This window comes from Thunnus maccoyii, chromosome 23 (assembly GCF_910596095.1).
Source record: "Thunnus maccoyii chromosome 23, fThuMac1.1, whole genome shotgun sequence".
Taxonomy (NCBI): Eukaryota; Metazoa; Chordata; class Actinopteri; order Scombriformes; family Scombridae; genus Thunnus; species Thunnus maccoyii.
The window spans coordinates 26,086,675-26,230,853 of record NC_056555.1 but is presented as its reverse complement, the minus strand read 5'-3'; the positions used below and the strand labels follow the sequence as shown (position 1 = coordinate 26,230,853).

The following is a 144,179-nucleotide window of genomic DNA, read 5'->3' as shown; positions in this document are numbered from 1 at the left end:
GTTACAGGTGTGTCACAGGTGTGTCAGGTGACTCAGGTGAGTGTGTTACCTCGGGCAGCAGGGCGGGGTCGTTCTGCAGCAGCAGCAGGAACAGGTCGTCCTCTTGCAGCTCGTGCAGCGTGCACTCTCGCAGTAAACGGTAGTTATGATCTGAGCGAATGTCGTGGGAGAATTTACACGGTTTCCTGCGACAAACAACAACACGGTGAATGTTTGTCTTCATGTTCAGATCCAAAGCAGCGCTGAGCTGAAGCTGCGCTGAGCTCAGGATACCTGCCTGCAAGTCTTACAATGAAACTACAGACCGAAGATTAACGAGTAACAGCGAACTGAAACCAGAAAAACTTTACTACGTACATTTTTATTTAAATTTCCAAGAATGAACCTTCGAGCTCCAGTTTGCTGACAGTAAGAAAAAAACGTTAACAGCACGTTTTAACAGCAGACGTGTTATCGGCAACATGTAGTAAAAGTAACGTTATGCAGACCGGCTGTATTACAAACGACGTCAAACACTTCCTCCAGGAAACGGTGATTCTGTGATCACAATAATTAACACAAATACAAGAAATCTCATAATCGACCTCAAACATAAACATCCAACTAGATTTATTTTAATAACATTATTGATGATTTTATTTGCTGCTGATGTTGAGCTGAAAGTTTATTTAATAAATTTATAGAACGTTGAGTCCTCATGGTTCTCATGTTCAGCTGAAATATAGTTGTTTCTGTGATCTGCAGGACGCTTTTTTATCCAGGAAGTCATTACATATAAAAAATCATATTATTTTCACTGTTTCCCAGTTGGTTAAACTGGACTGACTGGGAGGAGTGTTGGTTAAACTGGACTGACTGGGAGGAGTGTTGGTTTAACTGGACTGACTGGGAGGAGTGTTGGTTTAACTGGACTGACTGGTCTGAGTGAACTGCGACATCATTAAAGTGTAAATCAGAGAGTTTGCAGGGTAAATTGTATTTATTGTATTACTGAGTGTATTGATGTATATTCTTAGACGTGTTTACGTGTCAGTTAATTATGAAGATGATGTGTTTTCTGGGTTTTCCCTCCACACACCTGCCCTGCATCAGCCAATCAGCTCCTTGCCTGTTCTCTGTCTAGTCACATGTTCTATATTCCCTCCTTTGTTCCTTTTGAATCTAAATCCTGTTGCTCTGCTCTGTTCTGTCTCGTTGGATGTTTCTGTGCCTGAAATTCTTCAGTTCAAACTGGCTGCATCTCCTGCTGCTCCTCTGACAATATACATTATATACAACTATAAAACAAATCTACATTATATACAACTATAAAAACAAATCTACATTATATACAACTATAAAAACAAATCTACATTATATACAACTATAAAAACAAATCTACATTATACACAACTATAAAAACAAATCTACATTATATACAACTATAAAAACAAATCTACATTATATACAACTATAAAAACAAATCTATATTATATACAACTATAAAAACAAATCTATATTATATACAACTATAAAAACAAATCTACATTATATACAACTATAAAAACAAATCTATATTATATACAACTATAAAAACAAATCTATATTATATACAACTATAAAACACATGTGTGGTAAATAGATAAAGTGTATAAATGTCCTTATAAAGGTGGAATGAATGAGACAGTTTCAGCTTCTCAGATTGTTTCGTTTCTTCTAAGTTTCATTTCTCTCTAAATCAAAACTTCAAACACAATAAACTGATGACATGAACAACTCATCAGCAATGACGTCACTGTGACGTCTGATAACTTATAACAGATATTTCTGGTGTGTTTGGGACATTTTATGGATCATTTTAATCAATAAGAGATAATCGATCATCCTATAAGTTTTCTTTTCCTTAAGTTTCGTTTTGCCTCATCACTGCCTGAGGAAGCGCAGATCAGTGCGCAGCAGACACGTTAAATAGTCCCGATGAAATACTGAGTTTACTGCTGGTTTATTACTACGGAAGCCCGGAAGCAGAGCGAGAACGCAGATAACACAGCTGCTGTTTGTTTACGTTCACCTGTTTTTATCACGTGAGCTTCGGTCCAGTCAGAACTTACTGCGACACACCTGGGCGCGTGCGCGCGGCTCACCTGCCCTTGCCGAACCTGCAGTTTCCGTAGATGAAGAACTTGCAGAGGTGCAGCTGCTGGCAGTCCGCGCACTGCTCCCTGCCGTACCGCCTGCACAGCCGCAGGGACGTCTTGGCCACCACCGTGCTGTCCTCCAGCCGGCCCCCGCCGGCCCCCGCCGGGCCGCGGACCAGCAGGAAGCGGGGACACTCCTGGACGATGAAGCTGAACTCCTGTTGGCTGATGTTGCAGCGCTGCCGCAGCTCCCGCCGCAGCTGCAGCAGCTGCATGGCTCCTCTGCTGCTGCACAGGAAGCTGGTGGCCAACAGGACCTCCCTGCTGTACCGCGACATGTTTCCTACTACTGTACTAATACTACAGTACTAATACTACTGCTGTACTACTACTGCTGCACTACACTACTACTGCACTACTTCACTACTGCTGAGCAGGAAACTCCTCCGCCCCTCACACTGCCACACACTGGCAGCTTCAGCGCATTAAAACAGCTTCTGGTGTGTTTCTCATTATTTCCTTTTATTTATGGAAACATCAAGATCATCACGCGTCATTTAATGTTTTATATCATTTCATGTGAATTAATATCATTCACCTCTAAAACCAAACCTGCTTTACACTTTATCACCTCACTGTTTAGGACCTTAATCATGATCACGTGACCTCACTGTTTGGGACGTTAATCATGATCACGTGACCTCACTGTTTGGGACGTTAAGAGGTATCTGCTGCACCAAAACGTGTTTAACTAAATGTCATGACTTTACTGTGATAAAACATGTTTATATACATATATATATATATACACACACACATATACATATATGTGTATATATATATGTGTGTGTGTATATATATACATATATGTATATATATGTATATATATACACACACACATATATGTATATGTGTGTGTGTATATATATACATATATGTATATATATACACACACACATATACATATATGTGTATATATATATGTGTGTGTGTATATATATGTATATATATACACACACACATATATGTATATGTGTGTGTGTATATATATACATATATGTATATATATACACACACACATATACATATATGTGTATATATATATGTGTGTGTGTATATATATACATATATGTATATATATGTATATATATGTATATATGTGTGTGTATATATATATATGTATACACACACACACATATATATGTATATATATGTGTGTGTGTGTATACATATATATATATACACACACATATATACATATATATATGTATAGATATGTGTGTGTGTGTGTGTGTGTGTGTGTGTGTGTGTGTATACATATATATACATATATATACATATATATATGTATATATACAGATTGACATCACATTTATAAAGTATATATGGGATTTATGTTTCTTCTGTGAAGGAGTCGGTGGGTTCTGGAAGATCTTGACTCTTTGTGTTTCCTTCGTACCTGCAGACACAATAATGTTCACAACCTGTCAGTGTGATGAGCTTTATGATCTAAACTTTACTTCTGAAGGAAAAGATAAACACGTTTAGTGTTTCAGGAGGAAATCATTCATTAATGTTGGGCAAGGGAAACAGCTGCAGAGCATTTTAAATATATTAATTATTATGTATCACACTAATAAACCATGTAGAAAGACAACAGTCATACCTGCCGACTGCATTTGTCTTGTTTGGAGTTGGAACTGGTTGAAGTCGACGTATCATGAAGTTCCTACTGACGTATGCTCGGCAGGATATTGTGACTTCATGGTCCAACAGTTAGAGAAGAAATGATTTTATAGTGCGAAAGACAAAAAGAGAAAACAGATTTATAAAGCCAGTTTATGCACTTTTGATTGGCTCTGACCTACGATGCTTTTAAAGAGTGTATAGACTATTCTATTTTATCACCTAGCATGAAACAAGGCATAATCACATTTATACCAAAACCACATAAAGATGAATGATCCTCAGACAGCTGGAGACCTTTGACCCTTCTGTCTGTAGATTAGAAGCTCCAAGCTCATGTCTACACTAACAGACAAGCAAGATAACTGATGGAACAATCTGTGTTTATCAAAGGGAGAAATATTGATTATCATACTCAATTAATCTTGGATTTTCTTGATTATAATTCACTGATCTCACATGAAAAGTTTATTTTATTCTTAGATTTCTTTAAAGCCTTTGATACCTTAGAACATCCCGTTTTATTTAAAACTTTGGAAATGTTTGGTTTCAGAACAAGCTTTTGTAATGTAACTCATCTGCTTTATAAAGATATTAACAGTAGTGTGTCTCTTAGCCACGGCTTTTCCAATAGATTCCCAATTAAACAGGAAATTCAGAAAGGATGCCCGATTAGTTTTATTAGTTTATTATTTATTTTAGCCACAGAAATGATTGCGATATTACTTAAAAACTCCCAAATATTCAAGGTGTCAAAATACTGGTTGAATGAATCCATAATTATCCACTTTGCTGACGATACAGCACTGTTTTTATAAAACAAAATTATGATTATAAAAACAATTAACAAGATCAGTCTTTCCTCCAAAGCATCAGGTCTGACTTTGAACCTTAGGAAATGTGAAGTTGTGGCTGTTCATAGCAGTGATCTGAGAAGCACATCCAATATCCCAGTTAAAGAAGAGGTGAAACACCTCGGTGTTGCTGCCCGTCGGGGTGTTTTTGTCTCTCTTCCTGCCTTCCTTTGTAGGAGTAAAGCACCTGGAGCCAGTTATCAGAGTGGAGATAAACACCTGACAGCTTCTGGGGAATCTTTCTCTTTTTCCCCCTGGTTGTTTTCTTCCCAGCATGATTTAGAGTGTTGGGTTTTGTTATTTTAGTTTGGGGTGGAGATCACAGGTAGTCCAGTTATCGGGTTAGTTAGATTCGGTAGTTAGAGGGATGAGCGTGGCTGGCTCAGTAACTTCCCCATCTTTTGTTCTTTCTGTCTGGGATCTCCATCCCCTTTTGTTTGTTTATTTTACACTTTAAGTACAGTTTATTTGTTGAAAAATAAAGTGAATGGTTTATTGTTAACGTAGAGGTCAGGTGAGCTTTTGTTTGTTCAGTGAGGTTGTAACATATTTGGGGGCTCGTCTGTGCGCTTTTCCACACTGGCGTTGTTTTTGTAGGCTGGCTTTAAAAGCAGACTGAGTAGTAACAAAAAGAGAAGATTTAAATGTTATTGAGGTTGAAAGCTGTTCAAGTCTTTGAATCACTGGCTCTGATTTATCTATGTTGGGTTGAATTATTTTGTCTAAAGCTGAAGGTTTATCAAGGTTTATCTACCCTTGCCATTCTCTGTCCACTTCACCAAAAGTGATTAATTCATCTAACTCCATAATTTTTAGTTTATATGAAGAAACAAAACTCATTATTTATGCAAATCGCATTTAGCCTGTATGGTACCATATCCCTAATAAATATTTAATAAGGTTGGAGGGATGAGTTCTTGCTTAAATGTGATTTTGAAGTGTCCAAAATTCCTGTAAAACTTCCACAAACAAGCACTACATTATGGAAAAATTATATTTACAACTTTTCACCACATAATTCCTTATTGTGGAAAAATAGAGGTCTCTTTCCTTTTCATTCATCATGTCCTGTTGCTCCTAAAGTCAAAGAAACACATTTTAAAGTAATATCAGTAATATATCCTGTTAGTGATTTTCCTCACAAAAGATTTAAATTTGAAGTGGATCCTTGCATCTTTTATTCCACAGAAGCTGAAACTATCAACCATTTATTTTTTAAATGCTCATACACCTATTTACCTTTTATTTCAGCTTGTTTTTATTGTCTGTTCTCTTAACTCTTTAATGACTGTGTTTAACTGTATTTAAATGTAATTTTATAATGTGTTTATTTTGCACTTTGTCTCTTTGCTTTCAATGTTTGATGTAAAGAACTTTGAATAACCTGCTACATAAATGTGCTGTATGAATAAACTTGCACTTTTTTATTAAATATATGAAGAACATTTGATTTAAAGTCTCGTTCTGCTGCGTCTCATTCAAGTTTCCATCTGAACAAACCAAAGAAAAGAAACTTCTGAGCCACAAAACATCATTTATTAACCTCAAACTGTTACCTGTAGCAGTACCACCTCTGACCTGCAGGAGGCTCCCAAACACCTGGAAACACAACATTATTATACTGAACTTCACATGTTAATATGATGCATCCAAACATCTGGAAACACATTATTATACTGAACTTCACATGTTAATATGATGCATCTAAACACCTGGAAACACAACATTATTATACTGAACTTCACATGTTAATATGATGCATCCAAACATCTGGAAATACAACATTATTATACTGAACTTCACATGTTAATATGATGCATCTAAACACCTGGAAACACAACATTATTATACTGAACTTCACATGTTAATATGATGCATCTAAACACCTGGAAACACAACATTATTATACTGAACTTCACATGTTAATATGATGCATCTAAACATCTGGAAATCCAACATTATTATACTGAATTTCACATGTTAATATGATGCATCCAAACATCTGGAAACACAACATCATTATACTGAACTTCACATGTTAATATGATGCATCCAAACACCTGGAAACACAACATTATTATACTGAACTTCACATGTTAATATGATGCATCCAAACATCTGGAAACACAACATTATTATACTGAACTTCACATGTTAATATGATGCATCCAAACATCTGGAAATACAACATTATTATACTGAACTTCACATATTAATATGATGTTTCTCTAATATCTTTTCAAACAGCTGATGTTGAATTTACATGTCAGGAAACGGCTGTCAGCTCATTCTTAGAAAACAAACAGGAGCAGTTTGTGTTTGTTGGGAGGAGATGATGAAAACATACAGAACAGAAAAATAATCTCACAGTTTACATCATGAAGCCTTTTATTTCCATCTGATGCGTCTGAGCTGCTGCAGTCAGTCTGCAGGACGTCAAACAGCTGCTGGAAACTTTCCATCAACATCAACATGACTGAATGAGTTTCTGACTGTTTGTGTTTGTTTATTTGTTGTTGACGCTGCACACGTGTTAACATTCTTTATTTGGTTAGTTAAATACAGCGGTGGAAGCACTCAGAGCCTTTACTTCAGTAAAAGTACCAAAACAGCATCAGTGCATTTAGTTTCTGATTAAAACAAAGTGTAGAAAGACTTGATCAGAATATTTATGGCCAATACTGATCATCATTTTAAAGTGATTACAATCATGTATAACAGACAAAACATCAACATCACGTTTCTTTCCGAGCTGGAAAAACTCTGAATCTAATGGTCCATCCATGCAGTTGTCAGCCCCGTGATGCTGCTGGGAATGATCAGCACCACTTCAGTTATTCTGTCAGTGAACAGTCAGCAGTGTGCTACATGCTATGCTCTTCCTTTGCTCAGAGGCTTCTGGACAATAAATGACGTTGAAACAGACCAGAAACACTGTTAGAGACAGTCAGTGTTCATGTCTGTGTTGGTAGTTTATTATTCATCATTTTTATTATATCACACATGTATTGATTCCATACAGAGACATACAGTCTGCTGCACATAGAAATCAATGTAAAACAGCACAGATGCTCCTACATCTGATACTGTACACAGTAATAGATGATGTTGTGATGCACGATGATTGACTTCAGTACAGCTGTTGTATCGATTTATAGATTTATTGATTGATTTATGAAGTTTACAGAACAAAACTCATTTTATTGCATTTTCTCCATCAGTAGAAGAAAACTCTGCTCTCTCATTTGGGTGCAAGTTTGCAGTTTAGGTTACTCACATCTTTGAGTTCACTCTTCAAAACAAAGACCTTCTCACAATACTTCAGATCTGGAAAGTTATTCCGACCTTCAATAATCTTGGTTATCTTGAATGTTTCATAGGGGGGGATAAGCACCTCTTTCTCCTTTGTTCCATAGGTTGGATAATTCTTCAGGTAAGCTCCTGAAGAGGTCTCAATCTTAAAGCAGGTCTTGTTACCAAATTGATAAAGGTTTGTTAGTTTAGAGCTGGAGGCAAACGTACCAAACCGAATGATGTTGTGAACTTTGCCAGTGTAATCATCCGCGGTTCTTCGATAAGCAGTCTGACAGCTTTGGTTTTTTTTCAGGGTTTGTATGGCAGTAGTCAGCCAGAAATGTAAATAGTGGAATTTGAAGGAGCTGCCATAGATGCTCCTATTGGTCCGCACTGCTTGATTGAATTCACTATGAAAGAAAATATATGTATAAGCACAGATTGCCTTCAGGTGGTTCTTGGTGAGAGCCTTATCCTCTGGGTCTTTCTTTTCGTTTGAACATTTTTCTGCTGTTTTCCAGGCTTCTTTAAATTTACCCTCACTCTCTTTTTTGAAATACTTTGTCTTGACCTTGTCCTCCATCTTCTTGTCGCAGCCACAGTACATGTCATCAACAGATTTATCAGCCATGTCCAGTGGAAATGAGCTGGAGTTCTGGAGGGCAGAAGAAGGAAGGAACAGGTGATGTTACACAACAAAGGTTTTATGGTTTATTCAAACCAACTTATATAAAGTGCAGCAGTAAATACAGGTTGAAGGAAACGTAATGCAGTCTGAATGATGTTTTCTGTCAACATGATGAGAAAATGTTGATACTGAACGTGTCAATAAAACGTTGACTGATAACATGTTTTATTGTTTTGCAGACTAATATCAGCTGGTAGTGACACAGCAATATTTAGGTTTTTATGACTGTGGTTTATGGCACCTGGTTCAGGTCAGAGAAAGATCCTGGTCTCTGTTTAATACAGAGAGAAAGTTTATGAACATTGAAGTGAAAGCAGCATCTTTCACTAACTGTAACCAAACACTGAACACACAGGACTGAGGATGTGAACTCTGCACTTTGAGTGCTGGTTTAACAGTGTTTCTGTGTGTTTATCCTCCTCTACAGCTCTGCTCTCAAACATCATTCAAGCAGCCATTACGTTTGTTACCACAATGGGAAAACTATTTCCTAGTATATAAAGATATTTAGTAGGAGACAGGGCTGGAACTGAGCTGACAACCAACTTGACTTCATGGAATAAAACAAGATGATACCGTCCACTCACAAGTTGGTTACATACAAACCTTAACGTTCAATACACTCAACAGGTTTGACTGATCAATCCTCTGTTGTATAAAGACAATAAAACTGAAGCTTAAGACTGTTGGCAGAATGTGTTACTCACCACAATGGGCAGGTCCCTGCGTGGAGTTTCCATGTTCTCCATGTGTCTACGTGGGTCTCTGCTGGGTTCTCTGGTTTCCTCCTACCATCAAAGACATGTATGTTTATGGCAAACTGTTTTAACATTTAATCAAACCACACTCCTATCTGTAATTACATTCTAGATATCCAGAATAGCATTTCTGCTCGTCAAAATGGTATTCTCACTAGTCAGAATGGTAATTAAAGATATACAGAATAATATTCTTACTAGAACAAATTATATTTCAAGATATCTACAACTGACTGTACTAGTCAAAAATACATTAAGATATCTTAAAATCTTTAAAAAGTATAAGTGGCCATTTTAACATTTAATAGCTGGATATTTATTGCAGATATATATAATTTGATTCTTCATAGTCAAAATGAACATTTCAGATATCCACAATTCATTCTTCCTAGGACAAATGACATCACTTTTGCCATTCGTGTGTATTGGGCTTTCAATTTCAGAAATCCACAATTACATTCTGGATATCTAGAATAAACATTCTGGATATCTGAAATACAATTCTTACCAGTCACAACTGAAGTCAGCATTTGCTTTTGGTGAAAAAAGAAAAATCCTGCCAAAAGTGGTCACTAGAAGTCGCACTACGCATGTCCTGAACTCAGAGGTGATTGTTACTGAGTGATGATCAGATCAAACTATCAAACTAGGCAGCGCTGATCAAATATGAATCAAGATTCTGTTACTGCGTTGCCTATTTCTCACTTCAAATGTTTTCAGAAACATATTTTAGTTACTGTTTAGCTGTACAGTGAGATTATTTGTAACGCGACCGCCATGTTGAAAACAACACACAGTACGTTGATCTACGTCAGTTACGATTTCAGATATCTACAATTACATTTTGGATATCTAGAATAAACATTTTGGATATCTAGAATACAATTCTTACTAGTCATAATTCTAATTTCAGAAATCCAAAATGAAAAAATACATAAATACATTTTGACTAGTAAAAATATCATTATGGATGTCCACAATTTCAATTTTACTAGGAAAAATACAGTTTTGGACATCTATATAAATAATGTGGATATTCTTTCTATCCAGAATTCAGTTTTAGATACCAGAAATCGTAACTGACGTAGATCAACGTACTGTGTGTTGGGCGGTGGTTGGTTTTTTTGCTCTGCTGTTTTCAACATGGCGGTCGCGTTACAAATAATTTCACTGTACAGCTAAAAAGTAACTAAAATATGTTCCTGAAAACATTTGAGGTGAGAAATAGGCAACGCAGTAACAGAATCTTGATTCATATTTGATCAGCGCTGCCTAGTTTGATAGTTTGATCTGATCATCACTCAGTAACAATCACCTCTGAGTTCAGGACATGCGTAGTGCGACATCTAGTGACCACTTTTGGCGGGATTTTTCTTTTTTCACTGAAAGCAAATGCTGACTTCAGTTTTGACTGGTAAGAATTGTATTGCAGATATCCAGAATGTTTATTCTAGATATCCAGAATGTAATTGTGGATTTCTGAAATTGAAAGCCCAATACACACGAATGGCAAAAGTGACATCATTTGTCCTAGGAAGAATGAATTGTGGATATCTGAAATGTTCATTTTGACTATGAAGAATCAAATTATATATATCTGCAATAAATATCCATTCTAGCTATTAAATGTTAAAACGGCTTGCCATAGTATGTTAGGGTTAATACTCCTGTCAGAGTTCCTGACCAAGAAACCGGCAAAAAGACCTGGAGTTGATCCCCGGGCGCTGCACTGTAGCTGCTCCTAGTGTGTGAGTGTAGGTTGGGTTAAATGCAGAGGATACATTTAGTTTCAATGTATGTGACTGATGAGAAATTACAGTAAATAAATGTTAATATTAATCTTAAACCACCAGACAAGGACTGAAAGTCATAAAGCAGCAAGTAGGACTAGAACTCCTCCAATGATCAGGTGGGAACGCTTCATCTCTAGACGCTCTTCAACGCTGGAGCTCTGACTTTGAAAAAAGCTTTTTGTGGTTTTTCTACCACAACATGAAGTTACACTTCAGATGTTGTTTCATCAATCAGAAAACACACAGCACATGTCTCGTTATTGTCAGGACTTTTTCTGATGTGTCTACAGATCTGTCACACATGATGTTGGAGTGGAAAGTAAATGTAAAAATGTCCCTCACTGTTAGCAGAATGTGTTACTCACCAAACAATAGATGGGTGGCATAAGGGCTGTAAGTACTGTAGCAGCCATGATGATTGTGCAGGGCACTGCCATCTCTGCAGTCAGGAAAACAGCTGTACAACGTGAACATACACAAATAAAGAAGTGTGACATGCTGACTGCTGGTCAAAAGGTTTGATTAGACAGCAGGTCCTTAATATTTCTACAGGACTCATGGTCGTCTCTTTTTAAAAATACCATAGACACACAGCTCACCACAAAGCCACAGCTTGTCACCATAGTGACACACAAATACATAAAGTTTGTAAAAACGTTAAAACATAATGTTATTGCATAATAATGAACTTAATACATTGATAAATGAGGACATCTATTAGGTTCAGTTATTATTAAGTGAATCTGGTGTAAAATCCTGATCTTCATATTTGAAAGTATTTCATCGTTAGTGTGTCAAAGAGTTTTTACCTGTGTTGAACACTTGCTCTGAGATGCTGAGGAGGCAGGAAGAGCAGAGAGGAGTCAGACTGCAGAGGTTTTATAGTCTGTCAGAGAAGGGGCAAACTTTCTGTGGTCACATGATTTCACCTCCCCTCCCTTCTCTCACTATATCTCATCTTTTCTGTTCAGCTTTTGTAAAAATCTGTAAATGAAGGTGTAAATAAAATGAATGTAGAATTGAAATTGTTCACAACTCTACAGATTTGCTACAACTTATGTAGAATGCAGCCGTCCTCCCAAGAAAAACAACAGTACAGGTCTTAAATTCAGTCGTTAAAAGTGACCTATAGTTACGTTTGTGTGACAGACGCCATCTAGTGGCCGTAGTAATTATGACCCGGAGAAGTAACGTCTACATAAGGTGATAAATTTCCTTATTAGGAGGAGGTGGGTTGGATGGCTGGTTAGACAGATAGATAGATGGCAAAAAGTGGACTCAGCTGCAGGAGACCGCTGTTTGATTCACGTTTCCAACTGAGAGTCGGGACAGTTTTTTAAAAACCACAACTATGATTGTCGTGTTGTTAGCTGTTGCCATGACGATGAAGGTTGTCCAACTTTAAGGAAGTAGAAACTTTAACCAAAACCATGTTTCAAGGGATCATTTGAACCCAAACCAGGATCTTTCCCCAACCCTGACCAGACCTTCACCACAGTGTCGTCACACCATAAAACATTATTTCTTATGATTCCTGCTGATAGAGGACGTATGAAGGACATAAATGTGTGGTGGACTGTAGCATGTCTACTCAATTATTCTTTTCTTTTACATGTTCTTCACCGAAAATAAACCAAGGTCATGAAGTTTCAGGTTGAAAGATTATATCCTTGTATAATTTTCTTTTGTTAAAAATTAGAAATGAGTCATTTTGACACAAACACCACTTAAAGGTTTAGTATCTATATAAGGACAACCTGCCTAAGCAACACCTCTGACTGACAAAGCTAAAAGTTCTACAATGCACCAAGCAACACCCAAGCAGCAGTTTCCATCAACATGAACCACATGTTCGCGTGTTCATGTGGTTCATGTGGATAAGTTTCAGATCTCAAGTGGTTTTTCAGTCTGTGAAGTAAAGCAAACATCCGTTCAGATCCTCTCAAACTTGGTCTTGGCTGCGGAGAATGCACTCTTGACCTTTGCCCTCTCCCTACACTAGTATAACAGGTTAATGAAGAAAAGCTGCACTCATTATGATACTAGTGTTAGCTGGTTCTGATGGATCCAAAATCTAATGCAAGTGTCAATCTGGACCACAGCTGTAGTAGTATAAGTAACAGTAGCAGTAGCCCTGCAGTGATGAGAATACTGCAGTAACTGTAGTAGTAGCCCAAGTCAATGAAGTTTCAGGTTGAAAGATTATATCTTTGTATAATTTTCTTTTAGTAAAAATTAGAAATGAGTCAATTTGACCCAAACACCACTTAAAGGTTTAGTATCTATATAAGAGCAACCTGCCTAAGCAACACCTCTGACTGACAAAGCTTAAAGTTCTGCAATGCACCAAGCAACACTCAAGCAGCAGTTTCCATCAACATGAACCACATGAACTTGTGGTTCATCAATGACACATTTTCATTTTCATTGATGAACCACAAGTTTCAGATCTCAAGTGGTTTTTCAGTCTGTGAAGTAAAGCAAACATCTGTTCAGATCTTCTCAAACTTGGTCTTGACAGTGGAGAATGCACTCTTGACCTTTGCCCTCTCCCTACACTAGTATAATAGGTTAATGAAGAAAAGCTGCACTCATTATGATACTAGTGTTAGCTGGTTCTGATGGACTCCAAAATCTAATGCAAGTGTCAATCTGGACCACAGCTGTAGAAGTATTAGTAGTAGTAGTAGTAGTAGTAGTAGTAGTAGTAGTAGTAGTAGTAGCCCTACAGTGATGAGAATACTGCAGTAACAGTAGTAGTAGTAATAGTAATAGTAGTAGTAGAAGTAGTAATAGTGGTAGTAGAAGTAGTAATAGTAGTAGTAGTAGCAGTATTAGTAATAGTAGTAGTAGTATTAGTAATAGTAGTAGTAGAAGTAGTAATAGTGGTAGTAGAAGTAGTAATAGTAGTAGTAGTAGCAGTATTAGTAATAGTAGTAGTAGTATTAGTAATAGTAGTAGTAGAAGTAGTAATAGTGGTAGTAGAAGTAGTAATAGTAGTAGTAGTAGCAGTATTAGTAATAGTAGTAGTAGTATTAGTAATAGTAGTAGTAGAAGTAGTAATAGTAGTAGCAGTGGCAGTATTAGTAATAGTAGTAGTAGTATTAGTAATAGTAGTAGTAGAAGTAGTAATAGTGGTAGTAGAAGTAGTAATAGTAGTAGTAGTAGCAGTATTAGTAATAGTAGTAGTAGTATTAGTAATAGTAGTAGTAGAAGTAGTAATAGTGGTAGTAGAAGTAGTAATAGTAGTAGTAGTAGCAGTATTAGTAATAGTAGTAGTAGTATTAGTAATAGTAGTAGTAGAAGTAGTAATAGTGGTAGTAGAAGTAGTAATAGTAGTAGTAGTAGCAGTATTAGTAATAGTAGTAGTAGTATTAGTAATAGTAGTAGTAGAAGTAGTAATAGTGGTAGTAGAAGTAGTAATAGTAGTAGTAGTAGCAGTATTAGTAATAGTAGTAGTAGTATTAGTAATAGTAGTAGTAGAAGTAGTAATAGTAGTAGCAGTGGCAGTATTAGTAATAGTAGTAGTAGAAGTAGTAATAGTGGTAGTAGAAATAGTAATAGTAGTAGTAGAAGTAGTAATAGTAGTAGCAGTAGCAGTATTAGTAATAGTAGTAGTAGAAGTAGTAATAGTGGTAGTAGCAGTATTAGTAATAGTAGTAGTAGAAGTAGTAATAGTAGTAGCAGTGGCAGTAGTAGTAATAGTAGTAGTAGAAGTAGTAATAGTAGTAGCAGTGGCAGTAGTAGTAATAGTAGTAGTAGAAGTAGTAATAGTAGTAGTAGAAGTAGTAATAGTAGTAGCAGTAGCAGTAGTAGTAATAGTAGTAGTAGAAGTAGTAATAGTAGTAGCAGTAGCAGTAGTAACAGTACCTGATGTTGCAGTGGCGTGCAATGATCACCTAGCGGCGGTGGATCAGCGCTCTGCTGCAGTAAAGTTGTTTGAAAAAGTTTCGCCCCCCCTTTGTGTATGTGGGTCAAATTGACCTGAACATTGTATGAAGGATATAAATGTGTGGGGGATTGTAGCATGTCTCTTGAGATATTATATTTCCGGGGTTCAAAATGAAGCTCTCGAACAAAAACAATGTCTCAATACATTTTCTTTAATGACCAAGAACTTTATGTTTTTTAGCCCCTTTTAGTCCATTGATATTCCAGGTACAAATGGTAAATTTATTTGATAGAGGTTTTATAAGCTTCTTTGGTACCATTTATACTTTTTTATTTTAATTTTTACATGACATATAGCTGCTTCAAAATCAGGGCAAACCCCCGTAGAGATCCATGACACAGAACATAAAACAACATGACACAGACAATAAAACACAAATAAACACAAAAAATTTACACATACCCTTTAAAACTTCTCTTCTGTAGACATGCTTCACCAAGCTGATTACCCTGCTCCGCCCCATGGTGTAAACAATGGTGTAAACAATAGCCATAAAAAATAGCATTTCAATCAGAAGAGACAAGTGAATGAAGCAAAAATAATTGTTTATTATACAGAAGATGTTGATGATTGAGTGTTACTGTGTCAAAAGTCTTTGGCGCTGCGACTCTACAGACAGATTCTGAATCGAGGGACATCAGTCCTGAGCAGCAGCAAGATAAATCCCCCCATGGAGTCCAGACTCTGCTGGAGGCTGATGACTTCTGAGATTTATAAGGCTGATGAGGTTAATGAAGCGATGCACTGATGAATCTGCGAAGACTGGGCAGTGGCTCTTCAAAAAGATTCCCAATTAAATGGGGAATTCAGCAGGGATACCCGATTAGTCCTTTATTATCTATTTTAGCTGGAGAATTGATTGCAATATTCCTTAAAAAATCCCCAATATACAAGATATCGAAATACTGGGGAAAGAATTCATGACTAGCCAATTTGCTGACGATACAGCACTATTTTTAAAAAACAAGAATATGGTTAAAAAAGCAATTGACAAGATCAATCTTTACTCCATCAGCATCAAGCATCATGTCTGACTTTGAACCTTAGGAAATGTGAAGTTGTGGCTGTTCATAGCAGTGATCTGAGTAGCACATCCAATATCCCAGTTAAAGAAGAGGTAAAACACCTCGGTTTAGTAGAAACAAAATAAATGCATAGCAGAAAAGATTTAAATGTTATTGAGGTTGAAAGCTGTTCAAGTCTTTAAATCACTGGCTCTGATTTATCTATGTTGGGTTGAATTATTTTGTCTAAAGCTGAAGGTTTATCAAGGTTTATCTACCCTTGCCATTCTCTGTCCACTTCACCAAAAGTGATTAATTCATCTAACTCCATAATTTTTAGTTTATATGAAGAAACAAAACTCATTATTTATGCAGAACACATTTAGCCTGTATGGTACCATATCCCTAATAAATATTTAATAGATATTGAAAGGAAAAAATGATGTTTACCAGCAACTTTTCACCACATAATTCCTTATTGTGGAACAACAGAGTTATTGTCATAAATAGAAATTTATAGCTGAATAGTTAACAAAGGTTTAACATTCAACATGATTTACTGGATTCAGATGGACTCTTATTATCCTTTGATGAGTTTACCAGTAAGAACAAAATTACTATTTCAAGAGAAGGAAATGACAGAATCTGTAAAGCAGTTCCTGTTCCTTTACTCTGAATGATACAAAGCAGTTTGTTTCTCTTCCATTACACCGTCTTTGCCTTCTTTAAAAGCTGATGATGTCAATTTGTTGGATAAAATATGTGATAACAGAAAAATTAGTTTGATTTCTATTAACTCTAATTATTAATTTCTTACACTGAACTGTAACTTTATTCTTGTATTTTATCCTATTTCAGCTTGTTTTTATTGTCTGTTCTCTTAACTCTTTAATGACTGTGTTTAACTGTATTTAAATGTAATTTTATAATGTGTTTATTTTGCACTTTGTCTCTTTGCTTTCAATGTTTGATGTAAAGAACTTTGAATAACCTGCTACATAAATGTGCTGTATGAATAAACTTGCACTTTTTTATTAAATATATGAAGAACATTTGATTTAAAGTCTCGTTCTGCTGCGTCTCATTCAAGTTTCCATCTGAACAAACCAAAGAAAAGAAACTTCTGAGCCACAAAACATCATTTATTAACCTCAAACTGTTACCTGTAGCAGTACCACCTCTGACCTGCAGGAGGCTCCCAAACATCTGGAAACACAACATTATTATACTGAACTTCACATGTTAATATGATGCATCCAAACATCTGGAAATACAACATTATTATACTGAACTTCACATGTTAATATGATGCATCCAAACATCTGGAAACACAACATTATTATACTGAACTTCACATGTTAATATGATGCATCTAAACATCTGGAAATACAACATTATTATACTGAACTTCACATGTTAATATGATGCATCCAAACATCTGGAAACACAACATTATTATACTGAACTTCACATGTTAATATGATGCTTCTCTAATATCTTTTCAAACAGCTGATGTTGAATTTACATGTCAGGAAATGGCTGTCAGCTCATTCTTAGAAAACAAACAGGAGCAGTTTGTGTTTGTTTATTTGTTGTTGACGCTGCACACGTGTTAACATTCTTTATTTGGTTAGTTAAATACAGCGGTGGAAGCACTCAGAGCCTTTACTTCAGTAAAAGTACCAAAACAGCATCAGTGCATTTAGTTTCTGATTAAAACAAAGTGTAGAAAGACTTGATCAGAATATTTATGGCCAATACTGATCATCATTTTAAAGTGATTACAATCATGTATAACAGACAAAACATCAACATCACGTTTCTTTCCGAGCTGGAAAAACTCTGAATCTAATGGTCCATCCATGCAGTTGTCAGCCCCGTGATGCTGCTGGGAATGATCAGCACCACTTCAGTTATTCTGTCAGTGAACAGTCAGCAGTGTGCTACATGCTATGCTCTTCCTTTGCTCAGAGGCTTCTGGACAATAAATGATAGAAACACAACCTGTGGCACCTTAAACAGGATCATGTGATCCGGCCATCAATCAGGGAAATGTGTCTTTGACAACAGACCAGAAACACTGTTAGAGACAGTCAGTGTTCATGTCTGTGTTGGTAGTTTATCATTCATCATTTTTATTATATCACACATGTATTGATTCCATACAGAGACATACAGTCTGCTGCACATAGAAATCAATGTAAAACAGCACAGATGCTCCTACATCTGATACTGTACACAGTAATAATGATGTTGTGATGCACGATGATTGACTTCAGTACAGCTGTTGTATCGATTTATAGATTTATTGATTGATTTATGAAGTTTACAGAACAAAACTCATTTTATTTCATTTTCTCCATCAGTAGACATTGTGGGTGTATGTGATGTGCTATTGTGTGTAGCTTTGTATTTTGTATTATGTGTCCTGTTTGTTTTTTGCTTTGTACTGTTTGTTGTTGTTCTGTTTTAATGTGACCTGCCAAAGCGACTGCAGATGAAAAAGTCTGGTGCAGTACATCAAATGTTAATATTTATGTTTAACACAGTAAATGGTCCCAATAAATACATCAAACAGAAAAAAAGAAAACTCTGCTCTCTCATTAGTTGTGTAGCTTTGGAGTTTAGGTAACTCTTGCAGTTTAGATTACTCACATCTTTTTGTTCACTCTCCAAAACAAAGACCTTCTCACAGTCCTTCAGAACTGGAAATTCACCCCGACCTTCAGTAATGTGTGTTATGTTGAATGTTTCATAGGGGGGGATAAGCTCTTCCTCATTTGTTCCAAGGGTTGTATAATTCCCCAGGTAAGCTCCTGAACAGGTCTCAATCTTAAAGCAGGTCTTCTTACCAAAGGCATCAAGGTTTATTTTTTAGAGCTGGAGTCAAACGCACCAATGTGTGTGTTCAATCATTTAACTTTAACACTTATGGAAAACCACCAAGCTTGAAGTACACAGACTGCATCTCAGAGAACCCTCAACAATATGGTGAAAGCTGAGAGATCTTCTTATTTCTCTAATATATGCCAGCAAGAGAAAGGTAAAAACCTTAAGTCCTGCTTGACACTGTGAATTATATTGTCTCTCAAACAGTGACTGCATTAAATATTTTATTGACAAGGTTGTAAATGTTAGGGCAAATATCTCACCTTTGTCCACTCACTAGTGGTTCCTCAAAACCATCCATCTTGAACTCTTTCTGTCCTGTATCCATAGATGATATTGCAGCCTTGTTAGGGCAAATGAAACCCTCCTTGAGCCCACTAGATGTCCTCTCTGTTCTTAAAGGTTTTTAACTCTATTGACCCCTTCATAGTCAATATTATAAACTGCTCTCTTCCATCAGGTGTGTTCCCATTGTACTTTAAGCAGGCTATTGTTCAACCTTTGTTGAAGAAATCAAACCTGGACCCCTCCCCCACCCCTCAACTACAAGCCCATTTCAAAACTCCCTTTCTTGTCCAAAATTTTAGAAAAGGCTGTTGAGAAGCAACTTCTTCAAACATTGGAATTTAAATCTGGTTTCCGTAAACTGTTCTCCACTGAAACAGCTCTCAGATGGCAGAGATTATTCTGTTTTAATTTTATTGGACCTTTAGCAGCTATAGTTAAATGTATTTCTGGGGTCAGAGCGGGCGACATAGAATCAAATTTAAAACTGCTGGCTAAGAATAGATGTAAATATGGTACGATTGTTAGTCATGTTGGCGGCAACGACTCCTGATTACGCCAATCAGAGGTCACTGAATTTAATGTTGAGTCGGTGTGAACATATGCGAAGAAAGAAGTGATGTCTTGGCTGGGCACCTATTCATTTTCTATTTTGTCATTACCTATTTATGTTTCAGAGGTCTACCAGTCACTATAACAAAATAAACTTGATAATAATATTCATGATATCCTACAAACTAGAGCTGAAATAGGAAAACAACCTCTCTCCTTAAGTGAGAACACAATTGTTTCACAGGTTTTGTTAAAAGTATTTCCCAGGTAGTCTGCTAACTGCACAGATGTGACTGAGAAATCCAAAAGTCCCCCTTAAGCCCTTCTGGTGAGCTCAAGAGCCTCTGTTGTGACTTTCAGGCAAAATGCTTTTGTTTGGCCCTTACCCTTAAAGAGACTTTGTACAGCATCAGAGAAACCCTTCTGGAAACTATCAGCAGACTTGTTGTTTAAGATGGGAGGAGAATGAAAATAGAAGAAAAGAAAGCAGGACCTTTAATGGTCAGATAAACATAAAGCAGCCTCAGTGGTGTCAACACTGTCAACAGATCAAGTTTGTCCCTTAAAGTCACTGGGACCCTTAGTCTGTAAATGATCTTACAGCTCTTTTTACTTACATTATTCTTCTAATTATTTCTGATTTCTTGTGTCTGTCCCCAAAACTACACATAGACTGTGTCTGTTCCCAAAACCACATAGAGACCACGTTTGTCCCCAAAACTACACATAGACTGTATCTGTCCCCAAAACCACATAGACTGTGTCTGTCCCCAAAACCACAGAGACTGTGTCTGTCCCCAAAACTACACATAGACTGTGTCTGTCCCCAAAACCACATAGACTGTGTCTGTCCCCAAAACTACACATAGACTGTGTCTGTCCCCAAAACCACATAGACTGTGTCTGTCCCCAAAACTACACAGAGGCCATGTCTGTCCCCAAAACTACACATAGACTGTGTCTGTCCCCAAAACTACACAGAGACTGTGTCTGTCCCCAAAACTACACAGAGGCCATGTCTGTCCCCAAAACCACATAGACTGTGTCTGTCCCCAAAACTACACAGAGACTGTGTCTGTCCCCAAAACTACACAGAGGCCATGTCTGTCCCCAAAACCACATAGACTGTATCTGTCCCCAAAACTACACATAGACTGTATCTGTCCCCAAAACTACACATAGACTGTGTCTGTTCCCAAAGCCACATAGAGACCATGTTTGTCCCCAAAACTACACATAGACTGTGTCTGTCCCCAAAACCACATAGAGACTGTCTGTTCCCTGACTATACTATCGGAAGTGATGATAAGGCCCTGAGCTGTAAAAAGTTGTCAGCCATCTAGTCCTTAATGGCAGTCAGACAATTGTGCAGACAGTTTAAGTCTTATCAGGCTTAAAAGAAACATACCGCTGTCATGTGTAAGTGTCCAAATACTTACTGTCTAAACTGTACTTGTATTAAAATAAGCTAACATGAGAATTCTTTTCTAAACTTCCTCCTTCCCCCATATGGACCACCATATTCTCCAGGTTCACTTCTGAGAAATGAGCACACACGTAGCCTCCATCAAATATTTTAATGTCACTTTGGAGATCAAACATTAAACCAGCCTTCAGCATCAAAGTCCGAAGTTCACTTTCATTGTACATCAGAGAGAAACACAATGGAAAAGTCGGAACACATGACCTGTGGTGACCTGAACCGGTTCAAATAAAACATGTTACAATACATCATAATGTTCAGGTCTTCAATGTTAACAGACACTGATGTGAGAAGTTCAGGACAGTTTTCACTTTTCGTCCCAAAGCTCCCCGTCCAGCTACAGATCTTCAGTCTGTCTGATTATAGTTAAATCCACCAGCACTCACATGTTGCTTTCAATAACCTCACACTGACATCAGTCTCTCCTTAATGACAAATTAGAAAGAAAAATGAATGGAGACAAGAACGTGCCATTAAAACCACCTTAAAACTTAAAATCTTCTTATTCCTCGGCTGAAGGGTTTATGACTGTGAACCCAAAACTACATTGAATGTGTGTCACACAGAGTCTACAGAGACTGAGAGTCTGTGTTCATCTCTGACACTGTTTGCAACAAGATAATAATATAATGATGATCACAGTTTATATTAATGTTTCTTCTTTAGTTTTGTGGATACAATGTTTATGCATTTTCTTATGATTTGGATTATGGAGATATGATTTATGGATAATTGGCACACTAAAATGTATTACAGAAGATAACTATGAGGTACAATACTATGTCTTGGCTGGGCACCTATTCATTTTCTATTTTGTCATTACCTATTTATGTTTCAGAGGTCTACCAGTCACTATAACAAAATAAACTTGATAATAATATTCATGATATCCTACAAACTAGAGCTGAAATAGGAAAACAACCTCTCTCCTTAAGTGAGAACACAATTGTTTCACAGGTTTTGTTAAAAGTATTTCCCAGGTAGTCTGCTAACTGCACAGATGTGACTGAGAAATCCAAAAGTCCCCCTTAAGCCCTTCTGGTGAGCTCAAGAGCCTCTGTTGTGACTTTCAGGCAAAATGCTTTTGTTTGGCCCTTACCCTTAAAGAGACTTTGTACAGCATCAGAGAAACCCTTCTGGAAACTATCAGCAGACTTGTTGTTTAAGATGGGAGGAGAATGAAAATAGAAGAGAAGAAAGCAGGACCTTTAATGGTCAGATAAACATAAAGCAGCCTCAGTGGTGTCAACACTGTCAACAGATCAAGTTTGTCCCTTAAAGTCACTGGGACCCTTAGTCTGTAAATGATCTTACAGCTCTTTTTACTTACATTATTCTTCTAATTATTTCTGATTTCTTGTGTCTGTCCCCAAAACTACACATAGACTGTGTCTGTTCCCAAAACCACATAGAGACCACGTTTGTCCCCAAAACTACACATAGACTGTGTCTGTCCCCAAAACCACATAGACTGTGTCTGTCCCCAAAACTACACATAGACTGTGTCCGTCCCCAAAACCACATAGAGACCACGTTTGTCCCCAAAACTACACATAGACTGTGTCTGTCCCCAAAACTACACATAGACTGTGTCTGTCCCCAAAACTACACATAGACTGTGTCCGTCCCCAAAACCACATAGAGACCACGTTTGTCCCCAAAACTACACATAGACTGTGTCTGTCCCCAAAACCACATAGACTGTGTCTGTCCCCAAAACTACACATAGACTGTGTCTGTCCCCAAAACTACACATAGACTGTATCTGTCCCCAAAACTACACATAGACTGTGTCTGTCCCCAAAACTACACATAGACTGTGTCTGTCCCCAAAACTACACATAGACTGTATCTGTCCCCAAAACTACACATAGACTGTGTCTGTCCCCAAAACTACACATAGACTGTGTCTGTCCCCAAAACTACACATAGACTGTATCTGTCCCCAAAACTACACATAGACTGTATCTGTCCCCAAAACCACATAGACTGTGTCTGTCCCCAAAACCACATAGACTGTATCTGTCCCCAAAACTACACATAGACTGTGTCTGTCCCCAAAACCACATAGACTGTGTCTGTCCCCAAAACTACACATAGACTGTGTCTGTCCCCAAAACCACATAGACTGTGTCTGTCCCCAAAACTACACATAGACTGTGTCTGTCCCCAAAACCACATAGACTGTGTCTGTCCCCAAAACTACACAGAGGCCATGTCTGTCCCCAAAACTACACATAGACTGTATCTGTCCCCAAAACTACACATAGACTGTGTCTGTCCCCAAAACTACACATAGACTGTGTCTGTTCCCAAAGCCACATAGAGACCATGTTTGTCCCCAAAACTACACATAGACTGTGTCTGTCCCCAAATCCACATAGAGACTGTCTGTTCCCTGACTATACTATTGGAAGTGATGATAAGGCCCTGAGCTGTAAAAAGTTGTCAGCCATCTAGTCCTTAATGGCAGTCAGACAATTGTGCAGACAGTTTAAGTCTTATCAGGCTTAAAAGAAACATACCGCTGTCATGTGTAAGTGTCCAAATACTTACTGTCTAAACTGTACTTGTATTAAAATAAGCTAACATGAGAATTCTTTTCTAAACTTCCTCCTTCCCCCATATGGACCACCATATTCTCCAGGTTCACTTCCGTTCTGAGAAATGAGCACACACGTAGCCTCCATCAAATATTTCAATGTCACTTTGGAGATCAAACATTAAACCAGCCTTCAGCATCAAAGTCCGAAGTTCACTTTCATTGTACATCAGAGAGAAACACAATGGAAAAGTCGGAACACATGACCTGTGGTGACCTGAACCGGTTCAAATAAAACGTGACAATACATCATAATGTTCAGGTCTTCAATGTTAACAGACACTGATGTGAGAAGTTCAGGACAGTTTTCACTTTTCGTCCCAAAGCTCCCCGTCCAGCTACAGATCTTCAGTCTGTCTGATTATAGTTAAATCCACCAGCACTCACATGTTGCTTTCAATAACCTCACACTGACATCAGTCTCTCCTTAATGACAAATTAGAAAGAAAAATGAATGGAGACAAGAACGTGCCATTAAAACCACCTTAAAACTTAAAATCTTCTTATTCCTCGGCTGAAGGGTTTATGACTGTGAACCCAAAACTACATTGAATGTGTGTCACACAGAGTCTACAGAGACTGAGAGTCTGTGTTCATCTCTGACACTGTTTGCAACAAGTTAATAATATAATGATGATCACAGTTTATATTAATGTTTCTTCTTTAGTTTTGTGGATACAATGTTTATGCATTTTCTTATGATTTGGATTATGGAGATATGATTTATGGATAATTGGCACACTAAAATGTATTACAGAAGATAACTATGAGGTACAATACTATGTCTTGGCTGGGCACCTATTCATTTTCTATTTTGTCATTACCTATTTATTTTTCAGAGGTCTACCAGTCACTATAACAAAATAAACTTGATAATAATATTCATGATATCCTACAAACTAGAGCTGAAATAGGAAAACAACCTCTCTCCTTAAGTGAGAACACAATTGTTTCACAGGTTTTGTTAAAAGTATTTCCCAGGTAGTCTGCTAACTGCACAGATGTGACTGAGAAATCCAAAAGTCCCCCTTAAGCCCTTCTGGTGAGCTCAAGAGCCTCTGTTGTGACTTTCAGGCAAAATGCTTTTGTTTGGCCCTTACCCTTAAAGAGACTTTGTACAGCATCAGAGAAACCCTTCTGGAAACTATCAGCAGACTTGTTGTTTAAGATGGGAGGAGAATGAAAATAGAAGAGAAGAAAGCAGGACCTTTAATGGTCAGATAAACATAAAGCAGCCTCAGTGGTGTCAACACTGTCAACAGATCAAGTTTGTCCCTTAAAGTCACTGGGACCCTTAGTCTGTAAATGATCTTACAGCTCTTTTTACTTACATTATTCTTCTAATTATTTCTGATTTCTTGTGTCTGTCCCCAAAACTACACATAGAGACCACGTTTGTCCCCAAAACTACACATAGACTGTGTCTGTCCCCAAAACTACACATAGACTGTGTCTGTCCCCAAAACTACACATAGACTGTGTCCGTCCCCAAAACTACACATAGACTGTGTCCGTCCCCAAAACCACATAGAGACCACGTTTGTCCCCAAAACTACACATAGACTGTGTCTGTCCCCAAAACTACACATAGACTGTGTCCGTCCCCAAAACCACATAGAGACCACGTTTGTCCCCAAAACTACACATAGACTGTGTCCGTCCCCAAAACTACACATAGAGACCACGTTTGTCCCCAAAACTACACATAGACTGTGTCTGTTCCCAAAACCACATAGAGACCACGTTTGTCCCCAAAACTACACATAGACTGTGTCTGTCCCCAAAACCACATAGACTGTGTCTGTCCCCAAAACTACACATAGACTGTGTCTGTCCCCAAAACTACACATAGACTGTATCTGTCCCCAAAACTACACATAGACTGTATCTGTCCCCAAAACCACATAGACTGTGTCTGTCCCCAAAACCACATAGACTGTATCTGTCCCCAAAACCACATAGACTGTGTCTGTCCCCAAAACCACATAGACTGTATCTGTCCCCAAAACTACACATAGACTGTATCTGTCCCCAAAACTACACATAGACTGTGTCTGTCCCCAAAACCACATAGACTGTGTCTGTCCCCAAAACTACACATAGACTGTGTCTGTCCCCAAAACCACATAGACTGTGTCTGTCCCCAAAACTACACATAGACTGTGTCTGTCCCCAAAACCACATAGACTGTGTCTGTCCCCAAAACCACACAGAGACTGTGTCTGTCCCCAAAACTACACAGAGGCCATGTCTGTCCCCAAAACTACACATAGACTGTATCTGTCCCCAAAACTACACATAGACTGTGTCTGTCCCCAAAACTACACATAGACTGTGTCTGTTCCCAAAGCCACATAGAGACCATGTTTGTCCCCAAAACTACACATAGACTGTGTCTGTCCCCAAAACCACATAGAGACTGTCTGTTCCCTGACTATACTATTGGAAGTGATGATAAGGCCCTGAGATGTAAAAAGTTGTCAGCCATCTAGTCCTTAATGGCAGTCAGACAATTGTGCAGACAGTTTAAGTCTTATCAGGCTTAAAAGAAACATACCGCTGTCATGTGTAAGTGTCCAAATACTTACTGTCTAAACTGTACTTGTATTAAAATAAGCTAACATGAGAATTCTTTTCTAAACTTCCTCCTTCCCCCATATGGACCACCATATTCTCCAGGTTCACTTCCGTTCTGAGAAATGAGCACACACGTAGCCTCCATCAAATATTTCAATGTCACTTTGGAGATCAAACATTAAACCAGCCTTCAGCATCAAAGTCCGAAGTTCACTTTCATTGTACATCAGAGAGAAACACAATGGAAAAGTCGGAACACATGACCTGTGGTGACCTGAACCGGTTCAAATAAAACGTGACAATACATCATAATGTTCAGGTCTTCAATGTTAACAGACACTGATGTGAGAAGTTCAGGACAGTTTTCACTTTTCGTCCCAAAGCTCCCCGTCCAGCTACAGATCTTCAGTCTGTCTGATTATAGTTAAATCCACCAGCACTCACATGTTGCTTTCAATAACCTCACACTGACATCAGTCTCTCCTTAATGACAAATTAGAAAGAAAAATGAATGGAGACAAGAACGTGCCATTAAAACCACCTTAAAACTTAAAATCTTCTTATTCCTCGGCTGAAGGGTTTATGACTGTGAACCCAAAACTACATTGAATGTGTGTCACACAGAGTCTACAGAGACTGAGAGTCTGTGTTCATCTCTGACACTGTTTGCAACAAGATAATAATATAATGATGATCACAGTTTATATTAATGTTTCTTCTTTAGTTTTGTGGATACAATGTTTATGCATTTTCTTATGATTTGGATTATGGAGATATGATTTATGGATAATTGGCACACTAAAATGTATTACAGAAGATAACTATGAGGTACAATACTATGTCTTGGCTGGGCACCTATTCATTTTCTATTTTGTCATTACCTATTTATGTTTCAGAGGTCTACCAGTCACTATAACAAAATAAACTTGATAATAATATTCATGATATCCTACAAACTAGAGCTGAAATAGGAAAACAACCTCTCTCCTTAAGTGAGAACACAATTGTTTCACAGGTTTTGTTAAAAGTATTTCCCAGGTAGTCTGCTAACTGCACAGATGTGACTGAGAAATCCAAAAGTCCCCCTTAAGCCCTTCTGGTGAGCTCAAGAGCCTCTGTTGTGACTTTCAGGCAAAATGCTTTTGTTTGGCCCTTACCCTTAAAGAGACTTTGTACAGCATCAGAGAAACCCTTCTGGAAACTATCAGCAGACTTGTTGTTTAAGATGGGAGGAGAATGAAAATAGAAGAAAAGAAAGCAGGACCTTTAATGGTCAGATAAACATAAAGCAGCCTCAGTGGTGTCAACACTGTCAACAGATCAAGTTTGTCCCTTAAAGTCACTGGGACCCTTAGTCTGTAAATGATCTTACAGCTCTTTTTACTTACATTATTCTTCTAATTATTTCTGATTTCTTGTGTCTGTCCCCAAAACTACACATAGAGACCACGTTTGTCCCCAAAACTACACATAGACTGTGTCTGTCCCCAAAACTACACATAGACTGTGTCTGTTCCCAAAACCACATAGAGACTGTGTCTGTTCCCAAAACCACATAGAGACCACGTTTGTCCCCAAAACTACACATAGACTGTGTCTGTCCCCAAAACCACATAGACTGTGTCTGTCCCCAAAACTACACATAGACTGTGTCTGTCCCCAAAACTACACATAGACTGTGTCTGTCCCCAAAACTACACATAGACTGTATCTGTCCCCAAAACTACACATAGACTGTATCTGTCCCCAAAACCACATAGACTGTGTCTGTCCCCAAAACTACACATAGACTGTATCTGTCCCCAAAACCACATAGACTGTGTCTGTCCCCAAAACTACACATAGACTGTGTCCGTCCCCAAAACCACATAGAGACCACGTTTGTCCCCAAAACTACACATAGACTGTGTCTGTTCCCAAAACCACATAGAGACCACGTTTGTCCCCAAAACTACACATAGACTGTGTCTGTTCCCAAAACCACATAGAGACCACGTTTGTCCCCAAAACTACACATAGACTGTGTCTGTCCCCAAAACCACATAGACTGTGTCTGTCCCCAAAACTACACATAGACTGTATCTGTCCCCAAAACTACACATAGACTGTATCTGTCCCCAAAACTACACAGAGACTGTGTCTGTCCCCAAAACCACATAGACTGTGTCTGTCCCCAAAACTACACATAGACTGTGTCTGTCCCCAAAACCACATAGACTGTGTCTGTCCCCAAAACTACACATAGACTGTGTCTGTTCCCAAAACCACATAGACTGTGTCTGTCCCCAAAACTACACATAGACTGTATCTGTCCCCAAAACTACACATAGACTGTGTCTGTTCCCAAAGCCACATAGAGACCATGTTTGTCCCCAAAACTACACATAGACTGTGTCTGTCCCCAAAACCACATAGAGACTGTCTGTTCCCTGACTATACTATTGGAAGTGATGATAAGGCCCTGAGCTGTAAAAAGTTGTCAGCCATCTAGTCCTTAATGGCAGTCAGACAATTGTGCAGACAGTTTAAGTCTTATCAGGCTTAAAAGAAACATACCGCTGTCATGTGTAAGTGTCCAAATACTTACTGTCTAAACTGTACTTGTATTAAAATAAGCTAACATGAGAATTCTTTTCTAAACTTCCTCCTTCCCCCATATGGACCACCATATTCTCCAGGTTCACTTCCGTTCTGAGAAATGAGCACACACGTAGCCTCCATCAAATATTTCAATGTCACTTTGGAGATCAAACATTAAACCAGCCTTCAGCATCAAAGTCCGAAGTTCACTTTCATTGTTCATCAGAGAGAAACACAATGGAAAAGTCGGAACACATGACCTGTGGTGACCTGAACCGGTTCAAATAAAACGTGACAATACATCATAATGTTCAGGTCTTCAATGTTAACAGACACTGATGTGAGAAGTTCAGGACAGTTTTCACTTTTCGTCCCAAAGCTCCCCGTCCAGCTACAGATCTTCAGTCTGTCTGATTATAGTTAAATCCACCAGCACTCACATGTTGCTTTCAATAACCTCACACTGACATCAGTCTCTCCTTAATGACAAATTAGAAAGAAAAATGAATGGAGACAAGAACGTGCCATTAAAACCACCTTAAAACTTAAAATCTTCTTATTCCTCGGCTGAAGGGTTTATGACTGTGAACCCAAAACTACATTGAATGTGTGTCACACAGAGTCTACAGAGACTGAGAGTCTGTGTTCATCTCTGACACTGTTTGCAACAAGATAATAATATAATGATGATCACAGTTTATATTAATGTTTCTTCTTTAGTTTTGTGGATACAATGTTTATGCATTTTCTTATGATTTGGATTATGGAGATATGATTTATGGATAATTGGCACACTAAAATGTATTACAGAAGATAACTATGAGGTACAATACTATGTCTTGGCTGGGCACCTATTCATTTTCTATTTTGTCATTACCCATTTATGTTTCAGAGGTCTACCAGTCACTATAACAAAATAAACTTGATAATAATATTCATGATATCCTACAAACTAGGGCTGAAATAGGAAAACAACCTCTCTCCTTAAGTGAGAACACAATTGTTTCACAGGTTTTGTTAAAAGTATTTCCCAGGTAGTCTGCTAACTGCACAGATGTGACTGAGAAATCCAAAAGTCCCCCTTAAGCCCTTCTGGTGAGCTCAAGAGCCTCTGTTGTGACTTTTAGGCAAAATGCTTTTGTTTGGCCCTTACCCTTAAAGAGACTTTGTACAGCATCAGAGAAAACCTTCTGGAAACTATCAGCAGACTTGTTGTTTAAGATGGGAGGAGAATGAAAATAGAAGAGAAGAAAGCAGGACCTTTAATGGTCAGATAAACATAAAGCAGCCTCAGTGGTGTCAACACTGTCAACAGATCAAGTTTGTCCCTTAAAGTCACTGGGACCCTTAGTCTGTAAATGATCTTACAGCTCTTTTTACTTACATTATTCTTCTAATTATTTCTGATTTCTTTCTTTTCTGTGCTATGTTGTTTAAACTGCATGCTGTGAAAATCAGTACGGTTATTCATTACTTAGTTTTACATTCTTGGGTTTTTTTCTCACTTCATTTTTATTTTTTGTGGTAACTTGACACAGTTGTAAAGAAGTGCTCCCCTCAATGGTCTTGAGGAGAGCTGAAGATGGTAAATGTAGGTTGGTAACAATTTAAATCCAACTGATCATCACATGTAGTCTTTTTCACAAGGTTGTTTAATGAAGGTTGTTGTTCCTGCCTTTTAGAGGTGGAGCCTGAAAAAAGTGAAAAAGAAAGAGTTTCTGTGAAATCATGTGACCACAGAGAGTTTGTGTCGTCTCTGACAGACTATAAAACCTCTGCAGTCTGACTCTCTGCTCTTCCTGCCTCCTCAGCATCTCAGAGCAAGTGTTCAACACAGGTAAAAACTCTTTGACACACTAACGATGAAATACTTTCAAATATGAAGATCAGGATTTTACACCAGATTCACTTAATAATAACTGAACCTAATAGATGTCTTCATTTATCAGTGTATTAAGCTCATTATTATGCAATAACATTATGTTTTAACGTTTTTACAAACTTTATGTATTTGTGTGTCACTATGGTGACAAGCTGTGGCTTCGTGGTGAGCTGTGTGTCTATGGTATTTATAAAAAGAGACGACCATGAGTCCTGTAGAAATATTAAGGACCTGCTGTCTAACCAAACCTTTTGACCAGCAGTCAGCATGTCACACTTCTTTATTTGTGTATGTTCACGTTGTACAGCTGTTTTCCTGACTGCAGAGATGGCAGTGCCCTGCACAATCATCATGGCTGCTACAGTACTTACAGCCCTTATGCCACCCATCTATTGTTTGGTGAGTAACACATTCTGCTAACAGTGAGGGACATTTTTACATTTACTTTCCACTCCAACATCATGTGTGACAGATCTGTAGACACATCAGAAAAAGTCCTGACAATAACGAGACATGTGCTGTGTGTTTTCTGATTGATGAAACAACATCTGAAGTGTAACTTCATGTTGTGGTAGAAAAACCACAAAAAGCTTTTTTCAAAGTCAGAGCTCCAGCGTTGAAGAGCGTCTAGAGATGAAGCGTTCCCACCTGATCATTGGAGGAGTTCTAGTCCTACTTGCTGCTTTAAGACTTTCAGTCCTTGTCTGGTGGTTTAAGATTAATATTAACATTTATTTATTGTAATTTCTCATCACTCACATTCATTGAAACTAAATGTATCCTCTGCTTTTAACCCAACCTACACTCACACACTAGGAGCAGCTACAGTGCAGCGCCCGGGGATCAACTCCAGGTCTTTTTGCCAGTTTCTTGGTCAGGAGCTCTGACAGGAGTATTAACCCTAACATACATGTCTTTGATGGTAGGAGGAAACCAGAGAACCCAGCAGAGACCCACGTAGACACGGGGAGAACATGCAAACTCCACGCAGGGACCTGCCCATTGTGGTGAGTAACACATTCTGCTAACAGTCTTAAGCTTCAGTTTTATTGTCTTTATACAACAGAGGATTGATCAGTCAAACCTGTTGAGTGTATTGAACGTTAAGGTTTGTATGTAACCAACTTGTGAGTGGACGGTATCATCTTGTTTTATTCCATGAAGTCAAGTTGGTTGTCAGCTCAGTTCCAGCCCTGTCTCCTACTAAATGTCTTTATATACTAGGAAATAGTTTTCCCATTGTGGTAACAAACGTAATGGCTGCTTGAATGATGTTTGAGAGCAGAGCTGTAGAGGAGGATAAACACACAGAAACACTGTTAAACCAGCGCTCAAAGTGCAGAGTTCACATCCTCAGTCCTGTGTGTTCAGTGTTTGGTTACAGTTAGTGAAAGATGCTGCTTTCACTTCAATGTTCATAAACTTTCTCTCTGTATTAAACAGAGACCAGGATCTTTCTCTGACCTGAACCAGGTGCCATAAACCACAGTCATAAAAACCTAAATATTGCTGTGTCACTACCAGCTGATATTAGTCTGCAAAACAATAAAACATGTTATCAGTCAACGTTTTATTGACACGTTCAGTATCAACATTTTCTCATCATGTTGACAGAAAACATCATTCAGACTGCATTACGTTTCCTTCAACCTGTATTTACTGCTGCACTTTATATAAGTTGGTTTGAATAAACCATAAATTCTTGTGTAACCGGATTGTCCTCCAGACCTCCGGCCCAATTCCACTGAACATGGCTCCTGAAGCTGTTGATGACAAGTATGAAGGCTGCACCGAGGAGATGGAGAAGAAAGTTAAAAGCACATATTTCAAGAAAGAGAATGTGGGAACATTGAAAATGGTCTGGGAAAAATGTTCAAAAAATAAATACCCAGAGGATAAGGCTCTCACCATAAATCACATGCTGGCAATCTGTGCTTATACATCTGACGACATTTATGCAGAATTCGATGAAGCAGTGCGGACCGGTAAGAACATCTATGGCAGCTCCTTCCGATTCCATTTTTTACATTACTGGCTGACTACTGCCATACAAAAGCTGAATAGAAACCAAGGCTGTCAGACTACTTATAGAAAAATCGATGGGGAATTCACTGGCAATGTTAATGACATTATTCGGTTTGGTGCGTTTGCCTCCAGCTATAAAAGAAAAGACCTTAATTTTTTTGGTAGAAGGACCTGCTTTGAAATTGAGACCTGTTCAGGAGCTTACCTGGGGAATTACTCAAGGTATCCAGAGGTGCTTATCCCCCCCTATGAAACATTCACGATAACTGAAATTATTGAAGGTCGGAATAAATTTTCAGATCTGGAGGATTGTGAGAAGGTCTTTGTTTTGGAGAGTGAACAAAAAGATGTGAGTAATCTAAACTGCAAGAGTTACCTAAACTCCAAAGCTACACAACTAATGAGAGAGCAGAGTTTTCTCTTTTTCTGTCTGATGTATTTATTGGGAACATTTACTGTGTTAAACATAAATGTTAACATTTGATGTACTGCACCAGAGTTAGCTTATAAAATGAGTTTTGTTCTGTAAACATCATAAATCAATCAATAAATCTATAAATCTCTACAACAGCTGTACTGAAGTCAATCATTGTGCATCACAACATCATCTATTACTGTGTACAGTATCAGATGTAGGAGCATCTGTGCTGTTTTGATTCTACTCAATATTCTATATATAACAACATAACTGACCAAATAAAGAATGTTAACACGTGTGCAGCGTCAACAACAAATAAACAAACACAAACAGTCAGAAACTCATTCAGTCATGTTGATGTTGATGGAAAGTTTCCAGCAGCTGTTTGACGTCCTGCAGACTGACTGCAGCAGCTCAGACGCATCAGATGGAAATAAAAGGCTTCATGATGTAAACTGTGAGATTATTTTTCTGTTCTGTATGTTTTCATCATCTCCTCCCAACAAACACAAACTGCTCCTGTTTGTTTTCTAAGAATGAGCTGAAAGCCGTTTCCTGACATGTAAATTCAACATCAGCTGTTTGAAAAGATATTAGAGAAACATCATATTAACATGTGAAGTTCAGTATAATTATGACTTTATTGAGAGTGAACAGCGTGTTTCGCCTGTAGCTTCTTCAGGTTCACTCAATACAACTGCTGAGTACTCACAGGTGTGATAAATACATTTGAGTTACATGACTAATTATCACAGTCTTCATTTTCTCAAAGTGAACGTTTACAAAGGGCACGAAGAATGAGAATATACATATCACAAAAAACATGACATGATTAATGTTGCACAAAGTTACAAGAATTACACCATTTTATATAATTAAACTTCATTACATCCCGTAAACAACTGACTGGATAGGCTGGGTAAAGTAAAGAATGGACTACAGGTCCTACAGCTGTCCCTCTACATCACTAAATGGGAAGGGTGAGTGCCAGGGGACCTAGTGGCTCATCTCTCCCTAAGAGTCCAAATAGCCTGTGGAGAGAAATACAAGTTAATATTTACATATCTCAGACGAAAACTCAAATCCTGTGTTTCATTAAATCCATAAGGTTCAATAGTATTCAGTTCATAAATCCAAAACGCCTCCCTTCTTAAGAGCTGGTTAATCAAGTTACCACCTCTTGGATCGGGTCGCTCTCTTTCATTGCCGATAAATTTGAGGGACGTAGCCGACCCATGGTTTTTCTCCTTGTAGTGTCTAGCAATGGCATAATCCACATCTGTTTCAAAGGTTGAATAATTCTTCAGCTCCTGAACAGGTCTCAATCTTAAAGCGGGTCTCGCTACTGTGGTGTATTTTCATTAAAAGTCATTGGTGTGCTTAAAGACAATATTAAGCTATGCAGATTGATTTTATAAGTTTATAAGCAATAAGGGCTAGTGTGATACAATTTGTATTGGTGTAGTTATAATCTCATGAACCATATTTAATCACACTGTACGTATAGAGGCACGGTAGAAGAATCATAATCATATACTGGAGAAATTTGAGTGTGTTTGTATTACATGTCACTTTGCTTGGGTCTGCTAAAGTCTTCACCTTCTAAAAAAATACTCTCTGGAGGAGATCAAGAAATAAGGGTGTAAAATGACTAGAATAACTTATAAAAAAATAAGAGGCCAGAAGACAACTTGGCAATAATGGTGTAAAATGATTCCCAATACTTATATAAAAATTGGATATAATCAGGTAGAATTGAATATGCCAGTACATATCCTCAAACACCTCAAAACCTGTTTTGACCAACAACGAGTGACGGAGATAAAAGTAACATAATAAGTGGTCAAAAATTAGGGAGGGTGGATGATAAGGTGTGACCTAAGCCGACCCAAGGACATAAAAACAATGCCCCAAAGAAAAACCTTTGGAGCGATTTGGTTCTTTGTAAAAGTGCTACTTGCTCCCCTTTTTTTGCCGGCATTAAAGAACACTTTGCTGCTTGGACCTCTGACTCCCTTTTTATTTTCAAGAGAGAGTTTTTTGCTCTGGTACCTTTTTCTGCAACAATTTGATACAAAACTACCAAAATGAGTAAGGCATTTGTTGTAAGAGCTGTAAAGATGTAAACAGTCTCTCTATGATATGGAACATAAAACACAATATTTTCAGCCAACATTAATGCACAGATATTTTTTATGTCATAAATTGCAGAATAAAAACATCATTGTGGCATGTGCACAAGTTTGGGCGTTCTGAGAGTTCTGAAGTTTCTGAAGTTTCAGATTCTTTTTATCAGCTCGTTAGACCTGAGGCAAGTCAACAATTAACATTAGGAAATGCAATTTCTGTATAAATTGCGTGTGATTGCTGAAAGTGGATTCAGATTGCATATGTGGAAGCTGAACACTATTGAAAAATCTAGCAAGACTAAAATCTGTGACAGGTGGAATTGAACCCACAACCTCCTGTTTGTAAGGCAGACATGCTATGCATTAAGCTAGCATGTCTCATGGTAATGCCGGGCCAGATTTTGGTATTTAGTCTGTCAATTACATGAAATTGACAAAAAAGCAGTTCAGCTCAGCTCAGCTCAGCTCAGCAAGCAGATTGACATCACTTGGACTCCTTCAACTCTACTGAGCTCTGCCCTAAGCAGGGCTCAAACTCACAACCTTTGGATCTAAAAGGAGTTAAGAAGTGACATGAGCTTAAACGACTGGAGCACTCAGACTGGATCTGTTAACTTGGAAAAGATGTATTTAACAAGAATAGCAATCCACGCTTTAGGTAATAATGTGAAATGTATTTACATTTTGAGAGAGAGGAGGCTTGTGGCAACATACTGAGGCAAGATATGTGCTTGAAGAGTTAAAATTGTGGGAGTGACAGCAGTTTAGAAAATCTTTTCTGGTTTAGAAGGATTGCCATCTCATGTCAATGACATCAAGGGCCATCATGAACTGTGTCTTGCAGATGTTTTGTGTCTGACAGAAACACACCTACATGGCTCCTTTGTTGCAGACAGTCTGCATTTACAGGGCTACATTATGTTCAAACACAACAGACACCTTTCCTACACAAATTTACACAAATGGCCAATAGAGGTGGTGGTGGAGTTGCTGTTTATGTGAAAAATCACATTCAAGTACGTGAAATTCAGTACATACATAATGTAACTGACCTTGAGTTCATGGTTTTGAAGGTTGAAGCCCCAGTGAGTGCACTGATTGCAGCTGTGTACAGACCTCCAGATTACAGTGTGAGATCATTCCTGTCAAACATGGGAAGCGTTTTGAAGGCGCTGGAGATCATAGATCATCACCCTATCATTGTCTGTGGCGATTTCAATGAGGATCTTTTGTCTTATGCAAGTAAGCCAATTCTGCAGCTGTTTCAATATAGGGGATATGCACAACTCATCACTGTTGCAACCACAGAGAAGAACACATTGCTGGACCTCATTTTCATCTCAACCACAGCATTGTCTCCATTCTGGTGTCATGAAAACATATCACAGTTATCACAATCCTGTCTACTGTCTAATATCTTCAAACAGTCAGACTTAAAGATAATTCAAAATCAATGCACTTGTAAATCAGGTTTTTTTTTGCATTCTATTAGATATTTGTGTAAAAACTAGTTACACTATTGTTGGAGCTCGACTAATTATGAAAGAAAGTGTGTACAACATATGATAATTATGGTAAAGTGGTGTGTTTCAAGAGATCAAATGATTTAAATTTACAATGATAAAATGAAATGGAGTATATCATAATGATAGAGTTTATCAAATTATGAAAGTAAACAATAATTAGAGAAGCCAGAAAAAAAAAACCAAAAGACCTTTTGTTAGGTTAGTTGTCTGTGGACATGACATGCAGTTCTCCTATGTCCTCTGTGTCAATCCCTGCCAGTCTTTGCCTCCTCTAATATAGCACTGTGCGGCACTGGAGCACTTCATAACAGTCACAGACCAAATACTGCAACACCAGTTTAACTGTCAGAACCATGACTTCCTGGAGCACACATAAGCATGTTCTAACTCTTGCCAGTTCCAATCTTTTTTCAAGGCTGTCTGGTCATCAGACACTGGATCTGTTTACAACCGAGACATCATGCTGCCATGGACCAGATGTTACACCTCCCAGGCCACACGAGACATGTTTTCCCTCTGTCAGTGGGAAATTGATTTCTGCCGTTCAGTGGTGTTCAAGGTATTTGATTGTTATGTATTATATACATTATAAAGCTGATTTGTTGAATCATCTTCAATTTATTGCAACAATATACTCTTTTCTTTTGTCATTACCAGCTCCATCTTGCTGCTTCCACATCACTGTTTGTACATCAACTGCTGCACACAATAGAGCCTAATTACTATTGATCCTTTCACAAGTGATCAGCCACTCTGCTGCAGGAAACAAACTGTCACAGAACAGTCATCATTTTCAGGGTGACACTGCCTCCTCGGTGCCGAAGAGTTCCTCCCTAAATTAGTTGTAAAGGTAATTAAATCTGTGTTTTAATAACCAACTAACGGAGACACTTTGACATTACTGTTTGTGCAAGCTATTTCAAATTACAACTGTAAGAATGTCTATAAGAATGTCATATTTAAAGTTTCTCACTGTTTTTCTTTTTAGGGCTCCTCCATAACATCGCTGTGATGCTGTCAACACATGAAATACTGAACAGATAATCGGAAACTGCAGTTCTACAGCCACTGAGAATGTAAAACGTCATATGACGACAGCCCTTCACATCTTAATTAAGGCACTGTGTTCTGGTTATAATGTTGTTTCCTTCCAACAATGGACAGATACAACAAGCAGCAACATGACAGAATATACTGCTAACCCATGGACAAAATTATTGTAGAGTAGAGGTGATGTTAACATTTATTGATCCTGACCTCATAGGATCCAAACGCCTATGTTTGCTTTGTATTTTATGACAATTTAAGTCTTGTTTCATGTCTTCTTTTTATTTTCCCTGATTTATGTTTCATATTCTTTGCGTAACCATCACCCATTTAGCTCATTTCTGTACTTAGCCTTGGACCAATCTAAACTGCAGTATGTAGAAGTTTATACAGTACACACACACACACACACACACACACACACACACATATACATATATATATATACATACATATATATATATATATATATATATATATATATTGATCTGATCTTTTATTGTGTTTATAAAGTTCATTCATCAGCATTATTTATAGATTTCATCCAACATTTTAGCTCCTTGGTGTATTTCTTTATATGTATGTTGTTGTATGTGTCTGTGTTTTTCTGTGTATAACAAGCTTGTAACTAAGTGCTAATAACCAATCCCCCTAGTGGGATAAATAAAATTGTTTTGAATTAGAATTTTGAATTTGAATGTGATGATTATGTTATGAAGTTGAAAAACCACACCCTCTTGCACTGCAGGGACTTCAGGAATACATGAATAACATGAATTCAAACTCCAATTACAACAATGCTGTTGTCAGGGTCATCTTTGTCTACCAAGATAAAAGTTGTCCATCATGGGGATTGAACTCACTACCTACTGTTAATAAAGCAACATTATTCACCACTGCACTATCACAGTTAACAGATTGTGTCCCATTATCCAATTTTCATCTTTAGACCTTTAATTGTACAAAAAATAAGACTTGCAATTTTGACATCTGTATGATATTAAATGGAGCAGGAATAGTTTAGCATGACGGTAAATAATAATCATATCAACCAACTTCAATTATAAGAACATTGTTTCAAAAAGTGCTGGCCTGGGCATGAAATGAGCCACCCAGGAATCACAGTAATGCAGCACAAGTTGATATTTTCTTAAAGAGAAATTGAATGCCCTAAAACTAAAGCTTCTATGTCATAGATTTGAACGTTATTTGTGCAAATATTTGTGATTGAGCATTAGACTGTATAACATATGTACAAAGTGTTTCAAGGAAGAAAGAAATTGCAAATTTATGAAATGGGAGTGTGAGAAGGCACACAGCCTGCACATTGTATGGCAGTGAAGAGCTTTACAAGTGCTCAACAGCATGGACCGCAGAATCTTATCTTATGTTATCCGATGCTGATCATTGAGATAACATGGTTCCCACACAACAATCTGCACAACTTCAGATTTTCTTAAAACTTGCTTAACTGACCAAAAAAGAAGTGGTGAAGAACATGGTTGCAGTATGTCTTCTTGCATAGGCAGGACGACTTGAACCAACAACCTATAGTCTTTGAGACTCATGCTCTACCAACTGAGCTAATTCCCAATAAATGAAGCAGTGCCTACAAACCCACACAAAACTAAAACTCTTATAAGGACAGGTCTAATCAGTGATCAGCCAAATCCCCAACACCTGATGACCTTGTTAGTGAAATATCAGTTTCAGGTGTTCATCTGGCTTTCTGTGGCACATGATTGGATGCCCCGGAATGCCCTTAATGCTTTAAATTCCCCTGCATCTGTGCTGTTCTTTCATTTGGAAAAAGAACTTTGAAGTACTACAGGTGAGTGTGTTGTTTGTAATGTTATTTAAAATAATTTAGAGCACCATGTTTGAGATTGTGTTTTCCTTTGATATAGTGTAGATGTTTTGTGACTTTATCCCATTACTAACAACTTTCCAGTGAAGAATTTAACTTAAATATGGTTTGACTATGATTGTCTTGTTTTTGGTTTTTTTAAATATTTTTTTAGCATGGCTCTGAGAAATTTACTGGTGACAAGGCCCAATTCCCACCCCCCACCAGCAATCAAGCTATTGGCCACAAGCCCTCAAGGGTTATATCCTGGACTTTAGACAATGGCTGCAAATTTGCATTCTGTAAAGTTAAACTTTAACTTTAGCTTTCAAATGTCTATTTTCAGTGATTGTTTCCTCTTATGGTTAAAACTTAAGGAGAGGGCACAACTTTTTTTTTTTAACTTGGTTTTGGTTGTATCTTGTACCAAAAAGCTATTTCTTTGTCTTCTACAGGATGGAACTGTAGTGGTGAGGCTGTGGGGGGGGCTGCAATGTTGGACATTAAAGTGGGAGAGGTGGCTTGCCTCTCCCACTTAAAGGGGACACAATCAGCCTACGGGTACGAACTCCAGTGTTGGGCCTCAAACCACAAGGTCACACAAAGAAGGCCTACATGTAACCTGTGAGGCCTGACCACGAGGTGCTTTTTCCTTTGTTTCCCCCGAGACAAAGAAATGGCGCCAAAATGCTGCTTACAGACAATGGGAGTCCATTGCAAACTCCATTTCCAAGGATGCTTTGTGATTTTCACACCTCAGCAGGGAGCAGTCAACATACAGTCTCATTGGCGGAGACGCTCCTGCACAGCGGAGCGTCCTGATGACGCAGCCATGACATCACCACCCCTTTAAAAACTGAACGTGCCCTGAAGCACACGCCTTTCCCATGTCACTGAGCTAGGGGTAACTCCTGTTCCTGTGTGAGTCAGCTGACTAAAGGGGGTACCCCACGCACGTGTTTCCCCTCATCGAAGACTCCCCTCGCCGGGCAAGACGAGACTTCGCCCATGTTCACCCGAACACATTCCCGGATCCGAGAGAGACCGCTGCTGCAATTTCCTCAATTTCCTTCAAAAAGGAAGTAACGCTGCTTCACCGAGTCGACTCTGCTGTTCTCTCCGCCACGCCGCTGAGAGCCAGCTGCCGTGCTTTTCGCCGACCGTGCGAGAACGGCCACCATCTGCATCCGAGCCCAGGACAAAGACGGACTACACACACCCACCCTGCTCACTTTCTGAAGCGACCAAGCAAGAGGCATGAGTCTGGGCAGAGGCAGTGTTGTGTGTTCCTATCAGCATCAGTTGCTGTTGTTTAGCATTTAGCTTTTTAGCTTTATTGCTATTGTTTGTTGTGCTGTTGACGAACGGCCGAGTCCATTTTTCCTGCTTTACTTTTAGGAGCATTTTAAGTTTGCTGCCTGTTTAGTTGTGTTCACCACGCTACACTATTTTGTGTTTGTCCCGCTCGGGACTACTGCTGTGTTTGTGCCATCATGAGTGAGGAAGTAAGTTGCTTTGTCGATCAGAAACCAGACAACGTGCGTTACAGACTGCCGTCCGTACACACGCTCTCTGTGGACAAAGCCACTTCTCTCCCTCTCACTTTCTCTCCTTCTTCCCTCTCTTCTGACTAACACATACACGCGCCGGCATCTTTTGCACATCTGATGGTCAGATAACGTCGGACAAAGCTTTGCTCTTTCCTTATCCGCCATCAGACTTTTTTTTTTTTTTTTTTTTTTTTTTTCACAGAATTTGAGTGCAAGACACCGATCACCAGGCAACGCCATCTTGCTTCTGTCTAACCAAGACACCACTGTACTTCTGCCAGCCGGTTCTCACGCGACATGGCCCCGTTGCCATCTTGTCACACACGCATGCTCGCACACACATGCATTCCCCTGCATGTGTCCAACCCTGTACATAGCTGTTTGTGTTTGGTAGGATTAGATTTTAGGATAGTTGTTTGTTGAATGAAGCATTTGTTAACTTTGTTCGTTTTGCTAAGTTTAATAACCAAACGCACTACTGCCCGTCCCAACACCAGTCAACAAACTACACCAAAATCCAAGTGATACAAATTCAGTATAGCAATTGATGCGCCTAGTTGTCCTGTGTAACGCTGATCAAACAAGGCTATGTGTAAAACTTGTCTGGTGTGTAAAATGTTTATGGTAATGAACATGCTTTTTAAAAATGTCTGTCTTCTCTCTTCAGGAGGAGGGGAATGCCAAAGAGTGGTGTCAATTTTGGGTGTCCTAAAGTGACCAGGAAATCACTGACCTACAAGTCTAAGACATGGCTTTTTTTTTTTTTTTTAAACTCTTGACTTGCTTTGTTAACACTGCTTGTTTGCTGAGTGAAAAAGTGTGTGTTTGAAATCTTGGACTTTGTGGTATTTAACAAACTTTGGTCAGTTTAAAGACTTTGAACAGCAAAATTGTACTTGTTTCTGCAAACCACACATTTCTGACCTGGAAACTTAATGTAAATTCTGGAGGTGTGCATTTTCAAATGCAATGTTAAGTGGGTCTGGTTTCTGACTACAAACGGCAGCCACTAGAGTTATAATGCTTAACTGCAGTTTAAGACCTGTCAACATGGTAGGATCACACAAATGGGATGTCAGACATTGCTCAATTTTAACTTACTAAAGCAAAGTTGCAAACCTGAATTCTTCTCGTGCTGTGAAAACATGAACAGAAAACTTTACATTCTATAAAGTGAGCAAATGCTCTTACTGCCTTCTATTTTAACATGTAAAACTACAAGCAAGATCAGATTTTCATACCTTTCCTTACAAAGAGAAGCGTTGCAAGTCTGACCTTCTAAGGGCTCTGGAATCACATTAAATGATAGCCCCTGATAAACATATGCAACAAGGTCAGACGTGAACACTATATTCAGACAATTTTGTTGACATTTTGTGCATGCCAGTATGTTATATTTTTGTTTGTAAGATAGACAGTTTTGAATTGCAGTGTCAATCATTCAATTCTATTGAAAAACCTACAAAGAGTAAAATCAGCCATAGGTAGAGCTGAAGCTACAATCTCATGTTAGTAGGTGAAGCATGCTATGCACCAAGATAACATGTCACACAACAACACTGAGCAAGATTTTGGTATTTCAATTGCATGAAATGTATCAGTTACAGTGTCAATAAGCAGATCACCTGTAGGTATAGGCATTTTTCCACCTTCAACTCTACTAAGTTCTGCTCTAAGCAGGACTCAAACTCACAGTCTTTGGGTCTGGAATGAGTTGAGAAGTAACATGAGCTCAAACCACTGGACTACTCACACATGCTGTGTTATATGGGAAAAGTTGTATTTAACAAGCATATCAATCCACATTTTAGGTAATAATGTTAATGTAAGCTAAAGAGGAATTGAATTCTGGCACAGGATAAAGATGTGAGGCAACTTTGTACATGAGAGCAATATTATGAGGAGCGCTGCAGTGAGCAGGTATCGAACACACAACCTTGTCATTTAAGGTATTGCTGATCAGGAGAGCAGTGTTCTAAACCACTGACCACTGTAGAAATTGCGTGTGATTGCTGAAAGTGGATTCAGATTGCATAAGTGGAAGCTGAACACTATTGAAAAATCTAGCAAGATTAAAATCAGCAATGGGTGGAATTGAACCTACAACCTCCTGTTTGTAAGACAGACATGCTATGCAGTGAGCTAACATATCACACAGCAATACCAGGCCAGATTTTGGTATTTAGTCTGTCAATTGCATGAAATTGACAAAGGCTGAGCTCAGTTCAGCTGATTAAGCTGATTGACATCACGTGGAGTCCTTCACCCTTCAACTCTACTGAGCTCTGCTCTAAGCGGGGCTCGAACTCACAACCTTTGGATCTAAAAGGAGTTAAGAAATGACATGAGCTTAAACCACTGGACTACTCTGACCATATCTGGTGATTTGGAAAAGATGTATTTAACAAGAATAGCAATCCACACTTTAGGTAATAATGTTAAAGTGAGCTAGAGAGGAATTGAATTATGGTACATGATAGAGATGTGAAGCAACTTTGTACATGAGAGCAATATTATGAGGAGCACTGCAGTGAACAGGTATCAAACACACAACGTTGTTATCTAAGAGATAGCTGATCATGAGAGCAGTGTTCTAAACCACTGAGCCAACAGACATTCCCAGTAATGAGAGGAAAAATCTCCATTTTGATGATGAAAATGTATTTGTCTCAAACTAGAGCTTGAAGCCCAGAGATTTGTACATCATTAGTGAAAGCAAGACTAGTTTAACATGAGAATGAATGATATGTGTAAAAAGTGTTTGAAGGAAGAGAGAATCTGTAAGTTTAAGAAACTGCAGTGAGAGGAGACACACATCCTGCAGACTGTATTGCAGTCAATGAGAACATGACAGCAACTCTCTATCAATTAAGGTTCAGATCTCAAAAACTAAAGTCCTATGTGAAATGTATTTACATGTTGAGACAGAGGAAGCTTGTGGCAACATACTGAGGCAAGATATGTGCTTGAGGAGTTAAAATTGTGGGAGTGAAAGCAGTTTAGAAAATCTTTTCTGGTCTAAAAATATCTGTACTCTCCACTGTGCCTGATCACATGACACACTGGTGAGACCTGAAAAAGTCTAAAACACCCCTGACTTTGGGCTTAAATTGCTGAAAAACTACAAAAGATATCACTAAACAATCTGATAACTTTGAAAGTTCAAAGTTTTGTGAACTTTTTACAGTTTGAATGGCGTCCGTACGATAAGGGACGTCCGAGCAGTTGAGTGTCAAAGTGACCAAGGTTCCAACTCGGTTGGACGGTTCGTCTGCCATTATAAATTTTAATGTTTTAAAAAATTATATAAAGTCGCTGAAACATGTTACATTTCAGAAAAATACAAGCACACATCTGCTGAATGAGTTGCACAGATTGACAGTTGAATGGTTTTTATAGCACAAAGTATGCAGCAGTTGAAATGCGGCAAAAAACGTATGGAAGACGGAATAAGAATAAAGAGTGAGAAGAACAACGTGTGATTGCTTTCAGTAATACTGAAAGAACAAATACAAGAACTGAAAGACGTTTAGCTACAAAACGTGTTTCCAAGCTGTGATATCTGCCAGAGGAGGATTACTGACTACTGACTATGTAGAGCCCAAACTTTTACACACAATGATATTTTTATATTTGTTTGATTTATGACATAAAAATTAAATATGCATTATTGTTTGCTGAAAATTTAGAGTTTTACATATCATAGAGAGGATGTGTTTACATCTTGTCAATTAAAAAATCACCACAATATATTATTTGTCAAGGGCCTAAACTTTTGCATGCAACTGTATTTATGTCTGTGGTTAAAATGGTGTCAAAGCTTTTGAGTCAGTGGCGACACCTGCTGGACACTACTGGTATTACTGGTATTACATCTGTTTAAAGGATCCAATCACAGCTCAGTTTGTGTATTTGTTGGTTGTAGCAGCCTGGAGGTTTTTACATTCTCACTCAATATGTTCTAATTTGACCAGTTTTAGGCCAACTGATAACAAATCAATAAAACTTTATTCCTGTCAGACACTCAGACCTTCATGTTTGGACAGAAAATGAACAGAAATATATGTGAAGTGATGAGGAGGCGTGTTGGAGAGACTCCTGTCAGTATAATCCTGACTCTGCTGTCAATATTCAGACTTTGTTCAGTGAAGTTTAAATGATTCAAACTGACCACTTTTAAACAGCTCAGCTGCTTTTACACACAGCAGCAGAAGAAGAAAAGTTGTGGATTTGAGTTCATGATGATTTTTTATCATTTTTACATGTTGCTGCTTTGACCAAGTCACCAAGTTCTTCAAACACTCCTGGACTGAAATTAGAGAATTGATCTATGATGCTTTTAAAGAGTGTATAGACAATTCTATTTTATCACCTAGCATGAAACAAGGCATAATCACATTTATACCAAAACCACATAAAGATAAATGATCCTCAGACAGCTGGAGACCTTTGACCCTTCTGTCTGTAGATTAGAAGCTCCAAGCTCATGTCTACACTAACAGACAAGCAAGATAACTGATGGAACAATCTGCGTTTATCAAAGGGAGAAATATTGATTATCATACTCAATTAATCTTAGATTTTCTTGATTATAATTCACTGATCTCACATGAAAAGTTTATTTTATTCTTAGATTTCTTTAAAGCCTTTGATACCTTAGAACATCCCGTTTTATTTAAAACTTTGGAAATGTTTGGTTTCAGAACAAGCTTTTGTAATGTAACTCATCTGCTTTATAAAGATATTAACAGTAGTGTGTCTCTTAGCCACGGCTTTTCCAATAGATTCCCAATTAAACAGGAAATTCAGAAAGGATGCCCGATTAGTTTTATTAGTTTATTATTTATTTTAGCCACAGAAATGATTGCGATATTACTTAAAAACTCCCAAATATTCAAGGTATCAAAATACTGGTTGAATGAATCCATAATTATCCACTTTGCTGACGATACAGCACTGTTTTTATAAAACTAAATTATGATTATAAAAGCCATTGATAAGATCAGTCTTTCCTCCATCAGCATCAAGCATCATGTCTGACTTTGAACCTTAGAAAATGTGAAGTTGTGGCTGTTCATAGCAGTGATCTGAGTAGCACATCCAATATCCCAGTTAAAGAAGAGGTGAAACACCTCGGTTTAGTGGAAACAAAATAAATGCATAGCAGAAAAGATTTAAATGTTATTGAGGTTGAAAGCTGTTCAAGTCTTTAAATCACTGGCTCTGATTTATCTATGTTGGGTTGAATTATTTTGTCTAAAGCTGAAGGTTTATCAAGGTTTATCTACCCTTGCCATTCTCTGTCCACTTCACCAAAAGTGATAAAGTCATCTAACTCCATAATTTTTAGTTTATATGAAGAAACAAAACTCATTATTTATGCAGAACACATTTAGCCTGTATGGTACCATATCCCTAATAAATATTTAATAAATATTGAAAGGAAAAAATGATGTTTACCAGCAACTTTTCACCACATAATTCCTTATTGTGGAACAACAGAGTTATTGTCATAAATAGAAATTTATAGCTGAATAGTTAACAAAGGTTTAACATTCAACATGATTTACTGGATTCAGATGGACTCTTATTATCCTTTGATGAGTTTACCAGTAAGAAATAAATTACTATTTCAAGAGAAGGAAATGACAGAATCTGTAAAGCAGTTCCTGTTCCTTTACTCTGAATGATACAAAGCAGTTTGTTTCTCTTCCATTACACCATCTTTGCCTTCTTTAAAAGCTGATGATGTCAATTTGTTGGATAAAAGATGTGATAACAGAAAAATTAGTTTGATTTTTATTAACTCTAATTATTAATTTCTTACACTGAACTGTAACTTTATTCTTGTATTTTATTATATTTCAGCTTGTTTTTATTGTCTGTTCTTGTAACTCTTTAATGACTGTGTTTAACTGTATTTAAATGTAATTTTATAATGTGTTTATTTTGCACTTTGTCTCTTTGCTTTCAATGTTTGATGTAAAGAACTTTGAATAACCTGCTACATAAATGTGCTGTATGAATAAACTTGCACTTTTTTATTAAATATATGAAGAACATTTGATTTAAAGTCTCGTTCTGCTGCGTCTCATTCAAGTTTCCATCTGAACAAACCAAAGAAAAGAAACTTCTGAGCCACAAAACATCATTTATTAACCTCAAACTGTTACCTGTAGCAGTACCACCTCTGACCTGCAGGAGGCTCCCAAACACCTGGAAACACAACATTATTATACTGAACTTCACATGTTAATATGATGCATCTAAACATCTGGAAATAAAACATTATTATACTGAACTTCACATGTTAATATGATGTTTCTCTAATATCTTTTCAAACAGCTGATGTTGAATTTACATGTCAGGAAACGGCTGTCAGCTCATTCTTAGAAAACAAACATGAGCAGTTTGTGTTTGTTTATTTGTTGTTGACGCTGCAAACATGTTAACATTCTTTATTTGGTTAGTTAAATACAGCGGTGGAAGCACTCAGAGCCTTTACTTCAGTAAAAGTACCAAAACAGCATCAGTGCATTTAGTTTCTGATTAAAACAAAGTGTAGAAAGACTTGATCAGAATATTTATGGCCAATACTGATCATCATTTTAAAGTGATTACAATCATGTATAACAGACAAAACATCAACATCACGTTTCTTTCCGAGCTGGAAAAACTCTGAATCTAATGGTCCATCCATGCAGTTGTCAGCCCCGTGATGCTGCTGGGAATGATCAGCACCACTTCAGTTATTCTGTCAGTGAACAGTCAGCAGTGTGCTACATGCTATGCTCTTCCTTTGCTCAGAGGCTTCTGGACAATAAATGATAGAAACACAATCTGTCGCACCTTAAACAGGATCATGTGATCCGGCCATCAATCAGGGAAATGTGTCTTTGACAACAGACCAGAAACACTGTTAGAGACAGTCAGTGTTCATGTCTGTGTTGGTAGTTTATCATTCATCATTTTTATTATATCACACATGTGTTGATTCCATACAGAGACATACAGTCTGCTGCACATAGAAATCAATGTCAAACAGCACAGATGCTCCTACATCTGATACTGTACACAGTAATAATGATGTTGTGATGCACGATGATTGACTTCAGTACAGCTGTTGTAGAGATTTATAGATTTATTGATTGATTTATGACGTTTACAGAACAAAACTCATTTTATTTCATTTTCTCCATCAGTAGACATTGTGGGTGTATGTGATGTGTTATTGTGTGTAGCTTTGTATTTTGTATTGTGTGTCCTGTTTGTTTTTTGCTGTTTGTTGTTGTTCTGTTTTAATGTGACCTGTCAAAGCGACTGCAGATGAAAAACTCTGGTACATCAAATGTTAACATTTATGTTTAACACAGTAAATGGTCCCAATAAATACATCAAACAGAAAAAAAGAAAACTCTGCTCTCTCATTAGTTGTGTAGCTTTGGAGTTTAGGTAACTCTTGCAGTTTAGGTTACTCACATCTTTTTGTTCACTCTCCAAAACAAAGACCTTCTCACAATCCTTCAGAACTGGAAATTCACCCGACCTTCAATAATGTCATTATGTTGAATGTTTCATAGGGGGGGATAAGCACCTCTTCCTCATTTGTTCCAAGGGTTGTATAATTCCCCAGGTAAGCTCCTGAACAGGTCTCAATCTTAAAGCAGGTCTTCTTACCAAAGTCATCAAGGTTTGTTTTTTAGAGCTGGAGGCAAACGCACCAATGTGTGTGTTCAATCATTTAACTTTAACACTTATGGAAAACCACCAAGCTTGAAGTACACAGACTGCATCTCAGAGAACCCTCAACAATATGGTGAAAGCTGAGAGATCTTCTTATTTCTCTAATATATGCCAGCAAGAGAAAGGTAAAAACCTTAAGTCCTGCTTGACACTGTGAATTATATTGTCTCTCAAACAGTGACTGCATTAAATATTTTATAGACAAGGTTGTAAATGTTAGGGCAAATATCTCACCCTTGTCCACTCACTAGTGGTTCCTCAAAACCATCCATCTTGAACTCTTTCTGTCCTGTATCCATAGATGATATTGCAGCCTTGTTAGGGCAAATGAAACCCTCCTTGAGCCCACTAGATGTCCTCTCTGTTCTTAAAGGTTTTTAACTCTATTGACCCCTTCATAGTCAATATTATAAACTGCTCTCTTCCATCAGGTGTGTTCCCATTGTACTTTAAGCAGGCTATTGTTCAACCTTTGTTGAAGAAATCAAACCTGGACCCCTCCCCCACCCCTCAACTACAAGCCCATTTCAAAACTCCCTTTCTTGTCCAAAATTTTAGAAAAGGCTGTTGAGAAGCAACTTCTTCAAACACTGGAATTTAAATCTGGTTTCCGTAAACTGTTCTCCACTGAAACAGCTCTCAGATGGCAGAGATTATTCTGTTTTAATTTTATTGGACCTTTAGCAGCTATAGTTAAATGTATTCCTGGGGTCCTAGCGGGCGACATAGAATCAAATTTAAAACTGCTGGCTAAGAATAGATGTAAATGGTACGATTGTTAGTCATGTTGGCGGTAACAACTCCCGATTACGCCAATCAGAGGTCACTGAATTTAATGTTGAGTCGGTGTGAACATATGTGAAGACAGTGTTGGACTCTGTAGTTTTCTCTGGACCGCTGCCTAATCTGACCAGTGATGTCATGTATAGCCACATGTCATCATTCAACCGCTGGCTGTCGAGGTGGCGTCCAGCAAACGATGTGGGCTTCATAGATAACTGGCAGACTTTCTGGGGAAGACCTGGTCTGATTAGGAGAGACGGCATACATCCCACTCTGGATGGAGCTGCTCTCATATCTAGAAATATGGCTGAGTTTATTAGTAGACCAAAACCATGACAACCCAGAGCTGAGACCAGGAAGCAGAGCTGCAGTCCTACACGCTTCTCTGTGCTTCCATTAGAGCAGTTACCCACCCAAAACCACATAGAGACCACGTCTGTCCCCAAAACCACATAGAGACTGTCTATCCCCAAAACCACATAGAGACTGTGTCTGTCCCCAAAACCACATAGAGACCGTGTCTGTCCCCAAAACCACATAGAGACTGTGTCTGTCCCCAAAACCACATAGAGACTGTCTATCCCCAAAACCACATAGAGACTGTGTCTGTCCCCAAAACCACATAGAGACCGTGTCTGTCCCCAAAACCACATAGAGACTGTGTCTGTCCCCAAAACTACACAGAGACCGTGTCTGTCCCCAAAACCACATAGAGACTGTGTCTGTCCCCAAAATCACATAGAGGCTGTGTCTGTCCCCAAAACCACATAGAGACTGTGTCTGTCCCCAAAACCACATATAGACTGTGTCTGTCCCCAAAACCACATAGAGACTGTGTCTGTCCCCAAAACCACATATAGACTGTGTCTGTCCCCAAAACCACATAGAGACTGTGTCTGTCCCCAAAACCACATATAGACCGTGTCTGTCCCCAAAACCACATAGAGACTGTGTCTGTCCCCAAAACCACATATAGACTGTGTCTGTCCCCAAAACCACATAGAGACTGTGTCTGTCCCCAAAACCACATATAGACTGTGTCTGTCCCCAAAACCACATAGAGACTGTGTCTGTCCCCAAAACCACATATAGACTGCGTCTGTCCCCAAAACTACACAGAGACCGTGTCTGTCCCCAAAACCACATAGAGACTGTGTCTGTCCCCAAAACTACACAGAGACCGTGTCTGTCCCCAAAACTACACAGAGACCGTGTCTGTCCCCAAAACCACATAGAGACTGTGTCTGTCCCCAAAACCACATAGAGACTGTGCCTGTCCCCAAAACCACATAGAGACTGCATCTGTCCCCAAAACCACATAGACTGTGTCTGTCCCCAAAACTACACAGAGACAGTGTCTGTCCCCAAAACCACATAGAGACTGTGTCTGTCCCCAAAACTATACAGGGACTGTGTCTGTCCCCAAAACCACATAGAGACTGCATCTGTCCCCAAAACCACATAGACTGTGTCTGTCCCCAAAACCACATAGAGACTGCATCTGTCCCCAAAACCACATAGAGACTATGTCTGTCCCCAAAATCACATAGAGACTGCATCTGTCCCCAAAACCACATAGAGACTGTCTGTTCCCTGACTATACTATCGGAAGTGATGATAAGGACCTGAGCTGTAAAAAGTTGTCAGCCATCTAGTCCTTAATGGCAGTCAGACAATTGTGCAGACAGTTTAAGACTTATCAGGCTTAAAAGAAACATACCGCTGTCATGTGTAAGTGTCCAAATACTTACTGTCTAAACTGTGTCACATTGCAGATCAAACATTAAACCAGCCTTCAACATCAAAGTCCGAAGTTCACTTTCATTGTACATCAGAGAGAAACACAATTGAAAAGTCGGAACACATGACCTGTGGTGAACTGAACCGGTTCAAATAAAACATGTGACAATACATCATAATGTTCAGGTCTTCAATGTTAACAGACACTGATGTGAGAAGTTCACGACAGTTTTCACTTTTTGTCCCAAAGCTCCCCGTCCAGCTACAGATCTTCAGTCTGTCTGATTATAGTTAATAGAGTTATGTTACAGCTCTTTTTACTTACATTATTCTTCTAATTATTTCTGATTTCTTTCTTTTCTGTGCTATGTTGTTTAAACTGCATGCTGAGAAAATCAGTACCGTTATTCATTACTTAGTTTTACATTCTTGGGTTTTTTTCTCACTTCATTTTTATTTTTTGTGGTAACTCGACACAGTTGTAAAGAAGTGCTCCCCTCAATGGTCTTGAGGAGAGCTGAAGATGGTAAATGTAGGTTGGTAACAATTTAAATCCAACTGATCATCACATGTAGTCTGCTAATCCTATTATGTAATTACTTTATTAGCCCTGAACTTTATCACAAGGTTGTTTAATGAAGGTTGTTGTTCCTGCCAGTTTGTTTATTGTCCTTTTAGAGGTGGAGCCTGAAGAAAGGTCAGTCTGCCAACACAGAAAAACTGTTAGTTGTATTTCCATGAAATTTGTTGTGTATTATATTATTATTATCATTACTGTTTTACTATGTTCATGAATATAATACACTAGAGCACGGATCGATGTCAATCAAACACAGATACTGACGCCCCCCCCCCTCCAGCTGCTGGCATTTCCCCAGAGACTTTTTTCTTCATTCTAATAATACAAAACTATTAACAATATAATTAAGAAACATGTTGACATTATTTTCAACTAAAAAAATGATTACATGTGATTTCAGTTGGACTTAGTAATATGCATTAACAATTTTTTAAAAAAATAAACAGTATAATCTTTCTGTTGAAATGTGAAAAATCAGTACAAAGATAATGTGGTTTGTGGCTTCTCTTTCCTAACAACTTAACAGCAACTTAACACTGTTAACTGATGCATTCTACCAACACGTCCTTATAATTTAACAACCACATAGATTGATTGTACCTGCACTCCAGAGTGACCCACAGGAACGTTTTCTAATATGCCGCCTCTATGAGCAGTAATCTAAAAGTAACTATAGGTCACTTTTAACGACTGAATTTAAGACCTGTACTGTTGTTTTTCTTGGGAGGACGGCTGCATTCTACATAAGTTGTAGCAAATCTGTAGAGTTGTGAACAATTTCAACTCTACATTCATTTTATTTACACCTTCATTTGCAGTTTTTTACAAAAGCTGAACAGAAAAGATGAGATATAGTGAGAGGGGGGGGGGGGGGGGGGGGGGGGGGTTCCATGTAGAGAGTTTCTGTGAAATGGTGACCACAGAGAGTTCGTCTCGTCTCTGACAGACTATAAAACCTCTGCAGTCTGACTCCTCTCTGCTCTTCCTGCCTCCTCAGCATCTCAGAGCAAGTGTTCAACACAGGTAAAAACTCTTTGACACACTAACGATGAAATACTTTCAAATATGAAGATCAGGATTTTACACCAGATTCACTTAATAATAACTGAACCTAATAGATGTCTTCATTTATCAGTGTATGAAGTTCATTATTATGGTGTAATATGGTGTAATATGGTGACAAGCTGTGGCTTTGTGGTGAGCTGTGTGTCTATGGTATTTATAAAAAGAGACGACCATGAGTCCTGTAGAAATATTAAGGACCTGCTGTCTAACCAAACCTTTTGACCAGCAGTCAGCATGTCACACTTCTTTATTTGTGTATGTTCACGTTGTACAGCTGTTTTCCTGACTGCAGAGATGAAGCGTTCCAACCAAATCGCTGGAGGAGGATCACTTGTTGTAGGAGTCCCAGTCCTCATCTATTGTTTGGTGAGTAACACATTCTGCTAACAGTGAGGGACATTTTTACATTTACTTTCCACTCCAACATCATGTGTGACAGATCTGTAGACACATCAGAAAAAGTCCTGACAATAACGAGACATGTGCTGTGTGTTTTCTGATTGATGAAACAACATCTGAAGTGTAACTTCATGTTGTGGTAGAAAAACCACAAGAAGCTTTTTTCAAAGTCCGAGCTCCAGCGTTGTTTCCTGTGAGGGAGGAAGTGCAAGTTGCATCAAGGTACAAAGTGCAGCGAGTGGAGAGGTTTTAATTTAGTCTTTTAACTGCAGCAGTGAATAAACATGTTAATAAAAATGTCTCCAGTCAGAGTGAAGTCTTAAGCTTCAGTTTTATTGTCTTCATACAACAGAGGATTGATCAGTCAAACCTGTTGAGTGTATTGAAAGTTAAGGTTTGTATGTAACCAACTTGTGAGTGGACGGTATCATCTTGTTTTATTCCATGAAGTCAAGTTGGTTGTCAGCTCAGTTCCAGCCCTGTCTCCTACTAAATGTCTTTATATACTAGGAAATAGTTTTCCCATTGTGGTAACAAACGTAATGGCTGCTTGAATGATGTTTGAGAGCAGAACTGTAGAGGAGGATAAACACACAGAAACACTGTTAAACCAGCGCTCAAAGTGCAGAGTTCACATCCTCAGTCCTGTGTGTTCAGTGTTTGGTTACAGTTAGTGAAAGATGCTGCTTTCACTTCAATGTTCATAAACTTTCTCTCTGTATTAAACAGAGACCAGGATCTTTCTCTGACCTGAACCAGGTGCCATAAACCACAGTCATAAAAACCTAAATATTGCTGTGTCACTACCAGCTGATATTAGTCTGCAAAACAATAAAACATGTTATCAGTCAACGTTTTATTGACACGTTCAGTATCAACATTTTCTCATCATGTTGACAGAAAACATCATTCAGACTGCATTACGTTTCCTTCAACCTGTATTTACTGTTGCACTTTATATAAGTTGGTTTGAATAAACCATAAATTCTTGTGTAACCGGATTGTCCTCCAGACCTCCGGCACAATTCCACTGAACATGGTTCCTGAAGCTGTTGATGACATGTACCACGGCTGCACCGAGGAAATGGAGAAGAAAGTTAAAAGCACATATTTCAACAAAGAGAATGTGGAAACATTGAAAATGGTCTGGGAAAAATGTTCAAAAAATAAACACCCAGAGGATAAGGCTCTCACTATAAATCACATGCTGGCAATCTGTGTCTATACATCCAGAGACATTTATAATGAATTCAATCAAGCAGTGCGGACCGGTAAGAACATCTATGGCAGCACCTTCCCATTCCATTCTTTACATTACTGGCTGACTACTGCCATACAAATCCTGAATAGAAACCAAAAAAAACAAGGCTGTCAGACTACTTATAGAAAAACCGATAAGGAATTCACTGGTAATGTTAACGACATAATACGGTTAGGTGCGTTTGCCTCCAGCTCTAAAAGAAAAGACCTTAAATTTTTTGGTAACAAGACCTGCTTTAAAATTGAGACCTGTTCAGGAGCTTACCTGAAGAATTATTCATGGTTTCCAAATGAGGAAGAGGTGCTTATCCCCCCCTATGAAACATTCAGCATAACCAACATTACTGAAGGTTGGGGTAAATTTCCAGATCTGGAGGATTGTGAGAAGGTCTTTGTTTTGAAGAGTGCAGGAGATAAAAGTAACCTAAACTGCAAACTTGCACCCAAATGAGAGAGCAGAGTTTTCTCCAACTGATGGAGAAAATGCAATAAAATGAGTTTTGTTCTGTAAACATCATAAATCAATCAATAAATCTATAAATCGATACAACAGCTGTACTGAAGTCAATCATTGTGCATCACAACATCATCTATTACTGTGTACAGTATCAGATGTAGGAGCATCTGTGCTGTTTGACATTGATTTCTATGTGCAGCAGACTGTATGTCTCTGTATGGAATCAACACATGTGTGATATAATAAAAATGATGAATGATAAACTACCAACACAGACATGAACACTGACTGTCTCTAACAGTGTTTCTGGTCTGTTTCAACATCATTTATTGTCTAAAAGCCTCTGAGCAATACTGTTTCTCTCTTTTAAAAACTATTATTGTTGTTTTCATTTGTAATTTTATTTGAAATATTTTTGTTTGTCACTTTTTATCAGCACTGTAATGTTGATTTGAACAATGACAATAAAGTTGATTCTGATTCTACTCAATATTCTCATAACTGACCAAATAAAGAATGTTAACACGTGTGCAGCATCAACAACAAATGAATAAACACAAACAGTCAGAAACTCATTCAGTCATGTTGATGTTGATGGAAAGTTTCCAGCAGCTGTTTGACGTCCTGCAGACTGACTGCAGCAGCTCAGACGCATCAGATGGAAATAAAAGGCTTCATGATGTAAACTGTGAGATTATTTTTCTGTTCTGTATGTTTTCATCATCTCCTCCCAACAAACACAAACTGCTCCTGTTTGTTTTCTAAGAATGAGCTGACAGCCGTTTCCTGACATGTAAATTCAACATCAGCTGTTTGAAAAGATATTAGAGAAACATCATATTAACATGTGAAGTTCAGTATAATAATGACTTTATTGAGAGTGAACAGCGCGTTTCGCCTGTAGCTTCTTCAGGTTCACTCAATACAACTGCTGAGTACTCACAGGTGTGATAAATACATTTGAGTTACATGACTAATTATCACAGTCTTCATTTTCTCAAAGTGAACGTTTTACAAAGGGCACGAAGAATGAGAATATACATATAACAAAAAACATGACATGATTAATGTTGCACAAAGTTACAAGAATTACACCATTTTATATAATTAAACTTCATTACATCCCGTAAACAACTGACTGGATAGGGTGGGTAAAGTAAAGAATGGACTACAGGTCCTACAGCTGTCCCTCTACATCACTAAATGGGAAGGGTGAGTGCCAGGGGACCTAGTGGCTCATCTCTCCCTAAGAGTCCAAATAGCCTGTGGAGAGAAATACAAGTTAATATTTACATATCTCAGACGAAAACTCAAATCCTGTGTTTCATTAAGTCCATAAGGTTCAATAGTATTCAGTTCATAAATCCAAAATGCCTCCCTTCTTAAGAGCTGGTTAATCAAGTTACCACCTCTTGGATTGGGTCGCACTCTTTCATTGCCGATAAATTTGAGGGACGTAGCCGACCCATGGTTTTTCTCCTTGTAGTGTCTAGCAATGGCATAATCCACATCTGTTTCAAAGGTTGAATAATTCTTCAGCTCCTGAACAGGTCTCAATCTTAAAGCAGGTCTTGCTACTGTGGTGTATTTTCATTAAAAGTCATTGGTGTGCTTAAAGACAATATTAAGCTATGCAGATTGATTTTATAAGTTTATAAGCAATAAGGGCTAGTGTGATACAATTTGTATTGGTGTAGTTATAATCTCATGAACCATATTTAATCACACTGTACGTATAGAGGCACGGTAGAAGAATCATAATCATACACTGGAGAAATGTGAGTGTGTTTGTATTACATGTCACTTTGCTTGGGTCTGCTAAAGTCTTCACCTTTTAAAAAAATACTCTCTGGAGGAGATCAAGAAATAAGGGTGTAAAATGACTAGAATAACTTATAAAAAAATAAAAGGCCAGAAGACAACTTGGCAATAATGGTGTAAAATGATTCCCAATACTTATATAAAAATTGGATATAATCAGGTAGAATTGAATATGCCAGTACATATCCTCAAACACCTCAAAACCTGTTTTGACCAACAACGAGTGACGGAGATAAAAGTAACATAATAAGTGGTCAAAAATTAGGGAGGGTGGATGATAAGGTGTGACCTAAGCCGACCCAAGGGCATAAAAACAATGCCCCAAAGAAAAAACCTTTGGAGCGATTTGGTTCTTTGTAAAAGTGCTACTTGCTCCCCTTTTTTGCCGGCATTAAAGAACACTTTGCTGCTTGGACCTCTGACTCCCTTTTTATTTTCAAGAGAGAGTTTTTTGCTCTGGTACATTTTTCTGCAACAATTTGATACAAAACTACCAAAATGAGTAAGGCATTTGTTGTAAGAGCTGTAAAGATGTAAACAGTCTCTCTATGATATGGAACATAAAACACAATATTTTCAGCCAACATTAATGCATAGATATTTTTTATGTCATAAATTGCAGAATAAAAACATCATTGTGGCATGTGCACAAGTTTGGGCGTTCTGAGAGTTCTGAAGTTTCTGAAGTTTCAGATTCTTTTTATCAGCTCGTTAGACCTGAGGCAAGTCAACAATTAACATTAGGAAATGCAATTTCTGTATAAATTGCGTGTGATTGCTGAAAGTGGATTCAGATTGCATATGTGGAAGCTGAACACTATTGAAAAATCTAGCAAGACTAAAATCTGTGATGGGTGGAATTGAACCTACAACCTCCTGTTTGTAAGGCAGACATGCTATGCATTAAGCTAGTATGTCTCATGGTAATGCCAGGCCAGATTTTGGTATTTAGTCTGTCAATTACATGAAATTGACAAAAAAGCAGTTCAGCTCAGCTCAGCTCAGCTCAGCAAGCAGATTGACATCACTTGGACTCCTTCAACTCTACTGAGCTCTGCCCTAAGCAGGGCTCAAACTCACAACCTTTGGATCTAAAAGGAGTTAAGAAGTGACATGAGCTTAAATCACTGGAGTACTCAGACTGGATCTGTTAACTTGGAAAAGATGTATTTAACAAGAATAGCAATCCACACTTTAGGTAATAATGTGAAAGTGAGGTAGAGAGGAATTGCTTATGGTACATGATAGAGATGGAAAGCAACTTTGTACATGACAGCAATATTATGAGGAGCACTGCAGTGGGCAGGTATCAAACACACAACCTTGTCATCTAAGGTGAAGCTGATTTTAAGAGCAGGGTTCTAAACCACTGAGCCAACAGAGATTCCTAGTAATGAGAGGAAAAATCTCCATTTTGATGATGAAAATGTATTTGTCTCAAACTAGAGCTTGAAGCCCAGAGATTTGTACATCATTAGTGAAAGCAAGACCTGGCTGTGTCATGAAGAATATGTCAGCCTTAATGAATCCACTCCCCCCAGTCATATTAATACTCATATTCCTCGAGACACTGGCCGAGGAGGAGGAGTTGCAGCCATTTTCAACTCAAGCCTAATCATCAACCCTAGACCTAAATTTAATTATAACTCATTCGAAAGCCTTGTTCTTAGTCTCTCCCAGCCAACCTGGAAAACTTTACAGCCAGTTCTATTTGTTATAGTGAACCGTCCTCCTGGTCCGTACTCTGAATTCCTATCTGAATTCTCAGAGTTTTTGTCGTATTTAGTCCTTAGTACAGATAAAGTAATTATAGTAGGTGATTTTAATATTCATGTGGACGTTGATAGTGACAGTCTCAGCACTGCATTTCTCTCATTATTAGACTCAACTGGCTTCTCTCAGTGTGTAAATAATCCCACTCACCGTCTTAACCACACCCTAGACCTTGTTCTAACTTATGGGATTGAAATTGAACATTTAATAATTTTTCCACAAAATCCTATTTTATCAGATCATTTTTTAATAACTTTTGAATTCCTATTACTGGATTACACACCATTAGATAAAAATGTCCTCACTAGATGTCTCTCTGATAGTGTTGTAGATAAATTTAAGGAAGCAATTCCGTCAATACTGAATTCACTGCCATGTCTCAATACTACAGAGGACTCTTATGTTAACTTCAGTCCCTCCCAAATTGATAATCTTATTGATAGTGCTGCAGGCTCACTAAGACAAACACTCGACTCCATCGCCCCCTTAAAAAAGAAGATAATAAAACGTAAGAGGTTAGCTCCATGGTATAACTCCCAAACCCGCAAATTAAAGCAAACATCGCGAAAATTGGAAAGGATTTGGCGTTCCACCAAAGTAGAAGAATCTCGCTTAGTCTGGCAAGATAGTGTTAAAACATATAGGAAGGCCCTCTGTAATGCCAGAGCCGCCTATTACTCAGCATTAATAGAAGAGAATAAAAACTGCCCTAGGTTCCTTTTCAGCACTTTGGCTGACAAAGAGTCATAACTCTACTGATCCATGTATTCCTATAGCTCTCAGTAGTAACGACTTTATGAGCTTCTTTAATGATAAAATTCTAACTATTAGAGACAAAATTAACCATCTCCTGCCCTCAACAGGCACCGTTCTCTCCCCAAACACAGGAACCTTGGTAACGGCAGTAAATCCTGACATATATTTGGACTGTTTTTCTCCAGTAGACTTGTCTGAACTGACTTCAATGATTTGTTCAGCTAAACCATCAACCTGTCTCTTAGATCCCATCCCAACTAGGCTGCTTAAGGAAGCCTTACCCTTAGTGAGCACTTCTTTACTAGACATGATCAATCTGTCTTTAGTAACAGGCTATGTACCACAGTCCTTTAAAGTAGCTGTAATTAAACCTCTTCTTAAGAAGCCTACTCTTGATTCAGGTGTTTTAGCCAATTATAGACCTATATCTAACCTTCCATTTCTATCCAAGATCCTTGAGAAAGCAGTCTCTAATCAGTTATGTGACTTTCTACATAACAATAGTTTATTTGAGGATTTTCAGTCAGGATTTAGAGCGCATCATAGCACAGAAACAGCACTGGTGAAAGTCACAAATGACCTCCTAACTGCATCAGACAAAGGATTTGTCTCTATACTTGTCCTGTTAGATCTTAGTGCTGCATTTGACACAATTGACCATCAAATCCTTTTGCAGAGACTGGAACATTTAATTGGCATTAAAGGAACTGCATTAAGCTGGTTTAAGTCCTATTTATCAGACCGATTTCAGTTTGTACATGTGAATGATGAATCCTCCGTGAAGGCAAAAGTTAGACACGGAGTTCCACAAGGTTCTGTACTTGGACCAATTCTATTCACCTTATATATGCTTCCTTTAGGTAATATTATTAGGAATCACTCCATAAATTTTCATTGTTACGCAGACGATACCCAATTATATTTATCAATGAAGCCAGATGAACCCAATCAGTTAAACAAACTCCAAACATGCCTTAACGACATAAAGACCTGGATGACCTGCAATTTTCTACTACTAAATTCAGATAAAACTGAAGTTATTGTGTTTGGCCCTAAACACCTTAGAAACACATTATCTAATGATAAAGCTGCTCTGGATGGCATTACCCTGGCCTCCAGCACCACCGTAAGGAATCTGGGAGTTATCTTTGATCAGGATATGTCCTTTAACTCCCACATAAATCAAATTTCAAGGACTGCCTTTTTTCACTTACGTAATATCACAAAAATCAGGCACATCCTGTCCCTAAAAGATGCAGAAAAACTAGTTCACGCATTTGTTACTTCTAGGCTGGATTATTGCAATTCCTTATTATCAGGCTGCTCTAACAAGTCTCTAAAGACTCTCCAGCTGGTCCAGAATGCAGCTGCACGTGTATTGACTAAAACTAGAAAAAGAGACCACATTTCTCCCATTTTAGCTTCGCTGCATTGGCTTCCTGTAAAATCTAGAATAGAATTTAAAATCCTTCTCCTAACTTACAAAGCCCTTTATGGTCAGGCACCATCATATCTTGAAGAGCTCATAATACCGTATTATCCCACTAGAACGCTGCGCTCCCAGTATGCAGGCTTGCTGGTGGTTCCTACAGTCTTTAAAAGTAGAATGGGAGGCAGAGCCTTCAGCTATCAGGCTCCTCTTCTATGGAACCATCTACCGGATTCAGTCCGGGGTGCAGACACCCTCTCTATGTTTAAGAGTAGGCTTCAAACTTTCCTTTTTGATAAAGCTTATAGTTAGAACCGACCAGGCTCGCCTTGGATCAGCCCTTAGTTATGCTGCTATAGGCCTAGACTACTGGGGGACTTCCCATGATGCACTGAGCTCCTCTCTCCTCCTCCTCCTCTCCATCTGTATGCATTCATGTAACATCAATGCATGTCACTAACTTTGCTTCTTCCCCGGAGTTTTTTGTGCTTTCTCATCTCACAGAAAAACCTGACTCCCGGGCTGAACCTTCGCGGTCCTTCACAGTCTTGATGGCATCCTTCCCTGGCTGTTGCTGCTTGTGCTTGTTGTTGTTTGTTGTTGTCGTTGTTTTTCTTCTGTCCCCCCTCCCCCTTTCCCTCTCTCTTTCTCTCTCTCAACCCAACCGGTCAAAGCAGATGGCCGCCCACCAAGAGCCGGGGTCTGCTTGAGGTTTCTACCCGTTAAAGGGGAGTTTTTCCTTACCGCTGTCACCAAGTGCTGCTCATGGGGGAACTGTTGGGTCTCTGTAAATTAAAGAGTACGGTCTTGACCTGCTCTATGTGAAAAGTGCCTTGAGATGACTTCTGTTGTGATATGGCGCTATATAAATAAAGATTGATTGATTGATTGATTGATTGATTGAAGACTAGTTTAACATGAGAATGAATGATATGTGTAAAAAGTGTTTGAAGGAAGAGAGAATCTGTAAGTTTAAGAAACTGCAGTGAGAGGAGACACACATCCTGCAGACTGTATTGCAGTCAATGAGAACATGACAGCGACTCTCTATCAATTAAGGTTCAGATCTCAAAAACTATAAGTCCTATGTGAAATGTATTTACATTTTGAGAGAGAGGAGGCTTGTGGCAACATACTGAGGCAAGATATGTGCGTGAGGAGTTAAAATTGTGGGAATGACAGCAGTTTAGAAAATCTTTTCTGGTTTAGAAGGATTGCCATCTCATGTCAATGACATCAAGGGCCATCATGAACTGTGTCTTGCAGATGTTTTGTGTCTGACAGAAACACACCTACATGGCTCCTTTGTTGCAGACAGTCTGCATTTACAGGGCTACATTATGTTCAAACACAACAGACACCTTTCCTACACAAATTTACACAAATGGCCAACAGAGGTGGTGGTGGAGTTGCTGTTTATGTGAAAAATCACATTCAAGTACGTGAAATTCAGTACATACATAATGTAACTGACCTTGAGTTCATGGTTTTGAAGGTTGAAGCCCCAGTGAGTGCACTGATTGCAGCTGTGTACAGACCTCCAGATTATAGTGTGAGATCATTCCTGTCAAACATGGGAAGCGTTTTGAAGGCGCTGGAGATCATAGATCATCACCCCATCATTGTCTGTGGCGATTTCAATGAGGATCTTTTGTCTTATGCAAGTAAGCCAATTCTGCAGCTGTTTCAATATAGGGGATATGCACAACTCATCACTGTTGCAACCACAGAGAAGAACACATTGCTGGACCTCATTTTCATCTCTCAACCACAGCATTGTCTCCATTCTGGTGTCATGAAAACATATCACAGTTATCACAATCCTGTCTACTGTCTAATATCTTCAAACAGTCAGACTTAAAGATAATTCAAAATCAATGCACTTGTGAATCAGGTTTTTTTTGCATTCTATTAGATATTTGTGTAAAAACTAGTTACACTATTGTTGGAGCTCGACTAATTATGAAAGAAAGTGTGTACAACATATGATAATTATGGTAAAGTGGTGTGTTTCAAGAGATCAAATGATTTAAATTTACAATGATAAAATGAAATGGAGTATATCATAATGATAGAGTTTATCAAATTATGAAAGTAAACAATAATTAGAGAAGCCAGAAAAAAAAAACGAAAAGACCTTTTGTTAGGTTAGTTGTCTGTGGACATGACATGCAGTTCTCCTATGTCCTCTGTGTCAATCCCTGCCAGTCTTTGCCTCCTCTAATATAGCACTGTGCGGCACTGGAGCACTTCATAACAGTCACAGACCAAATACTGCAACACCAGTTTAACTGTCAGAACCATGACTTCCTGGAGCACACATAAGCATGTTCTAACTCTTGCCAGTTCCAATCTTTTTTCAAGGCTGTCTGGTCATCAGACACTGGATCTGTTTACAACCGAGACATCATGCTGCCATGGACCAGATGTTACACCTCCCAGGCCACACGAGACATGTTTTCCCTCTGTCAGTGCTGATGTTTTCTCACAAAAGAACATGAGGTATTAAGTTACTTAATTTTTAATTTAAATTGTGTTATGTTGGCAATACCTATTAATGTTCATTACTGATTGTGCAATAATTCTTCAGGTATTGATTATTTTATTGTCTGTCACATCGCCTAATTGTAGTTCATTTCTTACATCAGGTATTTCCTACTGTAGTCTCCCCATTTGACACTGGAGGGCTGCTCAGAAACCTACAACAGATAACTGAATGAACTTCATGGCTGTTTGCAGCCTTCCAAAAGTTTCTGTGAACTGCCACTGTAAAGAAAATTGATTTCTGCCGTTCAGTGGTGTTCAAGGTATTTGATTGTTATGTATTATATACATTATAAAGCTGATTTGTTGAATCATCTTCAATTTATTGCAACAATATACTCTTTTCTTTTGTCATTACCAGCTCCATCTTGCTGCTTCCACATCACTGTTTGTACATCAACTGCTGCACACAATAGAGCCTAATTACTATTGATCCTTTCACAAGTGATCAGCCACTCTGCTACAGGAAACAAACTGTCACAGAACAGTCATCATTTTCAGGGTGACACTGCCTCCTTGGTGCCGAAGAGTTCCTCCCTAAATTAGTTGTAAAGGTAATTAAATCTGTGTTTTAATAACCAACTAACAGAGACACTTTGACATTACTGTTTGTGCAAGCTATTTCAAATTACAACTGTAAGAATGTCTATAAGAATGTCATATTTAAAGTTTCTCACTGTTTTTCTTTTTAGGGCTCCTCCATAACATCGCTGTGATGCTGTCAACACATGAAATACTGAACAGATAATCGGAAACTGTAGTTCTACAGCCACTGAGAATGTAAAACGTCATATGACGACAGCCCTTCACATCTTAATTAAGGCACTGTGTTCTGGTTATAATGTTGTTTCCTTCCAACAATGGACAGATACAACAAGCAGCAACATGACAGAATATACTGCTAACCCATGGACAAAATTATTGTAGAGTAGAGGTGATGTTAACATTTATTGATCCTGACCTCATAGGATCCAAACGCCTATGTTTGCTTTGTATTTTATGACAATTTAAGTCTTGTTTCATGTCTTCTTTTTATTTTCCCTGATTTATGTTTCATATTCTTTGTGTAACCATCACCCATTTAGCTCATTTCTGTACTTAGCCTTGGACCAATCTAAACTGCAGTATGTAGAAGTTTATACAGTACACACACACACACACACTCACACACACACATATACATATATATATATATATATATATATATACTGATCTGATCTTTTATTGTGTTTATAAAGTTCATTCATCAGCATTATTTATAGATTTCATCCAACATTTTAGCTCCTTGGTGTATTTCTTTATATGTATGTTGTTGTATGTGTCTGTGTTTTTCTGTGTATAACAAGCTTGTAACTAAGTGCTAATAACCAATCCCCCTAGTGGGATAAATAAAATTGTTTTGAATTAGAATTTTGAATTTGAATGTGATGATTATGTTATGAAGTTGAAAAACCACACCCTCTTGCACTGCAGGGACTTCAGGAATACATGAATAACATGAATTCAAACTCCAATTACAACAATGCTGTTGTCAGGGTCATCTTTGTCTACCAAGATAAAAGTTGTCCATCATGGGGATTGAACTCACTACCTACTGTTAATAAAGCAACATTATTCACCACTGCACTATCACAGTTAACAGATTGTGTCCCATTATCCAATTTTCATCTTTAGACCTTTAATTGTACAAAAAATAAGACTTGCAATTTTGACATCTGTATGATATTAAATGGAGCAGGAATAGTTTAGCATGACGGTAAATAATAATCATATCAACCAACTTCAATTATAAGAACACTGTTTCAAAAAGTGCTGGCCTGGGCATGAAATGAGCCACCCAGGAATCACAGTAATGCAGCACAAGTTGATATTTTCTTAAAGAGAAATTGAATGCCCTAAAACTAAAGCTTCTATGTCATAGATTTGAACGTTATTTGTGCAAATATTTGTGATTGAGCATTAGACTGTATAACATATGTACAAAGTGTTTCAAGGAAGAAAGAAATTGCAAATTTATGAAATGGGAGTGTGAGAAGGCACACAGCCTGCACACTGTATGGCAGTGAAGAGCTTTACAAGTACTCAACAGCATGGACCGCAGAATCTTATCTTATGTTATCCGATGCTGATCATTGAGATAACATGGTTCCCACACAACAATCTGCACAACTTCAGATTTTCTTAAAACTTGCTTAACTGACCAAAAAAGAAGTGGTGAAGAACATGGTTGCAGTATGTCTTCTTGCATAGGCAGGACGACTTGAACCAACAACCTATAGTCTTTGAGACCCATGCTCTACCAACTGAGCTAATTCCCAATAAATGAAGCAGTGCCTACAAACCCACACAAAACTAAAACTCTTATAAGGACAGGTCTAATCAGTGATCAGCCAAATCCCAAACACCTGATGACCTTGTTAGTGAAATATCAGTTTCAGGTGTTCATCTGGCTTTCTGTGGCACATGATTGGATGCCCCGGAATGCCCTTAATGCTTTAAATTCCCCTGCATCTGTGCTGTTCTTTCATTTGGAAAAAGAACTTTGAAGTACTACAGGTGAGTGTGTTGTTTGTAATGTTATTTAAAATAATTTAGAGCACCATGTTTGAGATTGTGTTTTCCTTTGATATAGTGTAGATGTTTTGTGACTTTATCCCATTACTAACAACTTTCCAGTGAAGAATTTAACTTAAATATGGTTTGACTATGATTGTCTTGTTTTTGGTTTTTTTAAATATTTTTTTAGCATGGCTCTGAGAAAATTACTGGGGACAAGGCCCAATTCCCACCCCCCACCAGCAATCAAGCTATTGGCCACAAGCCCTCAAGGGTTATATCCTGGACTTTAGACAATGGCTGCAAATTTGCATTCTGTAAAGTTAAACTTTAACTTTAGCTTTCAAATGTCTATTTTCAGTGATTGTTTCCTCTTTTGGTTAAAACTTAAGGAGAGGGCACAACTTTTTTTAATTTGGTTTTGGTTGTATCTTGTACCAAAAAGCTATTTCTTTGTCTTCTACAGGATGGAACTGTAGTGGTGAGGCTGTGGGGGGGGCTGCAATGTTGGACATTAAAGTGGGAGAGGTGGCTTGCCTCTCCCACTTAAAGGGGACACAATCAGCCTACGGGTACGAACTCCAGTGTTGGGCCTCAAACCACAAGGTCACACAAAGAAGGCCTACATGTAACCTGTGAGGCCTGACCACGAGGTGCTTTTTCCTTTGTTTCCCCCGAGACAAAGGAATAGCGCCAAAATGCTGCTTACAGACAATGGGAGTCCATTGCAAACTCCATTTCCAAGGATGCTTTGTGATTTTCACACCTCAGCAGGGAGCAGTCAACATACAGTCTCATTGGCGGAGACGCTCCTGCACAGCGGAGCGTCCTGATGACGCAGCCATGACATCACCACCCCTTTAAAAACTGAACGTGCCCTGAAGCACACGCCTTTCCCATGTCACTGAGCTAGGGGTAACTCCTGTTCCTGTGTGAGTCAGCTGACTAAAGGGGGTACCCCACGCACGTGTTTCCCCTCATCGAAGACTCCCCTCGCCGGGCAAGACGAGACTTCGCCCATGTTCACCCGAACACATTCCCGGATCCGAGAGAGACCGCTGCTGCAATTTCCTCAATTTCCTTCAAAAAGGAAGTAACGCTGCTTCACCGAGTCGACTCTGCTGTTCTCTCCGCCACGCCGCTGAGAGCCAGCTGCCGTGCTTTTCGCCGACCGTGCGAGAACGGCCACCATCTGCATCCGAGCCCAGGACAAAGACGGACTACACACACCCACCCTGCTCACTTTCTGAAGCGACCAAGCAAGAGGCATGAGTCTGGGCAGAGGCAGTGTTGTGTGTTCCTATCAGCATCAGTTGCTGTTGTTTAGCATTTAGCTTTTTAGCTTTATTGCTATTGTTTGTTGTGCTGTTGACGAACGGCCGAGTCCATTTTTCCTGCTTTACTTTTAGGAGCATTTTAAGTTTGCTGCCTGTTTAGTTGTGTTCACCACGCTACACTATTTTGTGTTTGTCCCGCTCGGGACTACTGCTGTGTTTGTGCCATCATGAGTGAGGAAGTAAGTTGCTTTGTCGATCAGAAACCAGACAACGTGCGTTACAGACTGCTGTCCGTACACACGCTCTCTGTGGACAAAGCCACTTCTCTCCCTCTCACTTTCTCTCCTTCTTCCCTCTCTTCTGACTAACACATACACGCGCCGGCATCTTTTGCACATCTGATGGTCAGATAACGTCGGACAAAGCTTTGCTCTTTCCTTATCCGCCATCAGACTTTTTTTTTTTTTTTTTTTTTTTTTTTTTTTCACAGAATTTGAGTGCAAGACACCGATCACCAGGCAACGCCATCTTGCTTCTGTCTAACCAAGACACCACTGTACTTCTGCCAGCCGGTTCTCACGCGACATGGCCCCGTTGCCATCTTGTCACACACGCATGCTCGCACACACATGCATTCCCCTGCATGTGTCCAACCCTGTACATAGCTGTTTGTGTTTGGTAGGATTAGATTTTAGGATAGTTGTTTGTTGAATGAAGCATTTGTTAACTTTGTTCGTTTTGCTAAGTTTAATAACCAAACGCACTACTGCCCGTCCCAACACCAGTCAACAAACTACACCAAAATCCAAGTGATACAAATTCAGTATAGCAATTGATGCGCCTAGTTGTCCTGTGTAACGCTGATCAAACAAGGCTATGTGTAAAACTTGTCTGGTGTGTAAAATGTTTATGGTAATGAACATGCTTTTTAAAAATGTCTGTCTTCTCTCTTCAGGAGGAGGGGAATGCCAAAGAGTGGTGTCAATTTTGGGTGTCCTAAAGTGACCAGGAAATCACTGACCTACAAGTCTAAGACATGGCTTTTTTTTTTTTTTTAAACTCTTGACTTGCTTTGTTAACACTGCTTGTTTGCTGAGTGAAAAAGTGTGTGTTTGAAATCTTGGACTTTGTGGTATTTAACAAACTTTGGTCAGTTTAAAGACTTTGAACAGCAAAATTGTACTTGTTTCTGCAAACCACACATTTCTGACCTGGAAACTTAATGTAAATTCTGGAGGTGTGCATTTTCAAATGCAATGTTAAGTGGGTCTGGTTTCTGACTACAAACGGCAGCCACTAGAGTTATAATGCTTAACTGCAGTTTAAGACCTGTCAACATGGTAAGATCACACAAATGGGATGTCAGACATTGCTCAATTTTAACTTACTAAAGCAAAGTTGCAAACCTGAATTCTTCTCGTGCTGTGAAAACATGAACAGAAAACTTTACATTCTATAAAGTGAGCAAATGCTCTTACTGCCTTCTATTTTAACATGTAAAACTACAAGCAAGATCAGATTTTCATACCTTTCCTTACAAAGAGAAGCGTTGCAAGTCTGACCTTCTAAGGGCTCTGGAATCACATTAAATGATAGCCCCTGATAAACATATGCAACAAGGTCAGACGTGAACACTATATTCAGACAATTTTGTTGACATTTTGTGCATGCCAGTATGTTATATTTTTGTTTGTAAGATAGACAGTTTTGAATTGCAGTGTCAATCATTCAATTCTATTGAAAAACCTACAAAGAGTAAAATCAGCCATAGGTAGAGCTGAAGCTACAATCTCATGTTAGTAGGTGAAGCATGCTATGCACCAAGATAACATGTCACACAACAACACTGAGCAAGATTTTGGTATTTCAATTGCATGAAATGTATCAGTTACAGTGTCAATAAGCAGATCACCTGTAGGTATAGGCATTTTTCCACCTTCAACTCTACTAAGTTCTGCTCTAAGCAGGACTCAAACTCACAGTCTTTGGGTCTGGAATGAGTTGAGAAGTAACATGAGCTCAAACCACTGGACTACTCACACATGCTGTGTTATATGGGAAAAGTTGTATTTAACAAGCATATCAATCCACATTTTAGGTAATAATGTTAATGTAAGCTAAAGAGGAATTGAATTCTGGCACAGGATAAAGATGTGAGGCAACTTTGTACATGAGAGCAATATTATGAGGAGCGCTGCAGTGAGCAGGTATCGAACACACAACCTTGTCATTTAAGGTATTGCTGATCAGGAGAGCAGTGTTCTAAACCACTGACCACTGTAGAAATTGCGTGTGATTGCTGAAAGTGGATTCAGATTGCATAAGTGGAAGCTGAACACTATTGAAAAATCTAGCAAGATTAAAATCAGCAATGGGTGGAATTGAACCTACAACCTCCTGTTTGTAAGACAGACATGCTATGCAGTGAGCTAACATATCACACAGCAATACCAGGCCAGATTTTGGTATTTAGTCTGTCAATTGCATGAAATTGACAAAGGCTGAGCTCAGTTCAGCTGATTAAGCTGATTGACATCACGTGGAGTCCTTCACCCTTCAACTCTACTGAGCTCTGCTCTAAGCGGGGCTCGAACTCACAACCTTTGGATCTAAAAGGAGTTAAGAAATGACATGAGCTTAAACCACTGGACTACTCTGACCATATCTGGTGATTTGGAAAAGATGTATTTAACAAGAATAGCAATCCACACTTTAGGTAATAATGTTAAAGTGAGCTAGAGAGGAATTGAATTATGGTACATGATAGAGATGTGAAGCAACTTTGTACATGAGAGCAATATTATGAGGAGCACTGCAGTGAACAGGTATCAAACACACAACGTTGTTATCTAAGAGATAGCTGATCATGAGAGCAGTGTTCTAAACCACTGAGCCAACAGACATTCCCAGTAATGAGAGGAAAAATCTCCATTTTGATGATGAAAATGTATTTGTCTCAAACTAGAGCTTGAAGCCCAGAGATTTGTACATCATTAGTGAAAGCAAGACTAGTTTAACATGAGAATGAATGATATGTGTAAAAAGTGTTTGAAGGAAGAGAGAATCTGTAAGTTTAAGAAACTGCAGTGAGAGGAGACACACATCCTGCAGACTGTATTGCAGTCAATGAGAACATGACAGCAACTCTCTATCAATTAAGGTTCAGATCTCAAAAACTAAAGTCCTATGTGAAATGTATTTACATGTTGAGACAGAGGAAGCTTGTGGCAACATACTGAGGCAAGATATGTGCTTGAGGAGTTAAAATTGTGGGAGTGAAAGCAGTTTAGAAAATCTTTTCTGGTCTAAAAATATCTGTACTCTCCACTGTGCCTGATCACATGACACACTGGTGAGACCTGAAAAAGTCTAAAACACCCCTGACTTTGGGCTTAAATTGCTGAAAAACTACAAAAGATATCACTAAACAATCTGATAACTTTGAAAGTTCAAAGTTTTGTGAACTTTTTACAGTTTGAATGGCGTCCGTACGATAAGGGACGTCCGAGCAGTTGAGTGTCAAAGTGACCAAGGTTCCAACTCGGTTGGACGGTTCGTCTGCCATTATAAATTTTAATGTTTTAAAAAATTATATAAAGTCGCTGAAACATGTTACATTTCAGAAAAATACAAGCACACATCTGCTGAATGAGTTGCACAGATTGACAGTTGAATGGTTTTTATAGCACAAAGTATGCAGCAGTTGAAATGCGGCAAAAAACGTATGGAAGACGGAATAAGAATAAAGAGTGAGAAGAACAACGTGTGATTGCTTTCAGTAATACTGAAAGAACAAATACAAGAACTGAAAGACGTTTAGCTACAAAACGTGTTTCCAAGCTGTGATATCTGCCAGAGGAGGATTACTGACTACTGACTATGTAGAGCCCAAACTTTTACACACAATGATATTTTTATATTTGTTTGATTTATGACATAAAAATTAAATATGCATTATTGTTTGCTGAAAATTTAGAGTTTTACATATCATAGAGAGGATGTGTTTACATCTTGTCAATTAAAAAATCACCACAATATATTATTTGTCAAGGGCCTAAACTTTTGCATGCAACTGTATTTATGTCTGTGGTTAAAATGGTGTCAAAGCTTTTGAGTCAGTGGCGACACCTGCTGGACACTACTGGTATTACTGGTATTACATCTGTTTAAAGGATCCAATCACAGCTCAGTTTGTGTATTTGTTGGTTGTAGCAGCCTGGAGGTTTTTACATTCTCACTCAATATGTTCTAATTTGACCAGTTTTAGGCCAACTGATAACAAATCAATAAAACTTTATTCCTGTCAGACACTCAGACCTTCATGTTTGGACAGAAAATGAACAGAAATATATGTGAAGTGATGAGGAGGCGTGTTGGAGAGACTCCTGTCAGTATAATCCTGACTCTGCTGTCAATATTCAGACTTTGTTCAGTGAAGTTTAAATGATTCAAACTGACCACTTTTAAACAGCTCAGCTGCTTTTACACACAGCAGCAGAAGAAGAAAAGTTGTGGATTTGAGTTCATGATGATTTTTTATCATTTTTACATGTTGCTGCTTTGACCAAGTCACCAAGTTCTTCAAACACTCCTGGACTGAAATTAGAGAATTGATCTATGATGCTTTTAAAGAGTGTATAGACAATTCTATTTTATCACCTAGCATGAAACAAGGCATAATCACATTTATACCAAAACCACATGAAGATAAATGATCCTCAGACAGCTGGAGACCTTTGACCCTTCTGTCTGTAGATTAGAAGCTCCAAGCTCATGTCTACACTAACAGACAAGCAAGATAACTGATGGAACAATCTGCGTTTATCAAAGGGAGAAATATTGATTATCATACTCAATTAATCTTAGATTTTCTTGATTATAATTCACTGATCTCACATGAAAAGTTTATTTTATTCTTAGATTTCTTTAAAGCCTTTGATACCTTAGAACATCCCGTTTTATTTAAAACTTTGGAAATGTTTGGTTTCAGAACAAGCTTTTGTAATGTAACTCATCTGCTTTATAAAGATATTAACAGTAGTGTGTCTCTTAGCCACGGCTTTTCCAATAGATTCCCAATTAAACAGGAAATTCAGAAAGGATGCCCGATTAGTTTTATTAGTTTATTATTTATTTTAGCCACAGAAATGATTGCGATATTACTTAAAAACTCCCAAATATTCAAGGTATCAAAATACTGGTTGAATGAATCCATAATTATCCACTTTGCTGACGATACAGCACTGTTTTTATAAAACTAAATTATGATTATAAAAGCCATTGATAAGATCAGTCTTTCCTCCATCAGCATCAAGCATCATGTCTGACTTTGAACCTTAGAAAATGTGAAGTTGTGGCTGTTCATAGCAGTGATCTGAGTAGCACATCCAATATCCCAGTTAAAGAAGAGGTGAAACACCTCGGTTTAGTGGAAACAAAATAAATGCATAGCAGAAAAGATTTAAATGTTATTGAGGTTGAAAGCTGTTCAAGTCTTTAAATCACTGGCTCTGATTTATCTATGTTGGGTTGAATTATTTTGTCTAAAGCTGAAGGTTTATCAAGGTTTATCTACCCTTGCCATTCTCTGTCCACTTCACCAAAAGTGATAAAGTCATCTAACTCCATAATTTTTAGTTTATATGAAGAAACAAAACTCATTATTTATGCAGAACACATTTAGCCTGTATGGTACCATATCCCTAATAAATATTTAATAAATATTGAAAGGAAAAAATGATGTTTACCAGCAACTTTTCACCACATAATTCCTTATTGTGGAACAACAGAGTTATTGTCATAAATAGAAATTTATAGCTGAATAGTTAACAAAGGTTTAACATTCAACATGATTTACTGGATTCAGATGGACTCTTATTATCCTTTGATGAGTTTACCAGTAAGAAATAAATTACTATTTCAAGAAAAGGAAATGACAGAATCTGTAAAGCAGTTCCTGTTCCTTTACTCTGAATGATACAAAGCAGTTTGTTTCTCTTCCATTACACCGTCTTTGCCTTCTTTAAAAGCTGATGATGTCAATTTGTTGGATAAAAGATGTGATAACAGAAAAATTAGTTTGATTTTTATTAACTCTAATTATTAATTTCTTACACTGAACTGTAACTTTATTCTTGTATTTTATTATATTTCAGCTTGTTTTTATTGTCTGTTCTTGTAACTCTTTAATGACTGTGTTTAACTGTATTTAAATGTAATTTTATAATGTGTTTATTTTGCACTTTGTCTCTTTGCTTTCAATGTTTGATGTAAAGAACTTTGAATAACCTGCTACATAAATGTGCTGTATGAATAAACTTGCACTTTTTTATTAAATATATGAAGAACATTTGATTTAAAGTCTCGTTCTGCTGCGTCTCATTCAAGTTTCCATCTGAACAAACCAAAGAAAAGAAACTTCTGAGCCACAAAACATCATTTATTAACCTCAAACTGTTACCTGTAGCAGTACCACCTCTGACCTGCAGGAGGCTCCCAAACACCTGGAAACACAACATTATTATACTGAACTTCACATGTTAATATGATGCATCCAAACATCTGGAAACACATTATTATACTGAACTTCACATGTTAATATGATGCATCCAAACATCTGGAAATACAATATTATTATACTGAACTTCACATGTTAATATGATGCATCCAAACATCTGGAAATACAACATTATTATACTGAACTTCACATGTTAATATGATGTTTCTCTAATATCTTGTTGAATTTACATGTCAGGAAACGGCTGTCAGCTCATTCTTAGAAAACAAACAGGAGCAGTTTGTGTTTGTTGGGAGGAGATGATGAAAACATACAGAACAGAAAAATAATCTCACAGTTAACATCATGAAGCCTTTTATTTCCATCTGATGCGTCTGAGCTGCTGCAGTCAGTCTGCAGGACGTCAAACAGCTGCTGGAAACTTTCCATCAACATCAACATGACTGAATGAGTTTCTGACTGTTTGTGTTTGTTTATTTGTTGTTGACGCTGCACACGTGTTAACATTCTTTATTTGGGTAGTTAAATACAGCGGTGGAAGCACTCAGAGCCTTTACTTCAGTAAAAGTACCAAAACAGCATCAGTGCATTTAGTTTCTGATTAAAACAAAGTGTAGAAAGACTTGATCAGAATATTTATGGCCAATACTGATCATCATTTTAAAGTGATTACAATCATGTATAACAGACAAAACATCAACATCACGTTTCTTTCCGAGCTGGAAAAACTCTGAATCTAATGGTCCATCCATGCAGTTGTCAGCCCCGTGATGCTGCTGGGAATGATCAGCACCACTTCAGTTATTCTGTCAGTGAACAGTCAGCAGTGTGCTACATGCTATGCTCTTCCTTTGCTCAGAGGCTTCTGGACAATAAATGATGGAAACACAACCTGTCACACCTTAAACAGGATCATGTGATCCGGCCATCAATCAGGGAAATGTGTCTTTGACAACAGACCAGAAACACTGTTAGAGACAGTCAGTGTTCATGTCTGTGTTGGTAGTTTATCATTCATCATTTTTATTATATCACACATGTATTGATTCCATACAGAGACATACAGTCTGCTGCACATAGAAATCAATGTCAAACAGCACAGATGCTCCTACATCTGATACTGTACACAGTAATAGATGATGTTGTGATGCACGATGACTGACTTCAGTACAGCTGTTGTAGAGATTTATAGATTTATTGATTGATTTATGATGTTTACAGAACAAAACTCATTTTATTTATTTTCTCCATCAGTAGAAGAAAAGTCTGCTCTTTCATTTGGATGCAAGTTTGCAGTTTAGGTTACTTTTATCTCCTGCACTCTTCAAAACAAAGACCTTCTCACAATCCTTCAGATCTGGAAATTTACCCCGACCTTCAATAATGTTGGTTATCTTGAATGTTTCATAGGGGGGGATAAGCACCTCTTCCTCATCTTTTTCAAGGGTTGGATAATGCTTCAGGTAAGCTCCTGAACAGGTCTTAATTTTAAAGCAGGTCTTGCTACCAAAGTCATCAAGGTCTTTTTTTTTAGAGCTGGAGGCAAACGCACCAAACCGAATGATGTGGTTAACTTTGCCAGTGAATGCAACATTGGTTTTTCTATAAGTAGTCTGACAGCCTTGGTTTTTTTGGTTTCTATTCAGGATTTGTATGGCAGTAGTCAGCCAGTAATGTAAAAAATGGAATTTGAAGGAGCTGTCATAGATGGTCCTATTGGTCCGGACTGCTTCATTGAATTCATCATAAAGTTTTTTATCATTTTTATTATTTTTGTAGCCAGATGTATAAGCACAGATTGCCCGCATGTGGTTTTTGGTGAGAGCCTTATCCTCTCGGTCTTTCTGTTTCTTTGAACATTTTTCTGCTTTTTTCCAGGCTTCTTCAAATTTACCCTCATTCTCTTTTTTGAAATATTTTTTCTCAACTTTCTTCTTCATCTTCTTGTCGCAGCCTTTGTACATGTCATCAACAGCATTAAAAACCATGCTCAGTCGAATAGAGCTGGAGTTCTGGAGGGCAGAAGAAGGAAGGAACAGGTGATGTTACACAACAAAGGTTTTATGGTTTATTCAAACCAACTTATATAAAGTGCAGCAGTAAATACAGGTTGAAGGAAACGTAATGCAGTCTGAATGATGTTTTCTGTCAACATGATGAGAAAATGTTGATACTGAACGTGTCAATAAAACGTTGACTGATAACATGTTTTATTGTTTTGCAGACTAATATCAGCTGGTAGTGACACAGCAATATTTAGGTTTTTATGACTGTGGTTTATGGCACCTGGTTCAGGTCAGAGAAAGATCCTGGTCTCTGTTTAATACAGAGAGAAAGTTTATGAACATTGAAGTGAAAGCAGCATCTTTCACTAACTGTAACCAAACACTGAACACACAGGACTGAGGATGTGAACTCTGCACTTTGAGCGCTGGTTTAACAGTGTTTCTGTGTGTTTATCCTCCTCTACAGCTCTGCTCTCAAACATCATTCAAGCAGCCATTACGTTTGTTACCACAATGGGAAAACTATTTCCTAGTATATAAAGACATTTAGTAGGAGACAGGGCTGGAACTGAGCTGACAACCAACTTGACTTCATGGAATAAAACAAGATGATACCGTCCACTCACAAGTTGGTTACATACAAACCTTAACGTTCAATACACTCAACAGGTTTGACTGATCAATCCTCTGTTGTATAAAGACAATAAAACTGAAGCTTAAGACTGTTAGCAGAATGTGTTACTCACCACAATGGGCAGGTCCCTGCGTGGAGTTTGCATGTTCTCTCCGTGTCTACGTGGGTCTCTGCTGGGTTCTCTGGTTTCCTCCTACCATCAAAGACATGTATGTTTATGGCAAACTGTTTTAACATCATCAAAGCACACTCCTATCTGTAATTACATTCTAGATATCCAGAATAGCATTTCTGCTAGTCAAAATGGTATTCTCACTAGTCAGAATGGTAATTAAAGATATACAGAATAACATTCTTACTAGAACAAATTATATTTCAAGATATCTACAACTGACTGTACTAGTCAAAAATACATTACGATATCTTAAAATCTTTAAAAAGTATAAGTGGCCATTTTAACATTTAATAGCTGGATATTTATTGCAGATATATATAATTTGATTCTTCCAAGTCAAAATGAACATTTCTGAAATCCACAATTCATTCTTCCTAGGAGAAATGACGTCACTTTTGCCATTCGTGTGTATTGGGCTTTCAATTTCCGATATCCACAATTACATTCTGGATATCTAGAATAAACATTCTGGATATCTGCAATACAATTCTTACCAGTCATAATTCTAATTTCAGAAATCCAAAATGAAAAAATACATAAATACATTTTGACTAGTAAAAATATCATTATGGATGTCCACAATTTCAATTTTACTAGGAAAAATACAGTTTTGGACATCTATATAAATATTGTGGATATTCTTCCTATCCAGAATTCAGTTGTAGATACCTGAAATCGTAACTGATGTAGATCAACGTACTGTGTTTTGGGCAGTGGTTGGTTTTTTGCTCTGCTGTTTTCAACATGGCGGTCGCGTTACAAGTAATCTCACTGTACAGCTAAACAGTAACTAAAATATGTTTCTGAAAACATTTGAGGTGAGAAATAGGCAACGCAGTAACAGAATCTTGATTCATATTTGATCAGCGCTGCCTAGTTTGATAGTTTGATCTGATCATCACTCAGTAACAATCACCTCTGAGTTCAGGACATGCGTAGTGCGACATCTAGTGACCACTTTTGGCGGGTTTTTTCTTTTTTCACTGAAAGCAAATGCCGACTTCAGTTATGACTGTTAAGAATTGTATTTCAGATATCCAGAATGTTTATTCTAGATATCCAGCATGTAATTGTGGATATCGGAAATTGAAAGCCCAATACACACGAATGGCAAAAGTGACGTCATTTGTCCTAGGAAGAATGAATTGTGGATATCTGAAATGTTCATTTTGACTATGAAGAATCAAATTATATATATCTGCAATAAATATCCAGTCTAGCTATTAAATGTTAAAACGGCTTGCCATAGTATGTTAGGGTTAATACTCCTGTCAGAGTTCCTGAGCAAGAAACTGGCAAAAAGACCTGGAGTTGATCCCCGGGCGCTGCACTGTAGCTGCTCCTAGTGTGTGAGTGTAGGTTGGGTTAAATGCAGAGGATACATTTAGTTTCAATGTATGTGAGTGATGAGAAATTCTTAGGCTAGATGGGAACACTTCACACACATGTCTCGTTATTGTCAGGACTTTTTCTACAAATCTGTCACACATGGTGTTGGAGTGGAAAGTAAATGTAAAAATGTCCCTCACTGTTAGCAGAATGTGTTACTCACCACAATGGGCAGGTCCCTGCGTGGAGTTTCCATGTTCTCCCCGTGTCTGCGTGGGTCTCTGCTGGGTTCTCTGGTTTCCTCCTACCATCAAAGACATGTATGTTATGGTTAATACTCCTGTCAGAGCTCCTGACCAAGAAACTGGCAAAAAGACCTGGAGTTGATCCCCGGGCGCTGCTCTGTAGCTGCTCCTAGTGTGTGAGTGTAGGTTTAGTTAAATGCAGAGGATACATTTAGTTTCAATGTATGTGAGTGATGAGAAATTACAATAAATAAATGTTAATATTAATCTTAAACCACCAGACAAGGACTGAAAGTCTTAAAGCAGCAAGTAGGACTAGAACTCCTCCAATGATCAGGTGGGAACGCTTCATCTCTAGACGCTCTTCAACGCTGGAGCTCTGACTTTGAAAAAAGCTTCTTGTGGTTTTTCTACCACAACATGAAGTTACACTTCAGATGTTGTTTCATCAATCAGAAAACACACAGCACATGTCTCGTTATTGTCAGGACTTTTTCTGATGTTTCTACAGATCTGTCACACATGATGTTGGAGTGGAAAGTAAATGTAAAAATGTCCCTCACTGTTAGCAGAATGTGTTACTCACCAAACAATAGATGGGTGGCATAAGGGCTGTAAGTACTGTAGCAGCCATGATGATTGTGCAGGGCACTGCCATCTCTGCAGTCAGGAAAACAGCTGTACAACGTGAACATACACAAATAAAGAAGTGTGACATGCTGACTGCTGGTCAAAAGGTTTGGTTAGACAGCAGGTTCTTAATATTTCTACAGGACTCATGGTCGTCTCTTTTTATAAATACCATAGACACACAGCTCACCACAAAGCCACAGCTTGTCACCATAGTGACACACAAATACATAAAGTTTGTAAAAACGTTAAAACATAATGTTATTGCATAATAATGAACTCAATACACTGATAAATGAAGACATCTATTAGGTTCAATTATTATTAAGTGAATCTGGTGTAAAATCCTGATCTTCATATTTGAAAGTATTTCATCATTAGTGTGTCAAAGAGTTTTTACCTGTGTTGAACACTTGCTCTGAGATGCTGAGGAGGCAGGAAGAGCAGAGAGGAGTCAGACTGCAGAGGTTTTATAGTCTGTCAGAGACGACACGAACTCTCTGTGGTCACATGATTTCACCTCCCCTCCCTTCTCTCACTATATCTCATCTTTTCTGTTCAGCTTTTGTAAAAAACTGCAAATGAAGGTGTAAATAAAATGTATGTAGAGTTGAAATTGTTCACAACTCTACAGATTTGCTACAACTTATGTAGAATGCAGCCGTCCTCCCAAGAAAAACAACAGTACAGGTCTTAAATTCAGTCGTTAAAAGTGACGTATAGTTACGTTTGAGTGACAGACGCCATCTAGTGGCCGTAGTAATTATGACCCGGAGAAGTGACGTCTACATAAGGTGATAAATTTCCTTATTAGGAGGAGGCGGGTTGGATGGCTGGTTAGACAGATAGATAGATGGCAAAAAGTGGACTCAGCTGCAGGAGACCGCTGTTTGATTCACGTTTCCAACTGAGAGTCGGGACAGTTTTTTAAAAACCATAACTATGATTGTCGTGTTGTTTGCTGTTGCCATGACGATGAAGGTTGTCCAACTTTAAGGAAGTAGAAACTTTAACCCAAACCATGTTTCAAAGGATCATTTGAACCCAAACCAGGATCTTTCCCTAACCCTGACCAGACCTTCACCACAGTGTCGTCACACCATAAAACATTATTTTTTATGATTCCTGCTGATAGAGGACGTATGAAGGACATAAATGTGTGGTGGACTGTAGCATGTCTACTCAATTACTCTTTTCTTTTACATGTTCTTCACAGAAAATAACCCAAGGTCATGAAGTTTCAGGTTGAAAGATTATATCCTTGTATAATTTTCTTTTGTTAAAAATTAGAAATGAGTCATTTTGACCCAAACACCACTTAAAGGTTTAGTATCTATATAAGGACAACCTGCCTACGCAACACCTCTAACTGACAAAGCTCAAAGTTCTACAATGCACCAAGCAACACCCAAGCAGCAGTTTCCATCAACATGAACCACATCTTCACGTGTCACATGTATCAGATCTCAAGTGGTTTTTCAGTCTGTGAAGTGAAGCAAACATCCGTTCAGATTTCTCACCCTTGGTGTTGACTGGGGAGAATGCACTCTTGACGTTTGCCATCTCCCTACACTAGTATAACAGGTTAATGAAGAAAAGCTGTACTCATTATGATACTAGTGTTAGCTGGTTCTGATGGACTCCAAAATCTAATGCAAGTGTCAATCTGGACCACAGCTGTAGTAGCAGTACCTGATGATGCAGTGTACCTGTGGTAGAAGCAGTAGCAGTAGGAGTAATTGTAAATTTATTTGCTAGAGGTTTTATAAGCTTCCTTGGTACCATTTATACTTTTTCATTTTAATTTTTACATGACATATAGCTGCTTCAAAGTCGGGGCAAACCCCCGTAGAGATCCATGACACAGAACATAAAACAACATGACACAGACAATAAAACACAAATAAACACAAAAACTTTACACATACCCTTTAAAACTTCTCTTCTGTAGACATGCTTCACCAAGCTGATTACCCTGCTCCGCCCCATGGTGTAAACAATGATGTAAACAATAGCCATAAAAAATAGCATTTCAATCAGGGGAGACAAGTGAATGAAGCAAAAATAATTGTTTATTATACAGAAGATGTTGATGATTGAGTGTTACTGTGTCAAAAGTCTTTGGCGCTGCGACTCTACAGACAGATTCTGAATCGAGGGACATCAGTCCTGAGCAGCAGCAAGATAAATCCCCCCATGGAGTCCAGACTCTGCTGGAGGCTGATGACTTCTGAGATTTATAAGGCTGATGAGGTTAATGAAGCGATGCACTGATGAATCTACGAAGACTGGGCAGTGGCTCTTCAAAAAGATTCCCGATTAAATGGGGAATTCAGCAGGGATGCCCGATTAGTCCTTTATTATCTATTTTAGCTGGAGAATTGATTGCGATATTCCTTAAAAACTCCCCAATATACAAGATATCGAAATACTGGGGAAAGAATTCATGACTAGCCAATTTGCTGACGATACAACACTATTTTTAAAAAACAAGAATATGGTTAAAAAAGCAATTGACAAGATCAATCTTTACTCCATCAGCATAAAGCATCATATCTGACTTTGAACCTTAGAAAATGTGAAGTTGTGGCTGTTCATAGCAGTGATCTGAGTAGCACATCCAATATCCCAGTTAAAGAAGAGGTAAAACACCTCGGTTTAGTGGAAACAAAATAAATGCATAGCAGAGAAGATTTAAATGTTATTGAGGTTGAAAGCTGTTCAAGTCTTTAAATCACTGGCTCTGATTTATCGATGTTGGGTTGAATTATTTTGTCTAAAGCTGAAGGTTTATCAAGGTTTATCTACCCTTGCCATTCTCTGTCCACTTCACCAAAAGTGATTAAGTCATCTAACTCCATAATTTTTAAGTTCATATGAAGAAACAAAACTCATTATTTACACAAATCACATTTAGTCAGGGATTACGTTAATGGGGGATTGTGGCTTTAAGAGTCAAATGGTTAAAACAACCTCAATCTATACGGTACCATATCCCTAATAAAATATCTAAATTGGAGGAATTGAGTTTGTTGCTTAAATGTGATTTTGAGGTGCCCAAAATTAGTATTTTAGTATCTTTTGATACATTTTAAGTAGGGCTGTAGTCTCCTGATCGGCTGGTTGATTAGTTGGTCAATATGCTCTCCTCCGACCAAATTCTCATTGGTTGAATAATTGCTGTGTTACTTTCATAAGGAGAAAAGTGCTACATCAATAGCTGCATGAATAAACTTGCACGTTGTTATTAAATGTATGAGGAGTTTGTTAGCTGCTGAATCCAAAGAGACCCGAGAACATTTGATTTAAAGTCTCGTTCTGCTGCGTCTCATTCAAGTTTCCATCTGAACAAACCAAAGAAAAGAAACTTCTGAGCCACAAAACATCATTTATTAACCTCAAACTGTTACCTGTAGCAGTACCACCTCTGACCTGCAGGAGGCTCCCAAACATCTGGAAACACAACATTATTATACTGAACATCACATGTTAATATGATGTTTCTCTAATATCTTTTCAAACAGCTGATGTTGAATTTACATGTCAGGAAACGGCTGTCAGCTCATTCTTAGAAAACAAACAGGAGCAGTTTGTGTTTGTTGGGAGGAGATGATGAGTGATGAGTTTATTCTTTATTCAGTTAGTTATGAGAATATTGAATTGAATCAGAATCAGCTTTACTGTCATTGTCAACAACATTATAGTGCTGATAAAAAGTAACAAACCACAACATCAATCAATATTTCAAATAAAATCAAAAATGAAAACAATACGACAATAATAATTTTTAAAAGAAAGAAACAGTTTTACTGGCTTTTGAGGCTTTTGGACAATAAATGATGTGGAAACACAACCTGTCGCACCTTAAACAGGATCATGTGATCCGGCCATCAATCAGGGAAATGTAAGAAAGTAAGTAAAACTTTATTTATATGGCACTTTTTTAAACATGTTACAAAGTGCATTACATCGATATTGACACACAAAGAAAAGAGGACAAGAAAACCAAAAAAGACACATTCAGGAACACATACAGACATCACGCACATACGAACACAGACAGCATACAGTCATCGCCAGGAGCTCATACTTGAATTTATCGAATTTAATGGGAAAGCCATCCTAAAAAAGTACATTTTCAGGTGTTTTTTGAAACAGTCAACAGACTGATCTGATGGAAGCTGGGAGATTGTTCCACAGTCTGGGTGCCAGGGCAGCAAAAGCACAGTCGCCTTTGGCTTTTAATTTGGCACGCGGTGCGGCCAACAGGTTTTGGTTGGAAGTGGAAATGGACATGTTGTTAGGAGCTAAACCGTGTACAGCTGTTGTAGTGATTTATAGATTTATTGATTGATTTATAGTTTACAGAACAAAACTCATTTTATTGCATTTTCTCCATCAGTAGAAGGAAACTCTGATCTCTCGTTAGTGCGCAGCTTTACAGTTTAGGTTACTCTGATCTCTTGTACTCACCAAAACAAAGACCTTCTCACAATCCTCCAGATCTGGAAATTTACCCTGACCTTCAATAATCTTGGTTATCTTGAATGTTTCATAGGGGGGGATAAGCACCTCTTCCTGGTCTGGATACAATGAATAATGCTTCAGGTAAGCTCCTGAACAGGTCTCAATTTTAAAGCAGGTCTTGTTACCAAAGTCAGTAAGGTTTGTTCTTTTAGAGCTGGAGGCAAACGCACCAAATCGTATTATCTGGTTAACTTTGCCAGTGAATTCCTTATCGGTTTTTCTATAAGTAGTCTGACAGTCTTGTTTTTTTTGGTTTCTATGCAGGGTTTGTATGGCAGTAGTCAGCCAGTAATGTAAAGAATGGAATGGGAAGGTGCTGCCATAGATGTTCTTACCGGTCCGCACTGCTTGATTGAATTTTGCATAAATGTCATTGGATGTATAGACACAGATTGCCAGCATGTGGTTTATGGTGAGAGCCTTATCCTCTGGGTGTTTATTTTTTGAACATTTTTCCCAGATCATTTTCAATGTTCCCACATTCTCTTTGTTGAAATATGTGCTTTTAACTTTCTTCTCCATTTCCTCAGTGCAGCCATCGTACTTGTCATCAACAGCTTCAGGAACCATGTCCAGTGGAATTGGATCCGGTGGAGGTGGGGAAGAACCGCTCTAGTGGGCAGAGGAAGGAAGGAACAGGTGATGTTACACAACAAAGGTTTTATGGTTTATTCAAACCAACTTATATAAAGTGCAACAGTAAATACAGGTTGAAGGAAACCTAATGCAGTCTGAATGATGTTTTCTGTCAACATGATGAGAAAATGTTGATACTGAACGTGTCAATAAAACGTTGACTGATAACATGTTTTATTGTTTTGCAGACTAATATCAGCTGGTAGTGACACAGCAATATTTAGGTTTTTATGACTGTGGTTTACGGCACCTGGTTCAGGTCAGAGAAAGATCCTGGTCTCTGTTTAATACAGAGAGAAAGTTTATGAACATTGAAGTGAAAGCAGCATCTTTCACTAACTGTAACCAAACACTGAACACACAGGACTGAGGATGTGAACTCTGCACTTTGAGCGCTGGTTTAACAGTGTTTCTGTGTGTTTATCCTCCTCTACAGCTCTGCTCTCAAACATCATTCAAGCAGCCATTACGTTTGTTACCACAATGGGAAAACTATTTCCTAGTATATAAAGACATTTAGTAGGAGACAGGGCTGGAACTGAGCTGACAACCAACTTGACTTCATGGAATAAAACAAGATGATACCGTCCACTCACAAGTTGGTTACATACAAACCTTAACGTTCAATACACTCAACAGGTTTGACTGATCAATCCTCTGTTGTATAAAGACAATAAAACTGAAGCTTAAGACTTCACTCTGACTGGAGACATTTTTATTAACATGTTTATTCACTGCTGCAGTTAAAAGACTAAATTAAAACCTCTCCACTCGCTGCACTTTGTACCTTGATGCAGCTTTCACTTCCTCCCTCACAGGAAACAACGCTGGAGCTCTGAATCTGAAAAAAGCTTCTCGTGGTTTTTCTACCACAACATGAAGTTACACTTCAGATGTTGTTTCATCAATCAGAAAACACACAGCACATGTCTCGTTATTGTCAGGACTTTGTCTGATGTGTCTACAGATCTGTCACACATGATGTTGGAGTGGAAAGTAAATGTAAAAATGTCCCTCACTGTTAGCAGAATGTGTTACTCACCAAAAAATAGATGGGCAAGATAGAGGCTATAACTCCTACACCAGCCATGATGATTGTGCAGGGCACTGCCATCTCTGCAGTCAGGAAAACAGCTGTACAACATGAACATACACAAATAAAGAAGTGTGACATGCTGACTGCTGGTCAAAAGGTTTGGTTAGACAGCAGGTCCTTAATATTTCTACAGGACTCATGGTCGTCTCTTTTTATAAATACCATAGACACACAGCTCACCACAAAGCCACAGCTTGTCACCATAGTGACACACAAATACATAAAGTTTGTAAAAACGTTAAAACATAATGTTATTGCATAATAATGAACTTAATACATTGATAAATGAGGACACCTATTAGGTTCAGTTATTATTAAGTGAATCTGGTGTAAAATCCTGATCTTCATATTTGAAAGTATTTCATCGTTAGTGTGTCAAAGAGTTTTTACCTGTGTTGAACACTTGCTCTGAGATGCTGAGGAGGCAGGAAGAGCAGAGAGGAGTCAGACTGCAGAGGTTTTATAGTCTGTCAGAGACGACACGAACTCTCTGTGGTCACATGATTTCACCTCCCCTCCCTTCTCTCACTATATCTCATCTTTTCTGCTCAGCTTTTGTAAAAAAATGCAAATGAAGGTGTAAATAAAATGAATGTAGAGTTGAAATTGTTCACAACTACAGATTTGCTACAACTTATGTAGAATGCAGCCGTCCTCCCAAGAAAAACAACAGTACAGGTCTTAAATTCAGTCGTTAAAAGTGACCTTTAGTTACTTTTGTGTGACAGACACCATCTAGCGGCCGTAGTAGAAATGAGTCACTTTGACCCAAACACCACTTAAAGGTTTAGTATCTATATAAGGACAACCTGCCTAAGCAACACCTCTGACTGACAAAGCTTAAAGTTCTACAATGCACCAAGCAACACCCAAGCAGCAGTTTCCATCAACATGAACCACATGAACCACATGCTCACGTGTCATATCTAAGTTTCAGGTCTCAAGTGCTTTTTCAGTCTGTGAAGTAAAACAAACATCCGTTCAGATGCTCTCACACTTGGTGTTGGCTGCGGAGAATGCAGTATTGACATTTGTCCTCTCCCTACACTAATATAATCGGTTAATGAAGAAAAGCTGTACTCATTATGATACTAGTGTTAGCTGGTTCTGATGGACTCCAAAATCTAATGCAAGTGTCAATCTGGACCACAGCTGTAGTAGTAGCAGTAACAGTAGTAGCAGCCCTGCAGGGTCGAGAATACTGTAGTAACTGTAGTAGTAATATTGCTACTAATAATATCTGACTTGATAGCTTCCTGCAGTCAGCTGTCATACTAACAGTAGTAGTACTGTGCTATTTTACCTGATGTTGCAGTGTACCTGCAGTGATCACAACAGTGGTGGATCAGCTTCAGGTTTTTTACAGACGCTGTGATGTTTGCTGCTAGAAAAGTTTGCCCCCCCACCTTGACAAGAAGCATATGTTGGTGACTTGTTAATTGAAAAGATGTAAACAGTCTCTCTATGATATGGAACATAAAACACAATATTCTCAGCAAACATTAATGCATAGTTACTTTTTATGACATAAATTGCAGAATAAAAACATCATTGTGGCATGTGCACACCTGAGGCGAGTCAACAATTATCATTAGGAAATGTCAACTGGTCCCGGTTTCAAAGCTTTACAAATACTGTGACTCTTCAAACCTTGTGTAAACACTCAGCAGCCATGACTTCCTCTAAGCAGCTGTGTAAGACTGAAAATGAAAGTTATTGATGCCCACAGTGCAGGAAGCTACAAGAAGACAGCAAAGTATTGTCAGCTTGTAGTTTCCACAGTGTGAAATGTAATTAAGAGATAACAGTTTAGGGCGACTGTCGAGGTCAAGATGAGATCTGGAAGATCAAGAAAACTCTGGAAGAGAACTGCTTTTATGCTGGTCAGAAAGACAAATTAAAACCCACATTTGACTGCAAAAACCTGCAGGAAGATTGATCAGACTCAGGAGTGGTGCAGCGTCCCACCAGAAATCCACCGACCTCAAGAGACACCAGCTGAACGTTTAGGAACGGCCCTCACAGTCCGCTGACTTAAACATTACTGAAAACCTGTGTGTAGATCTTAAAAGAGCTGTGAATGCAAGACGCCTAAGAATATTACAGAACTAGAAACCTTTTGCAGGAAGAATGAGAGAAAATATCAAATACAAGAACTGAGAGATGTTTAGCTACAAAAAGTGTTTCCAAGCTGTGATATCTGCCAGAGGAGGATTACTGACTACTGACTATGTAGAGCCCAAACTTTTACACACAATGATGTTTTTATTTCTGTTTGATTTATGACATAAAAATTAAATATGCATTATTGTTTGCTGAAAATTTAGAGTTTTACATATCATAGAGAGGATGTGTTTACATCTTGTCAATTAAAAAATCACCACAATATATTATTTGTCAAGGGCCTAAACTTTTGTATGCAACTGTATTTATGTCTGTGGTTAAAATGGTGTCAAAGCTTTTGAGTCGGTGGCGACACCTGCTGGACACTACTGGTATTACTGGTATCACATCTGTTTAAAGGATCCAATCACAGCTCAGTTTGTGTATTTGTTGGTTGTAGCAGCCTGGAGGTTTTTACATTCTCACTCAATATGTTCTAATTTGACCAGTTTTAGGCCAACTGATAACAAATCAATAAAACTTTATTCCTGTCAGACACTCAGACCTTCATGTTTGGACAGAAAATGAACAGAAATATAAGTGAAGTGATGAGGAGGCGTGTTGGAGAGACTCCTGTCAGTATAATCCTGACTCTGCTGTCAATATTCATCCAGTCATCTGCTTTGCACAGCTGGAAAATATAAAAAACTTCACTTTGACCAAATGATCCAAATCACAGAAACTAAAAAGGGTTTTTTTTCCTGTCCTTTCTGATCCTCTGATGTATCAGATCCAACATGTACAAACTAATAAAGATGCTTTGCTCTTTTCTTCATTAACCTGTTATACTAGTGTTGGTGTCAAAAGAATTTCTTCGTAATAACCTTTAAAACAATAGAGACCAGAGCCGAAGTATCAAAGTTTAACAGAATTTATTTTCTTGTGCAAGAAGGAGCGTTTCACAATGCAACACACAGGATGAGGTTACAAAGAAAAAGGCTCCTCGAGCAGCGCCTACAACAGGTTTTTATACAGTGTAGGTGGGCGTTTCAGTTCTTGATCCGTCAAGTGTAGACTTCATAGATAACATCATGACTGTTTTTTAGTTCTCCTGTTGAGGAGCCAACCTGCAAAACTGACCCCCAGATGACATGTTCTCATACAACTCTTACAAATATAGTGCTGAACTTCCTTTAACCTTAGCTGATGAATCTGCTGATGTTGCAGTTCCTCATGATCTGTGTAAAATAGTAGCACACACACAGTGTTATCATAATTTTTTATAACAGCTGGGAAACAAAGGGTGAGAAGAGCTGGACAGATGTTTGCTTTACTTCACAGACTGAAAAACTGAAACTTAGATATAACGTCAACATGTGGTTAATGTTGATGGAAACTGCTGCTTGGGTGTTGCTTTGTGCGTTGTAGTATTTTTCAGCCTGGTTGCCAGAATAAAATGTTGGCTTTGTATGTTTCCATGGATACGTTGCATCCCTACATTTCAACATGTGTAATACTAATATCATATCAACATTCCTAAAATGACATAGTTAGAAGCGTTAAAGCGACGTAACTCACATGAGATATGTACGAGCTGACTGTCACGCCGGGAGGAGGAGGGGACGGTGGATGGTTAGAAAGTTAGTTCGATGGAAGAAAATTGGAAATCAGCAGAGAGCACGGTTCGAGACCTCATTTCAACTGACAAAACCGGGTGTTTTCAGTGAAACGTCAGAACATTTGCTGTTGTTTTTATTTTTATTTTTTAAATTTGAACCCAAACCATGATCTTTCCCTAACCCTAACCAAGTGGTTTTTGTGCTTTAACCTAACCAGACCTTAAACACAGTGTTGTCACATCATCAAACATCATTATTTAACTGATAATGGCCAACACGGAAACATAGTCATTTAACGTATCCGTGGTTTGCAGAAACGTACAAAGATAATGTTTTATTCTGGCGATCAGGCTGGTGTTTTTAGCTTTGTCAGGTAGAACTCTTGCTTAGGCAGGATACACCTGCTTAGATTCTTAGAAAAAGCAAACTTTGCTCAACCCAGTGTTGTAGTACTCGAGTCCAGGACTCTTCACGTCAACCACAATCCTCCACCAGCAATATGAGCAAAGGATTCTCTGCTCAGAGGACATTGGAGTTAATATTTGAAGAGAGTGAGACACAGTGAAGTGAAAGAAGAGGATGTTTCAGAGGAAGAGCATAATGTAGAAATAAGTTCTGAGTATGAAAGTGAGATTGAAGATGATGCACCAGGAGGAGTCCCACAGCCAGCTGCGGGAGGAAATGAATAAAACAATCTAAGTTTGGTTCTCATGTTTCAATTGTTGTTCATCACCTGTATTTGCTTCACGGCTTTGATTATAATTAAAGAAAGGTGAAAATCAATTGAGAATATCAGTTCAAAATAATAAACATCAATAAAAACATTTCAGTTTTTCCTAGATAAGCATGATTTATGCCACCCAAGTCTTTATTGTGGTGGATATTTTACATAAATTATAACTTTATCATAAAGAATGAATGACACTTCCATTGTTAGATGTGATCTAACAGAGTAACTGCAAACATTAATCATATATTAATCATATAATCTGTTACGGTTCTGTCATTGACTCTGGAGACTCTTGTGAGTCTGTCTTTGAATTCCTTGGTTGTCATTGTCCATCAGATGCTCTCAGACTTTTTCTGTTTTGAGTTGGACTTTTTGAGGGAGTTTCTGTTATTTCGGTTCCTTTCTTGGTTGGACTGTGCTTGTTGTGTTTTTGGTTTTTATGGTTTGTCTTTGTTTTGTCCTTCTGTGTTCATGTTCTCCTCCTCACACCTGCCCTGCATTATCCTTCATCAGCCCTGCCTTCCTCCCAGTGTCTCTCCCAGTCTGCCCTTGTGTCTGCTCACCTGTTCCCCGTTCCCTTATTAGTTCAGTTAGTATTTAAGTCTTGGTTCGGGAGTCAGTCTTTGTTTGATCCTTTGTTCCGTTGAGTTTGTGTTTCTATGTTCAGCCTGTTTAGTAGCCTGCATGTTTCTGTCATCAGTTCCGCTCAGCCAAGCCAGCTTCTGTTTTTTCCTGCCCAGCCTTGAGAATAAATGTGGTTTTCTGCAGTCCAGTCTTTCTGGTCTCTGTATTTGGATCCACCTGCTCCGCTATCCATGACAATCTATATTGTTTGGAATGAGATAGACAATATAGATTAAGGAGCTTTGTTATGTAAAACTGTATTTTATTTCTTTTAAAACCCAAATAATGTCCCGGGTCAATTTGACCTGAACAGTACCAAGGGTCGGTTGTCAGAACCTGACAACCAGCTGATAGGCAGCAGGTAGCGTGGTAGTCCCAGTGACTCGAGCCCAACAGCAGTACTTGTGAACTGTTAAACAGCACTGTTGTGGGAAATCTTCAGATGGGCCAATAAATCTTCAGGTCACCCACAACTTAGTATTAAACTCAAAACTTATAAGAGAAAGACTCAAAGAAATAGACTGGAAGCTGGTAGAGTTCAGTGTGAATAGGTTTACTCTGCATAAAGAGCAATACAAAGCAAACTGAGGCCTTGATCCCGGGATAAAGAACCTAATGAAAAATCATAAAACATTAAATTATATACCTCTCATAACCCCTCCTAATGTGGAGCTTATTTGCTAAACATCACCTTGCTTGATCTTAACACTTTGGTAATAATCCAGACATGACTCAGCTACAGAAAACAATGGTGTCTCTAACATGTATCAGCTGTATTTGGCCTCTTCCACATTTCTCCCAGTACACATGGCCTAGCAGCCTTCGCTCATCACACACAGAAGATTGAAATGTGATATTACTGATCCTCCCCTTCTGTATTCCCTTGGGAACTATCTCTTGTAGATGTAAATGTTTTCTTTGCATAGTTACTGGCCTATTCATGGAAGGACAGTTTTCCACCACAGCACCAAACCAATCGTACCGTGGCCTAGGCCTCTAAGCAGCGTGGAGGAAAGAATGATATTAGAAGTGTACTGTGATAGTTGGAAAGGGGAACTAAATGCAAGAACTGAAAGCTGTACAAACAGATGTGACAACATATATTTAAGTATTATTGATTATCTTACAGGAAACAGGTGCCTGCTGACAGTGAAGTGTGACTGTGCATGAGGTGCTCGTGTTGATGGTTGTGTTGGGTGGAGGCTGAAAATATAAGGTAAGTGTTGGTGTCCAGTGTGTTCCTCTTGCTGCAGAGCTCAGGGAACAATAATGATTTATTAAAGGCAGTTGGACTGCAGGAAAAATACTGTGTCTGGTATTTAATCACCTTCATCACCTCACACAGAACTAAATGACAAATGAATACAGCAACGATATAAAGTGAAGGATAGCAATGGCACACACAAACACTACCAAGCTCTGGAGCCAACCCAGTCTCACATCAGAATGTTTAACAGCGACGTAACTCACATGAGATATGTACGAGCTGACTTTCACACCGGGAGGAGGAGGGGACGGTGGATGGTTAGAAAGTTAGTTTGATGGAAGAAAATTGGAAATCAGCAGAGAGCACGGTTCGAGACCTCATTTCAACTGACAAAACCGGGTGTTTTCAGTGAAACGTCAGAACATTTGCTGTTGTTTTTATTTTTATTTTTTAAATTTGAACCCAAACCATGATCTTTCCCTAACCCTAACCAAGTGGTTTTTGTGCTTGTCTGTTTAGTAGCCTGCATGTTTCTGTCATCAGTTCTGCTCAGCCAAGCCAGCTTCTGTTTTTTCCTGCCCAGCCTTGAGAATAAATGTGGTTTTCTGCAGTCCAGTCTTTCTGGTCTCTGTATTTGGATCCACCTGCTCCGCTATCCATGACAATCTATATTGTTTGGAATGAGATAGACAACATAGATTAAGGAGCTTTGTTATGTAAAACTGTATTTTATTTCTTTTAAAACCCAAATAATGTCCTGGGTCAATTTGACCTGAACAGTACCAAGGGTCCAAAAAGTGAATGTAATACAAGGGTTAAGTGAGTCATATGTTGGACATGTATGCTGCATGAACTCTTAGAACAGCCTGTTTTGGATGTTCTGTTCTTCTGTAACTGATGAGATGCCTTTTTATTTATAATGTGTGTTTTCTGTATAACAAATGAAATGAGTTTTGAATTTAACCAGTAATAGCTTCTTAGTAATTTATATGTTGTTTTTTTTTTTTTTTTTAACTTTTTTTTCTGGTGTGTTTTGTGTGCTGAATAAAACTGAGTAGATTGTTTTGATCTGCTAAAAGACAGAAACTTGTCATCTTTTTGAACTCATCAACCCACTGATCCAGGTGTTTTCTACCACATCATCAGTAAGGCCCCTTGTCTTCTAACAATTCTCTAATATGGTAGAAATGCTCATTTGTGTCCCTCAAGAGAAGGAAAAACGTTGTTGGGACAGGAGCCATCGTATCGGGGGGTAAGCCTAGAACGAGGGGCACATTGGCCCCTGTGTCGGGCTGATAAACCTCTAGGAGGAGGAGACTTCTTTAATACACAGTGATTACACACTGATAAGTTATTGTGTTACTATCGCTCAACACAGTGTGCTACCACAATGACTAAAGCCTTGTCAGAACCTGACAACCAGCTGATAGGCAGCAGGTAGCGTGGTAGTCCCAGTGACTCGAGCCCAACAGCAGTACTTGTGAACTGTTAAACAGCACTGTTGTGGGAAATCTTCAGATGGGCCAATAAATCTTCAGGTCACCCACAACTTAGTATTAAACTCAAAACTTATAAGAGAAAGACTCAAAGAAATAGACTGGAAGCTGGTAGAGTTCAGTGTGAATAGGTTTACTCTGCATAAAGAGCAATACAAAGCAAACTGAGGCCTTGATCCCGGGATGAAGAACCTAATGAAAAATCATAAAACATTAAATTATATACCTCTCATAACCCCTCCTAATGTGGAGCTTATTTGCTAAACATCACCTTGCTTGATCTTAACACTTTGGTAATAATCCAGACATGACTCAGCTACAGAAAACAATGGTGTCTCTAACATGTATCAGCTGTATTTGGCCTCTTCCACATTTCTCCCAGTACACATGGCCTAGCAGCCTTCGCTCATCACACACAGAAGATTGAAATGTGATATTACTGATCCTCCCCTTCTGTATTCCCTTGGGAACTATCTCTTATAGATGTAAATGTTTTCTTTGCATAGTTACTGGCCTATTCATGGAAGGACAGTTTTCCACCACAGCACCAAACCAATCGTACCGTGGCCTAGGCCTCTAAGCAGCGTGGAGGAAAGAATGATATTAGAAGTGTACTGTGATAGTTGGACAGGGGAACTAAATGCAAGAACTGAAAGCTGTACAAACAGATGTGACAACATATATTTAAGTGTTATTGATTATCTTACAGGAAACAGGGGCCTGCTGACAGTGAAGTGTGACTGTGCATGAGGTGCTCGTGTTGATGGTTGTGTTGGGTGGAGGCTGAAAATATAAAGTAAGTGTTGGTGTCCAGTGTGTTCCTCTTGCTGCAGAGCTCAGGGAACAATTATGATTTATTAAAGGCAGTTGGACTGCAGGAAAAATACTGTGTCTGGTATTTAATCACCTTCATCACCTCACGCAGAACTAAATGACACAAACGAATACAGCAAGGATATAAAGTGAAGGATAGCAATGGCACACACAAACACTACCAAGCTCTGGAACCAACCCAGTCTCACATCAGAATGTTTAACAGCTACACGTCCACAATGCAAAACGTATTAGTTTCACAATAACTGACAAAAAAATCTTTATTTCTCAGAATCGAAGGAGAAATAATTAAAACTGATGGTCTTAACATTAACCTCCTATTGTTGAGTTATCAAGGACACTCTTGTGTTTTTGTGTTGAAATGTTAAAATATCATTAAAAGAAAACCTTAACATGGTGACAGAGAGGAAATACTTCCAGGCTGTGGCTCCGCCGGTCAGCCAATCACAAAGCTTCAAATTCACTTCATTTCCGCCTCTAAAATCTACATTTTTATTGACATAACATCATCAAACAGTTACATAAAATAACACAACAACTCAGATAACTACACAACGCAGGTTTCAGCGACAGCAGTGTCCATAGCAACCACCATAGCAACGATAGAAAACTTTGCATCCCTTCACGTTATAAAGTTTGCTGATGATACCACAGTCGTTGGCCTCATCAGCAATGGAGATGAGTCAGCTGACAGAAGTGAGGTGGAGCAGCTGACAGCTTGGTGCAAAACTCAGTGTTTCCCTCAACACTGACAAAACCAGAGACATGATCGTTGACTTCAGGAACCATCATGTTGACCCCAACCATCATCCTCCACTGACCATCAGTGGTTCTGTGGTAGAGACGGTAAACAGCACCAAGTATCTGGGGAACATCTGACAGATGATATGACCTCCAGTCATAACACCACAGCCATCATCAAGAAGGCCCAACAGCACCTCCACCTCCTGAAAAGAGCAGACCTTCCCACTCCAGCCATGACCATCTTCTACTGAGGAACTATTGAAAGCTTCCTCACTGACTGCATCACTTCCTGGTTTGATAATAGCAGAGCGGAAGAAAGACACAGACTGAGCAGGATGGTGAGAACTGCAGATCATCGGTGCCTCGCTGCCATCTTTACTGAGCAACCAACGCTGCATCAGCAGAGCATCCAGCATAATCAATGATCCCTTTCACCCTCCACAGCTTGTTTTCCCTCATGTAGTCAGGGAGAAGATACAGGAGCTTTCACTCAAGGACCACAAGGCTACTAACAGATGCAGTCATGTAAATCTTAAGGTGATCATTCTGGATAAGATGCAGAGTGAACTGTTTTATGTGACTTATATTTTCACTGGCCAGTTAAACCTTTTCAATGACTTTTTAGCTGCTATATTTATTGACTATTTATTGAGTCTTGCACTGTCTTGTACTTATTTTTGTCTGTGTTGTGTTTTTAAGCGAAAGTGCATAAAAATGACCATTAAAGAAAATCTGAATCTGAATTCCTACAATTTTCTGGTGAGATCTGAAACAAGTTTCATAATAACCAACAAACTAAACATCATATACATTCACTGAACAAAGATTATGAGAACAAAATGCACATTTCTCACTAGAAATGTCTTCAAAATGCATTTTAATCCTCAAACTATCCTAAAATGTTACATTTTCCACTGAAAATAAAAGAAATGGCAGCCATTTTGTTTGTTTTCACAGACAGACACTTAACAGTCATGTGACGTAGACGCAGGCCAATAGAAAAGAATAGACCAAAAAAACCATATAAGCATCTCACAATGTTAGACGCGTTATTGTTAAACTAATACGTTTTGCATTGTGGACCAACGTAGCTGTTATACATTTTGATGTGAGACTGGGTTGCTGGAACATATGGAAAAACAGATCTGTGAACACTGGCTCTAAGATACGCCTCCTCAGGAGTCTCGTCTGGCCAGTAGTCTCGTACGGCTGTGAGACATGGACCCTTAAACTAAAGAAGTTGGCAGCATTTGAGATGTGGACGTACAGACGGATCCTCAGGATATCCTACATTGAAAGGAAATCCAATGATTTCATCCTAGAAAAGACTTCTGGAAACAGTTACCCAAAGGAGACTTTGCTATTTCGAACACATCACACTGGAACACGTTGTGTTTCGCTCCCGAGGCAGACAGACAACAACCTGGACCGACAACATCAAGGAGTGGATCATCCTCACTGCCAGAGATGCAAGAGGTTTGACTGCCAACAGATCACAGTGGAAGAAAGTGGTTGCCGAGGCTCCGGCAGGATGATGATGATGATGATGTTGATGATGCTAGTATCATGATGAGTGCAGCTTTTCTTCATTAACCTGTTATACTAGTGCAGGGAGAGGGCAAAGGTCAAGACTGCATTCTCCCCAGTCAACACCAAGGGTGAGAAGATCTGAACAGATGTTTGCTTTATTTCACAGACTGAAAAACCACTTTAGATCTGAGACTTAGATATAACGCCAACATGTGGTTTCTGTCAAGGGGACTGCTGCTTGGGTGTGGCTTTGTGCTGGGTGTGTTGTTAGTTCTTAGAAAAAAAGAAATAGGCTATGGGTGGAAAAAGCATCTGCTTTTTCCAGATTAGTTAGTGCTGTTGACTCATACAGTATTTCTACATCCTACGAAACATTTCTTCACAGGCGGTCAATATTTGGAAATGACACGATTTGATCCCATTCTTTGAATCTGTCTAGTCCCTTCAGTAGATGAAATTCATGGAAAGCCTGAAATCAAGAGAAATACAATTTCCCCTAAAAGTCTGCATAAAAAGTCTTCCTCATCATTAAATAATGGATTAATGCTGCACATCAAGGGTTAGGTTTATGGTGCCATAAAGTGCACAATTCCTCTCATTCTACAAATAAGTGTCAATGAAAAGATCTTTATTTCATTTTTATATAGATTGTGACATATTCTGGTAGGTATTATCTGAAACCATAACAAACTACTGTAAGAAACTTTACTAATTAAAGATTTGTAGTTAGTGTAAAGCTGCCACTATATACTATACAACAACAATAATAATAATAATAATAATAATAATAATAATAATAATAATAATAGCCTTTATGAAGAAATGTCAATTAATTAAACAGTTAGACACCCCAGCAAAAAGTTCCCAAAGAGGCCAACTACAATAAGCACAGGCAGCTGCCCTGCAACCCTGCAACACAACACTACAAGTGAATTATGGTAAATTTTACACACACCCTGAAACAAAAACAACAAAAGTTATTAAAAACTTTGTAATAACTCAAACTGTTTTGATTTTATAAGCCCCGAAAGTTGCAGTGCCACATCGCACCTTACAACGTAAACCAATGGGGAGGCAATCTATGGGCATGGACTTTGTGCCAGACTGAGGCATCTGGGGGGGGGGGTGTGACAGCTGAATGTAGCTCAGTTTTATAGGATACAGCAGAAAGGTCTATATACTTACAGTACATTATATACAAACTTCGTATGAAGTTTGGTGTTATTAACATTTATTTTACAATAATTGTAGGTCTTATATGTATAATTCAGTAGTGGGGATGACCTATGAGGGGAAGGGAAAAAATGGAGTGAGGGTGACTGTTTAGTGATAAAGTGCTGCAGAAAAATAAAATCAAAACTAAATTTGTAGCTCTGTACTGCAGTTTTTCCTTTATTAGGACCCGAGCACCTAACGGTTCACTCACACTCTCCATTCACATATATGAGTATTTTTCTGTGTCCAGTTGCAGTTACTTATTGTCTCTACACACCTGACAGCAGTGTTCAGTGCTGACTTTTTTGTCATGTACATGTGTTCCTAAATGAAAAAAATTAGGAGCACAATGAAAAATGTTCAAGTAACTGTTTATTAAAGACAACAATTTATCACATACATATTTAAATGCTTTGTGTGTGTGTATGTAAATGAAAATTTCTATTCTCTTTAGGGGTGCTTGATTACGGCAAAAAGAATAATCACAATTATTTTTGCTCGATATTGACATCACGGTTATTTAACACGATTACTTTTTGGTTATCATTTTTGGCGATTGCTGATATATGCACATATTTTTTCCCACTTTGCTGAGGAAACTATTACACATGCAAGCATAGATTGTACTGAGTATGATCAAAAAAGACAATATATGAGGGAAGAAGTCAGGAAGACTAGAGTTCAGGAGCTCAGCATTAAAACTTTAATGAACCTGTCAAGTGGGTGGAGCAGCAGTTTTTTGTTGTTTTTGAGTTTATTAGACAGACAGGATTGATGTGTAGGATTTAATATTTGGTCCACAGTCCGAAGCGGAGGGTGGCAGTAATGTGCCTAATATGCTATAATTTAGCTATTGTTGAAGCGTGTGGCCGTGGCGTGTCGTTGAGTTTTGGTGTTTCGCCATGACAGAGGAAATTGCTATAACTTTAGTGTAAATGCTCCAGTCTGCCCCAAACTTTACATGTTTGATAAGAGTCCCGGCCTGAACACGTCCTCATGACAATGTTCAGTCAGTGATGCAAACTGGCTGAATAGCGCCCCTTATGAAATAGCAGCAAAGCAGCCCCAGCAGCGGGCAAAATAGTGGACAAAGGAAGTGATGTTTATCTCCTTCTTGCACTGTCTGAAAACAACCTGGGTCTGAAGACAACCTGGGTCTGAACACATCTACATGCCCGTGACAGAAGACCTTTGACTGCGCCGCGGCCCGACGTGCACAAGGCACACAAAAGCAGAACAGAAAAGATGAGATATAGTGAAAGAAGGGAGGGGAGGTTCCACGTAGAGAGTTTCTGTGAAATGGTGACCACAGGGAGTTTGTCCCTTCTCTGACAGACTATAAAACCTCTGCAGTCTGACTCCTCTCTGCTCTTCCTGCCTCCTCAGCATCTCAGAGCAAGTGTTCAACACAGGTAAAAACTCTTTGACACACTAACGATGAAATACTTTCAAATATGAAGATCAGGATTTTACACCAGATTCACTTAATAATAACTGAACCTAATAGATGTCTTCATTTATCAATGTATTGAGTTCATTATTATGCAATAACATTATGTTTTAACGTTTTTACAAACTTTATGTATTTGTGTGTCACTATGGTGACAAGCTGTGGCTTTGTGGTGAGCTGTGTGTCTATGGTATTTATAAAAAGAGACGACCATGAGTCCTGTAGAAATATTAAGGACCTGCTGTCTAATCAAACCTTTTGACCAGCAGTCAGCATGTCACACTTCTTTATTTGTGTATGTTCACGTTGTACAGCTGTTTTCCTGACTGCAGAGATGGCAGTGCCCTGCACAATCATCATGGCTGCTACAGTACTTACAGCCCTTATGCCACCCATCTATTGTTTGGTGAGTAACACATTCTGCTAACAGTGAGGGACATTTTTACATTTACTTTCCACTCCAACATCATGTGTGACAGATCTGTAGACACATCAGAAAAAGTCCTGACAATAACGAGACATGTGCTGTGTGTTTTCTGATTGATGAAACAACATCTGAAATGTAACTTCATGTTGTGCTTTGTAAAAAAACTTACTGTGATTTTTATAGAAATTAACTGGCAGCAATTGACAAGTAACTTACTGTAATTTATTTCACAGTAAATTTATAAATTTATTTATAATAAGTATATATTTATAAACAGTAATTTTATGGTACTGTATCTACTTTTACAGTAGCTGTACGTAACTGTAAAATAAAATACAGTAATTTTACACTACTGTATAATGGATTACAGCACCAGACATTTTGCAGTAAATTAGATTACTGTTGTTTATATGATGCCGTAAACTTTTTAACCACATTTAAATTTCAATAAATGAGTACAGAACCAACTCTCTAAATGACAATTATTTATTAACTGTTAAACAGCAACTACTACATTTTACTTATTTTCACTGTGCACAGGGATTGTGCACCATGTTTACAGAAATCTAATGGCCTTCTTCCATATGGCAGAAATACCCACACTGCAATTATATCTGTTATACACAGTGCAAAAGGTTTTCCCTCAGACAGGACAGCAGAACAAAACAAGTTGTTTACACTTAATGATATAAACTGTAGAAAAAGAGCCTGTTGCCTGCAGTTCTACGTCTACCAGCTCATTTCAGCTGTTTCCTCTTTTACCAATTCTCCTTTGCAATTTATAAAACTGATCTGCTGACCAAACAGCACAAAACATTTCACATAGACCAATGTTTACTGACCAATACTGCAGTCTGTTTCACATTTCCTGCACATGCTTCATAATAAAAGCCACACAGTGGTACACCAGTGAGAAGCTTTTAATGTGCAGTAGCAACAGCAAGAAATATTTGGACTGCATGAGCATCAACTTAACACAGTAGATAAGAATATAGTAAATAAGAATGAAGTAAATAAATGTTTTCTTTTCAGTGTTTGCCATAAAAGAAGCAGCGACCATATGCAACTTTCTGTCCTTTAAATATCATTCTATAACAAAGTTTTCAAATGTATATATCACAAACATTGGCAAATATTACAATGACAACATTAAAAATACAATATGTAAAAAGCTTGTTTAAATCTGTAACCACAGTTAAACAAATCCTCATGAAAAAATAATGCTAATGCCAGTTAATGAGCCCACTACAAGTTAAAAAAACAAAACAAAATCAAATCACTGAACTTGATATATATGTAATATAGACACTGACACTAGACACTGTTATTTCCTTAAAACAAAACACTCTCAGGTAATCTAAACATGGATATTCAATTGTGGGAGATGTCACCAGGTACTCAGGTGTCCATAGAGTCTTTAAAATGATGTTTGTGGATGCATATTTATCTGTAAAGAGTCCAACAGCCCACATCAGTCCACTTTGCATCACAAGTCCACTGGGCCAAAAGGCTTTGGATGCAGGTCAGAAGCCGCCGGGTGATTTCACTTTGATCCTCCACTGCTGCTTCATGTTCTTCAGCAAACTGGATGACAGCTACTGTAGATGACAAAAAATGTTTTACCATTACCGTCAGTGTAATAACCAAGCTATGATCAAAGCACATGTTTTTAAGACTCAAAGTAAGCTTTTGTAGAATAGGCTACACCCAACAAGATTTTAATTACCTATTGTAACAAACATTTAATACATCTTAACAGCAATCTTAACAATCACAGGGAAAATGCAAGTAAAATTCATCTGAAAGAAATAGGATGTGATGTAAAAATGTTGATGAGCAATACCTTTTGAACAGACTCCAGTGATGTCATTGTTTCCTCCTGATATTCAACTGTGAACGTATAGCAAGATGTGAAGATGGCAGCCAAGGTGGTGGTGAAGTCAGGTCTCAATCAGTAGCATCCATTTAGTCGTACACAGGATCTCAAGTTCAGGTTCTCCTGATGAATAATAATCAAACACTTAATTAACAACAATTCTATCACTTCTAAGTACTGTTTTCTCTGTGAAAACTAAGAAACTTACAATATCATTTGAGTTAGTACATGAGAACAGATCTAAGCAGAGAACAGATCTAAGCCGAGAACAGATCTAAGCAGATGACTGCTGAGATGCTTGTGCTTAAGCCAAAATAAATATAAAATATCTAAAAACAGGCACATAGTATAACAAGCACAACTGCCACAAGAGCTGACTAACTTGGCTTTGTCTGTGGATTTTAAATCTTACCTTGCACAGTGAGACCTGAGATGATGGAGAGACTGAACTCATCAGCAGGAGTGCTCCTCAGCTGTGAGGAGTAGAAATAAGATGAAGAAAGGCGTCAGGATTTAGAGCTGTGCATGACTTTGGAAAACATTGTTTTTACTGAGAGTGATTATACACACACACATATGTATGTATGTATGTATGTATGTATGTATGCATGTGTGTGTGTATGTATATATATATATATATATATATATATATATATATATATATATATATATATATATATATATATATATATGTATATATATGTATATATATATGTGTATATATACACACACACACACACACTCAAACATACATAAATACATATACATCTTGGAACACACTATCAGACCATGTTGCCCTCTCTATCAGACCTAACGTTAGAATAATTAACTATTAAGTTACAGGGATGAAAAAACAGGGTGATGTTTTCACAGTGAGCTAGTATAACAGTGTTGAGTTAGCCAGGGGGTGACACAGGCTAAACACATGTTACAGTGCTGTCACGAGTCCTATGAAGGCAGAATATATAAAGCTAACATCTGTAACGTTAAGGCGTGTCTTTGTGATCTCCTGTATCTTCCAGTGCTCATTTCTGAATGTTCCCAGTGTGTTGTGTCCTTTTTTTCAGAGGACCATGCAGTTAAATGTTAGCTGGTGAAGTTTGCAAGCTGTAGGATGTCAGACAGTCCATCTATGATACCGTCTGACAACTTACACTGAGCAGAAACAGAAAAGAACATGAGTACGCTTAAAAAGAAAATAAAAGGAAAAAAAGATAATGTAGTAATCCAAAGAGCTGTTCAATCCCAAACCGCCTGCAGTGAAGTAAATTACTTTGGCGCCCAGACTGATTCAGTGACGCTGTTCAAATTTGAGATCATGTGATGTTTTTCTTTGGCTCAACCAATCAGCTCACGACTTCACTGACAGTCTGTCATGACATAGACTGTCTAAAAGGTCATGACTTGATAAACACTGAGACAAATTTACCTGAAAGTAACAGCCTGCAGAAGCATGAACAAACAAGGTCATCTTGCAGTATTTCAATTCATAGGAAAAGAATAATTATTTCAAACTAAAGTTTAAATTATTTAATCTGCACCATGAATTTGAGGGTTGTGGCTGAGGTTGAGGCTGTGATTTTCTACAGTAACATTATGATTACTGTGTTTTTAGGCCTAATACACAGTACTATACTGTAAAAATATTCACAGTGATTAACTGTGCAGAAACACAGTAAATTACTGTGGATTTCACAGCATTTTTTACAGTGTGGTAGAAAAACCACAAGAAGCTTTTTTTCAAAGTCAGAGCTCCAGCTTTGTTTCCTGTGAGGGAGGAAGTGAAAGCTGCATCGAGGTTTTAATTTAGTCTTTTAACTGCAGCAGTGAATAAACATGTTAATAAAAATGTCTCCAGTCAGAGTGAAGTCTTAAGCTTCAGTTTTATTGTCTTTATACAACAGAGGATTGATCAGTCAAACCTGTTGAGTGTATTGAAAGTTAAGGTTTGTATGTAACCAACTTGTGAGTGGACGGTATCATCTTGTTTTATTCCATGAAGTCAAGTTGGTTGTCAGCTCAGTTCCAGCCCTGTCTCCTACTAAATGTCTTTATATACTAGGAAATAGTTTTCCCATTGTGGTAACAAACGTAATGGCTGCTTGAATGATGTTTGAGAGCAGAGCTGTAGAGGAGGATAAACACACAGAAACACTGTTAAACCAGCGCTCAAAGTGCAGAGTTCACATCCTCAGTCCTGTGTGTTCAGTGTTTGGTTACAGTTAGTGAAAGATGCTGCTTTCACTTCAATGTTCATAAACTTTCTCTCTGTATTAAACAGAGACCAGGATCTTTCTCTGACCTGAACCAGGTGCCATAAACCACAGTCATAAAAACCTAAATATTGCTGTGTCACTACCAGCTGATATTAGTCTGCAAAACAATAAAACATGTTATCAGTCAACGTTTTATTGACACGTTCAGTATCAACATTTTCTCATCATGTTGACAGAAAACATCATTCAGACTGCATTACGTTTCCTTCAACCTGTATTTACTGTTGCACTTTATATAAGTTGGTTTGAATAAACCATAAAACCTTTGTTGTGTAACATCACCTGTTCCTTCCTTCTTCTGCCCTCCAGACCCCCGGCCCATTTCCACTGAATATGGCTCCTGATGCTGTTGATGACATGTACGATGGCTGCACCGAGGAAATGAAGGAAAAGGTCAACAGCACATATTTCAACAAAGAGAATGTGGGAACATTTAAAGATGCCTGGGAAAATGCAGAAAAATGTTCAAACAAACAGAAAGACCCAGAGGATGAGACTCTCACCAAGAACCACATGAAGGCAATCTGTGCTTATACATCTGACTACAAAAAGAATCCAAATGATAAAAAACTTCATGAAGAATTCAATGAAGCAGTCCGGACCAGTAAGAACACCTACAACAGCACCTTCCAATTCCATTCTTTACATTTCTGGCTGACTACTGCCATACAAACCCTGAATAGAAACAATAGCTGTAACACTGCTTATCGAAGAACCAATGTTGCATTCACTGGCAATGTTAACGACATCATTCGGTTTGGTATATTTGCCTCCAGCTCTAAAAGAACAGACCTTACTCGATTTGGTAGCAAGACCTGCTTTAAAATTAAGACCTGTTCAGGAGCTTACCTGAAGAATTATTCATGGTTTCCAAAAGAGGAAGAGGTGCTTATCCCCCCCTATGAAACATTCAACATAACCAACATTATTGAAGGTCGGGGTACATTTCCAGTTCTGATGGATTGTGAGAAGGTCTTTGTTTTGGAGAGTGAACAAAAAGATGTGAGTAATCTAAACCGCACAAGTAACCTAAACTCCAAAGCTACACAACTAATGAGAGAGCAGAGTTTTCTTTTTTTCTGTTTTCTGTTTTTATTGGGACCATTTACAGTGTTAAACATAAATGTTAACATTTGATGTATTGCATCAGAGTTTTTCATCTGCAGTCGCTTTGGCAGGTCACATTAAAACAGAACAAAGCAAAAAACAAACAGGACACATAATACAAAATACAAAGCTACACACAATAGCACATCACATACACCCACAATGTCAACTGATGGAGAAAATGAAATAAAATGAGTCTTTGTCTGTAAACTTCATAAATCAATAAGTAAATGTATAAATCTCTACAACAGCTGTACTGAAGACAATCATTGTGCATCACAACATCATAAATTACAGTGTACAGTATCAGATGTAGGAGCATCTGTGCTGCTGGAGAAAAGGCAATAAAATGAGTTTTGTTGTGTAAACTTCATAAATCAATAAATAAATCTATAAATCACTACAACAGCTGTACTGAAGTCAATCAGTGTGCATCACAACATCATCTATTACTGTGTACAGTATCAGATGCAGGGCTCGCTAAAGGCATAGGCCATATGTGAAGTTGAGTAATACGTGAAGTTCAGTGAAATAATATTGTTTTTCCAGATGAACAGGGTCATGTGGCCTCACTGTTGGGGATATTAAACATTAACATGATGTTAGGAACTTTTTTTCAGATTTGTAATGAAAGAATGTTGGTACAATTATGATTTTAGATGAGAACATGCAGGTTATTGATTAAGCATTATGATCTATTGGTGTAATTATTGTTATTTATAACTTTCATAATGAAGAGTTGCAGATACTCATATGTACTTTCTGAAGTTTTAAAAGGTTTCATTGTGTGTGATCAAAGTGTGGAGACAGAAAATCAGACTGCTGTTTCTGACACACAAAGGTTAATGACAGAGGGTTTGGATGGAATCTAGATGGGTGAAAAATTACAGGAAAAACCAGCGTAAAGTGTCTTACTAAGGTATCGGACCACCAGGACAGCTTCAGAGCTCCTTGTTATTGATCCTACAGTTTCTGAACATCATTGTTCATAAAGATCTTCCTCATGTGGTGTTGTGATGATGGTGGTGGAGAGCGCTGTCTAACACGTCAGTCCTAAATCTCTCATAGGTGTTCAGCCTACAGTACCTAAGTGCTGACAGGGTGAGGAAACGGTCTTCTCTTTCAGCATGCAAACATGGACGTTACATCACTCTAGTCTACTGTTTTATTATTCTGTTCAAATATGGGGTTGGGCTTTGATAGATTTTTATCCAATCTGAATCCAGTATCCCAATTCTCCTGAAACCCTGATTGAATCTAATAAGGTTTAACTTTCAACATTTACAGGAAACTTCATTAGGAAATAATAAAAACTCAAAGATTCAGTTGAGACCTGTGATCAGCTCTGACAGAGAAAATGTTTCCAGCTCTTCCTTCTCTATCAGACATTGTCTCTCTATACCTGAGAGTGTCCAATCACCAGTGTGGATCCTCCTGTCCAGCAGACAGCAGCTTCTCTCCTGAGTCTCCTGGATGATTGTAGCTCATATCCAGTTCTCTCAGATGGGAGGGGTTGGAGCTCAGACCTGAGGCCAGAGAAGCACAGCCTTCCTCTGTGATCAGACATCCTGGCAGGCTGCAAACACACAAAACAACACACATGTCAGACAGTCTGAGAGTACTGCTGTGTGCAGTCAGATACAACAACAAACTATCTCCAAACTAACTCACTAAAAGATGAACTGAGTCAGGGAGCTCCAGAAAGTTGAGCATCCAGCCAGATGGGAAAGGTCACCTACTGAGGGATGATTCTGTAGCAGTTTACCTTGTCATTGTGATCTAAATGTTAAAAACATTCAAATGTGTTCATAAATAGTGAAGTTTTTGTCAAAAGGAAGAATAAAAACATACTTTTATTATAGTTCTGTGTGCAATTTTCAGATTTGGTATGTTGAAGTTAAACTATAGATATGACTTTACAGTGGCTCATCAAAGTATCCACCAGACAGACAAGTCTGCTCTTTAGCCTGAAACTGGCGCTTGAGGAACCCCCTGTAAATACTCGGCTTTTAGACACATTTAGGGGAAAATTGTGAAATCATCAGTGGTATTAAATAATTCAACAACAGAGGCAAAAGTAAAAGAAAACTAAAAGAAAAGTAAAAGTAAAAGATCTTCATGGAAAGTAATTCTCTCCTGCTGAAGTTTAGTAACTTTAGAAACCTAGTTTGACAAATCACATCAGCAGAGACAATCCTGCACAGTTTTAATGTTTATCCTCTAATATCATTCAGATCAGATTTTAAATGTTCATCTGTTGAACAGGTTGAATTCTGACCTGAGAGTTTCCAGTTTACACTGTAGACTCTCCTGTCCATCAGACAGCAGCTTCACTCCTGAATCCTGCAGGTTGTTTTTATTTAGTTCCAGCTCTCTCAGACTAGAGGACTGGGAGCTGAGATCTGAGGACAGAGCTGCACGGCTTCTCTCTGAGAGGTTACAGACACTCAGCCTGGAGAGGAAATAAAATGGACAAAAACTTGTTAGACGTCATCTATTTTTCTGCCCTGTTGAAACAATAGCTGATTATAGAAATAATGATGAATAAATCTAGCTATTTGTGTACTTAGAGAGCTTTGTTGGAGGCTTTGACCACTGGCAGCAGCCTCAAAGGAGCCTCCTCTGAAGCAGAGTATTTCTCCAGGTCAAACACATCCAGATCTTTTTCTGATAACAGTAAGATAAAGATTAGAGCTGACCACTGAGCAGGAGACACTTTATCTGTGGAGAGACTTCCTGATCTCAGGTACTGTTGGATCTGCTTCACTAGAGAATGATCCTTCAGTCCATTCAGACAGTGGAACAGATTGATGCTTTTCTCTGCAGACAGACTCTCACTGATCCTTCTTGATGTACTCGACTGTTTCCTGATTGGTCTGTGAGCTACTTCCTGTCTGTGTCAGCACACCTCATAGGAGAGTCTGATTGGTCTGCGGTGAAAGATCCAGGAGGAAGCAGAGGAACAAGTCCAGGTGTCCACTTGGACTCTTTAAGGCATTGTACAAAGCACTCTTGTAGAAAGGTGTTGGTTCAGGCTTTTCTTTAAAGATTTTAGACCACCACGATGTTGTATGTTCTTCTGCCAGCAGATTGACTCCAGAGTTTATAAATGTCAAATGGACATGAAGAGCAGCCAGAAACTCCTGAACGCTCAGATGGACGAAGCAGAACACTTTGTCCTGGTTCAGCCCTCTCTCCTCTTTAAAGATCTATGTGAACACTCCTGGAACTGATCTGATAGAAGATCAGGTTGCCTCTCTGCAGCTGCTCAAAAGCCAGTTTTCCCAGAGACACAATCATCTTCCTGCTCTCTGGACTCCAGTGTGGATCTGTCTCAGCTCCTCCATCATACTTGACATTCTTCAGTTTGGACTGAACCACCAGGAAGTGGATGTACATCTCAGTCAGGGTCTTGGGCAGCTCTCCTCCCTCTCTGCTTTTGAACACATCCTCCAGAACTGTAGCAGTGATCCAGCAGAAGACTGGCATGTGGCACATCATGTGGAGGCTTCGTGATGTCTTGATGTGGGAGATGATTCTGCTGGCCTGTACCTCATCATGTTAAACATGATTAACTGTATGAGTAGAGCTATATTCAGTGCAGTGTGCAGCACGTGGAGGGTTGAATCTGATGCTCAGCTGGGGACACAGATGCATCAACTCCTTTAAAACTCAGCTTGTGGTAAATGTGTGTTGGGGTTCTTATTCTCTAAGGCTTCTCCTTGATCTACTGTCTTGGATTGTACCTCATTTGGACGTCACTTTGGATAAAAGCAATGAATAAATGTAAATAAGATATTTTGTTTAATCTTTATTAAAGCAACTACAAGGAGTTTTTAGTTTTTTTTATAATTATCTTTATTTAATTTCATGCTTCCAACATGCGGCTTTGTTTACAATCTATTACCAACATAGATGTACAATAATACCTTGATGTGCAACATAATATAGACCTAACCTATTCTAGAATGGTGTCAAGCTAATATAAAACATTAAGTCATCCACATACCCAAAATGAAAAATATAAGACACGAGATACATTTATTCATCTTCAAAAATCCAGGTCTGAATGCTGGACCCCAACAGTGAGGGGATCTGGTGGCTGTTATGCTGTGGGGGGCATTTTTCTGGCATGGTTTGGGTTCACTTGTCCCCTTAGAGGGAAGGGTCACTGCAGATAAATACAAAGTTGTTATGAGTGATCAGCTTTATCCTATGATGAAACATTTCTATCCTGATGGGAGTGGTCTCTTCCAGGATGACAACGCCCCAATTCACAGGACACGAGGGGTCACTGAATGGTTTGGGTATTAAACGATGTGAATCATATGCTATGACCTTCACCGTTACCAGATCTCAACCCAACGGAACACCTATGGGAGATTTAGGACTGACGTGTTAGACAGCGCTCTCCACCACAATCATCAAAACACCAAATGAGGGAATATCTTTTTGAAAAATGGTCTTCATCCTTCCAGATGAGTTCAGAGACTGTAGAACGGCAGAATCTGTAAGATGTGAACCATTCATAGTGTCTCTAGTTGTGACCATAAAGTTCAATTTTGATCTCATCACTCCAAATAACTTTGTTCCATAAGTTTTGAAGCTTGTTTAGGTGCTGTTTGGCAGATTCTAAGTGGGCTGTTCTGTGGTGTTGGTGCAGTAACGGCTTTTTTCTGGCAACTTGACTGCGCAGCCCATTTTTGTTCAAGTTCCTCCTTATTGTGCATCTTGAAACAGCCGCATGCAATTTTCAGCTGAAGCTGCTTTGGATTTTTCTTTGCAACCTGAACAATTTTTCTGGCAGTTGTGGCTGAAATCTTTGTTGGTCTACCTGACCATGGCTTGGTATCAACAGAACCCTTCATTTTCCACTTCTTTATCAGAGCTTGAACACTACTGATTGATGAAATGTGCAGGGTCTCTCAAGAGCTAAGAAACTCATTGAGTATTTATACACAGACACTAATTACAATCAAACAAGTCACAGGTGTGGAAACTTACCCTTCATAGCCATTTAAACCTGTGTGTGTCAACTTGTGTGTATATCATCATTCAAGGGTATGTAAACTTTTGATCAGGGCCATTTTGGTGATTTCAGTTATCATTATTTACAAAGGGCACACAGAATTATGTAAAAATGAATGTTTTCAGCATGATCAGTCATATTTTCCCAAAAATGGCCAATATTTCACAAAGTCTACCAGGGTATGTAAACTTATGAGCACAACTGTACATAATATTGCAAAAATCAGGCACATCCTGTCTCAACAAGATGCAGAAAAACTAGTCAACGCATTTGTTACTTCTAGGCTGGATTATTGCAAGTGTTTATTATCAGGCTTCCCTAACAAGTCTCTAAAGACTCTCCAGCTGGTCCAGAATGCAGCTGCACATGTACTGACTAAAACTAGAAAAAGAGATCACATTTCTCCCATTTTAGCTTCGCTGCATTGGCTTCCTGTAAAATCTAGAATAGAATTTAAAATCCTTCTCCTAACGTACAAAGCCCTTAATAGTCAGGCACCATCATATCTTAAAAGACCTCATAGTACCGTATTATCCCACTAGAACACTGCGCTCCCAGTATGGAGCTTACTGGTGGTTCCTACAGTCTTTAAAAGTAGAATGGGCTATCAGGCTCCTCTCCTGTGGAACCATCTTCCAGATTCGGTCCGGGGTGCAGACACCCTCTCTATGTTTAAGAGTAGGCTTAAAACTTTCCTTTTTGATAAAGCTTATAGTTAAGACCGGCCAGGCTCACCTTGGACCAGCCCTTAGGGCTTAGGGCAGTTACTGAAATATTCTCATCACTGCAGGGCTACTACTACTACTACAGTTACTGCAGTATTCTTGTCCCTGCAGGGCTACTACTACTACAGTTACTGCAATATTCTTGTCCCTGCAGGGCTACTACTACTACAGTTACTGCAGTATTCTCGTCCCTGCAGTAAGGTAGAGCAGTAAGAAGAACTGTTAGCTTTTTCAGTTAGAGCTGCTGCTAAGGCAGGTTGCCCTTATATAGATATGTAACCTTAAATTGGTGTTCAGGTCAAATTGATGCATCTAATTTTACTAAAAGAAAAATGATACAATGATATCATTTTTCAACCAGATTGACTCTTGCATTAGATTTTGGAGTCCATCAGAACCAGCTAACACTAGTATCATAATGAGTACAGCTTTTCTTATTTAATATAATAGCTTTCTATATTTATACCTTGCTTGTGTGTGGGTAGAGCTATCTCAAAACAACCAATCATGCCACAACACACCTTTAAAGCCCACCCACATTCTAATGCTCTGTCATTGTCCTCCACATTCCATCAAAATGACCAATCAGCCATTCATCCTGAATGCTCATTAGCACACCTGTAGAACATAGTTTTGCCGATTAAACACAAAAGAAATGTCCTGCAAAACAAGTCCTTTGCTAACAATCTCTGATCCCCCTACACCTCTTTTCTGTAGTCATCAATTCTTGATTAATAAATCACCATTTCACTCTAACTCATTTCTTTAAAAACTGCTCCACCAGTTCTTATCAAAACAATCTCTCTTAGAAAGCTGTGCTTGTTTTGGTACAAAATGTCACCACTGCTACTGATACATTACATGAAAACTACAATAGCATCACTTACAATAAAAATATATTATGTCCATAATATGTGATTTGCTTTAACTATGCACCTTTTCCTAGGTCACCACTGCCAAATATGAACAAAACATCTCTCCATAAACCATCATGCAACTGCAAACTTACCACCATAAACCATGTATTACAAGACTTTTTGCTCTATTTCAAATCACACACAACTTTACCAACTACTTTATACAAACATATTCTAACAAATTTGTCTGTTGAACAAGTCATTCAGCATGCTAGTCATTCAGAGCATGTTTTTGTTTTTCAATACAGCAAATGGCCCATAGAGCTGCATTCTTGCATAATTTACCACCATCACACAAAGTACCCAGCAATACATCTCTATAGCAAATCGTACCATGCATGTCTTCTCATTATCCTCTGCTTTCAGTCCTAATCATTCATCACCATATCAACAACAGCATTTACACATGACATAGAGCTACTACATGCCTTTTAAACAGCAATTTTTTCTCTAATTAATTCAATACTGTATTGAAAACATGTTAACACAAATTGCAGCTGCTGGATCCCCCACGGTGACACTTTTTCACGTAATAACTTCAACAGCAACTACTACATGTTTCTTCTATAATGCACTATCACAAATATATATCACAAATACACTTTGTCATGGAAAAAAACTTTGTAAAAATCCTGTATACATGATAAGTTCTAACTACACCATCATCTGTCAACAAGGTGCTTGATGTGGTAAAGTAAATCATTGTATACATTTTTCCACCATGGGCAGTGTCACAGATTCCCATGTGTTATATCTTGTAAATATATTCTACTAATGATGTGTATATAGTGTAAAGATTATTAAGTCTTTGTGTTCAATATTGTACAAATACATTGAGCCACAGTGCTACACTAGCTGTAAATCTGGTGGGTTTGATTTATTACATAGGTGTACCTGTAGGAACTAATGTCATCATTAAATATGGGACATACATTTATGACAATGATTATGTGCTGTGGAATTGTATGTTATGTTTCATTCAGTGCTCAAGATCATAAGTGGATGTGCATTTCAGGTTAGTCGTACAATACATATGATTGTACATGGTTTTCAAAGTAATTTCATGTTAACATCTGTCAATTTCACTGTATATCTTTGTTGTGTGTACTGTAATACTTTAGAGTAAAGAATAACACATCAACATAAAATCAAGCTTTTCACGTACGCCGCTATTTTATGTGATCCTGTTGACTTCTTCATGGAGTATGTTTATCATGTTCATACTATAAGCACATAGGTACAACTTTACAAACTTCACCCTAACAATTTAATATAACATCACATTGTGTGGTTACTTCATTCTATATCTGTCTCTATAAAACGCTATTCCAAGTGTTTAAAACTTACACACATGAATGAAGTACTGTTGTAACAATAAACATAACTACTCTTCTTAAAAAACAGTTATGAACCTAACATAATGTTTACAGCTATGTTGCATGCATAAAACAGAACCTTATTAACCTATTATATTAGTGTAGGGAGAGGGAAAATGTCAATACTGTGTTCTCTCCAGTCAACACCAAGTGTGAAGAGATCTGAACGGATGTTTGCTTTACTTCACAGACTGAAAAAGCACTTGAGATCTGAAACATGTGACACGTGAAGATGTGGTTCATGTTGCTGGAAACTGCTGCTTGGGTGTTGCTTGGTGCATTGTAGAACTTTGAGCTTTGTCAGTTAGAGCTGTTGCTTAGGCAGGTTGCTCTTATATAGATACTAAACCTTCAGTCTAATCAGTCTATTATAGTAGTGTAGGGAGAGAGCAAAGGTCAAGAGTGCATTCTCCCCAGCCAACACCAAGAAGATCTGAACAGATGTTTGTTTTACTTCACAGACTGAAAAAACACTTGAGATCTGATACTTATATATAACACGTGAACATGTGGTTCATGTGGTTCATGTTGATGGAAACTGCTGCTTGAGTGTTGCTTGGTGCATTGTAGAACTTTAAGCTTTGTCAGTCAGAGGTGTTGCTTAGGCAGGTTGTCCTTATATAGATACTAAACCTTTAAGTGGTGTTTGGGTCAAAATGACGCATTTCTAATTTTGAACAAAAGAAAATTATACAAGGATATAATTTTTCAACCTGTGAAGAGCATGTAAAAGAAAAGAATAATTGAGTAGACATGCTACAGTCCACCACACATTTATGTCCTTCATACGTCCTCTATCAGCAGGAATCATGAAAAATAATGATGTTTTATGGTGTGACGACACTGTGGTGAAGGTCTGTTCAGGGTTAGGGAAAGATCCTGGTTTGGGTTAAAATAATCCCTTGAAACATGGTTTGGGTTAAAGTTTCTACTTCCTTAAAGTTGGACAACCTTCATCGTCATGGCAACAGCTAACAACACAACAATCATAGTTATGGTTTTTAAAAAACTGTCCCGACTCTCAGTTGGAAACGTGAATCAAACAGCGGTCTCCTGCAGCTGAGTCCACTTTTTGCCATCTATCTATCTGTCTAACTAGCCATCCAACCCACCTCCTCCTAATAAGGAAATTTATCACCTTATGTAGACGTCACTTCTCCGGGTCATAATTACTACGGCCACTAGATGGCGTCTGTCAGTAAAACGTAACTATAGGTCATTTTTGGCGACTGAATTTAAGACCTGTACTGTTGTTTTTCTTGGGAGGACGGCTGCATTCTACATAAGTTGTAGCAAATCTGTAGAGTTGTGAACAATTTCAACTCTACATACATTTTATTTACACCTTCATTTGCAGTTTTTTACAAAAGCTGAACAGAAAAGATGAGATATAGTGAGAGAAGGGAGGGGAGGTGAAATCATGTGACCACAGAGAGTTCGTCTCGTCTCTGACAGACTATAAAACCTCTGCAGTCTGACTCCTCTCTGCTCTTCCTGCCTCCTCAGCATCTCAGAGCAAGTGTTCAACACAGGTAAAAACTCTTTGACACACTAACGATGAAATACTTTCAAATATGAAGATCAGGATTTTACACCAGATTCACTTAATAATAACTGAACCTAATAGATGTCTTCATTTATCAATGTATTAAGCTCATTATTATGCAATAACATTATGTTTTAACGTTTTTACAAACTTTATGTATTTGTGTGTCACTATGGTGACAAGCTGTGGCTTCGTGGTGAGCTGTGTGTCTATGGTATTTATAAAAAGAGACGACCATGAGTCCTGTAGAAATATTAAGGACCTGCTGTCTAACCAAACCTTTTGACCAGCAGTCAGCATGTCACACTTCTTTATTTGTGTATGTTCACGTTGTACAGCTGTTTTCCTGACTGCAGAGATGGCAGTGCCCTGCACAATCATCATGGCTGCTACAGTACTTACAGCCCTTATGCCACCCATCTATTGTTTGGTGAGTAACACATTCTGCTAACAGTGAGGGACATTTTTACTTTTACTTTCCACTCCAACATCATGTGTGACAGATCTGTAGACACATCAGAAAAAGTCCTGACAATAACGAGACATGTGCTGTGTGTTTTCTGATTGATGAAACAACATCTGAAGTGTAACTTCATGTTGTGGTAAAAAAACCACGAGAAGCTTTTCTCAAAGTCAGAGCTCCAGCGTTGAAGAGCGTCTAGAGATGAAGCGTTCCCACCTGATCATTGGAGGAGTTCTAGTCCTACTTGCTGCTTTAAGACTTTCAGTCTTTGTCTGGTGGTTTAAGATTAATATTAACATTTATTTACTGTAATTTCTCATCACTCACATACATTGAAACTAAATGTATCCTCTGCATTTAACTAAACCTACACTCACACACTAGGAGCAGCTACAGTGCAGCGCCCGGGGATCAACTCCAGGTCTTTTTGCCAGTTTCTTGCTCAGGAACTCTGACAGGAGTATTAACCCTAACATACATGTCTTTGATGGTAGGAGGAAACCAGAGAACCCAGCAGAGACCCACGTAGACACGGGGAGAACATGCAAACTCCACACAGGGACCTGCCCATTGTGGTGAGTAACACATTCTGCTAACAGTGAGGGACATTTTTACATTTACTTTCCACTCCAACATCATGTGTGATAGATTTGTAGAAAAAGTCCTGACAATAACGAGACATGTGCTGTGTGTTTTCTGATTGATGAAACAACATCTGAAGTGTAACTTCATGTTGTGGTAGAAAAACCACGAGAAGCTTTTTTCAGAGTCAGAGCTCCAGCGTTGTTTCCTGTGAGGGAGGAAGTGCAAGTTGCATCGAGGTACAAAGTGCAGCGAGTGGAGAGGTTTTAATTTAGTCTTTTAACTGCAGCAGTGAATAAACATGTTAATAAAAAAGTCTCCAGTCAGAGTGAAGTCTTAAGCTTCAGTTTTATTGTCTTTATACAACAGAGGGTTGATCAGTCAAACCTGTTGAGTGTATTGAACGTTAAGGTTTGTATGTAACCAACTTGTGAGTGGACGGTATCATCTTGTTTTATTCCATGAAGTCAAGTTGGTTGTCAGCTCAGTTCCAGCCCTGTCTCCTACTAAATGTCTTTATATACTAGGAAATAGTTTTCCCATTGTGGTAACAAACGTAATGGCTGCTTGAATGATGTTTGAGAGCAGAGCTGTAGAGGAGGATAAACACACAGAAACACTGTTAAACCAGCGCTCAAAGTGCAGAGTTCACATCCTCAGTCCTGTGTGTTCAGTGTTTGGTTACAGTTAGTGAAAGATGCTGCTTTCACTTCAATGTTCATAAACTTTCTCTCTGTATTAAACAGAGACCAGGATCTTTCTCTGACCTGAACCAGGTGCCATAAACCACAGTCATAAAAACCTAAATATTGCTGTGTCACTACCAGCTGATATTAGTCTGCAAAACAATAAAACATGTTATCAGTCAACGTTTTATTGACACGTTCAGTATCAACATTTTCTCATCATGTTGACAGAAAACATCATTCAGACTGCATTACGTTTCCTTCAACCTGTATTTACTGCTGCACTTTATATAAGTTGGTTTGAATAAACCATAAAACCTTTGTTGTGTAACATCACCTGTTCCTTCCTTCTTCTGCCCTCCAGAACTCCGGCCCATTTCATCTGGACATAGTTCCTGAATCTGTTGATGACATGTACAAAGGCTGCACCAAGGAGATGGAGAAGAAAGTCAACAGCACATATTTCAACAAAGAGAATGTGGGAACATTGAAAATGGTCTGGACAGAATGTTCAAAAAAAACATACCCACAGAATAAGGCTCTTACCAAAAATCACATGCAGGCAATCTGTGCTTATACATCTGACTCCAAAAATAATAAAAATGATAAAAAACTTTATGATGAATTCAATGAAGCAGTCCGGACTGGTAGGAACATCTATGGCAGCTCCTTCAAATTCCATTCTTTACATTTTTGGCTGACTACTGCCATACAAATCCTGAAAAAAAGCCCAAAAAAACAAGGCTGTCAGACTACTTATCGAAGAACCAAAGCTGTGTTCACTGGCAAAGTTAAGCAAATAATTCGGTTTGGTGCGTTTGCCTCCAGCTCTAAAAAAAAAAACCTTTATCAATTTGGTATGAAGACCTGCTTTGAAATTAAGACCTGTTCAGGAGCTGCCCTGGGGAATTATTCGAAGCATCCACATGAGGAAGAGGTGCTTATCCCCCCCTATGAAACATTCAAGATAACCAAGATTATTGAAGGTCGGGGTAAATATAAAAATCTGAAGGATTGTGAGAAGGTCTTTGTTTTGAAGAGTGAACGAAAAGATAAAAGTAACCTAAACTGCAAAGCTGCAAAAAAATGAGAGAGCAGAGTTTTCTTTTACTGATGGAGAAAATAAATAAAATGAGTTTTGTTCTGTAAACATCATAAATCAATCAATAAATCTATAAATCTCTACAACAGCTGTACTGAAGTCAATCATCGTGCATCACAACATCATCTATTACTGTGTACAGTATCAGATGTAGGAGCATCTGTGCTGTTTGACATTGATTTCTATGTGCAGCAGACTGTATGTCTCTGTATGGAATCAATACATGTGTGATATAATAAAAATGATGAATGATAAACTACCAACACAGACATGAACACTGACTGTCTCTAACAGTGTTTCTGGTCTGTTTCAACATCATTTATTGTCCAAAAGCCTCTGAGCAATACTGTTTCTCTCTTTTAAAAACTATTATTGTTGTTTTCATTTGTAATTTTATTTGAAATATTTTTGTTTGTCACTTTTTATCAGCACTGTAATGTTGATTTGAACAATGACAATAATGTTGATTCTGATTCTACTCAATATTCTCATAACTAACCAAATAAAGAATGTTAACACGTGTGCAGCGTCAACAACAAATAAACAAACACAAACAGTCAGAAACTCATTCAGTCATGTTGATGTTGATGGAAAGTTTCCAGCAGCTGTTTAACGTCCTGCAGACTGACTGCAGCAGCTCAGACGCATCAGATGGAAATAAAAGGCTTCATGATGTAAACTGTGAGATTATTTTTCTGTTCTGTATGTTTTCATCATCTCCTCCCAACAAACACAAACTGCTCCTGTTTATTTTCTAAGAATGTTATGTGTCATGTGATCACGCTTTCTTACATCAGTTAGAAGACGAGCAGCTGCATTTAGTACTAACTGCAGATGATGAAGAGACGACTGCTCTATACCCACATACAAAGAATTACAGCAGTCTAACTGAGAGGTGATAAAAGCATGAATAACTCTCTAGATCTTTGGAGAGAGATAAACCTTTACCTTGGCTAAAAGTCTTAACTGAATAAATCTAGTTTTGACAACTGAACTAATCTGTTTAACAAATTTGAAGGAGCTGTCACACCAACGTTCTTAACAAAAGGTTTATTGTAAGAATCTAAAGGGCCGAGAGTACCATCAGACCCCAGATGGAGCCTTGAGGGACTCCACAGGTAAGCGGGCCACAAATGAAGAATATTCACCGAGGTGAACCGAGGGAGTCCTCTCTCTCAGGTACAACTGAAACCATTTGAGGGCTGTGCCTTTGATACTACGCACTGTTGGAAACGTGATAAAAGGATCCACAGCGTCAAAGGCAGCAGTCAGATCCAACAGCAGCAGAACAGCTGAGTTCCCTCAATCAACAGTTAGGAGAAGATCATTACAAACTCTTCAAAGAGCTGTTTCAGTACTATGATGTGGTTTAAAACCAGACTGAAACTTTTCATAAATGCCACGTTTATCTAAAAATGTTTGTAATTGAATAAAACTACTAACTTTAGACAGAAAGGCAGCTCAGAAACTGGCCTGAGGGGTCTACAGCATGTTTAAAAGCAGCTGGAACTCACCGTGAAACAAGAGAAGTGTTGACTAACAGTATTAAACACTTCTAGTAGACAAGGGGGAAACTGTCTGGAGGGCAATTTGTAGGCTGCAGATGCTAAACTACCTCTGAAAATAAGGAGAATAATACAAGCTCAAACTGATCAGAAGGGTCAGAGGAAGTGGCTGAAGACCTAACAGCAGAACTCTTGTAGATAAAAGCAAAGCAAGTTTATTTGTACAGCACATTTCAACAACAAGGAAATTCAAAGTGCTTTACATAGAGCATAAAAGGCGTTAAAACAGAATATAAAAGCAACACAAGTAAAAAGACATATAAAAACAATTAAAAAGTGTTAAATTTGGAAATAAAAAAAGCTAAAAGGGAATAAGACAGATTAAACAAGTGCAGTGTAAAATATTAACCCTTAATGTGGTTTAATGAAAGTCAAACAGAAAAGTCTTCAGCTGCGATTTAAAAGAACTGAGAGTTGCAGCAGATCTGCAGTTTTCTGGGAGTTTGTTCCACATATGTGGAGCATAAAAACTGAACGCTGCTTCTCCAGGTTTAGTTTGTACTCTGGGGACAGAAAGCAGACCTGATCCAGATGACCTTAGAGGTCTAGATGGTTCATAATGTAGCAGCAGATCAGAGATGTATTTTGGCTCTAAACCATTAAGTGCTTTATAAACCAACAGCAATATCTTAAAGTCAATTCAGTCAAAGACAGACAGGAAGCCAGTGTAAAGATCTGAGAACTGGAGTTATATGATCCACTTTCTTGGTCTTAGTGACTCGAGCAGCAGCATCTGAATCAGCTGCAGCTGTCTGATTGATTGTTTAGGGAGACCTGTGAAGACGGCGTTACAGTAGTCGAGTCTACTGAAGATAAATGCAGGACCAGTTTCTCCAAATCCTGCTGAGTCCTTTAATCCTTGATATATTCTTCAGGTGATGAAATTGTCTTAATGCGGCTGTTGAAGTTCAGGCCAACCAGTTTTCCAGTCTGTCTAGTAGTATGTTGTGGTCGACCGTGTCAAAGGCAGCACTGAGATCCAGTAATACTGATACTGTAAAAGAACTTAAAGACCTTAAAGTGTTCACAGAGTGTAGTTGGCACAATACGAGCTGTATCACAAGGATTTATAAGAGAGCTGAAAGCATTGAGGAGAACCTGAGGCCTTCTACTGTTATTGGAGACAAGCTTCAATATAAACTCTGATTTAGCAGCTTTAACAGCTCTCTGGTATTATCAGTCAGCCACGGCTCTGACACTGGTTTAGTTTCTTTAGTCCTAACAGGAGCAACAGAGTCCGAGATATCAGCTCCTCAGCGCTGAGATCAGCAGGTTAGCATGTGAAGACACACGTGAGGAACGGGCTCCAGGTGTTTAATGAGCAGAGAGAGAAGCAGGTGTTTCTCATCAGTCAGGTGACCAATCAGCTGTTTGTGGATCAAACTTTATTGATCCTGTGAAGTTGTGCAGTCAGACAGATACGATGCTGCTGTCTGTGATCTTTCTGCTGTCAGTTTGTCTGCTGGACGTCTGTGGTGAGAAACATTTACACTCAGAGCACATTTACACGTGTCGTCACGTGTCGTCATGTGTCAGCTGCTGGTTCATTTATGTTCTGTATGAGTTCAGCAGCAGCAGGATGAGCTTCAGTCTGTCAGAGGGAGAATATTTAATCACTCTTCCTGGGTTCATCGAACATGTCGACTGCTGAGAAATTAACAAGCTCTGAAAGAAAAAAGAAGATAATTTTCACAAGACAATAAAAAACTATATTGTTTATCCATTCTCATTTGATTGATCTGCAGATTAATATTTGTGGCGTCTGTAAAATGTCAACAAAGTGAATGAAAAATGTCCATCAGCAGTTCTCAGTGACTCTTCTTTTAACAGCAGATGATTTTCAGGGTCTGGAAACTGGAATCATCAGATTTGTGCCTGAAGAAACGGCTCAAATGATTATTTGACTCTCCAAACAGTTACCGATTGCTTCTCTGATCAACTAATCGATTAATCGATGCAGCTGGTAGTTTAGATCTGTAAAAGACTGCTGTCAGGAGTTTCAGCAGGTTTTTATTTATTAGATCAGTGTGAGGTGAAATGTGAAGCTGCTGCTGTTTCTTCTCTTCAGGTGGAAACTTGAATCAGACGCAGCAGAACGAGACTTTAAATCAAACTCTGCAGGAACATCAAACGTTCTCTGGACTCTTTGGATTCGGCGGTACGTTCACAAACTCTTCAACTCTTTAACAACAGAACGCAAGTTTCAACCTGCAGCTGCTTCATCACATTAAATACATCAACTGATCTGGATCATTGGTGTTATTCTGTGTCATGTGACTGTGTCATGTGACTGCAGGTGAAGCTGTCACATGACAGTTGAACATCAGCCTCATTAACCTTTCTAACGTTATATTTACAGTTTATTCTGGATTTATAGAAAGTACACACATTTTAAAAATGTATTATTAAAATGATTAAAAACTTAAAATCTATTTAAAAATACAACAAAAGTTGTGATTATTTGAATGTGATGTAAAATATAAAACATGAAAAATATACTGATCTGGTTTTGAATGTAAATTATATTAAAATCTATAAAAACACATTTCTAAAACTGATTTTAAAGTTTTAATTTAAAAATGTAATTAAGTGCTGCAATACATATTTTATATTAACGCATATATAGTGTATATACTATCATTATAACAATAAATATAATACATTTTCAATAAAAATGTTCTTTAAATATAATAATAAAATATTCTACACTGAAATATTTAATATATTAATAATTATAATAATATTTAAGATTCAGTAAAAAACATTTTAAACCTTTGAAGGTGCTGATACGAAATATAATATTGATAAATGTTTTTATTTGTTATGAATGTAAAATATATAAAAAATCTGTAATTTCTTAAACAATTTTCATTTTTTATTTAAACATGTAATTATAAATGTTGCACTAATATATTTTATATGAGCACATATATTGTGTTTTAATATACTATACTACTACTATACTACTAAGAACAAAATAACACATTTTCATTAAATGTGATGGAAACGGTGCAATAACTCACATTCTGTGTCAGCCGTCCACAGGCTGATGGTCTGACTGGTTTCCAGTTTGATCCAATTTGATCCTGATAGTTTGATCTGTTGGTACAGAACTGTAGACCACTGACCAGTTTACTGTTCTATGCCAAACAAACCACTGAACCCAAACCAGTGGAAAGATCAGCCAATCAGCTGCAGCACAAACCTTCCTCCATTCTCAAACCATTTGAATTTGATCAATATCAATAAACGTATTGATACGGAGGACTTTGTACCAGAGGAGCCAGGGGGAATCCAGTCCTTCAGATAATCTAAAGATCCTGTCTGTGTTTCAGAGCTGGCGGGGGTCCGGTCCTTCAGTCTGGAGCAGGAGGAGGTGGAGACCCGGATCATCGGGGGTCAGGAGGCCTGGGCTCACTCGTGGCCCTGGCAGGTTTCTCTGCGCTTCGCCTCCATGCCGGCCTGTGGAGGAGCCGTCATCGGCCCGCTGTGGGTCATCTCTGCTGCCCACTGCTTCAAAAGGTCAGAGGTCACCTCACCTGCTCAGGTAGACCAGGACCAGGACTCACACTAAGAGTGGTTCAGTAACACAATGTGTAGCATTGTGAAGCAATTTACATGTATTAATTGTTTTTTATTGCTAACGAGTGAACAGGTGGTAATGTAACAGAAAATGAGACGTTCCCCGACTGCAACAGCCTGGGACTGATTTCTATGTGATGGACTCGGGCTGGATTTCTCACGGAAATTCAACGGAAGTGGCGTTTTTGCGCGCTCCCGAGTGCATTGCCTCTCTTCCGCTAACGTAAACAAACGACCGGCATAATGACACAACACAACAGAAACGGGGATATCTGACTAGAAAGCCCTCCACAGAGAGCTAGCGACAGCACGTTGCTGCTCAATGAGCCTACCAGTGTTTAGTAAACATGGTTGGTAAAAAAATAGTTGGCTGTTTGCCGGTCTGGTGGCTGTGGTTAAAGTCTGGTTAGGGTTAGGGAGAGATCATGGTTTGGACACCTGAGTTGCAGCGACTCCTGTTGTCTTTCACGGGGAGAGACACTTGGTTGAAGGTGGGAGGCGAACAGTCGTCTCCTGCAGCAAATGGTAACAGCAACTTTCTAGCCATCCCCCCTACCCGCCTCCTCGTGATGAGGAAGTCATCGTGTATTAACGTCTGAACGGTGCTCCCCCCTACAGCTCATAACTACAATGGCCTCTAGATGGCGTAAATCTAACCGTAAGTCTTTTTGCCGACCTCAATCTTTAACGATTACTGTGCTTTTTTCTTGTGAGGACAGACTGGTGTAAAAGGTGTTATACAGATAAAGTTTGGTTGATTCAGACGGAGGGACTTAAATGTTCTGTTAGATTTCCTCTGAGACTGGTTTCTGATTGGTGCAGAGCTGCTGTGTCTCTTCCTGATGAACATCACCTGTCTGCAGGTACAACAAAGCTTCGTTCTGGACGGTTCTGGCTGGAAAACACAACCTGGATGATCCTCATGAAGCTGGACAGCAGGTCAGAAACACACACAGCATCTTTATTAGTTTGTACATGTTGGATCTGATACATCAGAGGATCAGAAAGGACAGTTTTGATTTGGATCATTTGGTCAAAGTGAAGTTTTTTATATTTTCCAGCTGTGCAAAGCAGACGACTGGATGAATATTGACAGCAGAGTCAGGATTATACTGACAGGAGTCTCTCCAACACGCCTCCTCATCACTTCACTTATATTTCTGTTCATTTTCTGTCCAAACATGAAGGTCTGAGTGTCTGACAGGAATAAAGTTTTATTGATTTGTTATCAGTTGGCCTAAAACTGGTCAAATTAGAACATATTGAGTGAGAATGTAAAAACCTCCAGGCTGCTACAACCAACAAATACACAAACTGAGCTGTGATTGGATCCTTTAAACAGATGTGATACCAGTAATACCAGTAGTGTCCAGCAGGTGTCGCCACTGACTCAAAAGCTTTGACACCATTTTAACCACAACAGCTTCAACGTTTTCTCTCCGTCACATTCTGCATTTTATTTACAAACATTGAATATTGTCTTGTTATATATGTTGCTTTGTGTCTTTGATCTTTGAGCACTTTGTGATGAAAGCTGCTATTTAAATAAACTGTATTAGCTCCTGATTGGCTGAACACACCTGATCCACACCTGTCTCCCAGAAATCACAATTATGTTTTACTCATTTTCAGCAGCTGATACATTTTTTTTAAGAAATGTAACAACACCAAAGACATGAAGAAGAAACTTTAATGAACAGATTTGCAAAAAAGAACCAGAGATATCATCTTTTTTTATAATTCAAACCCTGGCACCTACATTACCCACAATGCACCTGCAGATTGTGATGTGTGATGCTGGCAGCAGCTAATGTAGCCTGGAGCTGCTAGCCTCCAGCAGAGATGAGGAGCTTCTATATAACCCCACCCCCCAACCCCAACCCCCGCTGTGACATCATCAGCTCCCTCTTTATACGACTTTTTACATGCTGAGGTTAAAATACCTGCACGTCACCTTTAAGGTTCAGGAAGGAAGATGGAAGTCAGTATTTCATCTTTCCAGAGGCAGTTCTAGGAATTTTTAACTGTGGTGGCAAATGGACGTCTAGAGGTGACCACAATGTTGTTAATGTGCACACACAGCGGGCGGCGTTTTTTATATGGATTTATATTCTTCTACTACTACTACTACTACTAATAATAATAGGCTAAAACATAAATTAATAGGCTACATGCATATACATAACTGTTGGTCTCCTATTCTTCAGAACCTTTAGTCCAGTAGACAAACGTTAACAGTGACAAATAAATAAAACCTCTTTCTTAGCTCATTTACAATAGTTAGGCTATTAAGTAGTCAAATGTTCAACAAACCACCAAACAATAATACGTTATGCAAACACTGGGTTCTGTGTTACTATCTTCAGCTTCCTGAGCTTTATTATAATAAATAATGCTCTGATCTGTGTATGTATTTGTGGTCATGGATCTATAACAAGCCAACAAAGAGCTGATGAGGCTTTTCACCAAAAGGTAGGCTACTTTGAAATAATAATAATAATAATAATAATAATAAGCTGACTTCATGACAGTTGTAGCTCTACTGTAATGAAATAAGCTTGCAAGACAAGTGTGCTACACATTATTGTTCCGATTAAATGATTATTATGATAAGCCAATGTATGTTATGATATGAACTGATGCAGTGAGAAAACAATGCCTCGTTAATGTGCAATCAGAGATATCAGAAACATGGATGAGAAAACAGTGCAATGTCAACAACAGCGCAAACAGCAGTGCTTTGTGTAGTAGAGGTGTGCACAACAAATATGTTATTCAGTAAAGCACAAATAGTGGAGTTTTTTACCAGCAGCTGTAATAATCATAATCCAGAATGTACAGACTGTGAGAGGAAGGTGTGGACCAGAGCAAGAGGCATCCAGAGGTAATTCTAGAGTCTGGTGGGGCTACGTATGAACTCAAATATAATGAACTGGTGCTTACCAACTAAACCAGCTTCACTTTTTCAATTTTTTCTTATAATTTGCACCAAACTGCACTACTGTCTCTGTAAAATGTCCTAAAAATTTACCAGAAAATACCTGCAAATTACTCCTTTGTATATAAAAGTCATTCATTAAGAGACTCCTCAGATGTCAGGTCATAGGAAACAGTCGTCATTAGAGAGGAATAGACTAAAGTATGGAAGTAAAACACAGGTTTGTGAATGTTTATCTGACTGAAGTTCTCGTGTGAATCAGCTGGTCGGCGTCTCTCTGATCATCAGCCATCAGGGCTACAACACTCGGACCAAAGAGAGCGACGTGGCGCTGCTGAAGCTGCAGCAGCCGCTCATCTTCAACCAGTTCGTCAGACCCATCGACGTCTGGATGAGTCCGCTGCCGCTCTTCAGGAAGTGCACCATCACCGGCTGGGGCTCCACCCGAGAGAGTGAGGACACTTGCACTCCTTTCTGTGACGGCACCAGAGCTTCTGGAAGCTGAATGTGTTTCTCTGCATCTTCCTCAGACGGGCCTCGAGTCAACAGACTGCAGGAGGCGAACGTGACCATGCTGCCCCCTGATGTCTGTAACCAGTACTACCACGGCAGGATGAGGCCCTCCATGTTCTGTGCCGGGAAGGACGGAGGAGGAGTCGACGCCTGCCAGGTGAGACCAGGACAACCATCAGAAACCAGGATCTGGACTCTGAAGCATTTTAAACCGGTCAGAGACATGAGACAGACATCTGATGTCTTCACAGTCAACTTGACAGAATCAAGGAACACCGACTGTCTGTTTGTTGTCCCGTCTCATCTTCACATCGTCCTGTCTGGTCTCTTTGTTGACGTGTCCTGTCATGCTGTCTTGTCTCTAAAGCTCCATCTCCACCTGGTATTAACATGTGATCAGAATCTGGATACAGTATCTGGATATGATATCTGATCAATAGGTCTTTATATTTACACCTGGTATTAAAATACGTTCTTGTTTGTGATTGGATCTCAATATGTTAATAAGCTGGACGGAGCCAGAAGATGGTCAATAAACAACAAAGACGTGTAGTTTATACGAGGAAGACTTCTAACTACTGCTGATACTTGTAGTTTATATGAGGAAGACTTCTATCTACTGCTGATACTTGTAGTTTATATGAGGAAGACTTCTAGTTGCCGCTGATACTTGTAGTTTATATGAGGAAGACTTCTATCTGCCGCTGATACTTGTAGTTTATACGAGGAAGACTTCTACCGGCCACTGATACTTGTAGTTTATATGAGGAAGACTTCTACCTGCCGCTGATACTTGTAGTTTATATGAGGAAGACTTCTATCTGCCGCTGATACTTGTAGTTTATATGAGGAAGACTTCTAGTTGTCGCTGATACTTGTAGTTTATATGAGGAAGACTTCTAGCTGCCGCTGATACTTGTAGTTTATATGTTTTTGCGGGGTTTGCTTTAGCTGGCAGGAAGAGGTGGAGCTTGGTGACCTTCCAACTTACTGGGTGGATTTTTCTCTGATGAATGTGTCAGGCTGTGCAGATGCTGTACAGATTGTATTTACACCTGCTGAGATCAGATCACACTGTGTTCTGAAGCATTTACAGATGCATGAACGTGTTTTTCCCTCTGCAGATAACGTGTCCAGATACAGGTCACATGTTAACACCAGGTGTAAATGGGGTACCTGTCACTGTTGTCTTTGCTGTCCCATCTTGTCATTTTGATGTCAACGGTCTCTTTATGTCTCTGTCTTGTTTGTTGTCCTGTCTCTTTGTCTTGCTGACTCATCATTTTGTTGCCGTCTTGTCTCCTGGTCCCACCTCCTCATCTTGTTGTCTTGTGTCTTTCTCGCCCCATCTTCCTGTCCTGTCTCTTTATAATCTGTCTCTGTGTCTCAGGGGGACTCTGGAGGTCCGCTGTCCTGCTTCACAGGCAGCAGGTACGAGCTGGCAGGTCTGGTGAGTTGGGGGGTCGGTTGTGGACGAGCCAGAAGACCAGGAGTCTACACCAAAGTCCAGCAGCACACTCAGTGGATCTCTGACATCATGAGTATATTACACAGGCACCTTGTGATAAATCCCGATATTTACTGTAATGCTTGTTCTTTTTTTGATATTTAGGACTTCTTATTTTCTGTACTGGTACTTTTCTGTACAGATGATCAGAATATCATGTATGCAGATGACATCACCGCTGAAGGTAGGTTTCCTTTTCATTAGACAGTTTATACAGAAAGGTTATACCTCTGCAGGTCATTGATACAGACCTGCAGAGAGGAATCAACCGTGTTAAATTAATTCGATAATATAATAATATAGTAGGTAATGCAGAACACTGTACAGGTGTTCCTGTTATTTTGTCCACACCTGTGTGATCGTATTCATTCACCTGGATCACAGAGGACAGGTGTGGTAAGCAGCAGAGCTCCAGCTGTGAGCACGTTCCAGTCCTTGCTGGGCTCACGGTGTCCCAGGACGGTGAGGTGTCTGTGGGGAACGTGACAGAGTCCTGCCCCTTCCTCTGGCCCTGGCAGGTCAGTGTGCAGTCCAACGGACGCCACTACTGCAGCGGGACACTGATCCACCGCCGCTGGGTGCTCGCTGCACGCCACTGCAACGTAAGGTACTACTGCTACTACTGCTGCTATTACTATTACTACTACTGCTATTACTACTACTGCTACTACTGCTGCTATTACTATTATTACTACTGCTATTACTACTACTGCTACTACTGCTGCTATTACTATTACTACTACTGCTATTACTACTACTGCTACTACTGCTGCTATTACTATTATTACTACTGCTATTACTACTACTGCTACTACTGCTGCTATTACTATTACTACTACTGCTATTACTACTACTGCTACTACTGCTGCTATTACTATTATTACTGCTGCTATTATTACTACTGCTACTACTGCTGCTACTACAGTTACTGCAGTAGTCTCGTCCCTGCAGGGCAAAGAAGGACGTGGTGGTTCTGGGAGTTCATGACCTTCAGTTCTCATCTCCTCAAAGTGTCCCGGTGGATGAAGTCTTCAATCTGCCACAGGATGACAGCTTTCCCCCGTCATGTGACCTATCTCTGCTCCGCCTCAGCATTCCCGCCCGACTCAGTACGGACACACCTGGACACGCCTGAACATGTCTGACAGTAACATGTATGTCATGTTTCCTCTGAGTGAGATACAGATACTGTCCTCTGTTTGTGTCTCCAGACTCCAATGTGTCTCCAGTTTGTGTCCCCGATGAGGACGAGGAGCTGGACGACAGCTGGTCGTGTGTCACCACCGGCTGGGGATCCACGAGAGCATCAGGTGACCTCACATGACTCCATGTTCCAGCTGCGTGCAGTGGACAGGAGCTGAATCCTCGGAGCTCAGTGTTTGTGTGAATGTTTAAACAGTCTTGTGTCATCTCTGGTGTAGCGGACGTTGATCCGGACCGGCTGCACCACGCCCGGCTGACTCTGGTCAACCAGACCACCTGCAGGGAGAAATGGGGCGGTGACCTCATCAGTGACTCCCACATCTGTTCACATCCTGCAGGCTCCGCCTCCTGCTTGGTGAGGGCTGCAGCTAACAGTAATTTTATTTTGATTCATAGAATAATACTTTAAGAAGCTCAGGTGGACCGTTTTATAGACTGGAGTCCAAGCTGACGTCTTAAAATGTCTCGTTTTGTCCAACCAACCCAAAATATTCAGTTTACAGTGACAAAAAACAGAGAAAAGCAGCAAATCTTTACATTAGAGAAGCTAGAAACAGTAAATGTTTTGTGCTTTTTACTTGAAAAATGATTGAAACAATTAAATGATTATCAAAACAGTTAATTTCAAGCTGCTTCCAATAGAAACAACTTGTGTCAGAACTTTTGAAGAGATGCATCTGAATAAAGCAGCTGGTAGATAATAATCACCTGCTGCCACCTGTCTTCACCAGGAACAAACTGAGATCTCTGTTTTTCAGGGGAGGTTAAACTGTCACTTCCTGTCTTTCTGCAGGGCGACTCCGGGGCTCCTCTGCTGTGTCGGAAGCGTGGCGCCTACTTCCTGTTTGGCGTGGTAACATGGGGCAGCCGGCGCTGTGAGGCAGACAAACCCGCCATCTTCTCCAGAATCTCAGATTATCATTCATGGATCACTGAGGTGACTGAAGACATCTGAAATAAACTCTTTTACCTGGAAGCTGTTTGTCCTCAGATCTGTTTCACTGAGCAGGAGACTTTGGATCAGGCAGCCAATCACATCCAAGAACACTCACTGAGTTGTAGAAACTCTTGTCAGTAAAGAAATGTGAGCGCTGGATGCAACACAGCCAGTGTAAAGAACACGTCTGTCTCATTTTAAAAGCTTTTGAAAGGTTGTCCAATCAGGAATCAGTCAGCGGGAACCTGTTTCATTTTTGACGGTCAAACATTTTCAGGCCTCAAAACTAATTCACATCTTCAAGTTTTTCTTTTATTCTCTCATATTTTCCTGCATTTCATATCAGTGGTTTACTGAGTTCACTGTTGAATTGTGGTGGTTTGTGTTTTTGTTTATCAGCTGTTACCATGGTAACTTAAACTCAGGATCAGTTACCATGGTAAATGAGTCTGAGTCTCTCTCTTACAGAGTTTGATGTCTTCATCCATTCAGTCGTATCAAAGCTCGTTAGCGGAGCTTTACTGTCAGAATCTGAATCCTGGTTGGATGTTAGTTTTGTTACTCAGGACTTCCTAAAGTTACCGCTTTCATGCACATCAGTCGTTTCTTTGAACAGCTCAGAATCAAACCTCCTCATGTCCTTCTGTTATAACTCTGAGACTCTGTTTGTTAGAGCAGCTGCTGACCTGAAATCTTTATTACACAATGTTTAATCTCAGTTTAAATTTAGACGATCAGAATGAAGCTTTAGACACGTAGGATCAATGAATAATTATCTCTATCAGTCATGATGTGATTGGTCCACTGATGGAACATCATTGCTATAATATTGTATGTTAATATTTCTGATCGAGCAGGATCACGGTGCAGCTGCAGAATGTAGTTTGAAAGTGAGATTTTTAAATAGGAGCATAACCTGAACGTGTTTTAACAGTATTTCACTGAGTGTTTAAATTTACTACATTTGCTGAAGTAGCTGAAATAAAGTCACTGAATGTTGTTGAGCTGAGATACAAACAGACGTCTAAACATTTAAAATATTCTGTATTTTAACCTTGATGCCTTTTCAAGTATAAATCAGCAAACACATTATTATTGATCAGACTGTGAGCTACAGTCACGTCTCTGTGTCTTTGATCTATATGTTTTAAATCTTTAACTATATTTTTCATCTTCAGTTGCTGCTTCCTGTGTTTCATCCGTCAGATTAAAGCTGAACAAATATATTTAAAATGTAATGTAGCTGCAGCCTGATACACAGTCAGATTCCACTTTATCATCACTGAGGAAATGTGAGTCTGATAAATGATCAATTAACGGACGACACTCAATAAAACTAAGACTCTTTCTTTAAAGATAAATGTGCATCGTCTACATACACATGTATTAATGTCTCTACGTCCACTGGATTAAAATGGAGGCTCTGCCTTTTATTTACCTGTTGCCATGGTGACTCATGGTATCGGAGCTCTGTTGATGATGGCTTATTCGTTCTCACTCACAGTGAACATACTCAGAGTGGTCTTATTCACATTTCATGAAAAAACACGTAAGAACAAAAAAGAACAGTAAAGACAACACGAAGCACAAGTTCTTTTTCAATCAACATTTAAATTTCATTATACCTGATTCTTCATTTAACATTTTTATGTCTGCAGATAACCTGAAACTGTAAACAAAAGTTTAACATTTCTAAGCCAGAGAACATTAAACATGAAAACACAACATATACGGCCCAGAGAAGCTGGAAACAAAGTAAAACACAAACGAACTGGAGCTTTGTCTGTGGTAGATTTACTACCACTGTTACTACAACTGGGGGAACTAGGAAAATAATACTGTTTATATAGTCATCAGGTTGAACTGTCCTTTCCAGTTGTGACTCTGCCACACTGTCCGTTGATGTGCTGATGAGAAATATCACAATTTGTAAAATTAGGCCTCACTGAACTTCACCAGTCTGATTACAGAGCAGTGTCTGAAGATTTCTGTACGAGTTGACTCATAGCACCTGAACGCATCATCCGTGTTTGTATGAGTGAGGTTACATGGCTGAGAACTGATGATGCTCTGGTGAATCCTTTCCACCACAGTCCTTCAGTTCTCAGACACAGCTGCCGTCTTTTGTCACAGGAGAAAATAAAACTCAGTGCTGATGAAACACCGTTGGAGGCTGGTCAGATCATTTCAGTCCACAGAGGTATAAAAACAGGACCGAAGGTCCCAGTCCAGCAGTGAGCAGCAGCAGCAGTTTCCCTCTCAGCTGTCCTGCAGCAGGTCATATGATCCTCCATTTACCACCTCGTGTTTGTCGTCCTCCTGTAAACATTCTGCAGTAAACACCTCTGCGCTGCTTTATACTCACTAGTCTCATTCTAACGGCATGTTTCCAACAGTTGAAACATTAAGCGCCCAAACTAAAGTCTCAAAATGACTCATTGTGTCTGCAGAACGATCCAAACTCAACATGCATTAAGTTTGTTAAGATGTGATGCACTGTGTGTTTACTGAGGGTCGGCTGTGATGTAACTATGACTCACTGTGACATCAGACGTGTTGGACTCAGCAGGTTCAGGACCTGCGTCATAAACCGGATTACAGATGCTGCGACTGCCGTCTGCAGGTGCAGCTTCATCTTCCGCTTCATCCTCCTGTCAGAACGACAACGACACACATCAGCACCAAAAAGTGTCTTACACTAATATTTAAAAGGTATTACACCAATACAGAAACTTAGAGTCCTAAGTGTTGGACATGCTGCCTCAGGAACAGCACACATTATGAGGGTGTTTAATACTTGGACTCTGACGCACAAACACTTGAAAGCATTCGCCAACAAGCACTTTAGGACTTTATCTGGGACGTCATGTATGTTTGAATGTATAAATGTGATAACTGCTTTTGCTGTTCTTGTTTTAAATACTTAATGTGTGTTTTTGTTTTTGTCTGTTTTTAAGAGCTGTACTGAGAAAAACTGCTATCAACTATGTTGACATGGCAATAAAGTATTGAAACTTGAAACTTAATACTAATAAATGTTATATTCAGATTAATGAATGCGTTATTCTAAGACAAAATGTGTTAAATGTGTAACTCCAAGACTAATAAATGTGCTTTACCAATATGACATGTGTTACATGAAAACTAAAACATATACTATACTATACTGTACTATACTATACTATATTATACTATACTATACTGTACTATACTATACTGTACTATATTATACTATACTATACTGTACTATACTATACTGTACTATATTATACTATACTGTACTATATTATACTATACTATACTATATTATACTATACTATACTATACTATATTATACTATACTATACTGTACTATATTATACTATATTACATTATACTATACTGTACTATATTATACTATACTGTACTATATTATACTATACTATACTATATTATACTATACTATACTATACTGTACTATATTATACTATATTACATTATACTATACTATACTATACTATACTATACTATACTGTACTATACTGTACTATATTATACTATACTATACTATATTATACTATACTATACTGTACTATACTATACTATACTGTACTATATTATACTATACTATACTATACTATACTATACTGTACTATACTATATAATACTATATTATACTATACTATACTATACTATACTGCACTATATTATACTATATTACATTATACTATACTGTACTATACTACAGTATACTGTACTATATTATACTATACTGTACTATACTGTACTATACTATATTATACTATACTGTACTATACTGTACTGTACTATATTATACTATACTATACTATATTATACTATACTGTACTATATTATACTATACTGTACTATACTATATAATACTATACTGTACTATATTATACTATACTATACTATACTATACTATACTATACTATACTGCACTATATTATACTATATTACATTATACTATACTGTACTATACTACAGTATACTGTACTATATTATACTATACTGTACTATACTGTACTATACTATATTATACTATACTATACTATATTATACTATACTGTACTATATTATACTATACTGTACTATACTATATTATACTATACTGTACTGTACTATACTATACTATACTATACTATATAATACTATATTATACTATACTGTACTATACTATATTATACTATACTATACTATACTGTACTGTATTATACTATACTATACTATACTATACTATACTATACTATATAATACTATACTGTACTATATTATACTATACTGTACTATACTATATTATACTATACTGTACTGTACTATACTATACTATACTATACTATATAATACTATATTATACTATACTGTACTATACTATATTATACTATACTATACTATACTGTACTGTATTATACTATACTATACTATACTATACTATACTATACTATATAATACTATATTATACTATACTGTACTATACTATATAATACTATATAATACTATATTATACTATACTGTACTATACTATATAATACTATACTGTACTATATTATACTATACTATACTATACTATACTATACTATACTATACTATACTATACTGCACTATATTATACTATATTACATTATACTATACTGTACTATACTACAGTATACTGTACTATATTATACTATACTATACTATACTGTACTATATTATACTATACTGTACTATACTACAGTATACTGAGGTCAGAGTTGAGTGTCTGTGGAGCAGGAAGTGTTGGACTGACAGAATGAAACACAGAAGGATAAAAAACGACTGACCTTGAAGTAGTGGAACTGGAAGGGTTTGGTGTTGTGGGTGTAGAAGTGATATCCAACAAAAATGACTCCTGCCACCAAAACAATCAGCAGCACCACTCCAACTCCCATCCCCGCCTTATGTGCCACATGCAGCTGCAGAGCCAATCACAGACCAGGTCAGAGGTCAAACAGAGGAGAACTTTTTCACATTGCTTTTGTAAATCACTTCTTGATCTGAATATTTGTCAAAAACAGATAATGACATCACTCACCTCCTGGCGAGGAGGCGGGGCTTTCAGGGGTCCCTGGAGGACATGTATGATCCCGTTTGAGGCCAGAATGTCTGAATCGGTGATGAATTGGTCGTTGATATAACGGGACAACTGAGGAGTTAAAAAAGGTTTCAAAATGACTTTTCTGAGAACAGGAGCTCAGTGAATCCACATGAAGCTGAATTAAAAAGATAATCAGGATTAATATCAGAGTTTAACAGTAATTGTACAGAAGTGAGTCTGACCAGAGCTGAGGGGTCGAGCAGGTTGGAGACTCCGAGGACGGCGAGGCTGCCGACTCGAGTTCTGATCCGACTGCCGTTCTTCAGCTGGCTGAGAGGCAGAGCCTGACCCTCCGACAGGTGGAACTCAATGTCCCGCTGGGACAAAGTCTGCAGGGACCGGTGAGGACAGGTAAGGACAGGTGAAGACACATTCATTAAAATTAAAACATCTTTCTGTGCGACTCACCTGGTTGTTAGCCAGGCCACTGTTGTCGGGAACAAACAGCGTCGACTGGACCGTCAGGTTACTGAGACGCTTCACAAACTGTTTCCCTGATTCAGACACCTGAGAGTAGTTCAGGATTTGCTGCAAGAGGAAAAAAAGTAAAAATATGTATTTTATAACTGAGGATTAATCTGAGATGTGAGGTGGCTGATGTAGGTTTCATGTCAGCAACAAATGAGGATTTGATTTTTGTGTTATATGAACTGTAACCCAAAAGTTTCATGTCAGACTCACTGTGAGGAAGTTGGAGAAGGTCGGTGTGGATCTGAGGACCTGCAGCAGGTTTCCTGTACAGCTGAAACCGTCTCCAACATAACCCGACTTACACTCACACTTCACCTCTGAAACAAACAGACTGTGATGTCAAACTGAACTTCCTTTACTCTAAACTATCGTCCCTCCTCTTCGTCTCTCACCCTTCATCCGGTAGCAGAAGGTGTCCCAGGTCTCACTCAGATTTTTTCGGGTGCCGTAGTCAACAATGCCCACGTGTCCGAAGCCACAGTTGGGGTTGGAGTAAGTGGTGGGGTATGCCACCCGGGCCTGCTCCAACCAGCCAGCAGCACACAGGTTCAACCCGCCCTGCAGACACAAACAGGACCAGCAGACAGCAGCTTTAAATAGAAACCAGAACCAGCAGACAGCAGCTTTAAATAGAAACCAAAACCAGCAGACAGCAGCTTTAAATAGAAACCAAAACCAGCAGACAGCAGCTTTAAATAGAAACAAGAACCAGCAGACAGCAGCTTTAAATAAGAAAACAACAGAACCAGCAGACAGCAGCTTTAAATAAGAAAACAACAGAACCAGCAGACAGCAGCTTTAAATAAGAAAACAACAGAACCAGCAGACAGCAGCTTTAAATAGAAACCAGAACCAGCAGACAGCAGCGGGTTCTATTTTCTGTCTGTTTTTTTAATTTACTGTGAAATCTCAACCAGTGTCAATGTATTTTTTCTTTCTCTGTGAAGTTTCTGTCATCGGGGGTCAACTTGTCTTCAAGTTGATCAACAATTTGTCTCCATATTGATGTCATTAATGACATGAATCAATAACTAAACTTTGTTAATTTAGCATCTTAAAGGTGGGTTTTAAAATCTTCAGTTAAATCAGTGGTGAAGGAGTGAATAAGTTGTAAAGAGTTTTTGGTTTAAGTAGCAGGATGAACAAACTCTTAACGTGCAGTCTTATCAGTGTTGAGCTGCAGGAAGTGAGAGACTTTGCCTTGCTGTCATCAAAGACTGGAGTCCAGATTTTTCAAACTTTTTGGGTTAAAAGAAATATACAACATGATGTCATCAGTGTTGAATGATATCATAAAGCTCATACAGAATGAATAAAACAGGGCCAATTATCGAGCCTTGTGGGACTGCACATGACAGAGCTCAGCTCTTTTGAACTGTTTGATTGGTAGATAGTAGATAGTGGAATGAAATCAATGACTTGTCAAAAGTTCCCACATGTTCTGCAGAGACTGGAAACAGAATATGCAGCTTTCCAGTCAAGATAAATCCTGAAAAAGGATGAAACTGAAATCTCTGTGTTGTCTATAAAATTGACAGTAAAATACTATAGAACACTTTACCAACACTAGAGGAAACACATCAGACTCTTCAGATGTTTTAATATATAAGTGAGTCTGTAATGAACGTATGTTAACGGTTGTGTCTTTTGTGTTCACTGACTTGCTGAGCGTAGGACAGCTGAGTGTAGGAGGCCAGGCTTCCTCCCTCTGCAGAGCAGGACTGTTGAGCAGCAGTGTAGTTCAGTTTGTACTGACCGTTAACTGAACGGAAGTGAAACACACCGAGCGTCGCGTCTGCAAACACAACACAAAACAGATTCACAACAACGTACCGCTTCTGTGATTGGTCTAAAATGTTGATATTGATATTTTAGTTTAGTTTTAGATGCACAGTGTTTAGTGTTTGTAGCAAAACGCTAAATTACAACACCTGTGCACAAGAGGCTTAAAAAAAAAGGTTAGAATATAAAAGTTAAAGATGAGGAAAAACAAGAATACATACACAAATAAATACATAAAAATACAGGTGTGTCTATACAGGGGTATTATGATTTAACACCTCTGTTAAAACCGTTAAAATTGTGTTGTGTGTTCAGCTCAGCGGGTAGACATGTCCATATTTTTGCTGTTTTTCACTTTGCAGTGTGACAGTTACTGTTTGTCGAGGCCCGTGTGCCGATTCTACTGAAACACTGGTGTCTCCTAACAAATTCACATTTGAGGCTGTGAGATGATTCGTTGAGCTGCTTCATGACAACTGTTTGACTTTTTCACTCCACAGTAAGATGATGATGTTTTTAAGGTGTTCGTTGTGTTTTCGGGTGTAAATTAAGGGTCCTACACAATAAATCTGCAGCATCATTAATTCATGGATTATAAGATGTGAAGCGTTTTAATGGATTATCTGAGTAAAACTGAAAATAGACCAAATATCATGTTCAAGTATAAATGACAGCAGAGCTTTTGTGACATATACATGTATGTATTTACTGCTTAAAAAATATTAAAACTGCAGAAAATCCATTAAAACATTTAAATATTATAATCCATCAATTCATGTATTGACTGATGTTGCAGCAGATTTGATGTGTTGGAGACAAACAGACAACAGAGTATCATCAGTCTAATGTTAGCGTTAGCAGCTAATTAACATAAAATCTTAATTTAATAATTAAGGGCTCTGGTGTTTTTAAGGTGTTTAGTTTTGGCTTTTTGATAAAAACATCCTCCTTTAATAAACAGATAAAATAAATAGATAATTAAGGGTTTTGTCAAATGTATCAAATTACTGTTTGAACGACACTTTAACCTTTACTTGTGTTTGTTACTTGAGGATTCTTCAGGTATTTTTAAGGTTTTTGTTTTGTGAGATTAATGGAAACACAACAAACACCTTTAATGATATTTTCAGGGATTTATTGTGTCATAGCAGCCTTTTGTTTCTATATTTCATTATTTTATCCATTCATTATTTCATTAAACATACTTCATATCAACAGGTAATTCATGAGATTTAAGCTAAAATGTAAAGAATTCACTTTTATCTAAAATATGATTTGACGCTGCATCTTTAAGGACAAACAGACACGAAGGATGTTAAACTACATGCACAGGGCTGTCCGTATACTTTTGGCCACATGGTGTATTTTACCTTCAAAGTGGAGGTCTGTGCACTTGGCGTCCTGATGGCATTGTCCGTTGTCTTGGAGACAGCGGCTGATTGGCAGCTGTTTGGCCTCACAGGTGAGTCCATCTCCGATGTAGTTGTCTTTACACGAGCACTTCCTCTTCCCCTGTGAACACGTTCATCTTCAAACTCTGAGACAATAACTGATAAATAACTGATAAACCGACAGAATGTTTCCCCGTGTCTCACCGGTGCCGTCATGGTGCAGACGGCGTGTTCGTGGCAGCCGCCGTTGTCCCCGGCGACACACGGGTCGACGGGCAGACAGGTGAACCCGTCTCCAGAGTGACCTTTAGGACAGGTGCAGCTCACCACGTTGCCGGTCTGAGAACACTTCGCTACTTTAGCACAACCTCCGTTCCACAGCTGACACATGTCCACCACTGCAGGGACAGAGAGACTTCTGTTGTCCTTTAATATAAACAAAGTCACATACAGCTCCTACACAGATACACTCCTTACACCATCCATCAATCACTCCTCAAACACACACATCAAGCCGTCACGTTCAGATACAGACAGGTGACACATTAAAGGAAAAACTGGTCCAGGTCTCGATGCTGGATCCCTACAGTGAGGAGGTCTGGGGGCTCTGTTATGCTGGCATGGTTTGGGGAAGGGTCACTGCTAATCAATACAAAGTAGTTGTGAGTGATCAGCTTTATCCTGATGGGAGTGGTCTCTTCCAGGATGAATCACATGTTACGACCTTCACAGTCACCTGATCTCAACCCAGCTGACGTGTTAGACAGCGCTCTGCATCATCATCATCATCATAACACCACATGAGGAAGATCTTTATGAACGATGATGTTCAGAGACTGTAGGATCAATAACAAGGAGCTCTGAAGCTGTTCTGGTGGTCCAACACCTTACTGACACACTTAATGTTGGTGTTTCCTTTAATTTGTCACTAGTCTGTAGGTATACAGAGACCCTCCTCCCCCACAGTACAGACAGACTCGTCTAAACACCAGATCTTCTGACACCCAACAGTATCATTAACCAGACTGTAATAAGCATATTCAGCCTTGAGGCGCGCAGAGTCCCTTCAACAGTAACAGCAGCTCTACCGGCCTGCAGGCCTTCGCTTTAGCCAGTTTAGCCCAAACAGGAAGTTCATCAGCACAATTTTCATTTTGTTTTGGAGAGAATACACTGGTCCCAGAATGTACAGCCCCACAGAAAAAAGAACCCCCGTTTCCCACAGAGCACCTTCAACAGAGCAAGAACAGGTGAACCAGAATCAGAACCAGAGAAAATCCACATATGTCCTCTGTAGGTCCTGTAGGAGACCAGCAGGAGGGTTTAGGACAGTGAGTCTGTGCCATACTGCTGATGCCTCCAGATTGCTAATAATCAGCGTCCTCCTCTATATGAGACTGCTTTAGACAGAACCTCAACCCAGTTCCTCTTGACCCAGTCCTCCGAGCCCACGTACACCCCCAGCTCCTTAATCCCCTCCTGACTCCACTATAGTTCCCCCAGTAACTGTGGTGCTCCATCCGCCCCCCATAAACCACACGACGGTATCTCACTGTTTGATGTCCTTCCCCATGTCTGTAGACCGCTCGACCTTTCTCTCACCAAAACCGAGACATCGTCTGCATGAACAACAGGGAGAGCCCCCCCTCCCCTCCCACCCCTCCCACCCCACCCCCCCAGCTCTACCAACTCCCCCACAGCCAAAGTGTGTGTGTGTGTGTGTGTGTGTGTGTGTGTGTGTGTGTGTACCTTCACAGGTGAAGCCGTCTCCTACATAAAATGGCCGACACACACAGGTGTTGTTGTCCTGACAGACGGCGTTCAGAGCGCAGGATGGAGAACACACAGAGAGTCCAGCTGGAGGACAGAGACACTTCACTCACAAGCTAACAAGCTAACATGCTAACAAGCTAACATGCTAACAGGCTAACAGGCTAAAATCACTGCTACAATGCTAAGAAGCAGGGGGAAACTGTTAGCCTTTCTCATCAGTGAGCTGCAACGATTAATCGATTAATTGATTAGTTGACCAACAGACAATTAACTGGCAAGTATTTTGATAATTGATAAATTGTTTTAGTCATTTTCAGCTTCTCAAACGTGATGATTTTATTTATTTGTTTGTCAAACACGCCAGTAAACTGAATATTTTTTGGTCAATTTGTTGGTCAAACAAAACAAGACATCTGAAGACGTCAACTTTGATTCTGGGAAACTGTAACGATAACGATCTCATTATTCACGATTTTATAACATGTTGACAAAAGAATCAACTGATTAATTGAGAAACTAATCAGCAAGTTTAAATCTGCTTCTCACCTTGCTGCGTCTCACAGCGCTGTCCGGTCCAGCCCGCCTCGCAGAAACACGAACCCGTCCCTCTGCGTCCCTCGTCACATGACCCGTGTTCTGAGCAGTTACAGGCTGACGACCAGAACCAGAGTCAGAACCGGTCAGAACCAGAGTCGGAACCAGTCAGAACCAGTCAGAATCAGAGTCAGAACCAGAGTCAGAACCAGTCAGAACCAGTCAGAACCAGTCAGAACTAGTCAGAACCAGAGTCAGAACCAGTCGGAACCAGTCAGAATCAGAGTCAGAACCAGTCAGAACCAGTCAGAACCAGAGTCAGAACCAGTCAGAACCAGAGTCAGCACCAATCGGAACCAGTCAGAACCAGAGTCAGAATCAGAGTCAGAACCAGTCGGAACCAGTCAGAACCAGTCGGAACCAGTCAGAACCAGAGTCAGAACCAGTCAGAACCAGTCAGAACCAAAGTCAGAACCAGAGTCAGAACCAGTCAGAACCAGTCGGAACCAGTCAGAACCAGAGTCAGAACCAGTCGGAACCAGTCAGAACCAGTCAGAACCAGTCAGAACCAGAGTCAGAACCAGTCAGAACCAGTCAGAACCAAAGTCAGAACCAGTCAGAACCAGAGTCAGAACCAGTCAGAACCAGTCCGAACCAGTCAGACCCATGTCAGCATCATTAAACTGTGACATCACAGGAAGCTCAGACTGGCGCTCACCTTTACAGGTGGGTCCGTAGAATCCCTCCTCGCACAGCTCGCAGGCCACACCTCCAAAACCTGCGTCACAGGTACAGGTGCCGTTACCAAGGCGACCGTCGTCACATTTACCACGGTTACCGCAGGGGGAGCTGACACCGCCCGGACACGCTGGACAGGAAGGAGAGAAGAAGAAAAACGATCAACAGCTGATCAAGTTATCAGTAATCAATTACAGATCAATCCTGATCCTTTTTCCAGAAGCTCTGAGAGGAAAACGAGAATCTTCTTCGTTGTTTTGTTTCTCGTGTTTATGACTCTTAACGCTCCGATCACAAAGTACAAACAGTATATTATATTATATTATATTATATTATATTATATTATATTATATTATATTATATTATATTATATTATATTAATTATATTATATTATATAGAAGCCAAGAGATAATCCATAAAAAGTGATTTTGATGATGAAAATGATAATTTAGAGTTTTATGATGTTATTTGTTAAACACGATGACGTCACATCTGAGTACTTTTATTCTATTCTTCATCCAGAACTGTTTCCTTCTTTGTCTTCCATACAGACTTTCTGAAACACTGCGTCGTTCTCACCGAGACAGTCTCGCCCGTGGTAACCATGGCAACAGTTTGGTTGCCAGAAGTTGATGGTGCAGACGCTGCGACAGCCGGCGTTCTTCGTGATGAACACGGAGGGCAGATCGCACTTCAGAACCTCCTGAAGACGAAACACCACAGAAGAAGAATTCAGCCAGACAGGTTTGGTAACTATGGAAACATGATGATGATGATGATGATGATGATGATACCGACTTTCAGTTTGGATCCTCTCGGACAGCGAGCAGCCGAGGAGGTGCACAGTCCACAGCCCAACTACCACAGAAGAAGAAGAGAAACATTCAAACTTCAACATTTGAACTTTAAATTAGAACTTTATAACTGCAGTGTAGAGGTGAGGCTCACCTCAAGGTCAAAGGTCGTCTGCGTGTCACAGCGCCCCCCCAGGCTGGGCGGAGTCAGCAGGCAGTCGATGCCGTAGGCGACGCCCTCGTTAAAGATCAGGTGTCTCTGAGTGATCCGACACTTCCCATCATTCACAAAGATTTCTCCCTGTTCCAAACACAAACATCATTTACCAAACCACTCCTCCTCCTCCTTCTTCTTCTTCTTCTGTTTATTTATTCTGTTTCCTGCGGACTCACGATGTCGTCCATCCCTCCGCAGCTGAAGGAGAGCGGCGAGCCCTGCAGAGTTCGAGCTGAGTCCAGGTAGATCAAACCTTCAGCGTAAATCTGTTCGCGCAGAGAAAGTTTGAGCAGAAGAAGAAACATTTACAGCAAAAATTCTCTGTCAGTCACGTTTTTTCACCAGATTTGTTCACGTTTAGTCAAACAGTCTCCGTTAAAGTCATGTGACTCAGCTGTTAGCAGCTCCTGATTGCAGTGTAACCATGACATATTATCATTATTATTATTATTATTATTATTGTTATTATTATTATTATTATTATTATTATTATTATTATTATTAGTAGTAGTAGTAGTAGTAGTAGTAGTATTACTACTACTACTATGATCAGACCGGGCTGACCTTCTGGCCCGGCAGGATGTGGTACTTCAGGTACTCCAGCAGCTGAGCTCGGTTGTGTTGGTGAAACAGGAAGTCCTTCTGCTCCTGCGGCAGAGACGCCATGACGTCATCTGAGGGCAAGAAGATGGTCACCGGCTGGTATATCCCATCATGCACCAGGTCCATCACACCCGTGTCCTGAAACACACGCCATCATCAGTGTGATGTGTGATGAAGTTTTCAGAGCGGAGAACTTGTTCTCATGTTCTCACCTCCAGCAGTTTGTAGAAGCTTCTGTAAGCGTGACGTTCAGCCACGTCCGTCAGGTTCAGCTGTGTGATCAGAGGGTGAGGGTCATTAGGACACTGAACACACTACATGAACAGCTGTTATTGTGATGCATGTCGGGTCTCACAGGGACGTCTGGCTGCTTTTCTTTGTCCATGTCAGCAGGAAACAGAATCTTGTTGATCTCGTGGAAGATCCCGTTGATGCCGACGCCGTTGCTGTACGTCACAGTCGCCTGGTTGATGAAGATGCTGTCCTGAAGACATCCAGCAAACAGCCGGCTGAGCATGATGTCATCCCTTTAAACATCTTGAACTGCTTCATTTCATCTTGTTTAACATGTTATTAATGTGAAAAGAGCCTTTAAACGTGTGCGATCGGTCACCTGAGAGGACGTGGTGGTCAGGACGTGTCCCGACAGAGTGGTCAGGTTTCGAGGTTGGCTGAGGTCGGCGGGCAGCAGAGTGTGACACATGACGATGTGGCTGCGCAGGACGGCGGCGTACTGCTCTTTATATCTGTCCGACATCAGCGATCGCATCTGGAAACAGGAGAACTGTCAGCTGCACTGGTGATATATACACACTGGTTATTTATTATCTGGATTTTACCAAGCAGCAACCTGCAGCGCTCAAACATCAAGCCAAAGACCGCAGTTCCTCCAACGGCCACTCGAGGCTCCAAACGCAAGTCAATCCCCATAGACCACCGTAGACCCCTGTAGACCCCATAGACCCCCGTAGACCCCCGTAGACCCCCGTAGACCCCATAGACCCCCGTAGACCCCCACAGACCCCTGTAGACCCCCACACACCCCCACAGACCCGGTAGACCCCCACAGACCCCCGTAGACCCCCACAGACCCCAACAGACCCGGTAGACCCCCACAGACCCCCACAGACCCGGTAGACCCCCACACACCCCCACAGACCCGGTAGACCCCCACAGACCCGGTAGACCCCCACAGACCCCTGTAGACCCCCACAGACCCCCACAGGCCCCCACAGACCCCCATAGACCCCCACAGACCCCCACAGACCCCCACAGACCTCCATGTTAAATTGTCCATCTTTACAGCAGAAACAGTCTGGTACAAAACAGTTTCAG

At 38.8% G+C, this 144,179-nt stretch overlaps 9 protein-coding genes and 3 long non-coding RNA genes across 22 annotated transcripts in view; 5 read left to right on the top strand and 7 right to left on the bottom strand.

The window, feature by feature from the left end:
• Positions 1-21, top strand: part of LOC121891139 — a 1,655-nt gene extending 1,634 nt beyond the window's left edge. For all 4 annotated transcript variants that reach the window (XR_006094041.1, XR_006094043.1, XR_006094042.1 and 1 more), the window contains one exon: positions 1-21. This exon is cut by the window's left edge. This is a non-coding gene — a long non-coding RNA (uncharacterized LOC121891139).
• The window catches only part of parp12b (poly (ADP-ribose) polymerase family, member 12b), a 15,765-nt gene extending 12,964 nt beyond the window's left edge, over positions 1-2,801 (bottom strand). Inside the window, exons 1-2 of the mRNA XM_042403905.1 lie at positions 2,124-2,801; positions 50-185 (exon numbers count right to left, since the gene is read on the bottom strand). Coding sequence (XP_042259839.1) covers positions 50-185; positions 2,124-2,455 — 468 coding nt within the window. The 5' untranslated portion in view covers positions 2,456-2,801. The remainder of the gene's footprint in view (positions 1-49; positions 186-2,123) is intronic.
• A 4,957-nt stretch (positions 2,802-7,758) lies between these two features.
• On the bottom strand, positions 7,759-9,082 carry LOC121891264 (ecto-ADP-ribosyltransferase 4-like). Its single transcript, XM_042404091.1, has 2 exons — positions 9,065-9,082; positions 7,759-8,606 (listed from the first exon to the last, which is right to left on the bottom strand). Exons 1-2 carry the CDS (start codon positions 9,080-9,082, stop codon positions 7,899-7,901), a joined length of 726 nt encoding a protein of 241 aa, XP_042260025.1. The 3' UTR covers positions 7,759-7,898.
• Positions 9,083-9,326: 244 nt separating this feature from the next.
• On the bottom strand, positions 9,327-12,085 carry LOC121891009. The gene is made up of 3 exons (XR_006094009.1): positions 12,000-12,085; positions 11,556-11,647; positions 9,327-9,427 (listed from the first exon to the last, which is right to left on the bottom strand). It is a non-coding gene; the product is annotated as an uncharacterized LOC121891009 (long non-coding RNA).
• An 18,783-nt stretch (positions 12,086-30,868) lies between these two features.
• Positions 30,869-117,773, top strand: LOC121891005 (T-cell ecto-ADP-ribosyltransferase 1-like). 3 transcript variants are annotated; one of them, XM_042403710.1, is made up of 5 exons: positions 30,869-30,951; positions 31,304-31,395; positions 31,923-32,003; positions 115,304-115,384; positions 116,442-117,773. In XM_042403710.1, the coding sequence occupies exons 2-5, from the start codon at positions 31,324-31,326 to the stop codon at positions 117,165-117,167; spliced, it is 960 nt and encodes a 319-aa protein (XP_042259644.1). In that variant the 5' UTR covers positions 30,869-30,951; positions 31,304-31,323; the 3' UTR covers positions 117,168-117,773. The 3 variants fall into 3 exon arrangements, with proteins under 3 accessions (XP_042259644.1, XP_042259646.1, XP_042259645.1); XM_042403712.1 differs by lacking the exon at positions 115,304-115,384; XM_042403711.1 differs by lacking the exons at positions 30,869-30,951; positions 31,304-31,395; positions 31,923-32,003 and adding exons at positions 114,234-114,332; positions 114,685-114,776.
• LOC121891008 (ecto-ADP-ribosyltransferase 5-like) lies at positions 53,725-55,585 on the top strand. The gene is made up of 2 exons (XM_042403715.1): positions 53,725-53,814; positions 54,860-55,585. Exons 1-2 carry the CDS (start codon positions 53,743-53,745, stop codon positions 55,556-55,558), a joined length of 771 nt encoding a protein of 256 aa, XP_042259649.1. The 5' UTR covers positions 53,725-53,742; the 3' UTR covers positions 55,559-55,585.
• Positions 75,386-79,775, bottom strand: LOC121891004 (ecto-ADP-ribosyltransferase 4-like). 3 transcript variants are annotated; one of them, XM_042403706.1, is made up of 5 exons: positions 79,657-79,771; positions 79,213-79,304; positions 78,605-78,685; positions 76,990-77,070; positions 75,386-76,249 (listed from the first exon to the last, which is right to left on the bottom strand). In XM_042403706.1, the coding sequence occupies exons 2-5, from the start codon at positions 79,282-79,284 to the stop codon at positions 75,512-75,514; spliced, it is 972 nt and encodes a 323-aa protein (XP_042259640.1). In that variant the 5' UTR covers positions 79,285-79,304; positions 79,657-79,771; the 3' UTR covers positions 75,386-75,511. The 3 variants fall into 3 exon arrangements, with proteins under 3 accessions (XP_042259640.1, XP_042259642.1, XP_042259641.1); XM_042403708.1 differs by lacking the exon at positions 78,605-78,685 and having other exon boundaries at positions 79,657-79,775; XM_042403707.1 differs by lacking the exon at positions 76,990-77,070 and having other exon boundaries at positions 79,657-79,770.
• Positions 82,647-85,991, bottom strand: LOC121891007 (T-cell ecto-ADP-ribosyltransferase 1-like). The gene is made up of 3 exons (XM_042403714.1): positions 85,906-85,991; positions 85,462-85,553; positions 82,647-84,395 (listed from the first exon to the last, which is right to left on the bottom strand). The coding sequence occupies exons 2-3, from the start codon at positions 85,531-85,533 to the stop codon at positions 83,682-83,684; spliced, it is 786 nt and encodes a 261-aa protein (XP_042259648.1). The 5' UTR covers positions 85,534-85,553; positions 85,906-85,991; the 3' UTR covers positions 82,647-83,681.
• Positions 98,903-105,097, top strand: LOC121891006 (T-cell ecto-ADP-ribosyltransferase 1-like). The gene is made up of 3 exons (XM_042403713.1): positions 98,903-99,029; positions 99,382-99,473; positions 103,956-105,097. The coding sequence occupies exons 2-3, from the start codon at positions 99,402-99,404 to the stop codon at positions 104,781-104,783; spliced, it is 900 nt and encodes a 299-aa protein (XP_042259647.1). The 5' UTR covers positions 98,903-99,029; positions 99,382-99,401; the 3' UTR covers positions 104,784-105,097.
• On the bottom strand, positions 100,706-101,927 carry LOC121891010. Its single transcript, XR_006094010.1, has 3 exons — positions 101,783-101,927; positions 101,338-101,493; positions 100,706-101,092 (listed from the first exon to the last, which is right to left on the bottom strand). It is a non-coding gene; the product is annotated as an uncharacterized LOC121891010 (long non-coding RNA).
• Positions 117,774-120,116: 2,343 nt separating the features above from the next.
• ovch1 (ovochymase 1) lies at positions 120,117-129,463 on the top strand. 4 transcript variants are annotated; one of them, XM_042402523.1, is made up of 13 exons: positions 120,117-120,219; positions 120,813-120,902; positions 122,080-122,266; positions 123,190-123,265; positions 125,527-125,716; positions 125,795-125,934; positions 127,168-127,318; positions 127,451-127,468; positions 127,669-127,891; positions 128,236-128,393; positions 128,496-128,594; positions 128,706-128,842; positions 129,281-129,463. In XM_042402523.1, the coding sequence occupies exons 1-13, from the start codon at positions 120,168-120,170 to the stop codon at positions 129,440-129,442; spliced, it is 1,683 nt and encodes a 560-aa protein (XP_042258457.1). In that variant the 5' UTR covers positions 120,117-120,167; the 3' UTR covers positions 129,443-129,463. The 4 variants fall into 4 exon arrangements, with proteins under 4 accessions (XP_042258457.1, XP_042258456.1, XP_042258455.1 ...); XM_042402522.1 differs by having other exon boundaries at positions 127,427-127,468; positions 128,709-128,842; XM_042402521.1 differs by having other exon boundaries at positions 127,427-127,468.
• Positions 129,464-130,932: 1,469 nt separating this feature from the next.
• The window catches only part of stab2 (stabilin 2), a 48,605-nt gene continuing 35,358 nt past the window's right edge, over positions 130,933-144,179 (bottom strand). Inside the window, exons 48-69 of the mRNA XM_042403541.1 lie at positions 143,458-143,613; positions 143,200-143,328; positions 143,057-143,116; positions 142,806-142,982; positions 142,418-142,507; positions 142,179-142,325; positions 142,029-142,088; positions 141,810-141,933; positions 141,210-141,359; positions 140,504-140,608; positions 139,934-140,041; positions 138,389-138,582; positions 138,164-138,305; positions 136,673-136,806; positions 135,404-135,569; positions 135,222-135,328; positions 134,949-135,068; positions 134,723-134,869; positions 134,478-134,588; positions 134,227-134,358; positions 131,965-132,075; positions 130,933-131,743 (exon numbers count right to left, since the gene is read on the bottom strand). Of these exons, the coding sequence (XP_042259475.1) occupies positions 131,684-131,743; positions 131,965-132,075; positions 134,227-134,358; positions 134,478-134,588; positions 134,723-134,869; positions 134,949-135,068; positions 135,222-135,328; positions 135,404-135,569; positions 136,673-136,806; positions 138,164-138,305; positions 138,389-138,582; positions 139,934-140,041; positions 140,504-140,608; positions 141,210-141,359; positions 141,810-141,933; positions 142,029-142,088; positions 142,179-142,325; positions 142,418-142,507; positions 142,806-142,982; positions 143,057-143,116; positions 143,200-143,328; positions 143,458-143,613 (2,730 nt within the window). The 3' untranslated portion in view covers positions 130,933-131,683. The remainder of the gene's footprint in view (positions 131,744-131,964; positions 132,076-134,226; positions 134,359-134,477; positions 134,589-134,722; positions 134,870-134,948; positions 135,069-135,221; positions 135,329-135,403; positions 135,570-136,672; positions 136,807-138,163; positions 138,306-138,388; positions 138,583-139,933; positions 140,042-140,503; positions 140,609-141,209; positions 141,360-141,809; positions 141,934-142,028; positions 142,089-142,178; positions 142,326-142,417; positions 142,508-142,805; positions 142,983-143,056; positions 143,117-143,199; positions 143,329-143,457; positions 143,614-144,179) is intronic.

Coding starts and splice junctions, on each gene's coding strand:
- LOC121891005 (XM_042403710.1), top strand. CDS start 31,324: ATGGCAGTGCCCTGCACAATCATCATGGCTGCTACAGTACTTACAGCC. Junction 31,396..31,922: donor TGCCACCCATCTATTGTTTG/GTGAGTAACACA, acceptor CTTTGATGGTAG/GAGGAAACCAGAGAACCCAG. Junction 115,385..116,441: donor ACAGGGACCTGCCCATTGTG/GTGAGTAACACA, acceptor TCTGCCCTCCAG/AACTCCGGCCCATTTCATCT.
- LOC121891008 (XM_042403715.1), top strand. CDS start 53,743: ATGAAGCGTTCCAACCAAATCGCTGGAGGAGGATCACTTGTTGTAGGA. Junction 53,815..54,859: donor CAGTCCTCATCTATTGTTTG/GTGAGTAACACA, acceptor ATTGTCCTCCAG/ACCTCCGGCACAATTCCACT.
- LOC121891004 (XM_042403706.1), bottom strand. CDS start 79,284: ATGGCAGTGCCCTGCACAATCATCATGGCTGCTACAGTACTTACAGCC. Junction 78,686..79,212: donor TGCCACCCATCTATTGTTTG/GTGAGTAACACA, acceptor CTTTGATGGTAG/GAGGAAACCAGAGAACCCAG. Junction 76,250..76,989: donor GCAGGGACCTGCCCATTGTG/GTGAGTAACACA, acceptor TCTGCCCTCCAG/AACTCCAGCTCTATTCGACT.
- LOC121891007 (XM_042403714.1), bottom strand. CDS start 85,533: ATGGCAGTGCCCTGCACAATCATCATGGCTGGTGTAGGAGTTATAGCC. Junction 84,396..85,461: donor TCTTGCCCATCTATTTTTTG/GTGAGTAACACA, acceptor TCTGCCCACTAG/AGCGGTTCTTCCCCACCTCC.
- LOC121891006 (XM_042403713.1), top strand. CDS start 99,402: ATGGCAGTGCCCTGCACAATCATCATGGCTGCTACAGTACTTACAGCC. Junction 99,474..103,955: donor TGCCACCCATCTATTGTTTG/GTGAGTAACACA, acceptor TCTGCCCTCCAG/ACCCCCGGCCCATTTCCACT.
- ovch1 (XM_042402521.1), top strand. CDS start 120,168: ATGCTGCTGTCTGTGATCTTTCTGCTGTCAGTTTGTCTGCTGGACGTC. Junction 125,717..125,794: donor CTGGGGCTCCACCCGAGAGA/GTGAGGACACTT, acceptor CATCTTCCTCAG/ACGGGCCTCGAGTCAACAGA. Junction 128,843..129,280: donor CAGGCTCCGCCTCCTGCTTG/GTGAGGGCTGCA, acceptor GTCTTTCTGCAG/GGCGACTCCGGGGCTCCTCT.